Below are 144,179 nucleotides of genomic sequence, written 5' to 3'. Positions count from 1 at the left end.
AGTTTCTTAGGGAGGGCAACATAATCTGTGTCAAGGATGGGATGAGCCAAGTAGTTAAGTCTTAGTTCCATAGGAGAAACTTTCAAGTCGATATTTATAACTTTATTTTAACATGAAAAGTTGTTTATAATGTTTTGTTGCGGAAATAGAATGAAGTTATCTAGACAGAAAGTGAAATGAAACAAATGATTTAATTGTTGAATATGAATTTTATGAAGAATCTTTCTTTGTATTTGACTCTAGCTTTCAAATATTTTTATTGTGAAAAATGAGTAGAATTAGATATGAAAAAAGTCCTTGTAGTGCTACAATTTGATCTTGTTAATTTGAAAGACTGATAGTAGAAGTAATAAAGGGTGTTAACTTACAAAAATGTTTAGTTGAGAGAACATAAATATTAAAAGAGTGTTAATTTTGCATGAGGCTACTATTGTATGAAAATGTATAGTATATGTTGTGTAATAGGAATAAAAATAAAAAAATATATATGGGAATATGTAAACAGAAAGGTAGACCATTGAGGAGGTATTCATTTTTAATTAGATTCTAACAAGATAAATAATTGTTTTTCTTTATTTCATATATGTGAGTAATAAACTACATACATTGTGTGTTAATAAACATTGTCGAAAATTGAAATGCTAAAGTAGCAATATCAGAATAGTATAGTAACTAGAATGATTTAAAGAACAAGATAGATATTCTAGCTGAGTCCTATATGGTAGCAAATAAAGATACAATAATAAATATAAAGTAAGAGGAAACTTTTAATTGATACCATATAAATACATGGAAGCTAGAAAATGATTTTAAATAGACATAGATAATATAGCCTACAGGTACAATATTTTGTTTGAAAATGAATTTCATTATGAAAATAACAAATTATACTAGAAAATATCTATCGATATAAATGTTGGTAACTATTCTTAAATAAGGATTTAACAACAATGTATTTAATGAAAAAAGAAATTACAACGACTGAGCTTAGTTATTTTAAGGCACTCTTGCATATTGATAAGTTAAATGAGGGGTTTTCAAGAACACAGTAATGTTGAGTTTCCACAACCTTGGATCTAGGATAGAATCTTAAAATACCTGATGCTACAAAACCAAGAATCTCAATGATACTAATTTTCACAACGGAATATAAACAACCGTAAATCACACATGCATAGAATATAGAATTTTTTTTACAATTTTTTATAGTAACCCAACTTCGTTATATTAAAAAGCATATAATACAACTATCTAGGGCTCCCTTACCGGGGATAATGGCCATCATACAAGTGCAAGATAAAAAAATGGTGTCGGGTGTTAGTCCATTGAAAACCAACCTACCCTCAATAGGATACTCTCACCATCTAGCTGTCACATTCCCTCTTAGCTCCTCTCAGTCGTATCGTGTACCTACCTGCTCTTGGGGCTTCCGATCTATAGCTGCTACCTCTATCAAAACTCCAAGTCCATCTCACAACTGAATATTGGCTATCCAATATGCTTTCTAGTCATGCCTTCATCTATCAAGGCCACACATGTCGACACTGCTATCGAGTTGTTCACAAATCCACTTATGAACAACTCTCAATTTTCCCACTACTTCTTCTCAGCTACTCAGGGACTTCATCCCACTATGGCCTTCCTGTGCTGCACCGATGAAGACCAACATAGGGCACAGAGGGCTGCCACCTATCACTACGAGATGTATATCTTGTACAGTGAACAAAATCTAGGGGGACTTCCCATCATTTACTATAGAATTCCTTCTCCATACACATGTATCAGGCTACACAAATTTCTCTTGGCTCATCAGACCCTTGAGCTCAACAACTACCTCGCTCGCAACTACCTTTGTCCATTAAGGTATTTCTCAATAGGCTCCAACTTGCACCTATCTCGCTATCCTCTAGTAGACCATAAGTGCCCAATCCACGTTCACATTTGGTCTACTAATCTAGATTTAAACAAGAACGCAACAAATTATAGAGATAACAGTAAACACAAAGATGTAGCAGAAATAATACTTCATTTAATTAATGTAAAATACTGAAATATGCTTACAAACAGGAATGGAAATAAACCAGCTAGGGCGATGGTAGCTTATCTCTGAGAAGAGATGTGGTAGCTACATGCCTTTGAACTACCTTACAATGAGGCTCAAGGGCCTTTTTATTATTGAAAAATAAGAGAAAACCCTAAACAACCAAAACCCTAACCCGAGGAGATGTAACACCAAGAGTTTATGGGCCCCATTAGGGTGAGTTGGATAGCCAACTTCCCGGGGTCGCGACTTGGTCATATTATCTCCGTTTGATGCACATGATAGCCTGTTGGAACGATATCTCCGAGAAATACGATGAAAAATATTATTTTAGCCAAAAATTCGTTAGTAGTAGATTTCCCAAAAAATGTTGTTTAGGGCCTCAAAATGACTCTGGAAATTTAGGATTCCAAAAACTGCTAAAAATAGTAAATTGTGCTATAATTAAGGAAAATGAAAAACTAAAAGAAGAAATGGTGGGGTTCCAAGTGGAATTGGTGGGTGGACACCAATTTCCACTTGGATCATTCCTCCCCCCTTAGGAAGCAATGGTCTCCATTGCGTTGAGTTCCTGCATGAGATGAGGGAACTTCTGTTGAACTTGGTCCCTAGTGAAGGAGTTGGCCTGCTTTAAAAACTCGATACAGTTGGATATTCTGTTGGTGAGTGTGCTTGATTTGTGTGTCCATGATTCGATCAGTTGCAACTTCTTCCATGCAATTTGGATTTAACTCTGTGGGTGTGAGTTGTTCTGCAATGTCGGATGTGTCTAGTAATGGTGAAAAGTATGGCCGAAGGCGGTCCACATTGAACACTGGGTGTAGGCCAAGGAATGGGGGAATGCTGAGCTCAAATGAATTGTCTCCCACAACCTTGGTAATGGTGTAAGGACCATATTGAAGTGGTCTGAGTTTCCTATAGGCTCCGACAAGGCATTCCTTTTGCAAATGAAACCAGAATTTGTCGCCCACCTGAAACTTGTGTGGCACCCGATGTTGATCATGTCGCTACTTGTACTTGGCATTTGATTTCTCCAGAATGTCATGGACCTATTGGCGAATATGTTGGATGTGCTCAATGAAGCTATTTTCCTTATTGGTTTCGGACTGGACATGAGCCGAATTTACGTGAGTAGCTACAAATGGCATGGCCACATTAATGGGATATAGTGGCTAGAATCCCAAGCCCACCTGAAAAGGGGCTATGGCCAGTTGAGCTATGGAGAGCCTGGTTGTAGCTGTTCTGAACATAGTGGAGGCTCTCATCCCATGTGCTTGGATGCTTTGAGTTGTACATGCGTAGAATGTGTACGATCATCCTGTTGACAACCTCTGTTTGACCATTAGTTTGAGGATGGAAGGTTGTGGACTTGGTGAGTTTGGTGTCTAGCATCGACCAGAGACTAGTGTGATGCCGGAAAGTGTTCCCTATATGGACATAGGCAACCCCTTTAGCCCTAGAGTGGGTCTAGTCACAACAAGGACAGATCAACAATAGATTTCCTTAAACAGTCATAGTTGGAGGCCTATCTCAACCAGTGGTCAATGGAGTTCCGTTGCACTGCTCCAGATTTCACTTCCTTCTCCTCAATGAGTCATCAACCTGAAACAATGCAGAGGAAATACAACAAAGCACGTAACCGGAAAAAAACAATGATTTATTTACTCACAAAGTCAAGAAGTCATGATCTATCAAGTAAATTACATACAAGACATAGGAAAACATCATTGGTTGTATATATAATGAAATAAGATCAAGCTTACAACCAAAGTCTTGACATCGCAAGCCTTCTCAGAGGGTCCATCCAGTGTATTTCTCAAGCATTCACTCTTTGAAGATGGATCTCACAACATACAAAGTCTCTCTCTCACTCATAAACTTTAACACAAAGTTAAGGGCACTTCACAACCTTCCACAAGCTATCAACACTCTCACACTTGTCACACCCACACCAGCTATCTATCAAACCCAAAAGCATTAACAACACTGCTCAATCCAAGGAATTACCAACTAGCTGATCATATCAAAGGTGAGTAGTTTAAATAGGAGGAGTCCCCATAGAATGTGGAAGAGAGAGCTCATCCTCAAGGAAGGTAGCACAAATGACAAAATTGCCATACAAGAGAAGGAAGGGCAACAACCAGGTCTGGAGACATCCAGAAGGCTGACTGTTGGAACGAATTCGCTCAATCTAGATCATGATGAGTTTATAACTAATCTTTAGTGCTGACATTGCTAGTAGGTAATGCAGCCAGTCAAACCGTCACTAAAGATAGCAAATAGCCTCATGCTGGAGCATGAAATCTGAAGATCACGGAAAACAGATGTACTTCCACACTAGAAGTGCAACAGGACTATTTACGACCACTATTCATCGCATATATTAAGTCCATTATTGTGATGAGGTAGAAAACCTAGGAAAAGTGGGTCAATTGGCAGCATAAGAGAGCATTTGTTCAATATGAGCATGTTTTACTTAGACACATGACACAGTAGAAGGACTCTGGTGAAAGCAGTGACATATTACTGTGTAACAGATGCCCCCTAAAGTATGAAGCCTGAGAGGGGGAGGGGAGAAATTATTTACGAAACTGACTGAGCTGGAACACCATCTAGAAGAACCTGCAGATGCAAGTACAACTGATATCTCTGATAGTGAATACATGTAGTCTAGGCATGGGCGCAGCCATCCAAAAGACATACGAACTAGGTTTGTGTTATGGACACAGCCATCTAGCTAGTAAGACCATGATGATGATAAAGGTATGGTCACAGCCATCCATGAAGACTCAGGTAAGGTTGTAGCCATCCATCAATGAGTCATGTAATCATGAACCAATCCACGCAGCCTGAACATGTGTAATCTGAGTTTAGGGTCTTGAAACCCAACCAATCATAGTACAAATTCTAGCATGCGAATAGATGTGCTAAAGTCGAGCATGATAGAAAGTCGCTTGATTACCGGTCAATGAGTAAAACCGTTAACAAGCGCGAGAGAAACCACCAATAATGCCAATGGTTCTCAGGGTACTGTCTAGTACAATCCACGAAGTGTGAGGAATGAGCTGAAGTCGAACGCTCGTGGAATCACCCAATTGACGACCAATGATGAAAGTCGACTGTCAGGCACAAAGAACTTACCATTGAGGCATGCAAGCTGCAAGGTACCAAAGGGGATATCTAGATCAATTTCCTGGATAACGAGATGATGTCGACAGGAGATGATCCATCATAGGAGGATCATAATGTTTCCCCCATCAACGACACGAGATAAGGAACATGTAGTAGATGGCGAAACAGAGTATCAAAGGAGGAGGAAAGGATGTAAACTGGAGAAGGATTATACTCTTGAACATGTCGACTACACGACTCCGGAGGGTGCCAGCATTCAGGTAACAGGGGATCAGATGGAATGAGGCTAAATGGCAACCCAAAATCGCGGAAGGCCAAATGACGATGTATGGATATCCCAACCTGACAAGAAGCAAAAGTGTCGATGTTCAAGAGTGACTAGCTGTCATAGATAATCAATGATGATTTCCAAATTTCCCCCCACCACTGCTGGCGAGTACCCCAATTATTTTTGTAAACAAGCTTGAAGGGGATAGCATGTGCTTGTAATATAAGTTTGACCTTCGGTCGAATCCAACCTAGTAATAGTTTAACGAGCCCTAGGGAGGAGAAGCTCGCGTCTCGTCATGGTGATGAGTCCGATGTCGTCAAGGTTTAACGAGTCCGACATAGGTAAAACTCGGAGTCTTTTTCATGTTTAGGGAGTTTGAAAAAGACATCGAAAAGAAAACTCTAGGGGGGTCCTTTTTCATAGATTTTTGTCTCTCGAGCTCGAAAAAGGTATAAAACGATACTCGAAAGAACCGCTTGACCATTACGATCAAGGAGTACTTTTCATGATTAGTGACCTTGACCCGAAAAAGTAGAAAAGCGATCGAAAACACGGCGTTTCGTAACCAATAACGAGCCTGAAAGGACAAAAGCTCGGCAATCTTTTCACATTCATATGATCAGAAAAGAGCTTAAAGCAGACCGCCTCTTATTTCGTTTAACGAGTCAAATGGGATAACCCGGCTATCTTTTCATCTTTTCAGTCGGAAAAGAGCGTTAAAGAAGACTTTACGGATCAATTGCACACGAAGTACAACATATCTCCACTACCTGTAGTCCTGTACAAAATACGTTAAACGTAAAACCCATTCGACACAAATGACTAATATATGCAGAAATAGAGTTAAAAACCCAAAAGTCTAATTAACCATGTGATAAAAATGAGAAAAACCCAGATTCTAAAATATAAGTTTTTAAATTTTCAAAAATTACTATAAAAAGGGGGGTAATTCATTTGTTTTTACCATTTGCACTGTTCATTTTACCTTTGAGCATTTGGAGTGCCAACCCGAGCAAATTTCTCAAGTTGATTTTGGCCTCATCCATCCACGGTTCGTCCTAAAACCTTCGCCAAGTAAGTACATTTCTTCCTGTGCTGCATTTTAGTAATTTTTTCATGCAATTTAGCATTAGGTATGTGGATTTAGGCAGATTTTTTAATCCAAGTCCGCCTCTCGATCGTCGAGGGAAAGTTGCTCGGGTCCGCGATGACCGAGTGTGATTTACATGTAGCACCTTCATGATTGTCGTGAGAATTTGATGTATTCTTATGATGATCGCGAGAAAAATGAATTGTGAGCTAAGCGACATCACGGTTTTTTTTAGAAACACTGGGGATGGAGACATGAAATTTTTTTTTTTTATAAATTATGAATTCAAATTTACAAAAGGAGTTCTAATTCATTTTTTCTTGTCATGCAGGGCATCATGGCATTTTTTGGAAGGAAAAAGCTCACGATGTCAACGATGAGGAAGCCTTCGCTGGTTGTGGGTGCTGAAATGATTTACGTGCATGCGGGTTACTAAAATTCTTCCTTAATCTACACCTTCGGGCCCAACCCGATTTGTTAGAACTGCTAATTCATGCCTAGAACCCAACAGACGGAAAATTCATTATCCGGGGTAGAGACATTGAGTTCAATGCTACGGATATATATTTCCTGACCGGATTGTCCCGTCGCGGTGAGAGGTTGATTCTAGAGGGCCAATAACTAGGAGCGAATCACTAGACATGCTGATGGCACGAGTGTGCCAACGGGCATGCAAATCAAAAAGCAGGAAGGTGGCAATTCCGACGGTGGAAGACTTGGTTCTTCGTGCAGTTTTATTTATGGCGACGAGGGCAGCGGGCTCTCAAGCCCAACATGAGGCAACAAAGACCAAACTCCAGTTAGCTCTTGAATGCCTCAACCCAACCATGTTCAACTGGGCAGAAACAATGATGGCCAACATGAAGAGATAGCTTACCAACTGTCGTCGTGGGGAGACGAAACAATTTTGCTACGGGTCTATCTTGATCCCGTTCATGTTGGATCGGGTGCCAACACTGCAGTTACAAGATATAGACTTGGATGGGCCCAGACCATGGGAGACCAGGATCACACGGTGGGCACATGTTATGCCACGAGGAGGTGGCGGACGACCAGTGTCATGGGGGACACTATTCCGTGAGTGGCTCAATCGCTAGACGATCTTCGTCGAGGACTGGCCATATGTTGATATGGACTTTCGTGAGACCCCGACATGCAACTACCCATTGGCAAGCAATGGGATGATGGAGGTAAAACACTTGATCACACTACTTTTGTATTTTATCTTTTATGATGTTTTTTAGATTTTTCATGCATATGTCCTAATGATGTCCTCTATGGTATTTGCAGATGTGGGACCAGTGAGGCCTATGGGACTAGCTCCAGAGGCACGGAGGGATCCACAGGGCATCAAAGAGCTAGCCTTGGCTCCCCTAGCTGGTAATTCACTGGAGATAGTGGCCCAAAATCTTTAGGGCCTGACGGCGGGGATCGCTGATTACATGGGGATCTGTAGGTTTTAACCCTGTACAGAAATTACCTGCATACGAATTCTTAAACAAAGAAAATAAACAATGCGAGAGCATAACCCATAAAACACATATGCACAGAGATTTTTCCCTGGATCCCAAAACCGGGACTACCAGCTTGATTTTTCATTATGTTCCTTTCAATGTTACAATACATATTTATACATGCCGAAGCATCCAATACCATGGACCGAAAAACCATTGCGTCCAATACCATGTGCGAAAATCATGCACAAAACCATAGGTAGGTTCGCCCAACTTAATATAGGGTCCAAAAAAAAAAATTCCCGGGGCGCTGCCCCGAACCTCGTAGAGGGGGGCTACCCGCCCCCCTCAAACCCCCCGGACAGGGGGGGCTGCCGCCCCCCTGTGATCCCCCCGTTGCGCAATCGGCGCAACAAAGGGGGGCTCCCGCCCCCCTCTAACCCCCCGTTTAACTACGTCGGTTAGTCGTGGAAAGAATATAACACAACCCAAAAGGATCAAGGAGGTCCCCATAGAGTTCCAGATACATATAGTAGGGGTGATACCCAGGGTGCATCGACTGTTTAGGTGGGTCGCACGATCAGTGGTGTGCTATAGGGAGCATAACCCACCGCAGTAGATGCCTACGTTTTATTTCCTACTGATTTTTTGATAGACATGTGTCTCAGATGTACGTGTTAGCACTTGAAATTTCACCTCAGGCTGAAAAGGCAAATCTCAAAGCTACATCAAACCGTTCAGCCTCGTAGCTAGCCCTACGGTGCAGGAGAAGGCTCTCTCCAGTCAAATCTTGGTAAATCTTCAATGAAATGAGATGACCAACAAAAGTAACATTGATATTAGGCTAGTAAACTGATTACAAAGGTTGATTTGGGGGTTTTTTGGGGGTTTTGGTGGCAAATTGAGGAGCTGCAATTTAGGGTGCGGGGATTTGACACAGTTTCTACAGGGGGATCTTTGGGGCAAGGTAGGAGCTTGTATTGATGTCTTTAGCTGAAATGGATTATTAGTAAGAAATATTAAAAGGCTAAAGAGAGCAAACAATGGATTTGAATTCTCTTTAGACAGCAGAAAACATAGAAATTAAACAAATTTAAAAGCAGAGCATGGCAGGCATGAATTCATACTTTATCACTTCATTTGTTTAATATGCAGAAGTAAAGCAAGGAGATGAATCACATAAACACACTTACAAGAACATAAAGAAGCACACCATCAACACATGAGTCCACAAGAATCCCAAAGATGACTGCAAAACCCTGGTCTTCCTTAGCCAAAAATTGCAGAGATACAAGTGAATAATACAATGATAGCTTCTCCCTCAAGAGTCCAACCATGAAAATGAGAAAAAGAGTGCATAATATAGATGATATAACCTCTTTCCCCACCTCTAGGGGTCGAGCTCCCCTTCCTAGGAGCTGTTTGAACAACCTCTAAACTAAGCACTACAAAATAGGCAGTCAAAACAACTTGCCTCTAAAAACTTGGAAACCAGTTCATACAGTCAATTTTACCCTTTTACATGAGAGAAACTTCTAGAAGAGTAAAACAAGAGTAAAATTATCCAAAAAATGCCACAAGTACAGTCAAAAGGACCACCATCGACCTCAGCAAGTCAAACTAGAGCTGAACTGCAAATTCTGGGCTGAACTGGTCAAATCTGACAAAGTTCCCTCAACGAGTCGCGCACATCTAGCTCAACGGGTCGCGAAATTTGGAGCCCTGTTTGGAGGCCTTCCCGGTGTCAGCATGAGGTTCAGGATAGCTCGTTGGAAAGGTATCTGAGTCTAATATCCAACCCAACTGGAATTTTTGGATTTGGAGGTCATTTGCCTAGTCAAAAGTCAATTCTCCCAACACTACTTCTGCAGCTCAAAAAAGGGGCAGAAAGTCAAATTTGGCTGTATTTTGACCTTTTGGAGACCCGAAACTCCATGAAAACTCAAGGTAATGCATGGCCATATGTAAATTTACATGAAAAATCCATCAATGCTGAGTTTCCGCAAAACGGAGCTACGATGACAAAGGGTCTCACCGGGGGTGAGACCCGCTGAGAAGCCAAAACGTGTAAATTGCCCAAAAATGCCAAAAATGAGCCAAAACTTCCAAAAGTTTTTGTACTTGGTGCTGTGAAGAGGCTAGTGGGTGTCATGATGAGTGAGAGAAGCCTCGGCCAAGATGCAGAGTGGGTTGGCCTTCTTCTTCCTCCCAAGAGCCTCGGTCAATCTTCTTTGGAACACTTTCATCTTTGCTTTACAAACGTGCATCCTAGCCCAATAGTGGTTTTTCATGTTCCTCAACAGACTTTTCTCTTGGTTGGCCTTAGCCAATAGCCTCTCCAAGTGGGCATTCTCCTGAATAAGCAATGACTCCCGGTCAACAGGCAAGGGATCACCGGGCCTCCTACGGTTTAGGACTCGGTCACTACGAATCCTCCAAATCTCATCAAGTGCCTTCTCCTCCTCCAGCTGTGTGTTCCGCTGCTCTAAATAGGTGATGGTCCATTGGGCACCCTCAAGTCTCCGCTGCAAAACATCATTCTCGGCCCTGAGCTACTGAATGATCTCCTTTGCCTCTTGGCTAGGAGAACTGACCTCAAGATCAATCATTGGATCCTCATGAACCATGGGCTCTTTGCCCCTCTGCAATACCTGTGCTGGCGAAGAAAGCGAGGCCCCTTCCACCTGCTGTGGAGATAACACTCGCTGCTCTGAAGATGAAGGTGAGACCCCTTCCACCTACTGTGGAGATAGTACTCGCCTAGCTGCTGCAAATAAGGCCCTTAGGCCTTTCTGATAGGTGACCATGGGAGTAGAGCTGACATGTCGGGTGATGGGAGCATCAAGCTGCTGAGATGGTCCTCCCTCCTCATGAATAGCCTCCTGATGTGGCTGAGGTGGCACTGTGAAAAACTCACGGGAGATGAACTCCTCCCATGAGATGCCCTGCTGAGTCAACTGATGAGAGACTATAAGTTGGATCAAACCATAGTGACAAAGGCTCCTATACTTCTGGGCTGGGGTCTTCCTCTGCAACATGGGTACCATCCTCTAAATGTTCTGAAACAGGAATATCGGGAGGTTCATCATCCTCACCCGGGTGAAATGCATCAACAGGCGAATGTGATATGAATACACCTATGAAAATCTGCCCTCACATGTGAAGTAATGCATGATGAGTCTCATGAGGGGGGCATACTCACTCCGAAGAAATCTGAATGGGAAAACACCCGTCAACAGTTTCACAAATGATGGCCGGACATAGGGCTCAAAGTGAACAAAATCAAGAAGTCTGTGCTTCGACCACACCTCACCCACATTCGGTATACATGTAGCCTCTGAGATCACCTCGGGTGTGAATATGAAATTCACCCCTGCAAGAGTGACATGTCCATCATGGAGGTGTAAGACAAACAAGCGGGCCAACTCTCTATGATGCTGAATCTGAGAGAGCCTCTCACAAAACTGATAGCATGACATGTACTGGAAACAACTCAGTGCCAAAGGAAAAGCCTGTAACTCTACCAATGAAGTAGGCTCCTCCCTCTTATGGTGACCTCCCTTACCCCCTCTACGAGGCCTCCTCTATTCCTCAATCTCTGTAGATGATGAATGGTCATCACCTTGCTCATAAGTCTCGGTATCTGACATGGTTTTGGAGCAAGGTGGGAAAACTGAAGGACAAATTAAACTGCTGCCTCTTCCTGCAAAAGTACTGAACTCTATGCTGTTTCAAGGGGAAAAAACATGAGGGGAATGTTAGGGGAGGGAACTTCTTAACAAGGAACGGGAATATATGATAATAACAAGGAATTTTCAAGGGAAACTTTACAAATTGTCATGCATATAGGAACAATTTTAACATTGGGAAATCATTTGCAAAGAACATCTCATATGGGACAAAACATGTATGATAATGAACATGGAATATATCAATAGGGGCATAGGGACACCATACACAAATTTGCTTGTAGGAGTTCATGTGTGTCATAAGGCAAATTTTGCTCTTTATTCTTAAGGAGTACATGCACATTAAGGAGTACATACACATTATTTTCACATAAAGGGAAAGTGTTCATGTACAAGGGGATGTCAAGGGTATATAGGGGTTATGTACATGCTTGTAGATATACAACAACATTTAATTCACATGACTCTCTTCTTTCTTTACAAATGTATCTTTTTTTTTTTTGTTTTAGTTTTTGCATGTGTATGGTAGAGGGAATTAGGGTTTTGGGTGCTTGTAAGAGGGGTAGGGTTTATAGCTTAGGGATGGGGGAGAAAGGCAACATGTTATGTGAAAATAATATGGGACAGAGATGCAAGCATGACTATGAATGAAAGAGGGGAAGAAGGAAGGGATCAAATGGGACAAAAAACACTTGAAACAGTCACAAAACCCTAGCATTTTACAAACATTAGCAACAGCCACATTAATCCATTCATTTGCAAAATTAAAAGATAAAACCATAGCACACATCATTATTTTCATCACCCACATCAACAACCATGGATTAGGAGCCTACCTCGACCGATCAAGCAAGTTTGAAGAGGAATGAAGGAATCTGTTTGAAGTTTTGGTAGCAGGCAGATGAGTGGGTCGCGCACAGCCCTGGACGGGTCGCGCACAGCCCAACGGGTCATGCCCGTTATGTTTTTGCACTGCCGGAGACTGCTGGATGGGTTGTGCACCGCCCAATAGGTTGCGCACGAGCCTGGACGGGTTGCGCACTTGCAAACTGCCCGAAACGCTTGTAATTTCGCCTCCTTCGCCTTTCACGCTCTCACAATCTCTCTTAAAAGCTCGAAATGCACAATGAGAGTGAAAGGAGGGAGCATGACCTTTTATAATCTCACTTTGAAAAAAATTTCATCCAAAAACCCACTTTATAAAGTCTATTTGGTCACTTTTTTAAAAACACTGATTTTCTTGGTTTCCTTTATCCTGAAGTTGATTTTTTGAGTGCTTTCACCTGATTCTTTTTGCAGGGAGATCATCTGAAGGACTGTGGCAAGGGGACCAGGGTTGTTGCTGCCTTTCTGAAGACAATTTGGAAATTTATTCTCTTTACAAAAATTATCATGACCTTGGCTTTAAAAACAGGGTTTTTAAATCCAAGGTTAAAAAATGAACTGTACATGATGAGAATATCAAAGAAACATGTTTACCATCCTCCCTCTGGCTTGCTGGTCACTCAAGGACTTTAAAAGACATGACATTGCTGAGACAAATGACCAAAACCCTAGACCTAAGACCTTTGACCTTAATAGAAAACAAGACAAGCTTGAAAAACTAAATGACATGATATGACCTTATCCAACAAAGCCAAGAGGGGTATGAATAGACCAGCTCCTCCATCAGGGTTATGGCATGCCTAACGGGATGCAAACTTTGACACTGATGAGACACCTACTAAATGCAAATGCAAAGAGCTTTGATCACTGATGGAGGGCTTTCAAGACCGACACTAACAGTATGGAGAATACAGACTCTATTTGGACATATACATTTATTTTTTGAGCGCCTCGGTGCACCACACGAGATACATACACACACACACACACACACACACACATATATATATATACATATTCCTATGGTTCATTATTGTGTTTTGAATGCTTCTATATGCTGTTTTGATTACATATTATGCAAATGTCTGTCTAATACATGGTTTGCTAATGCACCAGTTAACGTGTTTAATCTTCTTGGAATGTGTTGATATGTAATAAAATAAAAATTCCTTTCTAACAATCTAACACGTAAATACAACCTTAAAATTCGATGATCTCTGACGGAATAACGCCCATTAAGCTGGTGGACAACAAGCTGAGAATTCAGATTCACAACTAATGAATGAATGTTGAGGTCAATAGCCTTGGTTAGTAATTCAATAACAGCACTATATTCAGTGACATTGTTTGTGGTACAACCCAGACAAACACCTTGAAGGTCTACTAACTCACCGTGAGGATCGTAGACCACCCACGCCGCAGAAGAAAGGTTGTGGGTACTGCGGCAGGCACCATCAATGAAACCAACGTAAGGTGTACAAGACATCTGCACAAGAAACAAAAAGGCACAATAAGCGACAATTATGCCTACACACAAAGCCAGACATGAAAAGACACACACAAAACACTTGCTGAGAACACACGTATGTACAAATCAGAATGCATGGGGTTCATGCATAATATTTTTTCAGATAAAGCCCATTTCGAGGCTTATCTAGAGGGTTCCCTTCATAATCAATCAACTAATAGGCCCCTTTTTGAAAAACTCGCTTTACAATATAAGGCCCATGCCACATAGGCTCGAATTTTCCTGCCCCCAGCTTATCATTTGCTTAATCATAAAGCAGGACTAATTCTCCTTCAACGAAATAATGAGGATGGACAGTATGATCGAAGTGAGTTTTCACTCTCTTCTTCTCTGCTTCAATGGCTAGAGAGACTAGTTGATGGGTCTCGTCTAGTCGCTCTAGATAGAGAAGATGTTCTTCTACCGGAGTAGTGTTAGGGAGTGATTCGATGGCTCATTTCAGAGAAGGGATCTCAAACTCAATCAGAAGGGTAGCCTCTAGACCGTAAACCAATTGGAACGGGGTGAACCTGGTGGCATCCTTCACTGAAGTTCGGTAGGACCATAAGGCAGAGAACAACATCAAATGCCAATTGGACTTGTGCATGCCAATGGTGCGTTGAAGCATTGTAACTAGAACTTTGTTGATAGCTTTGACTTGGCCATTGGCCTGAGGATAGTATGGTGTCGAGCAATCATGCCACAACCCCAGCTGGGTTGTTAACTTAGTCATCATATGATTATGGAAATGTTTTCCGTGATCAGTGACGATAGCTTGAGGGACTTCGAATCGTGAAATAACATGATTGAATAAAAATTGCACCGCTATGTGACCATCCTCGGATAGTGTAGGCATCGCCTTAGCCCATTTTGTGAACTAATCAATGGAAACGATGATATACCCATGCCCCCCGGCCGAGCGAGGGTTACAGGTCATATAATCAATGACCCATTTGGCAAAATGTCCGAGGGTAACGATAGGGTGCAATGGAGCGGGAAGCACGTGCATCTTCCATTGGTAGATTTGGCACTCATGACATGAGAGGATGGCAAGAATGCAATCCTTGAAGATAGAGGGCCAAAAATAACTAGCACGGAGAATCTTCTGAGCAGTAGCATACCCAGATATGTGACCACCACAGGTGCCAGAATGGCAGTCATTTAGAATTCGTTCGGCTTCCTCGAATGTTAAGCACCGACGGAGAACAGAGTCGGAGCCGAGACGATACAGGGTGTCCCCAATAATGCGATAAGGTTGAGAATGATGGCGAATCCATCGCTGAGCATTCTTGGACAAATCAGGAAGAAAGGAGGACATCTAAAGATAGACAATAATATCCCCGTACCAAGGATCGATGGTACTAATCAAGAACAGAGTTTCATCCGGAATATGGTCCTCTAACCAAGAGGGCACGATAACAGATGGTAGAGAGCAAAGCAACTCAGTGAAGATGAGGGACTTCTTAAACTTGGCGGTGGTAAACTCCAAGTCGAACTCTTGAAGGATGACAATCCACTTTAAGTATTTGCCCCCCAGTAACTAACGTGACAAAATGTACATCATCGGGTTGCAATCAGAAATCACCGTCGTGGTATGCAATAATATATAATGGCAGAAATGTTGGATGGCACAAACGACGGCCAATGCTAACTTCTCGACATAGGCATAGCGAGTTTCCGTATCAAGCAGATTGCGGCTGAGATAATAAACGACATGCTCAGTACCATCATCATCGTCTTGAACTAGAACCATGCCGATAGTGGTATTAGTGGCGGCGAAATAAAGAGTGTAGTCCCTGTGATAATCAGGGGGACGTAACAATGGAGTAGAAACAAGGAGGGCCTTGAGGTGCTTGAATAACTCTTGTGCAGCAGTATCCAAAAAGAAAGGGGTATCCCGCTTTAATAATCGCGTATAGCCTTTGGCCTCTTCAGCATAATTCGGGATGAATCGCCGTAATTTTTTTTCTTTACCCTACAGACTCTACAATTGCTGCAAAGAAGCAGGGGGAGGAAGATTCAAGATGGCTTCGACTTCAAGGGGATCCAAACGGATACCCTCTTAGGATACGATGAACCCATGAAGTTTTCCTGACTCGACAGAGAAGACACACTTATGCGGATTAAGCTGGATATGATAGTGTCTACAACAGAGAAAAATTTCGCGAAGGTGGGTTGGATGGTCTTGGCATTTCGCTGAATGAGCCGGAGGGCTGTCCATGTAAGGTTGCACAATTTGTCGAATATCATGAAACTCGTAATACATTGCACGTTGTAAGGTGGCAGCGACATTTTTTAAACCGAAGAGGAGATTTTTATAAGCGAAAGTGCCCCATGGACAAATAAAGCCGGTCTTGTGTTGATCTGTAGGCAAAATATTAATCTGGTAATAACCAAAAAATCCGTCCATGAATGAGCATATTTCACTCCCGACACACTCATCAATGAGCTGGTCAATGAAGGGTGTAGGGTAGTTATCTTTGGGACAGGCCCGATTAATATCACGATAGTCAAGACATACCCTAATAATGCCTTGTTTTTTAGTCACGGGGACAATATTAGAGACCCAATCTATGAGTGGGATGGGGTAAATAAAACCAGCCTTAAGAAGCTTTTCAACTTCTGCTTTAATAGCTACAGCCTTTCAGGGGTGCACGGGGCGTAGACACTATCGAACAAGTTTAGCACCCAGATAGGTAGGTATTTCATGCACCACGATGCTAGGATCGATGCCGGGCATCTCTTCATAGGACCAAGAAAATACATCACGAAATTAACAAAAAAGACCAGTATAAAGCTGAATCTCCTCCGGAGTACAGGTTACTCCAATATGGATGTGCTCGGCGATCCCTGGTTTAACAAAAATGTCGATTGGCTGAGTTTGCGTAATTTTCCCCATATTCCCTTCAGAAGACACTTGATGGATCTAGATAGGTGTCTGAAGGGGTTGAAAGGGGAGACAAGAAGCAAATCGCTCGAGACAAGTAAGAATTTCCTGATGGGTAGGGAGAAACGAGGAATGATGGTGATGATCAGACCAAGGGGGTTCCTCGAAAGACATGGTCTCAGTAATCACTTCATTAGAAGGAAAAATTTCCTGTAAAGGGTCCGAAGAATCACCATATCCAAGCCAAGGGGACTAAACGTACGAGTCAAGAGCTCTGCTCGAAGGAGCAGAGTCGGAGGATGGAGCTGATGTAGAAACAATTTCGACGTAGTTGAGCTCGGCAGGACTCAACAGCATCTCATCACCCCAGGATTCTATCTGATCAGTAGGAGAAATAACCCATGGATCAGAGTGAATATAAATCATATTAATGGGAGTGATGTTGGGAGGTGGGAGTGAAAAAACACCCATAACGGCATGATCCTTAAAGATTCCAACACCCACACTCTTACAAGGAACAAAGGTATACTCCACGAAAGGCACGTTGCCATCGAAGGAGGAGGTGAAGAAGGACAACTGGTCTACTGTGACAATCATCCCCTGATGAGGGAAACGAATGACATGGAATAGAGATGAAGCCATGGCTCGCATGGCATATGTTCAACTTCATCCTAAAAGGAGGTTGTAAGTTAAATTTGCATCAACAACATCGACCTCCACTTCGACCGTCTTCCCTTCCAGAGTAACAGGCAAGCATTGGAGGATACCATAAGGATGAGACTCTCTCCCATCAAAGGCTTCCAAAGTCGTAGGAGACTGGCTCAGAGTTGGAGAACCGATAGCCTTCCAACAAGCAATAGACATTATGCAAGTAGAATCACCTTCATCAATGACGGTGTGATGAATCGTTTTAGAATTGATGATGACCTGAACAAGAAGGAAATTTGGTGAGGGAGTCTCAGTATATGACCATCCATGTCAAAAGTGATCAAACCTGAGTCGGCCGGGTCAATGCCACCGATGGCCGATAGCAAAGACTTCTTCTGAGAGGGGCAGCTCTAGAGAACTTCTAATGCAAACGTAGCTGATGGAGCCTGGGCTAAGTCCTCAATGATGCTATAGTGCTGAGTAGCACGAGCATTAAGGTTGTACAAAGATTTTCAGAGTATGCCTTTAGAGGAGGTCGGATGACCACTTCAGTGCTAGGTCACTCAATATGAAGGGGACCAAAACTGGACGGAGGAGCACTAGGGGGGACCTCAAGTTCTTTCCCGGTAGGTGATGGATACTCTTTTTCCCGAGTACTAATGTGGATGGGAATCATCCCAGCCATAAGTACTTGAGAACCAAAGGGAGAAGAGGATTGAGATGGATAAACCACCATTTGAGTTTGCTACGAGGGAAAAGGCTCTTTGAGTATGGTAGGAGTCCAGGGGGCGCCTTTCAACAAACGACTAACTTCATACCACCTAGGGCAGTCTTTGGTATAGTGATCCTCGTCACAGATAAGACAAGGATACTTAGGATTGCATTTGGCACCTTCCTCAGGTGGAGGTTTAGGGGAGTCCTGCTTCGGCTGATCAGCCTTATTCTTTCCTTTTCCCTTCTTTTTCCCTTTCGAGGATTTGTTTGTCATGGTGGATTGGACGGTGTTAACCTCGGAAGTGTTACTAGCATTGGATATAGCCCGAGAAGTATTTTCATTTGAAGCATTCAACTTTTGCTTCTTAGGGTTCACAAAAGATTTCTTAGAGCGCGCATTGACAGAACCGATGACGCCGTCAACAGATGGTGTTGGCGAGGCTTTGGAGGTTCCGAGCCTCAGAGCATCTAGCAAATAATCATATAGTGTACCGGATTGGGAGTAAACCAAGTCAAGGTACTGAGCACACACAATAGTTTGCTCTTCATTTACACATGCCCCCATAGCAATGTCCTAGGCTGTCAGACTAGCAAATGAAGTTGTGAACCAGTCAGTTAGAAGCTGATCAGAAATCCAAAACTTAATAAAGTGGCGATGTCGCCTCCATTCATGAATATGATCAGAGATATGCGTGGCCGTGGTCTGTGTTAAGGATGTCGGGAGATGTGTGCCCATTTCATATCGAATCAGCAACTGAAAATGAGTTAAAAATGCCATAGCTAATGAGTTAAAGTCCTGAAAAGATCCGCGAGCTAACTCAATATACCACTTAGCAGCAGAGCCAGTGAGAGTCCGTTGAAAAAGGCGGAGCCAGATTGAATCATCAAGCCATGAGTTTGACGAGCACCATAGATGATAAGTCATGACATGAGCTTGGGGATCTTCTCCAGCTTTACCATCAAACTTGGGACAATCACCTGGAATTTTAGTTGGAACCAGCAGCCAATACGGATTATGAAGAATGGGATCATCTGTCAGTTTGGACACTGTTAACACTCAGGTTGTTCCCTTTGACTCTAAAGGGAATATGGCCGAGGTAACTACTAACCAATCTTTTAGCCACAGGTCCTAGCCTACCTGCAACCAGAGAGGGTTCTCTCTTTCTGATCTAGCTTTGTTTTGGTGTATTTTAGGCTAGTTATGATGCACAGGATTTTGTTTTGAATTTGTTGGGATGATGATTTTAGTCAGAACTGGTATGTTTTTTAGAATGATCTAGGCCATTTGGCATGGATTCGATGGTGGTGTACTACTGGAAATGTTTCTTGAGAGAAAAGGTTATGCTGCAGAGCCAGACAGGCATCTATGGAACAATTTTTCAAATCTGTAATATGATGGGACAAAATCAGGAGAGTGAAAGGCAGCTAAGGATCTTTCACTAAACTGATAGAGGGAATAGTGGGAATATTATCTAGGAGCATTTAAGAATTCCTAAACAACATTCATAATGATAGAATGAATACAAACATGAGTAGTTAAGAATTCATGTTTATGATCAATTCTGAAGAAAACACATTTAACAATAAAGATTGAGTAGAGGGTGTATTCAAACAATTCCTCAACTATTCTTTTTCTCTTTTGCTAAGCTAATGAAACATATATTTGAGTTAAGAAAACATGGAAAAACAAAACATGGTTTAGAATAACTTATTGCTCCATCACACAACACAGGAATTCTGTAGCAGAACGCAGATCATCACTTTGACATCAAACAGTGCAGAGATCATGAACTTTTCCAGCCATTTGTATTGGATAGTCTGAAAATTTACAAGGCAGTATCTCAGAGAGAAAATCACCAACCCCAAATACGTTGTGTGGGGAGGTATATATACAAAAATACGATACAAAATATCTAGCTGATGAGTTAAAAGCTCATAAATTCTATGCCAACCCCTGAGGAATTATAGTTGAAAGAGTAAATGCTGCAGTAAATATTTAGTGCATTAGCTATCCATCTTGTCAGAAAGTTTTGACTTTTGTGACCAACTGAGTCGGCTGGAGCTGCGCTGTCCAAAATCTGCATTTTTCCCTTCTTGGGCTTGTTGTCCCAGTATTTTACTGAGTCATTATTCTCACCCGCTCTGCATGTTGTCTTCATGCTTCATTAAATTTCGTTTACCTGAGGCTGACTAGAAGAGATAGAACTGAGATCATTGGGGAAAAATTTGCAGCCTTGCTTGCCACCAATATTCTTTAGGCAGTTGGTGTCTTCATATTTTTATTAGAGTTTCATCTACCTCTATGTACCTATAAAAATTGGGTGGGACCTCAAACAAGTGATTAATTTCATGCTCAATGTAAAATAAATTTTCTAGCTTATCATAGAGGCTCTGCCCTGATGGAGGTCCAGCTTCTTCTGAAGTGCTTGTGGATGCTGTGATCTGATTTGAAATGAAATTGGTCATCCTGGTGGCATACTGATCACAGGTGAGCAGTCTTCCAATACCGGTCATTAGGCTGGGCAATCCTTTGCCTTGCAATGCACCCATTCTTAGCTTGTAATCATCTACCTCAGCCTGCATTTCCTGACATTTTCTCTCCAAATTTTGCACGAAATTTCTAACGGTCAGCACCTTTTTGGCTGTTAAAACAATATCTGTTATGTTGCTGATGTCTAAGGCTACCAACTCCTCCTTTGTGTGAGTTTTTAGGAAATGTATCATCCTGCTGGCCTGCTCAGGCATATTTCCTAGTGCTGCTCTGGCCTTTTGGCTCTCAATTTGAGCTTGGCCTATTAACTCAATCTGCTCATGCATTGTTTTGATTGATTTCCACTGTTTGGTGATAGAGTGGTTAATCCTCAAGGATAATTTTAGGGGCGAATGTTCGCCCTTTGGCGAAATTAAGGGGTTTTAAGTTTTTAATGGGCGAATATTTTGTATCATAGTACATTTTTACAAATCACCTCAAATAGCCCACCTTATTTTAAGGGAGAGGGTAAAAAAGGTAAATTTAGCCCTTGAAATTAGGACTTACAACCTTCCATTCGCCCATTTTCAAGAATAGCTTTTATTTAAGTGAATCCATTCGCCCATTTTCAAGAATAGGTTTTATTTAAGTGAATCCTATGGGCCATATACCATATTTAAAAAGAGGTATGGTAAATTAATAAAAATATAAATAAATGAGAAGTATGGTAAATAAATAAAACATTTTTTATATTTACTCCATAAGTCACCTTATATACATGTAAGGGTGTAAACAAATAAAAATATAAGTGGAGGTATGGTAAATAAATAAAACGTCTTTTTATACTTACTCAAAAGGTATGGTAAATAAATAAAAATATAAATAAACTAGACGTATCGTAAATAAATAAAACCTCTTTTTATGTTTAGTCCATAACCCTCGTTCTATTTATGAAGGCTCAAGAAAGAGATTTTATTTAAGTGAATCCTATGGGCCAAATACCATATTTGTAAAATAGGTATGGTAAATAAATAAAAATATAAATAAACCAGAGGTATGGTAAACAAATAAAACATTTTTTTATATTTACTCCATAAGTCACCTTATATTTAAGGACACTCAAAAAATGGGTTATATTTAGGTGAAACCTATGGCCAAAATACTATGGGACAAATACCATGGACTAGATTGTTATTAATACCATGCAAAAAACAATTATTAACCCTAATATTAGAATTAATAATTTTAAAAATGGCACATGGTATTGACCCATGGTATTCACCTCGAATGTAGCCTATTTAAATGGGGGAATTAAACCAGCATGTAGCCTATGCTAAGATTCACTAGGACTTTACAAAGTTTTATTATTTAGTGAAAGACTCACCAAGATCTTACAAGATTTTATAATTGAGTAAAATATTCGCCATGCTTGGTGAGAGATTCGCCAAAAAATTATATATACATATTATATTATTGATAAAATTGCCTTCCATTTTTCCTATATACCATGGAGATTCGCCCATTTATTATATTTATAAATTTGGGGGGGTTCTTAAAATTTTCCCTGTTAATCCTGGTCCACAAGATTTTCTTTATTTCAGCGAGAGTCTTTTCTAAATTTAGTTCCTTCTCCAAGGCTTTTATTCTGTCTTTCAGGGCCTTAATTTATCCGGTCTGTTCAGCCACTGTCATTTTGGACTTGTCATACTTTGCTTCTAGCTCAGCCAATTTTTCTTTTGCTTGTTTAATCTCTATCGCCTGAAGCTCTAGCTCCTTGACAGCTTTTTTCAAGTCATCCATGCTTATGCTAGACTCAGGAGCTGTTGTTGTTACCGCTGCAACATCTGAAGTTGTTGTAGCCGTTGGAGGGTTCACTGCTGCTTCTGAAGTTGCTGCAGTAGTTGGGGCAGTTTGAGGAGGCTGGGAGGTCGACTCTCCCTGCTTGTTTTGTAGTGCCCTTTCCAATTCTCCTTCCATTTGGACTATTCTTTGATTCATTTACATTAGAAGGTCCAATGTATCCTCAGCTTCTTTCTCTTTTACCAGCTCTCCCATTTGTGGATGCATGGTTGAGGAGAGCCTCATTTGATTTTTTAGGGCAGCAATATCATCCTCCTTTTTCTTCATTATAGCCTTGATAGCCTTGGGATTCTTAGGATCATGCCCCAGGTCTACAATAATGTCCTCCAATGTTTTGATTCTGTTGTCTTTGGCTGTGGAGGACATTCTTTCTAAATCGAGCTGAGTATTAGTGTTCCTCAGAGATTCCTTTAAGTCATGGGCCATTGTGGCCTTGTCTACCAATGTGGCATAGACCATTTCCCCTGTTTGCTTATGTAGTTCTATTTGATCCATGGGGTGAATGTCTTTTTCCATAACCTCCAACTTCGTTCTGACATAATCTGCAGCCGACTGAGGTTGTTGAACCGTGGGTTTAAAATGGCTGAGGATCATTTTTTCCTCTTTGATGTCATATGCCGCCATAAACCTTTCTTGCTTGGCCGGTGTTGCCTTGAGAAATTGGTCATATAACTACACTCTCAGCAGTTCTTTTTGTGCCTTAATTTCTTTAAAGGTGGCCTTGATGCTAGCTGGCCTCTTGCTTTGCTGTGTGGAGGAGGACACCTCCATGCCATGCTGTCTTTCCTACTCTTGTTGAAAAGAGCTTGTAGCTGTTTGTTGACTGTCTTCTCTATCTTTCCTTGGGCTTCCAAGGATTTCTTCACTGGTTTCCTCCACAATTGGAGAATCACCCCTTTGCCTCTTGGCTTCGGGCTGCTGAGTGGACCCACTAGCAGGTGTGGACTCATCTCAGTCTCGTTTCCTACCTCTTTCCTCATGGGCAGGAGTCTGCAAGACAGGCACTGCTGGTGCTTCTGTTTGTTGTAGAGGAGCTTGTACTTGAGGTTGCTCCATTGAAGAGGCAGGTTGTTCTGTGACCACTTCTTTTTCTGCATCAATTATCTCCTTCCCTTTTGTTGTACCTGTTGCTGATGTAGATGGTCCCTGGGTGGCTTGTGTGGCTGCAACAGCAGATGTACCTTCTACAATTTGATGTGGCAACTTGAATGTTACCTGCTGCACATAATCCAAGTCAAGAGTTTTTTCTAAATCCTTGACATTTTTCTCCATTATTTCCTCTTGAGTCAATTCCTCAACTAATGTACCTTGCAACCACTCATCTTGGTTGGCATATTGTTCAATTTGTGGATATTTACAGTGATCATAACCTAGCAGCCTGTATTTAACTCTTTTGGCATTGGTAAAACCTTACGGGTCATAAGGGACCCACCAGAAGCTCCTCTTTAGCTTATATTTGTCCCTGAGAATTTGATCAGCATCTTGCCAACCTTATTTCTTGTTCATAATGAAGGGGCCTAGATGATCTTTGAATTTGAGGTGGGATTTCTTTTTGGCACTATGAAAATGGGTAAGATCAGAACTAATGAGTTGCCTATAGTGTTCCAAGGCAGACAGTCTCATTGGTACATACTTTGGAAGCCTGTAAGGACAGAGCTCACAGCCATAGATTCTGATGACAGTGTGGTTTTGATATAGGTACCAATCACCTATTTTGTAGCTCTTGGACAACTGAAAGGTCTTCTGTATATCAAATGAAAATCTGGGAGGAGGGGATCTCATCAGGAGGCAAGAGACTGGGTATACAAATTGGTCAATAAACTCACAGTAAGAAAATGGAGAGTTTTGAACTTCATGGAAAATTGATGACTAGAAGATGACATACCTCTTTTCACCCGTAGAATCCAATTTCTTGATGGGGTATTAGAAGATTTCAGACTGGTAATACATGAATAAGTGGTAGATATATGATGAATATTTGAATACCCCCTCCCTATCCACTTTCAATAGCTGATCATGTATTTTATTGGCTATGAGCTCGGCATAGTTATACTTGTAAGCAGGGGGCTGGCCTGGACTATATGCAGCTAATAATACCAACACTGTTTCATCAATGTGCTCACTGGTTTTGAAGCCCAGCACATAAGAGATCATGTCAACTAGAAGCTTGCCCACCTCATTGAAATGGACATATAAGAAAGGAGGTGGCCCTGTAGGCTGGCGGTCTGCTCTCATGAATGTCTTGGTGATTTTTTCAATGTCAGCACTGGAGAGTTTGGAGCTTGCATCCAACAAATAGTTCATGGAGAAGGGAAACAACAGCTGAGTTTGCTTGAAGTTGAGCATTTGGTTGATGGAGTGAGGAGTAATGTGGAAAAGTATGCTCCCAGATGGAGACTTAACAGCTCTCTGAGTTGGCTCATAGTTCTCAACACATAAGCGGATGATCTCTGGAAAAATATTAACAGATGGGAGGAAGTAATAAGGCAAATTGGACTCCCATATACCATACATGTCACAGTTGTTTTCATAGCTGTTTCTCAACAGGAAGAAGGTCTGCAAGTGTTTTCTGTCACCAACAAGATCTTGGATAAGGTAATCTCTATCAGCAAGAGGCATGGCCTCAAGCTCTTTGTTTGGTGGATTCATAGGAGTGACACTAAGAGCTGATGGAGTAGCCATTATAGAACTTTCAGATGTTATCCTTAGAGTGAATTTTTTGAGCGAAACAGGCTGAGGATAACTGCTTGTGAGGACTTGTAGAGGGGTGGCAGAATGAGTTCAGCTGAACCCAAAGTCTTCAATATTTGTGGCTGTGGTGAAAAGAACAAACTTTGCAGAGTTTGATTTGAGCTTTGGTTTCTTTTTAGTAAACTTTCTGAATTTAGAGACAGTGAGGGACAAATGCAGAGGAGAAAGGGATTATATAGCTTAATGTATTGATATTTTGAAGTGAAACACGGCAAAAGGGAACAATCCCGGGCAGGTGTAAAATTATATTGGAAATTCAAGCTCTAAAATGGATTCTAGCACGGTGAAATTGTGAACAGACCGTGGTTCTCTTAAACAGGGGGTGCATTAGATAATTTAGGCCAAAATTTAAAGGACAACACCATTAAATTCAGGAGATTATAGGCAATTTAGTGAAAAAACTTGAGAGAATGGGAAGAACACGGGCAAACAGGTGGAATTCGGCAAATACCTGGATTAGCTAGCGTCGAGGGTGGTTGAGTTGATTGAAGGGCAAGGATTGACGTCGAATTTGCAGGTGGCGGCGTCCGAATTGTTCAAATTTGAAAATTGGAGGCAATTTGGTGCGAACAGCAGAACGACACACTTGAAACTTTCGAATGAAAATGACCGAAAACGGTCACTTTATGTGTTTTTAACAAAAAAATTGGCGCATACGCGCTTTTGGTGCTTTCCCGCGATGATGTCATCAGCGGGTCCTGGGTACGGACGGGTGACGTGGCCGCTGACTCAGATGATGATGTGGCGGGACACGATGGCACAACGTGGGTGCGGGCGGACAATGTGGCGAGCGACGTGGGTAGCGGCGGAGACCGGGTGTGACGTCATGGTGACGGGATTGCTGACGTGATGGAATGGAGGGCAGTTTCTGGTTGGCGGTTTCTGGTTTCCCTGCACCACCTTTGAGCAGAGGCGGTTTTGGGGGGGAGGCCTTTGAACACCTCGGGCGGTCGACACGTGGTGAGGGTACGGCGGCAAAACCGCTCATCCCCCAGATGTTAAACCCTGGCGCGTTGTGGGCTGAAAACACCCTCCCATCGTTGGATCTAGCGCAGTGGGAGATGGACAGCTGGCGGGGCTTTTGGCGCGGCGTGCAAATTCGCAACGGGTCCCGCCCACATTTAAATAATATATCACAGCTGTGGGTCCAAACATTGGCTCCGGTGGGTTTTTTGCGGGTAGGATTAATGTGGGTTAACGTAGCACAATGTTTAATTAAAAACATTTAAACATTTAAACATTTGGGTTTAACTGCGGGGGCAATTTGCAAGGGTTTAGGTGGGTGGGGGTTTAGGCATAGGTTATTAATCTTAACCAGAGGTTAGATTAATTCCGGGGTAAGGATGCAGAAGGGTTGATTATAGCCCCAAATGGACTAATATCTCCCATAACTATGTTACTTAGCTATAATGCTAGGGGGTGGGATAATTAATATGTTTCTGGGAATTTTATATAGTTTTTTGTAGAAAATAAGGGTGGGGATGTAAATAGGGAGCTATATAATAGGGTTAGGAGTTAATATGGTGTCGAGGGCCCTAAAATCGGGTCAGCAACAAGGGGGATACCCACCCGGTCCGGAACCTGGTTGGCGGCTCCTTGCCCGTTTGGTATAACGGGTCCGACTAGGGATAATGGGACCAGTTTCCCAATCTAAGGGGTGTGTGTGTGTGTGTAGAATTTTGATGATGCTAATCTAGAAGTAATTTTAAGCTAATTTAATTCTAACCTCTTAAACTGACTCTATGCTACTGTAATCTAACAAAAAACAACACATCTAATCTACGCTAACCCGGGGTAGAATTCTTCTATTATGCGATCTAAAAATATTTCAAACAATAACTGGTAATAAAGATCATTCAGCTATCATAAGAATAGAAATCAATTAAGATAAACCATTCTGCATAAGAAGTTAGGCAAAACAGTTGTGAACAACATATCGCATAATAAGTTATTCATATGTCAAGCATAAATAAATGACTCCACCGTACAAAAGTGCCAAATGGTAACCCACACATTCATACATTAACATATAAACAACTCAGCTGTATATCACTCTAAGAATATAAGCAGAAATTCGTCAAGAGATAAAAGTACCATTTATGACTGATTTCACTCACAAACTTCAAGCAATAACGATTTATCTCTACTTACTTCTAACGTCTACTAAGAGTACAGAAGTGCAACATCAGTAGCAGACATTAAAATGCAAACATAAATAAATCTCGATCCATCCATTCATCAAAAACCCCCTCCGAGGGTGCAAAAGTGCATGTTCTGAGGACAAGTTTTTTGACAAATTTCCGGACCCTTCTCCAAATGCCATGAGAAGGGTTAAATACTACTAACTAATTAATCTTAATTACACAAATTTAGGAAACGGCTTCAAATGACCGCCCTTTTACTAAAACAAATTTATTTCTAAAAATTGAATCTAATTTCTAACCGTTTCTGTATCTGCTCCTTAGTGATGTAAGCAATGCAACATTCGCCTGGAAAGAGTCGGCTGGTTGTCTTTTCTTTTTGTTTGAGCGATAAAGTAGAAATAACAAAAGCTGGCACCTCTTTCTGACAAACTAGAAGATATTTTTGAAAATCTTCCTCTGGCTGGGTGTATTCACTGTGCGTATACTTAGTATAACCCAGATTTCTTTCAAACTGATTGTGCTGTTGCTATTTCGGTTTCCGGCCGTGCGAATGACTCAATGAGTTTGGGATTTCGTTGCCTGAACAATCTTCTATATTGAAACTTGCTTCCGTTCTTTGTTCCAGGCTTTTCTGGAGGGTCCTCCCTCTTTGGCGTTTGTCTTTTTGCTTTACCCAGTCTGAGCTTCAGGATCTTTTGTAAACATGCTGCTTTTGTGCGCCTTTGACTCTGAGTCCTGCATAGTCTATTTCCATCAGTATCTATTGAGTGATACTCTAGAATCCGCGGTCCTGCTGCATGCGGCATCCATTTGTGAAGGCATCTCCTCTCTGTTCTCATAGTATTGGCACTTTCCCCTTTTCCTTAGATGTTTCCTGCATATAGATTTATATTAGTCGTTGCCTTACAGTTTACGCAAAGGAAAAGAGAAATTACGAAAAGATTGACATGAAAGCTTTAAGTTCTAATGAATGCATAATCATGACACTCATAATGACTTGACTCTTTGAAAAACGCAACACAATCATCTTTGGATACTCAGGCATACAATCATTAATTTTACTTAAGGTGCGCGCTCAATTTTGGGTTTACAGACCATGCTGAGGAAACTTTGCGATGAGTGGTTTCTGCGATTCGCATCGGAGTATCGAGGATTGCGATGTCAAGAAGTGTCATCGCAGCAATTGATAGTCTCATTTATCGCAGATCACAAATCGCAATATCACAATTTGTAAGATCGCAGATCGCATTTTTCATTCAATCACTGTGTGCTGCTTATGCGACGTTGCGATATGCGACGTCGCATATCGGCCGTCGGCGATTCCTTAAGTTTTTCATTTAAGAACGCTCTCAATATATGCGATGCGATGAATTTCGCGTCACTTCGTTGCAGCTTATTTATCCGCATAGGAAAACGATTCACTCTCTCTTTGCGATGAGATATAGCTTTTAGGGAGTTAAATACAAAATTTTTGATAAAAATATTTTTTGGATTTTTTGTTAAGGGTCCCCCTTTGCTTGATGTTATTGCTAATATCAAACAAAGAGGGGGGTTGTTGGTGACCACAACAATGGCGATTCACTGTGAAGAACCAGTTATCTCTGCTTTTCTATTGACTTTCCGCTTCCGAAACAGAAAAGTTTTCATATACCTAAATTTTGTTATGGACAGATAGGGTAGATTACCCCTTATCCTGTCAATAATACTTTGTCTCAACCTTTTTCTATCCCAATTATCTGCTTCCTCAAGCTTAGTTCTTGCATTCATACCAGACATTACTTGGTCCTTTTTAAAGATAAAATAAGGTCTTCTCTGCGTACTGGCTTTAAAATATGCTCATTTGTCGTAGGTAGAGCCTCTGCTGCCCGCAAGCGTCCATAGCCTCGACAGGGTTACCATGTTATCCAGCAATGATCCTTTTTCCTGCTTGAGGTTATTTACAACATTTCAGAGAAAAATCCTTTTTGACACTTTTTTCTTTTTTACTATCTAAAGAACAATGTCTTGGTTTGGTGGCCAAATTATGACACAGTCATTCACTTGATTTACACTTTTGCTGAACAAGCTGGCTTGTGATGAGACCCCTTGTCTTTTGATTGCAACAATCTTAAGTCGTTGCCCTGTTTTGATAGAGAGTATTGGCAAAGTCAACAAGTTATAATATATGTGATCATGATAAGCCGGCTCGTGATGAGACCTCTTATTCTTTAAGATATAGTGTTTTCTTGGATTGTTTCTCTGAACGCTGCGATTTCCTTTTAGCAGGGAGGAAGTCATTGTTTTTCCTTAAGAAAGCTCTGGTCGACAATAATAGAGTTTGAAAACAGCAGCTTTACAGAGAATACTTATTTTATTATTGATGATACCTTTCGTTGTGCTGATACAATTTTTTTTTTTACCAAAGGTTGCTTTCATCAAAGTTTTTTGAGGTTGAAACTAACATCATATTCAGGCTAAAGTTAACTCTATTTGTCAATAATAAAAATCAGATTTTTCGAAAAGTTTTGCTACTTGTACAAGCGAAATCAAAATCTGATAGAGAATTGGTGTGCTCTTTCATGAATCCTTTTAAGTGATCATTTACAACCGGTTTTATTTATAAGAAAGAGAAAAACAAAATAAAAACTAAAACTATCCTACAAAAAATAGAAGAATGCTCTTCTATGGGAAATACATTTTAAGAATCTGTCCGTTCACAGGTAAAGAATCTCTTCTACCTGCTAAATCCTGCAACACAAACGTCGATGGGCCTATGACTTCTACAATCTGAAAAGGACCAAGCCACAGCTTCTGAAATTTCGTATGTTTGCCCTTTTCTTCATGAGCCTTATCCCATTTCAAAACTAAATCTCCCATCTGAAAGTTTTTTCTGGTTATTATGCTTGAGTCAAAAGAGGATTTTATTAGCGCTTGGTGGTGAGCATGGGTTTTCTTAGCTTGTTCTCGTCATTCTTCTAGTTTGATTATTTCCATTTGTCTCAATTGTAAGGAGGAAGTAGATACTTCATCGATGTATTGCACTAGAGACAAAGAGGGAATGACTAAGTGAGTTGGAAGAACCTCTTCTTTCCCGTAAACTAAATTAAAGGGAGAGGTTCCGATTGAAGCTTTCTTCGTAATTCTATCTGCCCATAAAGCATTTATCAGCGCTTTGTGCCAATTCTTTTGGTTTTGGTCGACTGTTCTTTTAATAATCCTGATTAGGTTCTTGTTTGTTGATTCAGCCAATCCATTACCTTGTGGATAGTAGTTGGCAGAATACTTTAGTTTGAACCCTCTTTTAAGTGAAAACTCAGTCATTGCATTTCTAGAAAAGTATGAGGCATTATCGAATATTAAGGCCGTTGGAAATCCAAACCTAGTGATGATAAATTGATCTATGAATTCAATAATGTTTTCAGAATTAGTTGTCTTGAGAGGAACTGCTTCTACCCATTTAGTAAAATAATCTGTTGCCGTGAGGATATACCTATGCTGCTTAGAAGACTGAGGAACGATCTCACCTATTATGTCCAAGCCCCATTGGCTGAATGGTTGCTCGATGTTAACCGAATGTAGTGGCATGGACGGTTTCTTTTGTTTCCCTACAGCAGTCTGGCAGACTTGGCATTTCCTTACGTAATTGTATGAGTCTTTGAACAGTGTGGGCCAATAGTATCCTGCATGTAAGATTTTATGTGCAGTAGCGTCTCCAACATACTGTCCACCTGCTGGTCCATCATGGAGTTCCTGCAAAACCCTTTTGGCTTCAGCTTTCTCAAGACACCTAAGAAGCACAGAATTGTAATTCCTTTTAAACAGAACATCATTTATGAGCTGGTATTGTTTAGCTTTCAATCTCAGAGCTCTTTTCTTGGTGTGGTCCAGGTGTGATGGAGCATACCCGTTCTTAAGATAATAAATGGTGTCAGCATATAATGATTCTGTGTCATTTAGGCTTACCTCATACGTATGTACCTCTTCAGATGAGTTCTCAGGAATTTGCGATGCTCCAGCTAAGATCTTGCAGAAGCCTTGACCTCTGACGATGTTTGCTGGCTTGATCTCAAGATCGTATTCTTGTAAAGCGGTAATCCAATTTGCTCTCTTTTCGCCCACATCCTTCTGTATCAGAAGGTTTCTTACTGCTGGAAATGGTACTACGACTTTGGTATGGGCTTTAAGTAAGAAAGGTCTGAAATATTTGATCGCTTTGAAAACAGCATATGCCTGTTTCTCCACGTCTGAATAATTGAGTTCAGCACCTTGTAAGTTCGAGCTAAAAAATGCGATTGGAGCTTCCGCTTTCTCTTGATTTGCTTGAGTTAAAATCGCGGCATAAGATTTCTCTGAGGCAAATGTGTATAAGATAAAAGATTCTGAAAAATTTGGGGTAGCTAAAGATGGAGCATTAATGATAGCTTGTTTGATCAAGTTGAATGCTTCGTGATCATCTTGACCCCATTTAAAATTTGAATTTTTTTTAATCATATTTTGTAAAGGAGAAATAATACGTGAAAAATCCAGGACAAACCTTTTTACAAAATTGATTTGTCCAAGGAAAGATTGCATGGCCTTTTCGTTATGGGGCATGGATATTTCAGAAATTTCTTTGATTCTGTCAAGTTCAATGTGAATACCAGATTTTGACACTATGAATCCTAGCAATTTCCCTTCACTTAATGCGAAAAAAGATTTCTTTGGGTTAAGTGAAATCCCATACCTTAAACATCATTGAAAGATTTGTTTCAAGTCGTTGAGATGATCGCTTCGCTTCTTGGAGTACACTGTTATATCATCCAGGTAAATCACTACTGATTTATTGACTAAACCTTTAAATGCGATGTCCATGGCTCTTTGAAAGGTAGCGTCGGCATTGATCAGACCAAATGGCATCTTTCGATATGCGTATGTGCCACATTTGGTTCGGAATGTGGTTTTCAACTGATCATCGGGATGTACCAGCACTTGATTGTATCCTGAAAATCCATCCAGGAAAGACATTAATTCTGAGCCTTCTACTGCCTGTAATATTTGCTCCATAGATGGGAGGGGAAATTTTTCTTTCTGACAGGCTTTGTTGAGATTCTGGAAATCAATACAGATTCTAATATCTCAGTTTTTCTTTCTAACGGGCACCATATTAGATACCCATTTGGAATGTCTGACGGGGAAAATTATTCTGGCTCTCAACAACTTATTTAGCTTAGTTTTTATTTGATTTTCTAGGTTGGGGTGGATTTTTCTGAGCTTCTGCTGGACAGGTTTTTCATTGTCAATCATAGGGATAACGTGTTGAATGATAGAAGTGTCGTATGTCTTCAGCTCATCGTAATTCCAGGAAAAAACGTTTTTGTATTGTCTCAGAAGACGGATATATGCTGATTTTGCTTCAGGGGCTAGGCCGTGGCCTAGATTAACGTTTTGTGGCTTCTGATCGGTCCCTAGGTTCACTAATTCATAGTTCAGAGTAGAACTGTAGAGTTTCGAATTGGCAGACCTTTTAAACCGACTTTTCAAACCATATAAGTCTTCTAACTTAACCACCGATTTAGGTATAGCATTATCAGTGCTATTTTGTTGTATTTGGTGGTCATGATGGTCTTCGTCAATTATTTGATTTGAGTAGGATCCTTCAGAAGTGAGGAAGTTTACAATGTCAGGATCGTCGTTGAATACTATCCAGTTGGTGATGTTGTCAGGGATGGATGGTCTAAAGATTAATTCTATTGAGAACCTATCTGGCCTAAAATCTTCGGAGGGAATAAGTCTAGAGGCTACGTTAGCTAACAGGTCTGCGCTCGCATTTTGGAGTCTTGGGATTGACGAAATATTGAATGCTATGAAATGTGCAGTCAGATCTTGTACTAAAGATTGATAGTGCTTTAAATGACTTGACAGGCAATGTATGGTGTTACGTACCTGTTTGACGACAATCTCAGAATCTCCAAAGACTTGAAGATACTTAACATTCAACCCGATTGCTTTGTATAGGCCTTGCACCAAGGCTTCGTACTCCGCTGTATTGTTTGTGCAACCAAACTCAAGTCTGCATGCAAGCATGATCTTGTTTCCGTCTGGGCTAATCAGAACGCATTCTACTCCTGCTCCCTCGTTAGATTTAGAGCCATCAAAATATAATTTCCAAAACAAAGATGTATTTACAGAGTTATTTAAAAAATTAAAACACTTTGAATCATTAGTTTGGGAAAAATTTTCAACTTGGGACAAAACTGAATTTTCTAAGTAAGGTGAGGTATGAGCATTGAAATTGCCGAGGAAAGAATCTACCGAGTAATTGCCTATGATGCTGCTATTGTATGTTATTGCTTCATTTTCTCCTTCTAATTCCGTCACTATGTACTTTTGGTGCAACTCTCGTTCAACCTTTATTTGATTCGGTTTACTGTTGTAGGGTAACCACATGTGCGACCAATTGGTTGAGAAATATCCGTGGAGTTTTTCGGACCAGTCCCTGCTAAGAATCAAACCATAGAATTCAGGGATATCAGCTACTAGAATGTCGATAACCTGACATACCTTCGGGTTCGATGACAATCTTATGGTCACTTGATTAAGTTCACCAATCACTTCGACTTGGGATCGATCAAGTTGAACTATGCGCACTGCGGATTTTTGCGGTTGAGCATTCAATTTGGCACATATTGATTTGGGTAAAATATTCGTTGAAGCACCAGAATCAACCAAGCAATTGTGCACGTTTTTATTGAAGATTTCATAAGTGATAAGAAAAGGAGGAGTATGAGATCTTGATCTCCCTCCAATCAAGGCGATGTCATTTGGATAAATCTTATTGATCATGTTGGTTGGAAGTCTTCCCATGTTGTGGGAAGCTACAGCTGTAGGTAAAGATGTAGTAGGCACGGCATGTAATTCTTTCATCATTATTTTCTGTTGATGTTTCGATTTGCTCAACTCGTAAAGAATAATATTAGCCCTAGTCTTTTTCATGTCATCGATTATGTTATACTCCATTTCATCCAACACTATCAGTGTTCTTGATGGAGGTGCTTGATCTGGGCTAAAATGGGTCGCTCTAGCAGTTGTTTTCTTTGTTGCGACCTTGTCTTTTGTTGCAGGGCTTGCGCCCTTCTGTTTAGGGGTAGTTTGGGGAGGATCAAGTTGATTTTTGCTTCGTGTGGTAACCGGAAATGCTTCTTGATCTTCTTCTTGTGGGAGGATGAAATACCACATTCCTTGTAGTTCCAAAACTTCTTCATCGTCGGTCTGCCCTTCATTGGTATTCTCTTCTTCTTCTTCTTCTTCTTCTGATTCGACGTTTGAGACAGCATTGGGTGGTTTCACCTCCATGGGAGGATTTCTTTTAAAAGCTCTGTAGGGCTTTTTTGAAGAAGTCTCTGCTACTTGTTTTTTTATGTCGATCATCTCATTGGACATGGCCTTTAACACTTTTTGTAATCCTTCTAAATCGAAAGGATCTTTCGTTTGTTTCTTCTTGGTGTCTTATTTGAAAGAGATTTTCTTAGATTTGCGTTCCTCTATAGCAGATCTCTTTTCTAGGGCTACTACGCGTTTTTCTACTGCTAATGCCTCTGTCAAGTTTTCAACTAAGGTCGTCTTGTTTGCCCTATCTACGAAGATAGCCAAGTTTGATGGTAAGGCCGTGATATACCATTCACATCTTACTTCCTCGCTGGGTTGGGAAGCAGCGAGGATTTTGTTGAGGATCTTATTGAACCGTAAATTGAAATCTTTAATGGGTTCCCTAGCCTCAGCTTTAAGATTGGATAGGTCATTGATCAACGTCGTCGTTGATCTGTCATCACCGAACTTGGTAAGGAATTGAGTTTGAAAAATGTCCCAACTTGTGATGGACCCGGAAGGTAACGAAAAGTACCATGACCCGGCTGTTCCTTGCATTGTATAGGGAAACAGCTGGACAACAGCATCCTCGTTGGTAACTCCATTGAGATTAACAGAAAGCATGAAATTATTGATATGCTCTTCAGCTAGCATGCCTGTTTCTGGGTTGAATTTAGGTAGCCATTTCTCAGGATGGGCCGGTATTGGGCTCAGGGGTGGAGGCATTAAAACTGCTCCAAGATTGTTCCATGGAGACTGGGCCATTGTTGAGCTACTAGTTAAGGAAAGTGCAGAGGATGATCCCGGATGCTGAGAAGATGAAGATATTATGATCTTTGATGTTTGAAGAGGAAGGTTTGTGGAAGATGGATGAGTGATTTGGGATGAAGATGTGGGTGGCTGACTTCATGGTGAGGGAGTTGAAATGGACGACGTAGATGAAAGAGTCTCACTGTCAGACTCTGGTGGTGTTTTCCTTGCTCTTTTCCTGGTAGGGAGAGGGAGTTCACTTGGTTGTATGCCAAATTTTTCACTCTTCAATCTGGTCAGGGGATGAGCAGGGTTGTACTGCGAAGTCACGCTGCTTTGAGATTTATCAGACCTCTGAGTAAAAATGGAGAATCCTTGGAGTTTACGAATCAAAGTTTGTATTTCCGGGGGTTCAATGATAAGTTGGTCTGATGTATTAGGGTAAGTAGTAGCGGTGTATACTCGAGCAAATTATAACTCTGGGTTTAACCATACTGGAGAAGTCGAGGGAGTTGATGAGGGTGATTTACTCTCAGAATGGTATTTAGATTTTGATTTAGGTGCCATTCATAGTTCGTGCCCTCCTTCTAGCGCCAAATATGTTGAGGGCCCTAAAATCGGGTCAACAACAAGGGGGATACCCACTCGGTCCGGAACCTGGTTGGTGGCTCCTTGCCCGTTTGGTATAGCGGGTCCGACTGGGGATAATGGGACCAGTTTCCCAATCTAAGGGGTGTGTGTGTGTGTATAGATTTTTGATGATGCTAATCTAGAAGTGATTTTAAGCTAATTTATTTCTAACCTCTTAAACTAACTCTATGCTACTGTAATCTAACAAAAAACAACACATCTAATCTACGCTAACCCGGGGTAGAATTCTTCTATTATGCGATCTAAAAAGATTTCAAACAATAATTGGTAATAAAGATCATTCAGCTATCATAAGAATAGAAATCAATTAAGATAAACCATTTTGCATAAGAAGTTAGGAAAAACAGTTGTGAACAGCATATCGCATAATAAGTTATTCATATGTCAAGCATAAATAAATGACTCCACCGTTCAAAAGTGCCAAATGGTAACCCACACATTCATACATTAACATATAAACAACTCAGCTGTATATCACTCTAATAATATAAGCAGAAATTCGTCAAGAGATAAAAGTACCATTTATGACTGATTTCACTCACAAACTTCAAGCAATAACGATTTATCTCTACTTACTTCTAACGTCTACTAAGAGTACAGAAGTGCAACATCAGTAGCAGACATTAAAATGCAAACATAAATAAATCTCGATCCATCCATTCATCAAAATCCCCCTCCGAAGGTGCAAAAGTGCATGTTCTGAGGACAAGTTTTTTGACAAATTTCCGGACCCTTCTCCAAATGCCATGAGAAGGGTTAAATACTACTAACTAATTAATCTTAATTACACAAATTTAGGAAACGGCTTCAAATGACCGCCTGTTATAGACATTTTTGTGCCTTATAGCATTGAGCATGAAATGTCCATAATCTAAGGGATCCAAAGTCCCCAAACATGTTGTTCCTACCCCTAGAGGAACAAGGCCAATAAACCACAGCAATTCAGAGAAGTTCTCCACCAAAAATTGATCAAAACCAAGTCAATTCAAGATCATTTCAGTGGCTACACTAGCTGTCTATGCTGAATGTCAAAGCCAACACTGGCTACCTGCGCTGAATGTCAACTGCAACACTGGCTAACTGCGCTGAGCGAGAAGGGACAAGTGGCAAGCTCATTTCTCAAGGTGTTAGAGTCCAGGAAGCTTCTAAAATGACACTTGCCTCACGGAATTCGACTGGTGATGAGTAAGAGGTTCCAAATCTCCAAGTGGAAGCAAGAACCTCCAAGTGGAATCAAGAACTGAAAGAGGGAGAGGACACTAGTCACATCTCAGGCTGACTCATCCTCTCTCCAAACATCTATATATGGATCTCTCTCCCATGAGATCTGGAGGCTGGAATTTTGTGAATGTAAAGAATTGCTGTTGGTTTGAATTTAGAACTATTGGGTGATTTGCTTTGAAGGAGGTGAAGATGAGATTCCTTTCTGCTGGGAAGGTGATGCTGGATTGGGCCTCTTATGGTTGTATCACTTCTTGAACTTTACTTCTTCCATCAATAAAGCCATTTGAGTTTCTTCTATATGCATGTATCTCAATGATGTTTTGTTGTATTTTCATATTTAGTTTATTCTAATCCTTGAACTAGTTATGAATGTATGCTTCTTGTAGTTTCCCTCTCTTGCCATTTTGCAGGAACTTGGTGTAGCTGGGCCAGTGAAAGAGCAAGGAGCTGGGAACAAGCAGCAAGGAGTGAGATTGGATCAACAAACTAGCGGAAGACATCGGTTAGTTAACTCATTCTCCTCTCTTTACATTTCATAAAGAAGAAAACTTAAATAGTTTTGTCTTGCTTGTTGCTGAGGTACTATCACCCTTAGAGTGGGATAGGGTCATTCCGTATTGGATACTTTTCCCAACAACAAACTGGCGACTCCGCTGGGGAAAACAGGCATAGAATGGAAGAAGGAAACCATGAAAAGAAAGAGCTAGGGTCTAGCTCCTACCTGGTCCAGACGGCGCTGAGAATCGTCCACAGAATCTCCCGAAATCAGCTGGAGAAAAATCAGAAGGAAGAGGCACCTCCAAAGCTCCAACAAACCAAATGCAAATGGAATGGTAAAATGAGAGGTAAAAACACTTTTTGATTTCTTTTTACGTAGTTCAAAGTGAAATATTAGAGTTTTAATCTCATTTTCAAACAAATTTTATTCATTTCTAACTAGTTTGATGCAGCAATTGAGAATACAATACTATCTATGAAAAGGGCAAAGCTAATCATGGTAAAAAATCAAAATTTGACCATAAAATCGAGCAGTTTTAGCACAGAGTTCATGCTCGTTAAAAAATAAACGCAAAATCGAGCAGTTTTAGCATAAGTTCATGCTCATTAAAAAATAAACGCAACTGTGAGCAAGCTTCCCCCTAGAGTTCAAGCTCATCCAGAAAAAATGAACCGGTAAATAACCATTGTGATCGTAAATTCATCAGCCATAAAAGCCTTGGTCATGTTTGCACCGTCACCTCCACTTTTCATTTTGCCGATCGTTCACATCCATTTGATTTTTTACCTATTTTGAGGAACAGCTGCGAAGAGTGATTTCACCTAGCCATCCTTGTGACACTGCCATGATTGGAAAATTCCAACCTGTACCTGGAATCTACTGCTATCCCTGTTTATCACTCGTTCCTCAAAATACGAGTCTTCTTTGAGCTCTTTTCATCTGACTCATAAAATATGAAAAGTTTGCCGAGTTTTAGCCTTCCAGCTCGTTAAAGCGACCGGAAGAGCTATCCCTCCTCTAGATTTTAATCCTTTTGGACCTAAGGGATTATTGCACAAAAAGATCGAGCGCTTGTTTAGTTTGGCTCGATAAAACTATTGAACATTCATCCCTTATGTATTGTTTTATACTTTTTCGGACTTAAGGGATTAGATGACGAAAAAGGAACTATTGAGTTAACTTTACGTACCTTTTCAGACTCTCTAAAAATGAAAAGGACCGAGTTGTCTTTGTCGCTAGACTCGTTAAATGCATTAAATAGTGACAAACTTGTCTTTAGACGAGAACGAGTTTCCCTATCGCTAGGCTCATTAAAACATAGCAATGGGCTTGCCCGAAGGGCAAGTTATAGAACAAGAATATGTTATCCTCCTCAAGCTTGATAAAAATAAAGAGGTACTGGTCAGCAATGACTGGGGAAAAATTGGGAGAAACTCAAAGCTTTGATGGTAGCAAGTCGCTCTTGAACATGAAACTTTTCCTCCGTACCACATCGGGTTGGGTTGTTTCATTCACCGGTCACATCACCATGGTCTCGCCATACCATCCATAGTTGGGGTAATGCTACTAATCCATCGCATCAGTGTCGCCATATGTTCAAGAGATGTTGTTCAGAAATAGTCAACCGTGTCCCATCCACTGCCATACATTATCCTTCATCCTTTCATGACCGCCACCCTGAATCATATGTCACAGATCGTTTTCACCTCCATCACAATCATTAGCTCCATTCCGTGTCACTGATGTGGGATTCATTAAGGCCCTCCTTTGACGGATCGCTTCTTGTCGACATCAGCTCATTATCCAAGAAGTTGATCTAGGAACACCCCCTCAGTACTTTGAAGCTTGCATGCCACAATGGCAAGTTTCTCACTTCCGACGACAGGTATACATCAATGACCTTCGACCGAAAGATTTTGCGTGGTGTTCGATGCCAAGTCCTTTATTCACACCACGTGAATTGTACTGCAGTACCTTGAGGGTCATCATCCTTTTCGGACGGGGTACGGACTAGTCATATTCTCCCTCGTAAACCTACCTTATACCCAAGGTTTTCTCTCCCCGAAGCAGACCAGGATGCATGCCCCCTGGGTTCCAGTCCCACCTTTCCGAATCACTCGCACTCATCGGGAAGAAGGACTGGGGGTGGAGACATTTCTTGATTGAATAGACCATTCAGGGTTAATATGTGACTATTTGCGATGCGTGATCCCGGAAATGAAATTTGGTCTACGAGCTTGACCATTCTTCCTTCGTGTGGAAAACACATTACTTTAAAGAGTGAGGAGACGATGGCTCCCATGCAATATATATAGTCTCGTCCAAGGAGTAGGTTATAATCCAAGGGTCCTTGAACGACCATCACGTTCATTTGAACGACCTTCCCTTTCAATGTAATGGGCACATTGGGGAGGATCCCTAATGGTTGACTGGCTCCTTTATCAAAGCCCAAGAGATTTCTTATCTCAGGCAAAAGCGCTGGGGAACCCAGTGCTTTCCAAACAATAGAGGAAAGGATACTCACAGATGCCCCTTCATCAATGATAGTGCGAGCCATTACCATCCTATATATTTGGACGATAATTCTGAATGGTATACTGGCTGGCGACCGGGGTCTGCCTAGTTGGTTCCAGTCAAAGGACAAAACCAGGTTGCTTGGTGGTGTGACCGAATATACGGCCGGATATGACCCTAACGAAGTTCCTTCCTGTGATAAAGGAATGGGCGCATTGCCCTGATGCTCATAAGAGTCTGTGTTGATGAAAAGAATCTGGATGGTGTCATCCTTATTCTCTTCATTGACGGTGTCATTTGAAGATGAATCTTCAGTGACGGTGTCATTTGAAGATGAAACCTCTGAAGGAAAAATCGGGTCAACTGTCGTCTCGACCTTTGGACTTTCATCCGGTCTAGATTCAGTAGGTTCATTCTCAATGACTGACGCTTCAGCTGACCACTTGAGTCAGCCAGCTGTATTCTCAACTAACGAAGGACTTGGCACGAGTTTATTATATCCATGAGGAAGTCGTAACGGTGAAACCGGACGATCTTCCAAAACTCTCTTCGCCTCGTCTAAGAAGGGACAACGGTGGATGGCGTGATCGCCTTCACACAGTCTGCAGGGGGATCTTTCTCCCTCTCTTTGTCTTGAACCTTCACTTTTGCTGGTTGACGGTAAGCATTCAACCTGGCTATCAGAGGTTGATGCTCCCGAATTGTGCAAACGAGGGGACCAGTCCCTTAGTATCCGGGGAATACAGGGACAATCTCTATGGAATTGGTCTCCTCTACATATGACACATGGCGATTTAGGCCCGGTCAGTGCTGTGTGTGGATTTTTGTCAGATGCCTTTTGCTTGCCCCCAGTCGCCTTTGGCTCCTTCTTCTTCTTCTTCTCTCTCTTCTTCTTCTCCTTCTTCTCTTTGGGAGGCTGGCTTTTGCCAGCTCTACCTTGCGAGGAGGAAGGAGGAGAGGAAGAGTTATAGGAAGTAGAAGGCTGGTGGGCCGCTCTAGACTGATCTAACCGTTGACTCGACTGTTCAGGAACCGTGGTGTTCTGAACTACATTGGTTGAGAAGAGCCAGACTGGCAGGCCAATTGTCAGTCCTGGAAGCGACAATGTGGCCATGTGGGGCGCACCAACATCTCCCCAAGAGGAGAAGGGACTAGAATTTCCATCATGGGGAATTCCTTGGTTGGTGTGTTCCATTTTCTCAACCTAAAGATCAACGCAGGAATAGGAGGTGATTATGTTCCGTTTAAAATAATTTTTTTTTTAACGACGCTTTAGACACAACTTGCTTTTTCACTTTTAAAGAGTCGAGAAAAAGCTCAAGATGACTCTAGTCTCCTTCGATGTTTTACCGAGCCCGAAGTGACAAATGCTCGGATGGAATTTTTCTGTTATAGAGTCTGAAAAAGGCCAAAAGGAACTGCTCTGGAGTTCTAGGTAGAAGGTGTGCCAAACTTTTCGCAAAACCACAGAATACTTTTTAGGGTACGGGCGGTCGATCTTCGTGAATGTTGTGTTCAATGCATTGCGATCAGTAGGGCGGCCGACACGGCTTCCTATGGATAAAGGCTTTATTCCTATAGGGGTCTCCCAATATATACGCGACGGTACGTGGGATCACAAGTCCGTACTGATACTTATCGCTTCACCATGGAGGAATCACCCAACCACTCAACGGTAAGATATCAGGCTTAACGACGCCGGAACACGTCTCTAGCCTAGACCTCTATGTTTGCGTTATGTTTCAAAGCGTTGTTATGTTCATTCAATTTATTTTAGGTTGATCTTGTTTAGAAGTTTGCCTTTATGGATCACCACGAGATGTATGGTACAACTCCTAAATGCAGTCTAAAGATGATAAGCAAGCTTTTTCTATCTTTTCAACATATGAAAATCCTAACTACTGAGGGAAAAGAAAGACATCATCTTTTCACACAGAGCATAGAGCACACAGTAATGCACTTTTTCCTAAATCAACATGCAAGCTGTCAAAATGAAAATGCACAATGCAGGTATTTCTTTTCTCTTTCTTAATATTGATGTTTTATATAAAGAAAGCTGTTGTATAACTTTGAATTCGATTTCAAGTGAACACACAAACAAGCTTTTTGTCCAAAATCAAAAGACACCTTATGATTTACTTGTTTCGACACTAGAAATGCATAAATTCAAACCATATGACGAAAGTAAAAGCTCAATCAACTGTGAACAGCAAACAAACTTACTCCTAAGATCAAAACGACACTTATGACAGGTCTAGATCTAAGAGGCCACAGTAAGACTAGTTCACTTTCGTAATGGGAAACTGCAAATGATGTAAGAAATACACAAAGAAAAAATACAGTTTCTTTACACAACTGAGGCGGAATAGAGGAAAAGAAAGGTGGTTTCAGATAGGTACATTGACTGATAACAAGCTGCAAAAACAGGGATGAAAATTGAGCAAAAGACACAGGGAACCACAGTTGCACAAGGCAAAGACTATTTCAGCGCAGGTATAACACAGAGGTTTTGACATTCAGCGTAGGTAGCCTTCACGGGACCTGCGTTGAAATGCAGAACCTCTTCACTGGGTCTGCACTGAAGCCAGAACGAGAATTGTTCCTGGGTTTTGAGCTACGGTTTGCAGTTAAAATCATAGTTTTCGGCCAAATCAAAGCTAGCAATCAAGTACAACCTAAGGGATGATTCAAAGGAGGATGAAGATCTATCACTAAGAGTTGTTAGAGCACTTGTGGATCAGCTCTTCAGATCATAAACAGGCCCAGTTATTGGACTAGAGTAGCTGCCCTCTACTTTGCATTTGAAAAATCCAAATGCAGTTCGATTCGGTACTCTCTGAGTTTATGAATTGAATTCTTACCGTCAACCAGCGAAAGTGAAGGTTCAAGAAAAAGAGGGGGAGCAAGATCCCCCTGCAGACTGTGTGAAGGTGATCACGCCATCCACTGTTGTCCCTTCTTAGACGAGGCGAAGAGAGTTTTGGAAGATCGTCCGGTTTCACCGTTACGACTTCCTCCTGGATATAATAAACTCGTGCCAAGTCTTTCATTAGTTGAGAATACAGCTGGCCCACTCAAGTGGTCAGCTGAAGCATCAGTCATTGAGAATGAACCTACTGAATCCAGACCGGACGAAAGTCCAAAGGTCGAGACGGCAGTTGACCTGGTTTTGCCTTCAGAGGTTTCATCTTCAAATGACACCGTCACTGAAGATTCATCTTCAAATGACACCGTCAATGAAAAGAATAAGGATGACACCATCCAGATTCTTTTCATCAACACGGACTCTGATGAGCATCAGGGCAATGTGCCCATTCCTTTATCGCAGGAAGGAACTTCGTCAGGGTCATATCCGGCCGTATATTCGGTCCCACCACCAAGCAACCTGGTTGTGTCCTTTGACTGGAAACAACTAGGCAGACCCCAGTTGCCAGCCAGTATACCATTCAGAATTATCGTCCAAATATATATGATGGTAATGGCTGGCACTATCATTGATGAAGGGGCATCTGTGAGTATCCTTTCCTCTATTTCTTGGAAAGCACTGGGTTCCCCAACGCTTTTGCCTGAGATAAGAAATCTCTCGGGCTTTGATAAAGGAGCTAGTCGACCATTAGGGATCCTCCCCAATGTACCCATTACATTGAAAGGGAAGGTCGTTCAAATGAACGTGATGGTCGTTCAAGGACCCTTGGATTATAACCTACTCCTTGGACAAGACTATATATATTGCATGGGAGCCATCGTCTCCTCACTCTTTAGAGTAATGTGTTTTCCACACGAAGGAAGAATGGTCAAGCTCGTAGACCAAATTTCATTTCCGGGATCACGCATCGCAAATAGTCACATACCAACCCTGAATGGTCTATTCAATCAAGAAATGTCTCCACCCCCAGTCCTTCTTCCCGATGAGTGCGAGTGATTCGGAAAGATGGGACTGGAACCCAGGGGGCATGCATCCTGGTCTGCTTCGGGCAGAGAAAACCTTGGGTATAAGGTAGGTTTCCACGGGAGAATATGACTAGTCCGTACCCCGTCCGAAAAGGAAGAGGGGTTGTTCTGGAACAAGATTCTTTTGTCAAAGTTATGTGTTTGATGCAACGTGTCACTCACCTTTGTCTACTTCGGTAGACACCGCCAAGGAATGTTCTATTTAATTTGCTAATGGAACAATCTTTGGATAGCCTGAAAGAGGTAGGCCTCACCTCAGTAAAACAAATGTGAGAAGCCGGAGGGGTAACCTTGAAATCGTACTTTATACCTGGGGGCATGCAAACCTTTTGGAGTGCAAGAAAAGAGCGGTTATTTATCTGTTTTTTGGATTAGCCGTTTCCTAACTTGCATAAAGAAAGGATTTGAGCAAAGCTTTATAAGATCTAATCTCCATGAAAAAATGGATCTTTAAGGAGACATTCTTATCTTATGACTGGTATAATCGAGCAGTTTTAGCACGAGTTCATGCTCGTTAAAAAATAAGCGCAAAAATCGAGCAGTTTTAGCATAGAGTTCATGCTCGTTAAAAAATAAACGCAACTGTGAGCAAGCTTCCCCCTAGAGTTCAAGCTCATACAGAAAAAATGAATCGGTAAATAACCACTCTGATCATAAATTCATCAGCCATAAAAGCCTTGGTCATGTTTGCACCGTGACCTCCAGTTTTCATTTGGCCGATCGTTCACCTCCATTTGATTGTTTACCTATTTTTAGGAACAGCTGCGAAGAGTGATTTCACCTAGCCATCCTTGTGACACTGCCGTGATTGGAAAATTCCAACCTGTACCTGGAATCTGCTGCTATCCCTGTTTATCACTCGTTCCTCAAAATACGAGTCTTCTTTGAGCTCTTTCAATCTGACTCATAAAATATGAAAAGTTTGCCGAGTTTTGGCCTTCCAGCTCGTTAAAGCGACCGGAAGAGCTATCCCTCCTCTAGATTTGAATCTTTTTGGACCTGAGGGATTATTACACAAAAAGATCGAGCGCTTGTTTAGTTCGGCTCGATAAAACTATGAAACATTCATCCCTTCTCTATTGTTTTATACTTTTTCGGACTTAAGGGATTAGATGACGAAAAAGGACCTTTGGAGTTAACTTTACGTACCTTTTCAGACTCTCTAAAAATGAAAAGGACCGAGTTGTCTTTGTCGCTAGACTCGTTAAATGCATTAAATAGCGACAAACTTGTCTTTAGACGAGAACTAGTTTCCCTATCGCTAGGCTCATTAAAACATAGCGATGGGCTTGCCCGAAGGGCAGGTTATAGAACAAGCATATGTTATCCTCCTCAAGCTTGAAAAAAATAAAGAGGTACTGGTCAGCAATGACTGGGGAAAATTGGGAGAAACTCAAAACTTTGATGGTAGCAAGTCGCTCTTGAACATGACACATTTCCTCCGTACCACAATCGGGTTGGGTTGTTTCATTCACCGGTCACATCACCATGGTCTCGCCATACCATCCATATTTGGGGTAATGCTACCGATCCATCGCATCAGTGTCGCCATATGTTCAAGAGATGTTGTTCAGAAAGAGTCAACCGTGTCCCATCCACTGCCATACATTATCCTTCATCCTTTCATGACCGCCACCCTGAATCATATGTCACAGATCATTTTCACCTCTATCACAATCATTAGCTCCGTTCCGTGTCACTGATGTGGGATTCATTAAGGCCCTCCTTTGACGGATCGCTTCTTGTCGACATCAGCTCATTATCCAAGAAGTTGATCTAGGAACACTCCCCTCAGTACTTTGAAGCTTGCATGCCACAATGGCAAGTTTCTCACTTCCGGCGACAGGTATACATCAATGACCTTCGACCGAAAGATTTTGCATGGTGTTCGACGCCAAGTCCTTTATTCACACCACGTGAATTGTACTGCAGTACCTTGAGGGTCATCGTCATTATCGGTGATTCCTCTCGCGCTTGTTAACAGTTTACATCATTGATTGGTAATCAAGCGATGTCTTTCCATGTTCGACTTCAAAAAATTCTCACATGGATCGACTTGTACTTAGATTGAAGATCGGACGAGATTGAAGACCCCGGATCTAGTTTCATCCATCCGGGCTACGAAATATATTCAGCAAATAAAGACATTGACATGTGCAGTAGATGATCATCCTACTCAAAGGATGATAATTTCATCAAAATTATCAGTCTACCATCAGACGATTGTCTGTTCTATGTACAGAAAAATGAATTTATAAAGCTGAGCATGGGAATGCCCGCCTCAGCTAGATTATGAAAGCAGTATGAAAAATAATGTATTGTATTGTATCTTATTACAGGTCACCTCCCAACATTGGATGAACTTCAGATCCTCTTGATAAAGCATTTCACCCGATAAACGGCCTCATACTTTAGGGGGCAACTGTTATAGACATTTTTGTGCCTTACAGCATTGAGCATGAAATATCCATAATCTAAGGGATCCAAAGTCCCTAAACATGTTGTTCCTACCCCTAGAGGAACAAGGCCAATAAACCACAGCAATTCAGAGAAGTTATCCACCAAAAACTAATCAAAACCAAGTCAATTCAGGATCATTTCAGTGGCTACACTAGCTGTCTGCGCTGAATGTCAAAGCCAACACTGGCTACCTGCGCTGAATGTCAACTGCAACACTGGCTACCTGCGCTGAGCGAGAAGGGACAAGTTGCAAGCTCATTCCTCAAGGTGTCAGAGTCTAGGAAGCTTCTAAAATGACACTTGCCTCAGGGAATTCGACTGGTGATGAGTAAGAGGTTCCAAATATCCAAGTGGAAGCAAGAAACTCCAAGTGGAATCAAGAACTGAAAGAGGGAGAGGACACTAGTCACATCTCAGGCTGACTCATCCTCTCTCCAAACATCTATATATGGATCTCTCTCCCATGAGATCTGGAGGCTGGAATTTTGTGAATGTAAAGAATTGTTGTTGGTTTGAGTTTAGAACTATTGGGTGATTTGCTTTGAAGGAGGTGAAGAGGAGATTCCTTTGTGCTGGGAAGGTGATGCTGGATTGGGCCTCTTATCGTTGTATCACTTCCTGAACTTTACTTCTTCCATCAATAAAGCCATTTGAGTTTCTTCTATATGCATGTATCTCAATGATGTTTTGTTGTATTTGCATATTTAGTTTATTCTAATCCTTGAACTAGTTATGAATGTATGCTTCTTGTAGTTTCCCTCTCTTGCCATTTTGCAGGAACTTGGTGTAGCTGGGCCAGTGAAAGAGCAAGGAGCTGGGAACAAGCAGCAAGGAGTGAGATTGGATCAACAAACTAGCGGAAGACATCGGTTAGTTAACTCCTTCTCCTCTCTTTACATTTCATAAAGAAGAAAACTTAGATAGTTTTGTCTTGCTTGTTTCTGAGGTACTATCACCCTTAGAGTGGGATAGGGTCATTCCGTATTGGATACTTTTCCCAACAACACCGCCCTTTTACTAAAACAAATTTATTTCTAAAAATTGAATCTAATTTCTAACCGTTTCTGTATCTGCTCCTTAGTGTTGTAAGCAATGCAACGTTCGCCTGGAAAGAGTCGGCTAGTTGTCTTTTCCTTTTGTTTGAGCGATAAAAGTAGAAATAACAAAAGCTGGCACCTCTTTCTAACAAACTAGAAGATATTTTTGAAAATCTTCCTCTGGCTGGGTGTATTCACTGTGTGTATACTTAGTATAACCCAAATTTCTTTCAAACTGATTGTGTTGTTGCTATTTCGGTTTCCGGCCGTGCGAATGACTCAATGAGTTTGGGATTTTGTTGCCTGAACAATCTTCTATATTGAAACTTGCTTCCGTTCTTTGTTCCAGGCTTTTCTGGAGCGTCCTCCCTCTTTGGCATTTTTCTTTTTGCTTTACCCAGCCTGAGCTTCAGGATCTTTTGTAAACATGCTACTTTTGTGCGCCTTTGACTCTGAGTCCTGGATAGTCTATTTCCATCAGTATCTGTTGAGTGATACTCTGGAATCCGCGGTCCTTCTGCATGCGGCATCCATTTGTGAAGGCATCTCCTCTCTGTTCTCCTAGTATTGGCACTTTCCCCTTTTCCTTAGATGTTTCCTGCATATAGATTTATATTAGTCGTTGCCTTACAGTTTACGCAAAGGAAAAGAGAAATTATGAAAATATTGACATGAAAGCTTTAAGTTCTAATGAATTCATAATCATGACACTCATAATGACTTGACTCTTCGAAAGACGCAACATAATCATCTTTGGATACTCAGGCCTACAATCATTAATTTCCCTTAATGTGCACGCTCAATTTTGGGTTTACAGACCATGTCGAGGAATCTTTGCGATGAGTGGTTTCTACGATTCGCATCGCAGTATCGAGGATTGCGATGTCGAGAAGTGTCATCGCAGCAATTGATAGTCTCATTTATCGCAGATCGCAAATCGCAAGATTGCAATTTGTAAGATCGCAGATCGCAAGATTGCATATCACATTTTTCATTCGATCATTGTGTGCTGCTTATGCGATGTTGCGATATCCGATGTCGCATATCGGCTGTCGGCGATTCCCTAGGTTTTTCATTTAAGAGAGCTCTCAATATATGTGATGCGATGAATTTCGCGTCGCTTCGTTGCAGCTTATTTATGCGCATAGGAAAACGCTTCACTCTCTCTTTGCGATGCGATATAGCTTTTAGGGAGTTAAATACAAAAAATTTGATAAAAATATTTTTTGGATTTTTTGTTAAGGTTCCCCCTTTGCTTGATGTTATTGCTAATACCAAACAAAGAGGGGGGTTGTTGGTGACCACAACATATGGGTATGTGAGGTGAAGTGTGAGGGAGAAATTGAGCTTGAGAACTGAAACTTAGAAACCAGAAATGGATGAAGTATGAAGTGAGGGCTTTACACAAGAAATGTGGCTTCTTTTTTGAAGAAGAAGGTCACAACTTGACATGAATTTCTCAAGGGAGAAATGTAAGTAGGATTGTTTAGGCAGATTCTAAAGTCCTCAAGGGGATATTAGTAAGAAACATTTTGAAGGGAATGAGGGAAGTTAGACATGCTTTGATAGTTTTGCCATATAGACCATTGTTCTTGCCCTTCTCTTATTGATGAGATAAGATATGATTTTCAATATATCAGGTGGTCATAGCTTGCTTCTGCAACCTCCAACTGCCTACCCTGCCTAATAGACCTAACATTTTTCTTCTTTTGGATGGTGTTGTGCCCTACAACAACCCCCCATTTCATAACATTTTTATCACAAACAATTTACATATGAAATGGGTCCCTTTTGAAATTTTTAATCGGCATTAATAAACTTGTTCAAATAAGGTATGATAATCAAATGAATTTATGCAAAAAACCCTTGTTGAACAAATGATAAGCAATTTTTGGTTAAGTCCAAAAAAGTAATCGCAAGTTCGGTTGCCATCTTGGTTTTTCCCGATGCGATATCGCTATCGGCCATCGGCAATAGCCAATGCACACACAGAAAGGCACATATCTTTTTCCCGATGCGATATCGGCAATCGGCTATCGGCACGGCACCATGTCTTGTGAAAAATGTTTTAACGCTCCGACCCGATGCGATATCGCATATCGGCAGTCGATACAATCCTACGCATTTTCATAAGACGTTCACATCCTTTCCCCGATGCGATATCGCTATCGGCATTCGCTAAAAGCAATTGGTACACATTCAGGGGTTATATTCGCGCGCCGAATGCGATATCGCAATCGGCGTTCGCTAAAGAACTTTCCCAAGTCATAACGCCACACACACAACTTCCGATGCGATGTGATGACGCTTAATGATGACCTCAGTTCCAAAAGGTGATTATTTCAAAGCATTAAAGTTATATTTAAACTCGATTTGACAAAAGCACAGATTTCGAAATGCCGTTAAGTAAAGGGATAAGGTAATGCATGCGTATTTAAAGCTTTACCCCTTCGAATTAACGAGCAATCACGATTAGACCTTTGAAAAAATCTATTACACGCTTTTAGGGGTCATTCGGTTTAATAACTTAAGTAATGGTCATTTATGGAGCTGTAGGCTGTAAAATCATCATCATTGCATATACGGTGCCTTCTCAAATCATTAGATCCGCAACCTCTTTTAGGAATAATCTCGCCACGCTTCAAATCATATATTTATCCCGTTATGGATTGTCATTGTTATTTCTTTGTTACGATTTCTCTTGCACTTGTGTAGAATTCAACTACCGAGAGAAGTCTGAATATGATGGGAAAGAAGTTCAAGAAGGTGGCAGGTTCTACTGCGACACCTGCTTCAGGCCAAGCTGCTACACCTTCAAGGAAAGGCTTAATCTCAGATACTACATGCACTGGTCTTACTGGCACTACATGGCAAGGGACATACAATTTGCTAGAAGGAGAACAACCAGAAGTGACAGTAATGGAGGCAAGTGTGGATGAACTAAGAAAGTCTGAGGCAACTCTTAAAGATTTGGCTGACTCCTTTCTACACAGAATAGCAGCCAGGGAACAAGTCTTGCCTTATACTGACGTAGTACGTTGGGCAATTGAAGAAATTCCTCTCACTAATAGAACCTTCCTTACTAAGGATGGAAGGACTTTCGGCTCCTTCAAGCCTGACGACTTGAGACGAATGTACCATTTGCCCAATCCCGAGCAAATCTATAACAGAGCATTTGTGGAGAAATTCGCCAGAGAGAATGAATCACCATCCGAACCTCTCCGAGATTGGAGGCAAAATCCAGCAAAACACAAGCAGGATATGTCGGGTAAGTACTCCAATGCCTCTTTGGCTTCACCTTACTGTTATGCTGGAATTATGATGTGTAGATTGTGGGGTTTTCATGATTCTGCAAATATCCATGTTGATATGATTCCCTTAATGGAAGCGGCCGTCAATAGTATAATTATGGACTGGGCCACTATCCTGTCTGATAAGTTGGTCTTAGCTATTCGTGAGTTTAGGGCCAAAACCAGAGTCACTGAGAGAAAAATCCCACCTTTCTATTACTCTGCATATATTATGGATGCCCTTTGTTTTAATTCTGAGTTTCCTGTCCTTGGTTGGAGATGGACAACCCATGACCCAACACCTATTCATTTGTATCATCGTAAATTGTGGAAACCCTCTCACAAAGACCATTTATACCAAATCTGCAATGGTTTTATGGTTCCCGTTCACTATGCTATTTATGACAGACCTATCCCTAGGATTTCCTATGAAGCCTCTTTTGACCTACCAGCCGTAGCCCATTGGTTCGGCGAAGAATGTTTTTCTTATATCAGAGTTTTTGGAAGCAAGGCCAGGCCACATGTTCTTCCCGTATACATGCCAGACAAATTGTTAGCCCGAGAAATCTCCTATCAAATTATGTCTGAGAGTGTAACACAAACTCTCAAAGAAAAGAAGAAGAATGGATGGCCATCTTTTCCCATAAGAATTGGTGTTTTTACGTTGCTAAATTATAAGCATGCAGAAAAGGAAGCAGCAAAACTCCAAATGCTACCTCTTGTCTCTATTCCCAACAGACTCTATGACCCGAAAAAGACTGCTTTCATTGCCTTGGAGCAGGCTAAGCTGACAAAGATTGTTCATCAAGAAGATCAGTTTGACGACCTGTTCATGGGTGCTGAATCAATAAGTCAAGTCAAACAACTTGCTGCAATGAGATATGAAGATATGGAATTAACTGAATTTAATAAACTTAGAAAGCAAAGGTTGCAAACTTTGCCTCTAAAGTTATTATCCACAACCCCAACTTCATCCTCAAGCGAGCCTGATCAGCCAGAAATAAATTCACCTCCCGTTACAATAAGAGAACAGGAGGAAAGTCAAAGAAAGCTGCAGGCAGAAAAGCAAGAAGAGCAAAGAAGGCAAAGGGAAATAGAAGAACAGAGACAGAGAGAAATCGAAGAACAGAGGAAAAGAGAGGAAGAAGAAAAAGTAAAGAAAGAACTGGAAGATAGGCAGAAAAAGGAATTGGAGGAACAACAACAGAGAGTACAAGAGCAGCAACAGCGAGAGGCATTCGAGGAACAACAGAGAATTGAGAAAGAAAAGGAACAGAGTAAGCAAATCTCTGTTGATACTGAATTGATTAAGGAATGGAACCAATTCGATTCCATTATAAGTGGTAAGGAAGCCTCCAAGGACTCAGATGTCTCAAATACTCCTGATACTACTGTTTCTCCGGTTCTTGAAGGAACCAGCGGCCCACCCATAGTACAAAGTGTTGAGGAAGTTACTCAGAATCCATCTGATCAAGTTGATCTTCAGGTAGAGGAAATTCCTCCTCTAGACATTTTCTACAGCCCTAAGCATAGAGCCGTTGTAAGACGCTCAAGGAAGAGGCGAAGGCTTGATCAACCTTCTGTTTCAAATGAGCAAACAGTCACGGGCAACGTCGTCTGGAAGGGAGAATTAAGTCCCTCTGAAGATTTGACAAAGCTGTCGCAATTTGCGGGAGCTTATTCAGCAGCAACCATCGACAAAGCATCCGAAGTGAGTCTTCTTTTGAAGACTAAAGAGCATGAGGTATACACATTGCAAGCAGAAGTGATAGAGGCAAGGAATAAGGCGACACAGGTAGAAGAACAATTGCTGGCTCAACAACAAGAGAATCATTTGTTAACCCAGCAAATTGAACAACTGAAGATAGACCAAAGTGACATTAAAGCACAAGAATTGGCGAAGGCATTATCACAGTTGGAGGCATCAAATGAGCTGTTAATGAAATCTAAAGAAGATCAAATAGTTCAGCTCTCAGCACAGCTTGAAGGTATCAAAGGTGCCAAAAGTATTGAAGATTTCAGAGCAGAGGCAACTCTGATAAACGGCGCTTTGATATCTCAGACCAGACTTTTGTGCCAACAGCTAGTTGAAGCTGAGTCACTTTGTGATATATCTACAGCAGTATGTGAACAAATCGAGAAAGCCAGGACTAAATTGGATCAGGCCGAAGATGAAATAATAGAATATATTGAATGGCAAGATACTCCAGAGGGGCAAGCTGCTAATTTTGCCCAAATCAGTGTAACATACAAGAACATACTTTTCATGGAATGGGAAACACAGGTAATGAAGGCAGAGAGGGCAGCATCCAGGTGCAAAGCAATTTCCAAAAACATGATCAATCTAGTCAATGATACATTGTATCTGGCTAATATGATTTCACAATGCACGCCTGGAAACATAACAACCGCGAATATGCTGGAGCAAAAGAATTATCCTAAGCTGGAAGAACAAGGGCGGTTAATTGCTGGAGTGAATACCTTGACTGCCGATGCATACTGGCTTTTCCTGATTAAACCGCATTCTCAAAGGTCGGCTCTTAACTGCCTGACCGACGCTCTTCGATACCTGATCGCCGATTTCCAAGATGCCACATATGATGCACAGCTGACTTCTCGCCTCAATACTCCACCAGAAGTAGAACCAATGCTGGCGATATGTCAGCGAAAGAGTAAAGGCAAAGAGACAGCTGACTGAAGCATCACCTCCGACTGCTGAATCACCCAAATGCAAAATGATATTTGTTGATGCCGATTTCTTAGTTTTCAGTTTTTAGATATTTAGTAGTTAGATTAGCATAGTATTTATAGACCCTTTCATTGTTTTGGAAAGGGTCGTAAAATTTTGTAAAAGACTTAAAGACTGAAGTTTGCACTATTGTGCTTCAGTCTGTATTCTTTTTGAAACTTGACCACTGGTCCTTAATTTTACTTGGAATGTTGTTTAAGTGAATTGTGCACTATTGTCGTTTGCTTGGAATGATTTCTGGTTGGAAGGAAGGACCGCGACATGGCGATTAATATATTGGATTGATCAAACAGCTTGCATGGTACTATTATTTGTATCTGTTCTCTTTTCAGTTATATGAATTGCTGTGTTATTACTTTGCTATTATTGAATACATGTATGTAATACAACAACAAGTCTGCATTTCATATCACTATTGAATGTTTTGTGATTTGTTATCTTTCACTCATGTATGTATCAATGATATAAATGACTGAGTGCAGTAATTCGCTATTATAGCTCTGCGTAACTACTTACGCAGAGCAATCTCACATGATTAAACACCTATGTTTGTTGTTAGTGTCATCTATATGCCTGTCATTGAGCATAGGCTATCAAACGCTGTACTGTCTGAATTGATAAGTCCCGGGATTAGCTTATAGTTTTTTATATTTCTTTTATAGTTTAGTTATTTGTTTATTATCATTTCATATCTTAAATCATCCATCCATCCCGTTTACTTATAATCTTTGGGAAATTGGTCCCGTTATCCCCAGTCGGAGCCACTATTCCAAACGGAAAAGGAGCTGCACTAAGTTCCGGACCGGGTGGTTTCCCCGATGTTGTTGCAACGAATTTCGGGGCATCAACAGATGGGTGCACTTAGCCTTGCAAACCATGATAATCCTATTTTCTTTTGGCTGCCCTCCTATCTAAATATACCCTTATGTCTTCGAAGGGCCCAGATTAAGCAGTTGGGCTCCTTCCTTTCTCTATCTAACTACTCATTTGCCAAGCTTGAACTGTTTGAGCAGATATTCATTCTCTAGTCTAGAACAAGCAATTTAAAACATGGCACGGTCCAGTTTGAATTGTTGGGCCATCCATTAAGATAGCAGTGGCATTTTGATGAGCCACTCTCATGGTCTTTCTTTGGGGTTTATTTCAATTATTTTTTCTGACCAATTCACTTTCTTGCCTTTTGATCATTCTTTTAAGGCACCCTATTTACATTTTTTAACTCTTTGTTCCTTTCACAAAACATGGAACCTTTGTAGCATCAAAGATGAACATTTTTGGCACTTCCACTGTCAATCATGAAAAATGAAACCCTATTGGTATAGGAGACTAACAATGGCTCCACTTGGGGATGGATTTTCCAGATGAAAAGCCAAGAACAGCAAGTCAGATCGCCTTATTTTTCCATTCTTGTTGCAGTCTGAATTTTCCTTTTGTTAGAGACCGTTGATCTGAATCCTAGAAACTTGTATGAAATACCCTTTAAGCTATTTTTCTGTGAAATTACAGCTCTGTTTTTACTTGTTTCTCTAAGTATTACCCATCACCTTGATAGCTCCCAAGTGTTCTCTCTTTCTTTCCAATGATAGAATCAAAACATATGTAAAAAATGGTGCAGTACCCTAATCTTCCTCAAAATCTGCTTCACTTGGTCCTTTATCTATCCGCTGTAAATGAAAAAACTGGAAATACAAATATTTATGTACAATATGTGGCTGCGTAGTGTTTCATCAAAGGGGGTCAAAATAATGTTTGAGCATCCTCCCATTGACTGGGCCTTCCTCACTGTTTGAGCCATCCAAACTCTTTAGAAAATAGGTGTTATTACCTTGTATAGCATAAATGAGATAAGGTCCCTTCCATAAGAAATAAAACTTTCCATGTTTTCCTTTGTCCTCCCTCCTGGAATCCGATCTCAACACTTTGCTTCCTATGAAGAAGTCTTCATCTTTGGTTCTTTTGTCAAATATTCTTTTGAGCTTGTCTTGTAGTACTTGGGTTCTCTGATAGACTTCCTCTCTTGTTTGTTGTAAGTGAATTGTCTGATTGATCCTTCTCTGAACATCATTAGGCTCAGCTTGTGTTTCTTGCAGCAACTTGATTACAGGGATCCCTAAAGATGAAGGAAATTTTGCTTCCATTCCATAAACTAGTTCATATGGGCTTGTGCCAATGGATCTCTTGGTGGTCAATCTGTCTGCCCATAGTGCATTTACCAACTTCTTATGCCAATTCTTTTTTTTCTCCTCCAAGACCTTCTTGATGATGTTGATAAGGATTTTGTTGGAAGACTCAGCTAGGCCATTGCCTTGAGGGTAATAGGCAGTGGAATGGCCCAAGGTCATGTGATATTTATTACAAAAGTTGATCATTTTTTTGGACTTGAAAGTAGGAGCATTGTCTGTAATAATTTTATCTGGATAGCCAAACCTGGACAAGATGTTGGTTTCTAAAAATTTCATAATGATGGAGTCATTGGCTTGCCTACAAGGGATGGCTTCTATCCATTTGGTAAAATAGTCTATAGTAGTCAGAATCCACCTATGTTGACCAGAGGATGAAGGGTGGATTTCACCAATGAAGTCTAAACCCCATTGCTGGAATGGTCTCTCAGTTGAAACAGGTTTGAGTGGTAAAGTTAACAGCTTTCTCTTGCCTTCAAAAATTTGGCATTTGTGACAAGACATTACAAATCTTCTCACATCAGTGAACAAGGAAGGCCAATAAAATCCAGCTCTTAGGATTTTATCAGCTGTGGATTTCCAGTATAAGTGTCCTCCACAGTCACCTGCATGAAATTCCTTGACAACATTGTCAGTTTCATCCAATGTTAGGCAATTAAGTAAAATTCCTTCATGATTTCTCCAACACAAAACATTGTCTATAATACAAAACTTTGATGCTTTCATTTTCAAGAACCTTTTCTTAGTTCTCAACAACCCTGGAGGAACTTGCAGGTTTAACAATACAAAACATATATCAGCATACCAGGGAGATTGCAAAAAGGCTTAATTGATCTGTGGAGTTGCCATCTCCTCTTCGTTATCAAGTTCACTAATGTCAAGGGCTTGGAAATTGGTTTCAGTCATTAGCTTGTCTAGACCTTGTCCTTTTATCAGTTTGGTAGGCTTGATTTCAATGTCATATTCTAAGATATTGGTAATCCACTTGCCCCTTTTGCCTTCAATTCCTTCTTAGGTTAAAATGTCCTTAACCACTGCATTTGGGACATATGCAATCACATGAGAGTATAAAATTTAGATTCTAAAGTCTTTGATGGCCTTTACCAATGCATAGGCTTGCTTTTCCATAATATGATATTTTAAGGGAGCATCTCTAAGGTCTTTGTGAAAAAATGCAATGGGTTTTTCACATCCTTGGTCATCTTTTTGTAATAGGACTGCAGCAATCGTATGCTCAGATGTGAAAGAAAAAATGATGAAATCCTTATCAAACCTAGGACTTGTGAGGACTGGTGTGTTTGTTAATGCCCTTTTCATATCCTCAAAGGCTTGTTTAGCTTCCATGGTCCATTTGACCTTAGAATCCTTCTTCAACATATTGTTTTATAGTCTTATGAGCTCAGCTAAATTAGGAATGAATCTTCTCAAGAAGTTGATCTTTCTTAAGAAGCCTTGTAGTTCTTTGATGTTTATCAGATGAGGCACTTGAAGGATAGCTTGAATTCTGTCCAGATCGATCCTAATACCATCTTTTGAGATTATATGACCTAGGAGCTTGCCTTCCTCTAGGCCAAACAATGATTTCTTTGGATTCAAAGATATGCCATATTTTCTACAAATTAAGAAAACCTGCCTCAAATGTCCTAAGTGTTCTTGATCTGATTTTGAAAAGGCAGTAAGATCATCAAGGTAGACTACAAGGAAATCATGGATTTCTTTGGCAAAGGCTATATCCATTGCTCTTTGGAATGTGGCCCCTACATTCTTAAGCCCAAAAGGAATTTTGACATATTTAAAAGTTCCCCAAGGTGTTGTAAAGGTAGTTTTGTCTTGATCATCCGGGTGTACTAAAATCTGATTGAATCCAGAGAATCCATCTAATAATGAGATCCTAGAGGCTCCCACTACCCTTTGTAGGATATGATCCATTTTTGGTAAGGGGTAATGGTCTTTGAGAGAGACTTTGTTCAAATTCCTTAGGTCAACACATAGTCTAATCTCTCCCGTCTTCTTCCTAGTGGGCACTAGGTTTGAAATCCACTCTGAGAACCTGATTGGAGCAATGATTCCTGCTTCATACATACGTTTAACTTCTTTTTCAATGAGGGGAAGGAGAACAGGGTTCACTCTCCTAAGCTTTTGTTTAAAAGGTTTTTGGTTTTCTTTTAAAGGTATAGTGTGTTGGATGACTGAGGTGTCATAGGACTTGAGGTCCTCATAACTCCAGGCAAAGATATCTTGGAACTCTTTGAACAACTCAATGTATTTCAGCTTCTGATCGACTGGTAATGCCTTGGATAATTTTACCATTTTGGGATTTTCTATGGTTCCAATGTTACAGTCTTCAATTTCAGCATTCAACGGTTGCATTTTTGGTTTTCTTGAGATATCATTTGAATCAAACAAATCCTCCAAAGGGGTTAAACCTATGGGCAGAAAATTGTCTTTTAGATCAATTACTTCAGCTTCTGTCTCTGCTATTTCATCCAAGTCTATTTGCTTCAGCTCCTGTACATTTTCGTTATTAAAGGTAGTAGGATGCAAAATCAGATTCGATGTTTCAGCTGATATATTCTGCTTGATTGTTTATGCATGTTGATGATCATCCATAGTGCTAGTATCAATGTTCATGCCGGAAATTTCTTCCTTTAAAGTAAGGAAGTTATTTATCTGTGTGTCACTCTCAAAGACTTTCCAATTCTTGATGTTATCCGGGACTGCAGTCCTATGTTTGATTTCAGCAGTGAAACTGTGATTGGGTCTAAAAGGTAGCTTGCAAGTGCTGGCAAAGGTTGCCAAGCTATGAGCATGTAAATTGAGCTTTCTTGAAATTTTGGTTAATTGAGATTCTGAGAAGGTGTCAAGTACTTGAATAGTTGCTCCCTTATAAGCCCTTAACCTAAGATCATTTTTGATAAATTTTCCCTTCATCTGTTGTATGATCAGGTCTGAATCCCCTAAGATTGAAACTTTGGTTGCACATAGATTCTTGATGAGTTTGAGACCTAAAAAAAGGGCTTCATACTCAGCCATATTGTTTGTGCATCGAAACTTTAACCTATATGCATGACCTTTAGCCTGGTCATTATGCATGTTGTGAATCCAGACCCCTACCCCAGCTCCCAACTTGTTTACAGAGCCGTCAAATTCTAAGTACCATAAGGTTTCATGGTCAAGTTTTGCATTGAGACTCTTAGAAAGTTGGATCATGGGCAGATTGGTTTCTTGCAAATCATTTGATGTATCATTCTCCTTTGTTGTATCAATTACATCAAAAGTCTTTTGGTCTTGAGAAGCAAATTGTTCATTCAATCCCTTTGTCTGTGCTGCCATTAGTAGTTTGGGATAAGCTTTGGTAGACATGTCAGCATTATACAAAATGAATGAATCCATGTTGGAATGTATTGAATAGACGGGGAAGTTTTGGGGTTTTTCTTGACTACTCACCACATATTTCATTAATGTTTCATAGTATAATCTCTTTGGTTGTCCAAAGACTGAAATGGTGGCGTAGCACATGTCTAGTTTCAAAGATCCTTGGAGTTTGGCCCCCCATTATCTGGATAAAAGCATACCATACTTGGGTGGAATGTCAGGTACCATCACGTCCATCAAATTTTTTTTGGTTGGGTATTGGACCAGGGAGACACACAAATCTTTAATTAAGCCTAGGCATCTGACTTGGCTTGAATCAAATGAGAATAGGTCTTTGTAAGGTCTTGTGATATCTAGGTCTAGTTTTTCCATTACAGATTTGGGCATTAAGTTATGTGAGGCCCCGAAATCAAACATTGCATTGTGTAAAACCTTGTCATGAATGTTTAAACTGACATAGAAGGGTGGAACCCCTCCATTTGTTGTCTTTCCGTTAACCTTAGGACCAAACAGTAATTCAGGTTGATCATCTAGAACATTCACAGCATCCTTATTGTCTGATATTTGGAGTGACCTAATAATTTGTTGTCTATACACTTGATGTTTGACCAATTCAGAAAGAGGAACAGCTATCTTCAGCTTACTTATTTTTATTTCCAAGTTGAAGGGTTTTTCCATTTGAGTCTTAGCATTAAGTGCAGCAGATTTTTCTTTTTCAGCTGAATTTTCAGTAACCCTTTCTTCATGATTGGTATGATTTTGAATGAAATCAGTCCTAGATTTATTTTGAGGGATGCTGTTTGAAATTTCTTTTGAGGGGAGGGATGGGGATGGCTGGTTTCCAGAGAGCTGTGCATCTGATATATCCTCCACAATGAATTCTCTTGGATGTAGATATGTTTTATCAGAGGGTTCTGGAAGAACAGTGTTATCTTTTGTCTTTTTTGGTTGTTTATTGTCCTTTGGTTTGATAGGTTCAGGTACATCTATGGTTCTACTCCTTAGTTTATACTGTTTATGTACCTCATACACTGCTGCATCATATCCTTCCCTGAAGTCAAAAGACTCTTCTGATTTGGTTTGAAATTGATTGCAATTATATGCCTCTTGATCTTCTTGTGCTAGAAAGACCTGATGTTCGCTGTCCAGACCCATTAGGTTGATGTGAGGGTCCTCGGTTGGTTCACTAGATGTTGAGGCCTCAGCATAATTTTCTTGAAAAGAAGGTCTAATGTTCTAGTCGGGATCAGCCCTTCCAACGTTTAGATTTTGATTCTTTCTAAAATTTGGGTTTCTAGAAGTACTAGGTTGACCTTCCCATGATGATTTTCTTTCTATGGTTTCTACCCTGTCCCCAAGTTTGTCCATGAATTTGATGATTGCATCTAGCTTTTGTTCAAATACTGAAGGTTCTTCCTTAAAAGTAGTTCTTCTCTCAGCGCTTGCCCTATTTCTTTTGGCAATCAGATTTGCCTCTACACTAACAGCTATGTTTTTCATGTCTGCCAAGGTTGTAGGGGCTCTTTCCCTCAGTTGATATGCCATGTCAGAATCAAATCCATCAGGGAATTTGATTAAGGCTAAATCAGGTGGAGGTCTAAGGTTTTGAGGGATGGCATTGTAAACGTTGTTGAATCTTGCACACTAATCTAAGACAATTTCTTGTGGGCCTCTTCTTATGCTGTCATACTCAGATAAGATATGTAGTGGGTCCTTTTTCTTTTCCCATCTGTTCAGGAAGGATTGGTAAAGAGCACCCAGATCAGCTATGGAATTTGTAGCAAGTGCTCTGAACCAAGTTCTTACTTCACCTTTTAAACTTTGGACAAAAAATTTCATTCTCACATCATCATCATCTATTTCATAATTTTCAAAGTAGTCTTGCATTTTCTTGGTATGCTGTAAGGCGGTATATGTGTCGGTACCATCAAAATAAGTGATCTTACTTTGGTAATCCTGAGGCATAGCCCTAGGATTACCAGGTAGCTGTAGAGGGGCATAACGATTTGCCATATTTACAGGGATAAATGGGACAATAGGAAGGAAGGGAACGACTGGAAGAACCGGGACAACAATGGCAGTCTCTGCAGTAGATGGAGGTCTGAAGAATATGTTTTGAGAAGTGGATGAGGAGGAAGGAGAAGAAGGAGTTATGAGAGGATGAACTGATGGTTTAGCAGGAGTTGGGATATAACTTTTTTGAACTGTTTCAGGGCTAGACTCAGCAAGATCTTCTTGTTTCTCTTGCTTCCTAAGAACCTTAGGGATTAAATTAGGATTGTCAAAAATAGCTGGAGGATCTGGGTCAGGATTTGACCTGGTATACCTAGTTTTCTTTTTAGGAGCCAGCTTCCGAATTTGTTTTTGGTATTTTTGGGAATGTGTTTAGAATTAACAAGGAACTGCTCAAATTTTGGAACAACTATCTAGAGCCTAAAACTAGCATGAAGTTTGACTGAAGCAGCTTTTATTTACTCCTGTAAATGCAAAGCAAGAATAGTTTCAAAGGCTTCCTGGCTGACATTCAGGCTTCATCTGTAGTTTTAAAAAATAGACAGCAATTGAAAAATTCGTTCTGTCCCCAGTGGAGTCACCAATTATGTTAACACTCAGGTTGTTCCCTTTGACTCCAAAGGGAATACGGCCGAGGTAACCACTAACCAATCTTTTAGCCACAGGTCCTAGCCTACCTGCAACTAGAGAGGGCTCTCTCTTTCTGATCTAGCTTTGTTTTGGTGTCTTTTAGGCTAGCTATGATGCACAGGATTTTGTTTTGAATTTGTTGGGATGATGATTTCAGTTAGAACTGGTATGTTTTTCAGAATGATCTAGGCCATTGGGCATGGAGTCGATGGTGGTGTACTGCTGGAAATGTTTCTTGAGAGAAAAGGTTATGCTACACAGCCAGACAGGCATCTATGGAACAATTTTTCAAATCTGTAATATGATGGGACAAAATCAGGGAGTGAAAGGCAGCTAAGGATCTTTCAGTAAACTGATAGAGGGAATAGTGGGAATATTATCTAGGAGCATTTAAGAATTCTTGAACAACATTCATAATGATAGAACGAATACAAACATGAGCAGTTAAGAATTCATGTTTATGATTAATTCTAAAGAAAACATATTTAAAAACAGAGATTGAGCAGAGGGTGTATTCAAACAATTCCTCAACTATTCTTTTTCTCTTTTGCTAAGATAATGAAACATATATTTGAGTTAAGCAAACATGGAAAAACAAAACATGGTTTAGAATAACTTATTGCTCCATCACACAACACAGGAATTCTGTAGCAGAATGCAGATCATCACTTTGACATCAAACAGTGCAGAGATCATGAACTTTTCCAGCCATTTGTATTAGATAGTCTGAAAATTTACAAGACAGTATCTCAGAGAGAAAATCACCAACCCTAAATACGTTGTGTGGGGAGGTATATATACAAAAATCTGATACAAAATATCTAGCTGATGAGTTAATAGCTCATAAATTCTATGCCAACCCTTGAGGAATTATAGCTGAAAGAGTAAATGTTGCAGTAAATATTTAGTGCATTAGCTTTCCATCTTGTCAGAAAGTTTTGACTTTTGTGACCAACTGAGTCAGCTGGAGCTGCGCTGTCCAAAATCTGCGTTTTTCCCTTCTTGGGCTTGTTGTCCCAGTATTTTGCTGAGTCATTATTCTCACCCTCTCTGCCTGTTGTCTTCATGCTGCATTAAATTTCGTTGACCTGAGGCTGACTAGAAGAGATAGAACCGAGATCATTGGGGCAAAATTTGCAGCATTGCTTGCCACCAATCTTCTTTAGGCAGTTTGTGTCTTCGTATTTTTATTAGAGTTTCATCTGCCTCTGTGTACCTATAAAAATTGGGTGGGACCTCAAACAAGTGATTAATTTCATGCTCAATGTAAAATAAATTTTCTAGCTTATCATAGAGGCTCTGCCCTGATGGAGGTCCGGCTTCTTCTGAAGTGCTTGTGGATGCTGTGATCTGATTTGAAATGAAATTGGTCATCCTGGTGGCATACTGCTCACGGGTGAGACGTCTTCCAGCACCAGTCAGTAGGCTGGGCAATCCTTTCCCTTGCAATGCACCAATTCTTAGCTTGTAATCATCTACCTCGGCCTGCATTTCCTGACATTTTCTCTCCAAATTTTGCATGAAATTTCTAAGGGTCAGCACCTTTTTGGCTATTAAAACAGTATCTGTTCTGTTGTTGATGTCTAAAGCTGCCAACTCCTCCTTTGTGTGAGTGTTCAGGAAATGTATCATCCTGCTAGCCTGCTCAGGCATATTTCCTAGTGTTGATCTAGCCTTTTGGCTCTCAATTTGAGATTGGCCTATTAACTCAATCTGCTCATGCACTGTTTTGATTAATTTCCACTGTTTGGTGATAGAGTGGTCAATCCTGGTCCACAATATTTTCTTTATTTCAGCCAGAGTCTTTTCTAAATTCAGTTCCTTCTCCAAGGCTTTTATTCTGTCTTTCAGGGCCTTAATTTCTCTGGTCCGTTCAGCCACTATCATTTTGGACTTGTCATACTTTGCTTCTAGCTCAGAGAATTTTTCTTTCGCTTGTTTAATCTCTGTCGCCTGAAGCTCTAGCTCCTTGAGAGCTTTTGTCAAGTCATCCATGCTTATGCTAGACTCAGGAGCTATTGTTGTTGCCACTGCAGTATCTGAAGTTGTTGTAGTCGTTGGAGGGGTCACTGCTGCTTCTGAAGTTGCTGCAGTAGTTGGGGTAGTTTGAGGAGGTTGGGAGGTCGACTCTCCCTGCTTGTTTTGAAGTTCCCTTTCCAATTCTCCTTCCATTTGGACTATTCTTTGATTCATTTGCATTAGGAGGTCCAATGTATCCTCAGCTTCTTTCTCTTTTACCAGCTCTCCCGTTTGTGGATGCATGGTTGAGGAGAGCCTCATTTTCTTTTTTAGGGCAGCAATACCATCCTCCTTTTTCTTCATTAGAGCCTTGATAGCCTTGGGATTCTTAGGATCATGCCCCAGGTCTACAATAATGTCCTCCAATGTTTTAATTGTGTTGTCTTTAGCTGTGGAGGACATTCTTTCTAAATCAAGTTGAGTATTAGTGTTCCTCAGAGATTCCTTTAACTCATGGGCCATTGTGGCCTTGTCTACCAATGTGGCATAGACCATTTCCCCTGTTTGCTTATGTAGTTCTATTTGATCCATGGGGTGAATGTCTTTTGCCATAACCCCCAACTTCGTTCTGACATAATCTGCAGCCGACTAAGGCTGCTGAACCTTGGGTTTAAAATGGTTGAGGATCATTTTTTCCTCTTTGATGTCACACGCCACCATCAACGTTTCTTGCTTGGCTGGTGTTGCCTTGAGAAATTGGTCATATAACTGCACTCTCAGCAGTTCATTTTGTGCCTTAATTTCTTGAAAGGTGGCCTTGATGCTAGGTGGCCTCTTTCTTTGCTGTGTGGAGGAGGACACCTCCATGCCATGCTATCTTTCCTGCTCTTGTTGAAAAGAGCTTGTAGCTGTTTGTTGACTGTCTTCTCTATCTTTCCTTGGGCTTCCAAGGATTTCTTCACTGTTTTCCTCCACAATTGGAGAATCACCCCTTTGCCTCTTGGCTTCGGGCTACTGAGTGGACCCACTAGCAGGTGTGGACTCATCTTGATCTCGTTTCCTGCCTCTTTCCTCATGGGCAGGAGTCTGCAAGGTAGGCACTGTTGGTTCTTCTGTTTGTTGTAGAGGATCTTGTACTTGAGGTTGCTCCATTGAAGAGGCAGGCTGTTCTATGACCACTTCTTTTTCTGCATCCATTATCTCCTTCCCTTTTGTTGTACCTGTTGCTGATGTAGATGGTCCCTGGGTGGCTTGTGTGGCTGCAGCAGCGGATGTACCTTCTCCAATTTGCTGTGGCAACTTGAATGTTACCTGCTGCACAGAATCCAAGTCAGGACTTTTTTCTAAATGCTTGACATTTTTCTCCATTATTTCCTCTTGAGTCAATTCCTCAACTAATGTACCTTGCAATCACTCATCTTGGTTGGCATATTGTTCAATTTGTGGATATTTACAGTGATCATAACCTAGCAGCCTGTATTTAACTCTTCTGGCACTGATAAAACCTTCCGTGTAATAAGGGACCCACCAGAAGCTCCTCTTTAGCTTATATTTGTCCCTGAGAATTTGATCAGCATCTTGCCAACCTTCTTTCTTGTTCATAATGAAGGGGCCTAGATGGTCTTTGAATTTGAGGTGGGCTTTCTTTTTGGCACTATGAAAATGGGTAAGATCAGAACTAATGAGTTGCATATAGTATTCCAAGGCAAACAGTCTCATTGGTACATACTTTGGAAGCCTGTAAGGACAGAGCTCACAGCCATAGATTCTGATGATAGTGTGGTTTTGATATAGGTACCAATCACCTATTTTGTAGCTCTTGGACAGCTGCAAGGTCTTCTGTATCTCAAATGACAATCTGGGAGGAGGGGATCTCATCAGGAGGCAAGAGACTAGGTATACAAATTGGTCAATAAACTCACAGTAAGAAAATGGAGAGTTTTGAACTTCATGGAAAATTGATAACCAGAAGATGACAGACCTCTTTTCACCCCTAGAATCCAATTTCTTGATGGGGCATTGGAAGCTTTCGGACTGGTAATACATGAATAAGTGGTAGATATATGATGAATATTTGAATACCCCATCCCTATCCACTTTCAATAGCTGATCATGTATTTTATTGGCTATGAACTTGGCATAGTTATACTTGTAAGCAGGGGGCTGGCCTGGACTATATGCAGCTAATAATACCAACGTTGTTTCATCAATGTGCTCACTGGTTTTGAAGCCCAGCACATAAGAGATCATGTCAACTAGAAGCTTTCCCACCTCATTGAAATGGACATATAAGAAAGGAGGTGGCCCTATAGGCTGGCGGTCTGCCCTCATGAATGTCTTGGTGATTTTTTGAATGTCAGCACTGGAGAGTTTGGAGCCCGCATCCAGCAAATAGTTTATGGAGAAGGGAAACAATAGTTGCGTTTGCTTGAAGTTGAGAATTTGGTTGATGGAGTCAGGATTAATGTGGAAAAGTATGCTCCCAGATGGAGACTTAACAGCTCTCTGAGTTGGCTCATAGTTCTCAGCACATAAGCGGATGATATTTGGAAAAATATTAACAGATGGGAGGAAGTAATAAGGCAAATTGGACTCCCATATACCATACATGTCACAATTGTTTTCATAGTTGTTTCTCAACTGGCAGAAGGTCTGCAAGTGGTTTCTGTCACCAACAAGATCTTGGATAAGGTAATCTCTATCAGCAAGAGGCATGGCCTCAAGCTCTTTGTTTGGTGGATTCATAGGAGTGACACTAAGAGCTGATGGAGTAGCCATTATAGAACTTTCAGATGTTATCCTTAGAGTGATGTTTTTGAGCAGAACAGGCTGAGGATAACTGCTTGTGAGGACTTGTAGAGGGGTGGCAGAATGAGTTCAGCTGAACCCAAAGTCTTCAATATTTGTGGCTATGGTGAAAAGAACAAACTTTGCAGAGTTTGATTTGAGCTTTGGTTTCTTTTTAGTAAACTTTCTAAATTTAGAGACAGTGAGGGAAAAATGCAGAGGAGAAAGGGATTATACATCTTAATGTACTGAGATTTTGAAGTGAAACACGGCAAAAGGGAACAATGCCGGGCAGGTGTAAAATTATATTGGAAATTCAAGCTCGAAAATGGATTCTAGCACGGTGAAATTGTGAACAGACCGTGGTTCTCTTAAACAGGGGGTGCATTAGATAATTTAGGCCAAAATTTAAAGGGCAGCACCATTAAATTAAGGAGATTGTAGGCAATTTAGTGAAAAAACTCGAGAGAATGGGAAGAACATGGGCAAACAGGTGGAATTCGGCAAATACCTAGATTACGTAGCGCCGAGGGTGGTTGAGTTGATTGAAGGGCGAGGATTGATGTCAAATTTGCAGGTGGCAGTGTCCGAATTGTTCAAATTTGAAATCTGGAGGAAATTTGGTGCGAACAGCAGAACGGCACACTCGAAACTTTCCAATGAAAATGACCGAAAATGGTAACTTTCCGTGTTTTTAACAAAAAATTTGGCGCATACGCGGTTTTGGCACTTTCCCGTGATGACGTCAGCATGATGTCATCAGCGGGTCCCGGGTACGGACGGGTGACATGGCTGCTGACTCGGATGATGATGTGACGGGACACGGTGGCACAACGTGGGCGCGGGCGGACAACGTGGCGAGCGACGTGGGGCAGCGGCGGAGATCGGGTGTGACGTCATGGTGACGGGACTGCTGACGTGATGGAACAAAGGGCGGTTTCTGGTTGGTGGTTTCTGGTTTCCCCGCACCACCTTTGAGCAGAGGCGGTTTTGGGGGGTAGGCCTCCGAACACCTCGGGCGGTCGACATGTGGCGAGGGTACGGCAGCAAAACTGCCCATCCCCCGGACGTTAAACACCGGTGCGTTATGGGTTGAAAACACCCGCCCATCGTTGGATTTGGCGCGGTGGGAGATCGATGGTTGGCAGGGGTTTTGGCGCGGCGTGCAACTTTGAAACGGGTCCCGCCCGCATTTAAATAATATATCACAACTGTGGGTCCAAACTTTGGCTCCAGTGGGTTTTTTGCGGGTAGGATTAATGTGGGTTAATGTAGCACAATGTTTAATTAAAAACATTTAAACATTTAAACATTTTGGTTTAACTGCGGGGGCAATTTGCAAGGGTTAAGGTGGGGGGGGTTTAGGCATAGGTTATTAATCTTAACCAGAGGTTAGATTAAATCCGAGGTAAGGACGCAGAAGGGTTGATTATAGCCCCAAATGGACTAATATCTCCCATAACTATGTTACTTAGCTATAATGCTAGGGGGTGGGATAATTAATATGTTTTTGGGAATTTTATATAGTTTTTTGTAGAAAATAGGGGTGGGGATGTAACTAGGGAGCTATATAATAGGGTTAGGAGTTAATATGGGTATGTGAGGTGAAGTGTGAAGGAGAAATTGAGCTTGAGAACTGAAACTTAGAAACCAGAAATGGATGAAGTATGAAGCAAGGGCTTTACACAAGAAATGTGGCTTCTTTTTTGAAGAAGAAGGTCACAACTTGACATGACTTTCTCAAGGGAGAAATGTAAGTAGGACTGTTTAGGCAGATCCTAAAGTCCTCAAGGGGATATTAGTAAGAAATCTTTTGAAGGGAATGAGGGAAGTTAGACATGCTTTGATATTTTTTCCATATAAACCATTGTTCTTGCCCTTCTCTTATTGATGAGATAAGAAATGATTTTCAATATATCAGGTGGTCATAGCTTGCTTATGCAACCTCCAACTGCATACCCTGCCTAATAGACCTAACATTTTTTCTTCTTTTGAATGGGTGCACTTAGCCTTGCAAACCCTGATAATCCTCTTTTCTTTTGGCTGCCCTCCTATCTAAATCTACCTTTATGTCTTCGAAGGGCCTAGATTAAGCAGTTGGGCTCCTTCCTTTCTCTATCTAACTACTCATCTGCCAAGCTTGAACTATTTGAGCAGATATTCATTCTCTAGTCTAGAACAAGCAATTTAAAACATGGCACGGTCCAGTTTGAACTGTTGGGCCATCCATTAAGATAGAAATGGCATTTTGGTCAGCCACTCTCATGGTCTTTCTTTGGGGTTTATTTCAATTATTTTTTCTGACCAACTCACTTTCTTGCCTTTTGATCATTCTTTTAAGGCACCCTCTTTACATTTTTTAACTCTCTGTTCCTTTCACAAAACATGGAACCTTTGTAGCATCAAAGATGAACATTTTTGGCACTTCCACTGTCACTCATGAAAAATGAAACCCTATTGGTATAGGAGACTAACAGACACATCTGGTAATTCCAATGTCACTAAAAGGGGTAATTGAGGGTGTCGGCTGGATAAGTCGTTCTTGCGGACAAGACTGACCTCCCTAGTATCTAATGAAAGCTAACGACAAGTAAACCAAACAAATTCTATCTTTCTCTAAATATGCAATTTATAGATAAAGGAAAACAAGTGTTTTAGGCCTACCTTGGGTCCAGTGCAAGTTTGTGGAAGCCACGCTCCGTTGATCCAAATGAGCTCCCTTGTAAAGAATTTGCAAACACAAACAAGCACACACATTAAATAGCACCTAAAATGCCAATATAATAAAGCATACTTATCATGATGATCAAGGAATTCATGAAACAAATCACATAAGACAATTTGTTGAGAAAAATGAATCTGATTGTATTAACTTTAATCAAAGAAGAACTTTACAACCTTGGTGCCTTGATGTTGTACAAGCTCCTCCCAGGGTCCAGCAAGAATCTCCTCTACTTTGACAAGTTTCACTCTCTTCCCAATGAAGCCAAAAGGTATGTAATCTCTCCTCTCAAGCTTAACTAGGAAGTCTCAATTCCAACAGCATTTACCCTAAAAAATGTTTAGCTTCTAACCTCCCTAGCAACCAGCCCAATGCCTTAATTTATAGTGCAATGGAGGGAAGTTACTAGGTCCACCTTCAAAGGGATAAAGCCCTCCTTCAAAGGGATAAGCTCCTCTCATCAAGGGATTAGCTCCTTTAGTCTTGGGATGCATGAACCACCTAGGAGCGAACCATCCACGTCAAGATTCCTTCTAGAAATATCCAGAATTAACCCAAAGTGAGTTTTTAAGAATAAACTTGCGCCTTTTTTATTTTCACAGGGGTCCGCACCCACTCCTTTAGAGACAGAGTGGGCAGGTCCGAAAGTAACATGAACAAGGGGTGCGGGACCGCAGGTAACAGTAAGAGAAAGTGTAGAACTGGATCTTTATTGATTTTCAAAGTATTTCACTCATTTTTAAAGCTTGGCATGAAGAGCTGAGGTTTAAGACTTGCTTAGGAGGATAGTATGAATGATCATAGACCCATATTGACTGCAAATAGTCATGGTGACAATATTTTGTGTAACAGATTGCCCCCTAAAGTGCGAAGTCTATAGTAGATGAGGATTTAATTTATCATTTAAGAAGAGTGAAGTACTTTATCATTTCGAGGATCATCATGTGGAGAGCCCGGTTGGAACCTGTAAAAACATTCAATGCAAAATATATATATGAGATCATATCATCGCTGAGGTAGGAATTCCCATACTCAGATCAAAACTGACTAGAAAACTAACTACTGCTCTGATATAGGAATTATCTTGTACTACATCACAAGTATAGACACAGTATGGATGCAACCATCTATTTATGAATAGTCCACTGTATAATGAATACAAAATTCCTCGCAACCTGGATGGTGGAAACTAGATCCAGGGTCTTGATTTCTACTTCCCGAAATAGTAAGATTCTATCCATGTGAATGAATGTGTCGAAGTCGAAGATGGTAGAAACCACTTGATTACCAATCAATGATGTAAACTGTTAACAAGTGTGAGAGAAACCACCATTAATGTCAATGGCTCTCAAACTACTCAGTACAATCCATGAGATGTGAATGGATGTGTTGATGTCGAACATGTCACGGAATCCTTTGACCGAAGGTCAATGATGCAACCTATCGTCGAAGGCGAGAAACCTGCCATTGAGGCATGCAGATCCCAAGGTACTGACGATTTCTAGATCATCTTCCTAGATAATGAGTTGAAGTCGATAGAAAGTGATCCGTCGTAGGCAAGCCTACAACACGAAATCATAGATCAAGTTTGAAGAAAGATAGCTGCAAGGACTGACTCAGGGATGGTCAAGATGGATGATAGATATTTTGCAGATGAATGGTTTATTTCACTGACCTCTTGAACACATAACAACACAGCAGATGGTTTTGTGACAATTGACCCAAAGTTAATACCCAGATACCGGTTGAAGACTTTCAATATGGTTTGATCAACTGTTAGGCAAAGGATTTCCCAACCCAGGTGAATAAAAGTGTCATGTTCAAGAGTGGTTACAAAGTATGAAAAACAGGCTCATTTTTCTCTCTTTTCCCCCACCATTTCTAGCAAGTACCTCTTTATTTGTTGACAAGCTTGAGGAGGATAACATTTGCTTGATTATAAGCTCATCCTTTGGATGAGTCCAACTTATGTTAAATTCGAACCCTAAGAAGGAGTGGTCCGTTCCTATTTGTAATTGAACAGGTCATTTACTGTTAAATTTTAATGAGTCCAGTATAGGAGAAACTCAGCGTTTTTCAATTTTAGAGAGTCTGAAAAAACTTAAGAAAACTCCATGGTTGTCCTTTTTCATAAATTTGTGTCTCCCAAGCCCAAAAAAGTATAAAATAATACTTGAGAGAACCGCTTGATCATTACGACCAAGGAGTACTTTCATAATTAGTGCCTCTGATCCAAAAAAGTAAAAAAGTGACCAATGACACATCGTTTTATAACCAATATCGAATTTGAAATGACAAAAATCCGTCAATCTTTTCATGTTTTTACGGTTAGAAAAGAGCTGTAAGTGGACCGTCTTTTTAGTTCCGTTTTAACGAGCTTAAAAAGAAAAAATAGACAATTTTTTCATATTTTAGGAGTCCGAAAATAGCTTAAAGGTGACTCTAATGTTTTTTGTCGAAAATGACCAATTTTGCCTGAAAAATCCATTATCCTACACAAAAACTCAAACATTACTCATACGTGTTTAAAATGGATAAAAATATTGCAAAAGTTACCTCTTTAAAGTGAAAAATAAACAAATTAAAAACTCATTTATTCAAAAAATCTTATAAAAAGGGCTTTTGTAAATTCATTTTTACCGTTTGACTTCAGAGTGAGAAAAGAGAGCTTTTGGTCAGAAACTTCCCATGAAGATTGCGGAAAATCTGTCCGTTGGAATCGAACGCCATCTCCTCCAGGTAATCCACATCATCATACTCTTTCATTTTATCCATTTGAAAATTGTTTTTAGGGCTTTATTTTGTTTTTTAGGAAATTTTTTAGGTTAAAACCCGCGCGCGGGGGTCCGCAGGCATAGCATAGGAAACCTGCGGACCCCAACTTTTTCGTAAAAGGAAAAAAGTCAGGGGTCCGCACCTGCCGTGAAGGCAAAGTGCGGACCCACGCACTGTCTCTAACAGAGAGGGTGCGGTCCCCACAGCAAAGGTTTTTAAACCTAAAATTTTCAAATTCCACCCAAAAATTTTGATTTTAGATATTCTAATCCACCTTTTTATTGAATGTAGGGTATACATCATGCTTGATTGGCGGGAACGGGAGCACGAGGATGTAGATCTCACCGCGATTAATCATCAACCTTCGATTGATGCATTGAAGGCATGCGGTTTATACAAATTCTGGGCCATACCTGGCATGAGGGCCTAGGTGGACTTTTTGCAGTGGCTGGTAGACAGGTGGAACACACAGGAACAATGCTTCTTTATAGGTGGCCACCAAATCGAAATGGAGCCAGAAGACATTTACTTTCTGACTGGTTTGCCTAAGAGAGGTGAACATTTGACTCTATTCGGGACTAGGCCAGGTGGCCAGTCTGTTGATAGCCTCCGGCTAGAGTTTTGCAACGACCAAACTAGAGACAAAGGGATTGCTATCAAAACCATATCCCTTCCTGAACTCAAATTGATTGCGTTTATCGTTACCAAGCTCTGCGGAATCACAACACTACATATAGCCACTGGATCCCAAATGCGGATGGCAGTAGACTCCTTTCGAGGCACCATCTTCAACTGGTGTGATGCTATGTTGGCTAATATAAAAGGCCAACTGACTAGAGCAAAGAATAGAAAACTGAAGACCTTTGGATATGGTGCTTTAGTTGTGAGCTTTGGTCTGAAGTGGGTCCCAATGTTGGTCCCACAGCATCTTACCATTGGAGCTGGACTTCCCCGAGAGCCCAAATTGATGCGTTGGGTTGCAGTTATGGCCCGTCACCCTAAGGAGGGAACATAAGTCGTTCAATTCACTCCTGAGTATTTTCATTGGTTGGAGAACCAAGTTTTTGCTATTCAAGACTTTCCTTATGCTGGGGTAGATTATCGTGGTGACCCAGACATGGCTCTTCCACCAGGAGAGAAATGGGATGACTCAGGTAAAATCATTTTCAACATTTTCTAATTTAATTTTTTTTTTTGTTTTTTATTTCGTCCCAAAATTGATAGTAAAAGTTTCAAATGCAGATGTAGGCCCACGGTGACCAACCACTCTCCAGCCCTATGAGAGGAAACATCCAGCTGCAGTAGCACCAGCCCCACGGGACGAATCTACAGAGACCTTGGCCGAATTGGAGAGTCATATAGAGCGTTTGACAGTAGACATTCCGGAGACCAGCATAGATGACATTCCTCTTAGGCTACAGTGCTATGTGATTGGGGTCCCAGGACCTTTCAGGAGGTTCCTTTGTAGGGTGGCCCGTACAATGGTTTCTTATTGTGATCATCACCAGTGATAGGATGATCGCCTGTTGTAGACACATATGACATTTTTTGCTTTTCGTACTATCATTTTTGCCGATCATAAGGTGTTTTTCAACCTATGATCGAAGACGATGTATATTTGACACACTTCTATGCTATACTATATCACTATTACCAGCTTACCTTGTAAAACATGTTATGGAATGTTTTTGAATTTGCTTGTATGATTATTGCAAATATCTACTTAACATTCGAGAAGAAATTGCATCTGCTAATGTATTTAAATATATTGGAATATGCTGATATTCAATATAGTCAAATTCATGTTCCAAGAGACGAACTCTCAAAAATAATCTCAATAACACTGGATTTCTAATGGCGTATACTCTATTAAGCTGTAATACAACAAGTTCAGAAACTAACCTCACTATCAAACTCTGAATCCCAAATGAGATAGATTCAGATAATAACTCAATCACTGCACTATACTCGGCAATGTTTTTCGTTGTTTGACCGAGGCTTACCCCATGCATAGATACCAACTCGTCAGAGGGCGAATAGATAACCCAAGCTGCAGAAGAAATGTTCCGTGTATTACGACAAGCACCATCAACACAACCAATGTATGTTTGGAGAGGTGTTGACATCTGCAATATCAAGAGTAAAATCAAGATAAGTGGAAATAATGAAAAAAAACACTCTCTAAGCTAAGCACACTTTTTAATCTAATCTAAAACACACCAGCTAGAAACAAAACTAACCTAACTAAAAATCTCCACACCCAGATTTAAGCATAATACCTCTTCAAGTAAAGACCATTTCTGGGTTTACCTAAAGAGACCCCATCAAAGTCTACCAATTCATAGGCCCCTCTTGCCAGCTTCCGCTTAAAAACATAAGGACCATGCCACATGGGTACGAATTTTCCATCGCCTAATTTATCATTTGCTTGATCGTACAATAAGACTAGGTCTCCTTCCGAAAAATTACAAGGGGTAACATTTCGATCATACCGAGCTTTAATATGTTTGGCATGAGTTTTCGATTGCTAATGCAGCATCACGTCGATTCTGATCTAGCTGAGCCAATTACAGCAAACATTTTTCCTCTTCGGAAGTGGCTGGAAGTAATTCGATGGCCATTTGCAATGACAAGATTTCGCATTCAATGGGTAACACAGCTTGCAGACCATAAACTAGTTGGAAAGGAGTGAAACCGGTTGACATTTTTACTGAGGTTTAATACGCCCAAAGCGCTGAAAATAGCATGTTATGCCAATTCGACCTATGAATCCCAATGATTCGTCGGATCATGATCACTAGAACTTTGTTGATGGCTTCAACGAGACCATTAGTCTGTGGATAATATGGAGTTGAACTATCATGACGCAGGCCAAGTTGGTCTGTAAGTTCAGTCATCATAATATTTCGAAAATGATGCCCATGATCAGTGATAATCACTTGTGGAACATAAAACTTAGCAATTATATGATTGAACATGAAAATCACAGCAGTTTTGCCGTCTGCCTCAAATGTAGGCATCGCCTCGGCCCACTTAGTAAAATAATCTACCGTGAGGATGATATACACATGCCCCCCAGCTGAGTGAGGGTTACATGTAATAAAATCGATACCCTATTTCGCAAAAGGACCGATGGAAATTATAGGGTGGAGAGGAGCAGGTGGAGCGCGCATCTTTTGATCAAAAATTTGGCAGTTGTGGAATTTTCGGACCGCGTTAATACAATCTTTAAACAAAGACAGCCAGAAATAGCCAGCGCGCAATATCTTTTGGGCTATGGCAAACCCAAACATATGACCGCCACACACTCCAGAGTGACAGTCATTTAGAACCCTTTCAGCTTCCTGATGAGTTAAACAATGTCAAAAAATAGAGTCCACCCCACGACGATAAAGTGTATCTCCAATAATTTTGAATTGTTGGGACTGGAATCGTATTTTCTGACATTCTGATCTTGATATTTCTAGCCGAAAGGATTGGGTTTGGAGATAAACTATGATATCCTCATACCATGGATCTAAAGTGCTGATTAGAAACAAGGATTCGTCCGCAATGGGCTCCTCCGCCACAGTTTCCGTGTCAGCACGCGGGAAGTCACACATCAACTCCGCAAAAACTAAAGATTTCTTTGACTTAGACTTTTTAAATTCCAAGTCGAACTCCCGCAGGATCACAATCCATTTGGAGTACTTACCCCCTAGCAATTGTTTGGTCAAAATATAGATCATAGGGTTGCAATCGGAAATTACTGTTGTTTTGCGTAGTAAAATGTAATGACGAAAACGTTGGACAGCTTGAACAGCTGCCAATGCCAATTTCTCCACATATGAATATTTTAGCTCAGTTGGATTTAAAGTGCGACTAAGGTAATATATCACATGTTCAGTACCGAATTCATCTTCTTGAACTAACACCATTCCAATGGTGGAATGCGAGGCGGAAAGATATAAGAAGTAGTCCTAGTTGTAGTTGGGAGGATACAGTAACGGTGCATGGGTCAACGCGTGTTTTAGTGCATCAAAAGATTTGTTAGCTATCTCATCCCAAAAGAATGGAGTATTCTGTTTCAACAACCGGGTAAAACCCTTTGTGATCTCGACGTAGTTAGGAATGAATCGACGTAAAAAGTTTGCTTTCCCTTGCAAACTTTGGAGTTGGTGAAGACTCGAAGGAGGAGGCAATTTGACAATAGCTTCAACCTTTGAGGGATCGACGCGAATGACGGATTTCGAAACAACAAACCCCAGTAACCGACCTGTTTCTATACAGAAAACACACTTGTGTGGATTCAACCTAATTCGACAATGTCTACACCTCATAAAGATTGCTCATAAATGGATGAGATGATCAGCTTGATGTAATGAATAAGCAGGTAAATCATCGAAATAGGGTTGCACAATGTGCTTGATATCATGAAACGCGTAAGACATGGCTCTTTGAAAAGTTACCCCGGTGTTCTTGAGCCCAAAAGGTAATTTGCAATAAGCAAATGTCCCCCATGGACAAATGAAAGCTGTTTTTGGTTGATTAGCAAGTAGAATATTTATTTGATTGTATCCGGAAAAACCATCCATGAAGGAGAATATTTCAATGCCGGCACAATCATCAATGATTTGATCGATATAGGGAGTTGGAAAATTGTCTTTTGGATAGGCTCGATTAATATCCCTATAATCGATACATATTATTATTTTTCCTTGCTTTTTGTTAACAGGAACAATATTTGATACCCAATCCATTAACGGAATTGGATAAATGAAACCTGCTTTGAGTAATTTTTCAACTTTTGTTTTAATAGCAGCAGCTTTTCGTGGGTGGATCTAATGCAAACATTGTCGGATGGGTTTAGCATCCGGGTAAGTTTTGATTTCATGAACAAGAATTGCTGGGTCAATTCCTAGAATTTCCTCATATGACCAGGCAAACACGTCGCAGAATTCTTGAAATAGGGCCTTATATGTTTGAATTTGATCTTCCGTACAAGAGGCACCTATATGAATGTTTTCAACAATTCTAGGCTTAACCGAAATATCAATAGGAATAGTTCGAGAAATGTTTCCCAAATTTAACTCAGAATCAGGATTTTTCATTGGATTCTGAGGTTCCTTGACATGTTCAGTCGTCAAAATAGATGAAAAATCATTTTCAAAGCGATCAATCTCACTTAGAAACAAACATCTATGATGAAGATCTTCCCATGGTAAATCATCAACACACAGTATTTCACGAATTTTCTCATCAGTGTGAACAAGTTCGGAAAACGTTGTTGAATCTAAGTTTGATGTTGAAAGTGATTCTTCATGGACCACATTCATTAAGTCAATTTCAGTTGAAGAAGGGTCGGAAAACGACTGCACGACCTAATACGCAATTTCATATGGACTCAAAGGCATAACATCACCAAATGAATCTATCTCATATTCGGAAGATATGATCCAAGGATCATCATAAACAATAGTGTCTGACGAAATAATATGAATGGTTGCAGTAAAAGCTGATGCGTTGATAGGAGAAAAAGGAAAAGTTCCTAGTAAACCAGAATCTTTAACTAGTCCTACTCCAACATCCTTATATGGGATAGTTGTTTTGCCGACATGTTGAATACTTTCAGAAGAGGCTGGGTCGGATGCAAAGTAAGTTAGCTGGTCTATAGTTATGATCTTTCCATTATGACGGAACTTTATAAGCCGAAAGACTGATGAAACAATAACTATCATAGCGTAAGACCAACTACGACCCAAGAGAAGGTTGTAATCTAGAGGGGCATCAACCACCTCCAAATCTAGATTAACAGTTTTGCCTTCAACCCCTATAGGTAAATCCTATAGAATTCCAAAAGGATGGAACCCACGGCCATCAAAGGCCTTTAAAATCGTCGGGGATTGATTAAGCGTGGTAGAACCAAGGGATCTCCAACACTGGATTGAAATAATACATGTTGAGGCTCCCTCATCAATCACAGTCCTATAACAAGGTCTGTTTTTGACTAACACTGGAATCTGGAAAGCCATTTGATGAGGTAAGCGAGGTGTACTATTTTCTAGATCGAAAATTATAAGGTTTGAGTCCTGAACGTCAACAGCTCCTATAGCCGATGATAGCAATTTACGCTGTGCTGGACATGATTGCAGCACTTCCAAAGCTGACATTGCTGAAGGTGAAATAGCCAAATCTTCAACAGTGCTATAGTTCTGAGCTGCTCTCACATGTGGATTGAAAGCTAACTTTCGAAGTATACCCTTGGCGGGCGGTTTGATTATTAAGTCTGGGTTAGGTTTCTCGATCTGTAGTGGATCAGAACTGGGAGTTGAAGTTGATGGGTTCGAATTAGAAGATTCTGCTTTCTTACCACCAACAGGACTTTTACTTCCATAATATTGCGATTGATTCGCAATCCTAACATGGGACATCATCATTATGGGTTCTTCTGAGGCATTTGAGGAAGAACCCATCATCTTACTGTCTTGACTAGGAAAAGGATCCTTCAAAACAACAGGCGTTTGGGAACTTTTGGCGATTTTCGTAACCTCACCGCGATGAGGGCAGTCTCTTGTAAAATGCTCTTCGTCACAAATGAGACAAAGATAACGAGGTTTGTGTTTCTCATCAATTGATTCTGTTTTTTTTGGTTTCTCTTTCGAATTTTTATCTGTTTTATTTTTCTTCTTCCCTTTCTTTTTACCGCTGGATTTTGATTTGGCTGTAGATGACTCTACAACATGAATACCAGCAGAAATTTCCGCGGAAGAATCTCCTGTTGGAGAATCTAGTAAAGTTATGATAGGAGAAGAATTCTTGGACGACTTCTTCTTACTTTTGGTATTAACCGTACCAATCATTCCATCAACGGCATGAGACCCTGAAGGAGCTACAATTATTTGATTTTGTTTAGGAAGGGTCGGGGATTTTCTCGTGTAACATACCTGACTACGTATAAAATAAGTCAAGGTACTGAGCTTGAACAATTACTTGCTCTTTAGTAACGACTCCTGCCTTAGCTACATCCTCAGTGATTTTCGGTAATAAAGATTTGACAAACCATTCAGCTAAGATCTGATCCGGAATAAAAACTTTCACTAAACACCGTCGACGTCTCCATTCATGAATATGATCTGAAATGTAAGTGGATGTTGATTGTTTTAATGAAGTTAATAATTCCGTGCCATTGTCATATCTGACTGGGAACTGAAAATGAGTTAAAAACGAAGTAGCTAACTGACTAAAGTTATAAAAAGTGGCTCGCAGTAACTCAATGTACCACTTGGTCGCAAGACCAATTAGAGTGCATTGGAAAAGCCTTAAATGGATTGAATCATATGAAATGGAGTTAGATGCACACCAGAGGTGATAAGTCATCACATGGTTCGACGGGTCCTCTCCTAATTTGCCTTCAAACTTAGGAATATCACTAGGCAACTTATTCGGCATTGGCGGCCAGAACGGAAGATAGTTAATTGGATCGTTCGTAAGGTGCGACAAGTCAGGGAAGTCCAAAGTTGCAATGAATGGTAACTGATGATTAGGGTCCCTGAAAACCTAGGTCATGAGACCAGCCCCAGGAGGAGGATATCCAGGATAACTAGGAATTGGAATTACATTTGGGATATTATATCCTCCCAAAAAACCAGGATTAATCGGACCGTACTGGGGTTGTTGAGGTTGTTGATATGTATATCCAAGGTATGGTTGATACTGATAGACTAGCTGCTGCACAGTAGGACTGAATTGGTACTGTCCCTAGTACGGTTTATAAGTAAATTGAGGTTGACTTGTGACAACTGTACTTGGACCAGGTTGTCCTACAGGCATTTGAACCGAGGTCTGAATTGTTGATCCAGACTGAGGTAAAGATGCTTGAGGAGTTGATACAGGAATAGTAGAAACTGGAGCTGTCGATACTCCAGAAGTAGGTGGGGTAGATTGAACAGATGTTCCAGCAGTTGTAGCAATCGTTTGAGGTGGAGTACGAGGCGTACTAGGCCCAGGCTGAGAAACTATAGAAGGTGCAGAAGTTTGAATAGTAGACTGGACAGGTTGCTGGGTTGAACCAGAAACCAAGGGTTGTCCAGATTGAGATGACAACTGCACATTTGGTTGCAAGATCTGTTGAGATTGAGATGGATCCCACACTAAATTCATTTTCTGGGGTACAGACCCATAGCAGGTTGAGAATATTGAGGACCATAACCGGGTTGATGGTAGGGTTGATAATTCAATGGTACATTTCCAGCTCCTTGGACAAATGATTGACCGAAAGGTGGTTGGAAGCCTTGGGTTGGGTACTGACCTTGTTGATAACCTTGATGCACGTACTGATACTGCGGTTGACCTTGAGGTACATATTGATACTGGGGTTGACCTTGAGGTATATACTGAGTTTGGGGTTGACCTTGAGGAATGTACTATCCCGTAGGTATGTACTGTCTTTGAGGTTGCCCCCCAGGCGGTAATTGGGTACCTTGAGGTTTCCCCCTAGGTGATAATTGAGGACATTGAGACTGCCCCCCAGGCGGTAACTGGCCACCTTGGGGTTGCGGATTAGGAATAGTAACTGACATCATAAGAATATCTTCTACACTCAACGGCTTAGTTCCGTTATTACCAGTTAATAACCCTTGTTCAATAGGTTGAGGAGATGCTCCCGAAAAAGTACGAGTAAGTGACTGATACCTAGAGGGAACAGAAGGACCGCCGTATAAAAAGGTTTCTGGAGATTGAGAAAACATGGATGACTGTCTTGACATATTTAACGGAGGAAAATAACCCCTAGGTGTTGGGTGAAAAGGAATGTGAGGTGGTGAAAAACTTAGTCCCGGGTTTTCCAAAAAATTGGTTAATGAAAGATACCAAGCGTCGCTCCTAGGCGGACTGTAAAAGATCGATTCATGTTCCCTAAGTTCTATAGCTGGTTGATTTTCAAGGATAGGGATACTCTCTTCCAGAGTAACAAGTTCTTCAATAGCAATAAGTCCAGAAGGAAGATTTTGGGTAATTACTCTTTCTACCCTGGGTGAACCAGGACCACTGGAAGTTGGAGAGGCAAATCCTGATGTTGGAGTAGCAGTAGATTCAGTTTCAGGTTCAGATATTTCAGGTTCCTTAGCTAAATCACTAGTAGATGAAAAACTACCAGTAACTTCGGAAAACGAAATAGATTGTGGATTATAATCTGTTACTAGATCTTGATAATCAGGATGTACAACCAATGAAGACTCTCCTTCTTCAAGTGGCCCAACTCTACTGTCACTTGGAGTTACGAGGGCCTGTAGCCCTTCAAGCTGGCTCGGTGAAAACTCAGGAGGTTGGCCCCGAAGTCTATGGGACTTCCTCGGTAATTCAGCCACAATTAAATATTTTAACTACTTCACACGCAAACAAAGAAAAATCTCAATGAAAACCACCTAAAGCCTCTAAAGAACCAAACAATTTTGAATCACACGCCTAAAGAATCTAGGAGATCAAACCACACACAAACAGTAACTTTCCGTACCGAAAACACTAGTTGGTGATGAAATCCAACGTCGCAGAATTCAATACAGAAATGGCGTTTGGAACAATTAACTCGGAAACCTTCTTAATGAATAGACTAGCACAGGTTTCTTCACTAAACCGTCTAGAGTGAAGAGAACCCCCCAGAAAATCCAAGTGAGTCTAGCTGACATCTGCTCCAGGTACAGTGGGATCTTCCCTCCACCGTCACCTTAGGAAATAATCCTATAGAATATGGTCACTATGGTTACCAACGGAAACAAATATACCTGGGGGAATAGTCTACGATCGGATACACACGCAAGGGCAGAGTAACAAGCTCAATCCCCTTGAAGGCTCCTTGACATAATCCAAGGTTTACCAACAAGTTATCCCAGTCTCCTCGACAATGGTTAATCCGAGGTTTACCATTTTTAATACGTGAATATCTTCTATCGTTCCCAATGAGGAAGGATTGATTCCCACACTGGTTCAGATATGATCTCGTGCTTCTCCTTTAAGAGGAGCTTTCCCAGAGCATATATGTAACCATTGGAATTTAGTTCCTACCGCAAGATATAGCTACTTGTTTGTTTTACTATCTTGGAGACTTAATTACCTCCTACTCCAAGATACTAGCCTAAGCTATGTTGGTGATAAAGAGCCCTAGAAATAAAAAGATTACTAGATAGATTTTACTTTAAGCATTATTTTTATTGGTTTTTTCTTAAGTCAAAAGGTGCAGAGATGAAACTTATGGTGTAAAGACTCAACTCCAAATCACTAAAAAAAATGAACTTAAGATGATAAGAAATATTTTCCATTCAATGAATTTCTAGCTAAAGAGAGGGTTGAGAATGCAAATGCTTGTAAAAACAAATCTTTCCTTAACAATCAAATCAAAAGAAGAGCTTTTTGTCTTTTCCAATACACTCAAAAACGAGACAACTAGTTATGCTCACAAAAATTTCCCTTTTCTTTCAAACACTCAAATACTACAAAAACAATCTTTTTCAAAAGAGAGTTTTTTTTATTTTTATAAAACACTCAAAACTATGGAAAAATCTAATCTTGAGATCTATAAATTCTAAAAAAACTATTTGAAGTAAAAGCTTACAAGATTTCTTTTCAAGGATGTTTTACTTAGCTATGATGAAACTAAGGACTAATTTTTCCAGAATCACGAATCAGTAAAAAAACAACCAATTTTTGTTTTCTTTTCTAAAAATGAAATCCAAAACTTTCAACACAAGTCCTTTCGAAGTTTCGCAAAGAGAAAAATGAGATGGATTCCTCAACAAAGGTAGATTTTGAAAATGGTCAGACTCATAAGAAAGCCAGTAAAAACCAAGGTGATTTGAGGTTTCTAAGGCTTCTTAGCTTTGAGTTATTACAAGACCAAAATGAAAATCAAGCCTGGCACACAAAACTTCTAGGAATTTCACCTAAAACTCTAATGCCAATGGAATTAACCTAAGAAAAGTTCCTGACAAGTCACGTGCAGATCTGGGCAGAGGCTAAAAGAATATTAACAGATCCTAAGCTGACTGAAAGAGAAAATCTTAAGTTTTTCAAAATTTTGACAAGGTCCGCAGGCTCCCAGTTTACCCAGGTGCGGTACCGCTATGTGTGTAAAGAAAAAGTGCGGGTATGTCCACACTGTGTTGCAAGCAGAGGGTGCGGTCCTCTTCCAAAAGTATGAAAAATAAAAAATAGTTCAAGATCTACTAAACCTATCCAATCCCACACACATCAATCAAAAAATAGAAACAAAGACACGGTTTCTCAAGTCAAAGTAAAAGCAAAGGAAAATCAAAAAATTCAAGTCCCCAGTTGAGTCGCCATTTTGTCAGCCGGATAAGTCGTTCTTGCAGACAAGACTGACCTTACTATTATCTAATGATATCTAGTGACAAGCAAACGAAACAAATTCTATCTTTCTCTAAATATGCAATTGATAGATAAAGGCAAACAAGTGTTTTAGGCCTACCTTGGGTCCAGTGCAAGTTTGTGGAAGCCACGTTCCATTGATCTAAGTTAGGTCCCTTGTAAAGAATCTGCAAACACAAACAAACACACACATTAAATAGCACCTGAAAAGCCAATATAACAAAGCATACTTATCATGATGATCAAGGAATTCATGAAACAAATCACATAAGACAATTTGTTGAGAAAAATGAATCTGATTGTATTAAATTTAATCAAAGAAGAACTTTACAACCTTGGTGCCTTGATGCTATACAAGCTCCTCCCAGGGTCTAGCAAGAATCTCCTCTACTTTGACAATTTTCACTCTCTTCCCAATGAAGCCAAAAGGTATGTAATCTCTCCTCTCAAGCTTAACTAGGAAGTCTCAATTCCAACAGCATTTACCCTAAAAAATGTTTAGCTTCTAACCTCCCTAGCAACCAGCCCAATGCCTTAATTTATAGCGCAATGGAGGGAAGTTACTAGGTCCACCTTCAAAGGGACAAAGCCCTCCTTCAAAGGAATAAGATCCTCTCATCAAGGGATTAGCTCCTTTAGTTTTGGGATGTTTGAACCACCTAGGAGTGAACCATCCATGTCAAGATTGCTTCTAGAATCATCCAGAATTAACCGAAAGTGGGTTTTTAAGAATAAACTTGCGCCTTTTTGACTTTCACAGGGGTCCGCACCCACTCCTTTAGAGACAGAGCGGGCAGGTCCGTAGGTAACATGAACAAGGGGTGTGGGACCGCAGGTAATAGTAAGAGAATGTGTGGAACCAAAGCTTTATTGATTTTCAAAGTGTTTCTGTCATTTTTATAGCTTGACATGAAGAGCTAAGGTTTGAGACTTGCTTAGGATGATAGTATGAATAATGATAGACCCATACTAACTGCAAATAGTCATGGTGACAATATTTTGTGTAACAAAGGGTTAAAGGACATCTGAGGTCGTGGGTAGGAGGTAGCACCAGAGTTCCACTTAGCTGCTTGTTGCTCCCATTGGTTTTGTTCGAACGGATTTGGCCCATAAGGGTTTTTTCCATAGGAATTTTGTCCATAGGGGTTATAACTGTAACTGGACGGTTGACCCTGGACTTGCCCCACAATATTCCACTGATTACCAACTTGGCTTGCAGGAGCAACATATTGTTACTGGAAATTCTGTTAAGGCTTTACCTGTAGTTGTTGATAATTTTGATATGGGGCAAATTGGGCTTGCCCTTGGGGTTGTTGAAAACCATAAGGCGGCTGGGCTCCAAACTGAGCCTGGGAGCTAGGCTGCGTTTGATAAGCAGGTTGAGATTGGGATCCAACTTGAATTTAAGGACCAGATTGGGTCTGGATCCCAGACTGTGGATGAAAACCGGGTGGGGCTTGAGAAGCAACAATCATTTGAGTGCCCAGTTGAGTAGGCCCAGACGGACGTCCTTGGGAGAACTAAGGCTGAGCCATGTGGCTAGAAGGTTGACCTAGTTGAGATTGAGGTTGACCTATTTTCCTAGAAGGTTGAGCTTGCTGGGTACTGGGTTGTCCTTGCACAACTGAGGGTTGTCCTGATTGGACGGATGGCTGAGCAAACTGGATAGTTGGTTGGCCCGATTGATTTTGAGGCTGACCAATTTGTCCAGACAGTTGTTTAGGATGGATAGTGGGTTGGCCTTGCTGAACGTAAGGCTGAGTAGCCTTGTTGGACACCAGGTTGGCCTTGTTGTATGTGAGGTTGTCTCGGATTACCAGAAGGTTGCCCGAAAGAGGTAAAGGAGGAACCACCAAAGGCTGAAGGTTGTCCCTGGAAGGGTTGTCCTTGTGGGCCTCCAGGTTGCCCTGGATAAGGTTGTCTGTAAGACGGCTGACCTTGATAGGGTGGCCCTTGAAAATTTGCGGGTGGTGCTTGGCCACCATGATAAGTGGTGGTACCCCAAGCAATGGACAATGGAACCATGACCTCAACCACGGGTTGAGATGGCATAGGTCTAGGGTAATAGATATGAGCTCCGCAAGAATCATAATAATTAAACGGATTTTGAGGATCTAGATTCTGAAGAGCTTGTATATATTGATCATATGCTCCCCTACTAGAATGGAACCAGAAGAAGGTGGGGCACTTAGTGTGGGATTAACAACTCCTGCCATTGGGCCACTATTGGTAGGACCAGCAGAAGGTCTGGCAATAGTAGTGACCACTGAAGAAGCAGTGGCGGCACTGACAACAGGGGTTGAAGAAGCCACACAAATGGTTGGCATGGTCGGAATAGATGTGATGGACACATTGTGAATCTGGGGTGTAAAAGGCTCCGAAGTCAGAGGGACAGTACGAGACCATATGGAACTCGAAAGGGGAGACCTAGAACCGATGATGTCCGCCAAAGCATTATATCTTAAAGGTAACGTGACACCAAGGGAAGTAACATGGAAAGGCGAAGTTTCTGTAGGCACAGGTATTTAACTCTCTGTCACAAAGGATTCTTCATCAGAGACGGGAGTCGTCTCATCCATGTCGTAGGAAGACATCGGGACCGAAACACTAGGAGGGGTAACGGGAAAGTCTTCTTCGGAAGGCTCCCAAATGGGGTTCCAGCAGATATCGTAAGACTCGTCCTCTGGAGAATGAGAGTTAAGCAGTTGGATACTCGGGATGACAGGGAAAGTATCACTAACAGCCAGTACCTCAGAAGCTACAGAGGATGGAGACCCTTGGTAACTTGGAATGGGAGAGGGGATCGGTGATTCCGCCAGGATGATTCAATTCAAAATCCTAGGAAAACTAATGAGAAAGAACCCTACACAAACTAAAATGCAAACAAGATCTAACCAGGTAAATGTGATCATGGCCAAATAAATTTTAAGACACAGGAACAGAACTTGACCTTTTCATCTTTAAAGAGTTGAGAAAAGGACGAAAAGATGACTCTAGTCACCTTCGAATATTTAATGAGACTAAAGTGACAAGTGCTCAGATGGACCTTTTCTTTTAGGGAGTCTGAAAAGGAATGAAAGTGACTACTTTGGAGAACTAGGCAAAAGGTTTACCAAACAACCCGTAAAATTGCATATACACCTTGGCAGTCATATGAAAACCAAAGACTTTTCGTACTGCAGTCAATCTTCCCAAATGTTGTGTTCGGTGCATTACGGTTTTCAAGGCAGTGGAAATGGCTTCCTAAGGATATAGGATGATAACTTAGTGGGGTATCCCAACATATACTCGATGGTACATGGGAGCACAATTCCGTACTAGACCGTTATTGAGTCATAGAAGGAGGAATCACCCAACCTTCAGTGAAAGCAATAGTGACTAGTTTTAACGACGACGGAGCACATCTCTAGCCTAGACTTCTAAGTAATGAGCGTTATGTTCCAATGTGTTGTTAGGTTTATTTAGTTCATTTTAAAGTTGATCTTGAATTATGTTTCAGTTTTCAGGCCTTACCATATGTATACAACAAAACCTAGGATGCAGCTAGAATGAACGAAATATCCTTTTACTTCAATGAACACCTACCTACAGGAGGGTAGAGAGATCATTCCCAAACCAAGAAAACCAAGATAAGAAAATGCAGTCACTCAATGCATATAGACATCAATCCCTACAGTGCATGGATACTACTAATGAGAGATTTTATCATTTGCTTCCCAATATGCAACCTTGAAATGCAAATTCACTTTCACTTTCGTATACTAAATGAATGCAGTCTTTTGATTTTGATGTTTTAAATTTAAAAGAAACAAACAAGAAAGCATGGAAAAAACTGGTCGATCCAAACAATCGTGATCTATGTTCGGTAGTGAAAAGAAATCGAATCAATACCAAAGATTGGTCCAATAATTGTCACTAAAAATCAACTAGAAACAAGCAATGAGGAAGGCTCAATCAAACCAACAAGAAAGCTGCAAATGAACCTTGGGCAAACCAGCAACCAAGCCAATTGATTCAAGAACTTGAAAGAACGAACTAGGTCACACGGGCAAAAAATGCAAGATTCATTCAACAAAGCCAAAGAAAGAGTGCCTTAACCATAAACAATGAAAAACAAGCTACTAAGCAAGAAAAAAAGGAACAAGGGATCAACAAGACTGGTGAACTCAGGAGGCAGAATTGAAAAATCAATTCTACAAGAATCGTCGCAGAACAACACAAGAAACTAGTGCTATTTAGCAACTCGCTGTAGCAATAGAGCGACGTCGTCACGGAAGTACACGTCTTTCCCACCACATACTGATTTCAGGAGTCGTCGCGACTATGCGACGACATTTAGCGACACGCAAGACTTTACCAAAGAGTGAGCACAACGTCGGTGTGACTGTTAAACTATTTTCTGCGATGATGTTAAAAACAATGAAAAACGAAAAAAAAAAACTCCCAAACAAAAACCAGTCAATCCAACAGACAATAGATGGATTTCCCAGATTGATCTAGGTGACCCAAAAGACTGATTGTTAATCCCCAAAATTCAAGAGAGACCAAATCAAAATCAAAACAAGAGTAAACAAGAGAACGACATAGGACAGTGTAGGAAAGTGTTCCCTCTGTGGATAGAGGAGTAGCCAACTTGTGATGTAGGAAAGTGTTCCCTCTGCGGACAGAGGCAACCCCTCTAGCCCTAGAGTGGGTCTAGTCATAGCAAGGATAGATCAACAATAGATTTCCTTAAACAGTCATAGTTATAGGCCTACCTCAACTGGTGGTCGATGGAGTTCCATTGTGCTGCTCCAGCTTTCGCTTCCTTCTCCTCAATGAGTGATCAACCTGAAAGAATGCAAAGGAAATACAACAAAGCACGTAACCGGAAAAAAAAATGATCTATTTACTTACAAAGTTAAGAAGTCATGAGCTATCAAGTAAATTACATACAAGACATAGGAAAACATCATTTATTCTATTAATAATGAAATAAGAGCAAGCTTACAACCAAAGTCTTGACGTCGCAAGCCTTCTCAGAGGGTCCATCCAATGTATTTCTCAAGCATTCACTCTTTGAAGATGCATCTACCAACATACAAAGTCTCTCTCTCACTCATAAAATTTAACACAAAGTTAAGGGCACTTCACAACCTTCTACAAGCTATCAACACTCTCACACTTGTCACACCCACACTAGCTATCTATCAAACCCAAAAGCACTAACAATACTGCTCAATCCAAGGAATTACCAACTAGCTGATCATATCAAAGGTGAGTAGTTTAAATAGGAGAAGGAGTCCCCATAAAATGTGGAAGAGAGAGCTCATCCTCAAGGAAGGTAGCACAAATGACAGAACTGCCATACCAGAGAAGGAAGGGCAACACAAAATATGCCAACAACCCAGTTTGGAGACATCCAGAAGGTCGACTGTTGGAACGAATTCACCCAATCTGGATCATCGCAAGTTTATAACTAAGCTTTAGCGCTAACATCGCTAGTAGGTAATGTAGCTAGTCAAACCGTCGCTAAAGATAGCAACTAGCCTCACGCCGGAGCATGAAATCCATTCATCGCAGGAAACAGATGTACTTCCATGCTGGAAGCACTGCTTGACTATTTATGACTACTATTTATTGCGTATATTAAGTCCATTATCACGATGAGGTAGAAAACTTAGGAAAAGTGGGTCAATTAGCAGCATAAGAGAGCATTCGTTCAATATGAGCATGTTTTACTTAGACACATGACATAGTAGAAGGACTGGGGTGAAAGCAGTGACAAATTACTATGTAACAACTGGACCAGAATGTACTGAGCAACCTGCTGTCCCAATCTGAGATGATAGACTGTGGGATCCCAAAGTGTACCAACACTTGTTCAAAGAAGAGTTTAGCAGTGGCTTCTTCTGTGATATTGTTCTTGCAGGCTGCCATAATGACCATCTTCGAGAACCTATTGATGACCAAAAAAACACAGTCATTTCCATGCTTAGTGGAAGGAAGGTCTGACATGTAATCCACGGAGATGGATTCCGAAGGTCGACTAGGGGTAGGAAACGAGGTATAGAGGCCTTGCTTCTTGATGGTAGGTTTAGCAATGGTGCAGGCAGTGCATCATCTTATGTACTTGCCAAAATCCTGTTAAAGATTCAAAGAATAGAAATAATTCTGCAATACTTCCACCATTTTTTCGCCCCCGAAATGCCCAACATCCCAACTGTAGTGTGCTTCCCAAATCATCTTGGCACACTCGCTTGAAGGAACATAAAGACCTAGGTGGCATAACAGGGCATCTTGGAGGTGAAAATCTAGAACATGCTGACCCTCCAAGAGTGTCTGGTATGTGTGGCCGAATTCCAGGTCATTTTTGTAGAGAAGTGGCCAATTAGAAGTCTCGTGCCCACAAGAGTTGAGCACGGTGGTTAACGCCATGATCGGTGGTCGACTGCGGCAATCTGCAACATTATTAGTGCTTCCCTTCTTATACTTGATATTCAAATGGAATTGTTGCAGGTATGTGGACCATTTCTAATGGCGATCATTCTGCAATTTCCCTTGGGTCTGTATGAACTGCAAGGGTCAGTTGTCTATGTGGATGACCGTTTCCTTCCCCAAAATGTAATGCTTCCATAGTTGGCAAGCTTCCACAATGGAATACATCTATTTTTAATAATTGGGATACTTCTGGATTGTGTCTCAAAGTGTCTCAAAGTGATATGCCACTGGATGCCCGTGTTGAGTAAGGACTATCCCAATATCATAGTCATATGCATTTGTCTCGACCTCAAATGGTTGTTGCAAGTCTAGTAATACAAGAACTGGTGCTGAGCAGTGGCTATATTTCAACTCTGTGAATGCCTTCTGTTGATATTCGAACCAAAAGGATTTTTCTTTCACTCCTCCCTTGGTGACTTGACTCGAGGGCCAAGTGATATGAGAAAATCCAAACACGAACCTGCGGTAGAAGTTGGCAAGGCCTAGAAAGCTGCGAAGCTTTGTCAGAGTGGTTGGAGATGGCCAATCCTAAATGACTTGGATATTGGCTATATCCACATGCATCCCCTATTCATCAATAATGTATCCCAGATACTGAACGTAGGTCATGCCAAAAGTGTATTTCTCCAAATTGGCACACAACTTGTGTTGTCGCAGTGTATTTCTCGAAATTGGCACACAACTTGTGTTGCCGCAGTGTGGTGGAGGTGCTCTTCCCAAATCTAGGTGAAGATCAGGATGTCATCCAAGTACACCACTATAAATGAGTTGGTGAATGGTCGCAAGATGTCATCCATTAGCCTCATGAAGGCTGCAGGAGAATTTTTCAATCCGAAATGCATAACCAACCATTCAAAAAGGCCCTCCTTGGCTTTTAAGGCAGTCTTCCACACATCGGAGGGTTTGATTGGTATATGGTGATATCTTGACTTCAAATTGATCTTGCTGAAATAGTTTTCCCCTTCAGTTGGTCTAGGAGGTCATCAATCCATGGGATTGGATACCTATTACGGACAGTGATCTTGTTCATTACCCGATAGTTAATATAGAGTCTCCAAGTCCCATCCTTCTTCTATACCAACATGATTAGGCTCCCATAGGGTGATGAACTCAGATGGATGTGACCTCTTTGCAGCGGCTCTTGAATCTGCCTCCTGATTTCATCGTTCTCCAAAATGGAGTGCTGATAGATTGGTCCATTAGGTAGCGACACACTTGGGGTTATATCAATGGAGCACTTGACTTGATAGTGCAGAGGAACCCCTGCAGGGGAGGTGAAGATGTCCTCGTACTCCTCTATGACCTTGTCAATCTATAGTTGTCATGTGGAGGGGCCTTATCTAGAGGTCGTGGCCATCGTCTTTTTCTTTCCTTGAGGGCATATCATCAGGAAAACAAATTTCCTGGTTTTGGAAATGAGCTTACTGCATTGTTTTGCAGTAACCAAGGAGATGGCAGTAGGTGGTGCTACCTCTGGTATCCTGTACAACTTATTTCCCAAAGTAACAATAATAGCACGGGGCCTTGATTCATACACAACATGTCACTTCCACAAGTATGGTTGTCCTAATAATACATCAAAAACCTCAAGGGGAGCAATGTCACACAATACCTCATCCATGAAGGGCTTGATGTTGTATGGAAGGTGACACTGTTGGATCATGCGAAGATCCTATCCTTGGTGAAGCCACTCGATGGTGTACGGTTGTGGATGTGCTATGGTCGGTAAGCCCAGCCAATTCACGATCGCTACCGAAATGAGGTTATTTTGGCTCTCGCTGTCGACAATGAACTATAGAGGGGAGCCCTTTACCCACATCTGGGAGTGGAAAAGACGCTCCTCCTCCTTTGGATATTTGGGTTCCTCCTTCTAGATCTTCGTGGTGGCAATGGTGGCATTAGGCTCTGCATCGATAATCTTCTTCCCTTTGTCACTCCCCTTATTGGGTTCTGACTCAGAGTCAGAACATGCATCTGATTCTGAAACCTTTAGCTCAGCCACCAATGACTGCTTGGCCCGACACTCACTTGTGTTGTGAGTGGAGCTCTTATGGAACTCACACCACTTTCCCGTGTCCTTTTTCGGCTTCGTAGCACTATTCTTTGCTTGCATCTTTGGCAGGTTGTCTTGGGCCGCTCCACCTTGGCTTTGTCCTTTGTTCTGCAATTTGGGGGAACCTTTCCCTTGTTTCGGATTTGCAGATCCAAAGTCTCGATTCTTCTATTTAAACTTTTGCTCAACCTTGACAACATATTGGTATGCCGTTTCGAGCGAGGAGATGTTCAGGAATTCTATTTCTTCCTGGATGTACTTGTGTAGGTAGCCATAGTATTTGAGTACCAAATGCTTCTCTGTATCCTTAATACCCAAATTTGTGCAAAGGGTATGGAAAATATTGATAAACTTTGGCATGTCTTTGTCCCTTCCTTGCCGCAGTGTGGTCCACTTTATGTATTGATCATCACAGCTTCTGACAAGGTATTATTGCTCCTTGATGGCATCTCAGAATGAATTCCAAGTGGGTGTGGCTGAAAATAGTGAGCTTGTACTTTCATCCTTCTGCTCGCAGAAGGTTTCCCACTAATCCTTGATGTGGGGTGCTGCTTTGAGAAGAGCTAAAAAAATATTCTCCCGACTGGAAAAATCATGAACAGAGAAATAACCCTCTAGCACATTTAACCATTTATCGACGACATCTGCATCTATCTCACCCTCAAATATGTGGATTTAAAAATTAACATGTACCTTAAATGGTGTGGCGTTTCCAAAGTTGCTGTTGGAAGCCAATGCGTCACCCCTGGGTAGCCGTTGAAGGATCTGGGAAAATTTGTCCATCATCATGTTCCTTTGTCGCTCGAGGGCTTCTTCGAGCAAGATTTTGATAGGATCTCTTGCCCCCTCATCTTTCTTTCCATATTCCATGGGAGGCTGTCAGGATTTGCGAGGTTGGTCTTGCAAAGGTTCGACCAGTTCAGGCCCTAACTCCTGATATCTCGACCTCGTTGGGAGCATGCAAAGAAAAACAAAGAAGAAAAGCAGACTGCACTGATACCACTGATCTGGATTTAAACAAGAACGCAACAAATTATAGAGATAATCGTAAACACAGAGATGCAGTGGAAATAATACTTCATTTCATTAAAGTAGAATACTAAAATATGCTTACAAACAGGAAAGGAAATAAACCAGCTAGGGCGATGGTAGCTTATCTCTGAGAAGAGATGTGGCAGCTACATGCCTCTAAATTGTCTTACAATGAGGCTCAAGGGCTTTTTTATTATTGAACAATAAGAGAAAATGCTAAACAACCAAAACCCTAACCTGAGGAGATGTAACACCAAGAGTTTATGGGCCCCATAGGGGTGAGTTGGATAGCCAACATCCCGGGGTCACGACTTGGTCATATTATCTCTGTTTGACGTGCATGATAGCCCATTGGAAAGATCTCCTCGAGGACTATGATGAAAAATACCATTTTAAATAGAAAATAACTGGCAGTAGAATTCCCAAAAAATGTCGTTTAGAGCCTCAAAACGGCCAGAAGTTTAGGACCCGAAACACTGCTATAAATACTAAAATGTGCTATAATTAAGGAAAATGAAAAATTGAAAGAAGCACTGGTGGGGGTCTAAGTGGAATTGGCAGGTGGCCACCAATGTCCACTTGGATCATCTACTCTCATGCTTCACTTGAATAGTCCACGAGTTACCAATTCCTTGTTGTATCATCTGCACCGAGTTAAGGAATCCCCATAACTAGCAGACCCTTACACATGACTGCCAGCATACTTCTCCGATCCTCCCTTTGATATGAAATAGAGGATCTATTTCACAAATCTATTTACAGTAAAATGTCCTCGACCTGGGACACCATCTACTCATCAACCAAGGGATTATTTGAACCACTCCTTTTTGTTGTCCTCTCGCCTTCCAATTCGATGTGCCTTTTGTCACCTTGGCTTCTTAATACGCTACTCAATATTCCATGTGGGATCCTCCAAACAACTCCTAAGGCCTCCTTAAGCTTCCCATTAACTGATTCCTGCTCTGATAAACATATTTGACCCAACATCCCTATAAAAACATTGTTTCACGTGTTTGTATCTTGCTATTGATGACACCTGGTTAGAGTAGTTGTTGCAGCCCTAAATCCTCCCACTGTCATAAAAAATGCTCATTAAGGGATGCGACACACCTCAAGAATCTTGTTCCTCACCCATGCATTCATTAAGGATAGGTTCCAAGCCTCAAGGCAGCTCCTAAACAACCCAATTGTGTGCTATGGCTTGTAGCCTATCACAACAAACCTCTTCAAGTATTGGAGTCCAAAACAGTGCCCAAACACTCCTCAAATAACATCATCTTTTCTCACAAGGAGCTTGACATAACATCCAGCCTCCTTGGCGTCTAGAACAAAAAACTCAACCCCCTTTTCTAGCCCAAAGATAGTCCCCTACCACTGCATCTCAATCGGCCTCCATGACAGAATTCAGACCCTCCTCCACGTTCTCAAGGACCTCTCCATTAATGTGGATAGGGCTATTTCCAAAGCTCATTTTCCTTCAAATGACGTTGCACGAATGAATGCGAAAATAATTCCAATTCACCCTTTATTTATTTCCAAATGAGGGGCTCCAATGAATAGATGAAGAGACACATCTATTGGTTAATTTTTACATCAAGCTTACATGACTTGAAAACCAATAATTAATTTTCAACTTAAAAATTTCATTTCTATTCTTCTACAACTCACAATTCAATGATTCGTGAAGCATTGGATTCTCCTTTCCTCCCTCTATCTTATCATGCCATCACATGTAGAAATGTGCCTCCGGAATTCCCCCAAACATGATTGGATGGGAAACCCCATACTTGGGTCATGAGGGCTTCATTGGGGGAGCAATATCATACAACGTGGGTTCATATTGGGGGATATATATTGAGGAAAAAATGACATAATATATTGGGGGATATATAAGGGGTAAATGGTTTTTATATTGGAAAATATAAAAAATGGAGGTTAAAGTTAATGAAAAAATATAAAGGGGTGTAAAAAATGTTGATAAAAAAATGGATACTTACAATATCTAGTGAAAGTAGTGGCTTTTTAAATTGGGAAGTTGTATTGGGTTAATATTGATAGGGGGTTAAACAATAAGATTGTTAGAGGGATTTTCCAATACGTAGTCAAATTAAGGGTATTTTTTAATATGCCACGAACACACGTGATATGTCAGAGGTTTGATGAGTGAATCCCCCGTGACTTGGGTTCCAAACTGATAAGACTACTTGTGGTGCTCTCACCTCCAACCCTTGAACACTAGGGCTTGGAGTACCTCCCAAGACACACAAAAAATAACACTCCTTCTTAGCAAAATATGTACTTCCAAGAATTGGAGGTAACCATCATCATTCATCGACAGTGGCCCATCTCGCATCCATCACTACAACATACCCTGTAGAATGAATCTGGAAATCTTGGTAGTGCCTTGGCATCATTACATTTGAGCCTGAATATCTCGAAGCTCCATAGGGTTGATCCCTCTAAGACTAGAGTTTCTCAAAGCCTACATGATTTCTACTGGCTCAATCCTACAAGAACGGATCCTCCTGGATGAAATACGACTTGTCCAAATCCCTCCATTGTCATATATGAAACATCATAGTCAAATCAAGAGTCTAGCCTTCCAACTTGCAGTCCATCACATGAAGACCTCTCGATCAACCAGATCTCGTCCATGCTAAAGAAACCCTTGAGTTGTCCCACGCATCCTTGATAAGACATAGGAAGTCCATGATCTACAAACTGATACACAACATACTGAAGTGTTGTAGGTTCACTACCAATCAAACAAATCTCCCATCCTATCTCCTCATGTATTCTATCGAGACCACATCTCCATGTCTTCAGCTGAACCTTCTACTAGATGATCTAGGCACCCACAACTCCGTCTGAGTTTCTTCATTGTGCACACTCTGATTGACTGTCCCTCAAAGTAACTTAGATATGCTTTGATACCATGTTGAATTTCCACAACCTTGGATACAGGATATAATCTTAGAATCCCTGATGCTACCAAACCAAGAATGTCAACAATACTACTTTTCATAGCTAAATATAAACAACATCAAATCACACATGCACATAGTATAGACAACTTTTTCCAATTTTGTATAATAACCCAACTTTTTTATATTAATCAAGATATAATACAACACTCCTGGGCTATCGTATTAGGAATAGTGGACCTCACACAACCACTAGTGCAAGATACAAAACTAGGTGTTGGTGTCATTACATTTACAACTAATCTGCCTAGAACAAGATACTCTGATCATCTAGCTGTTGCATGCTCTCTTAGCTCCTTTAGTTGTACCCTATAGTTGCCTGGTCCTATGGCTCGCGATGTTCAACCCCTATCTCTATCAATGCTTCAAGTCCTTTTGGCCACTGAATCTTGGATATCAAATCTACTCTCTATTTGTGCCTTTGTCCATCAAGGCTAGAACACACCAAGACTCTTGTCGTCTTGTTGACAACTCCACTTGTGAACAACCCTTGATCTACCCACTATTTCTCCTAAGCTACTCACGGAGTTCAACCCACTATGGCCTTCCTGTGTTGCATTGTTGGAGACCAACATAGGGCATGGAGGGTTGCCAACTATCAGTGCAAGATGTTGATCTCCTACAATGAACATGGGCTAGGAGGATTGGCCATCATTTTGTTGTAGAATTCCTTCTCCACAAACATGTCTCGGGCTCCAAAAACTGCTCCTGGTTTTACAAACCCTTAAGCTCAACAATTTCATCTCTCGCAACTACCTTTTTCCATCAAGTTGTTCATCACTGTGCTCCAACTTGAGCACTATCACATTGTCCTCTAACAGACCATAAGTGCATAATTCACTTTCACATTTTTTTTACTCTCACACTACCCTCCAATAATCCATGAGTGACCAAGTCTATGCCATGACATCTCCACACATGACTCCCAAAATAATTCTATAATTGACCCTTTTCTCTACAATAGAGGAGCTACTATACAAATCTAGGTACATCAAAATTTCCTTCACATGGGACACCATCTATTCTTCAACAAAGGGAACACCTACAACACTCCTTTCTTTTTTTCTCTTGCCTTCTAATCTGATGTGCCTGTTGTCACCTTGGCTACTTGGTTGGCTACACAGCAGTCCACATGGGTTCCTCCAAACAACTCCTAAGGCCTCCTCAAGTTCCCCATCAACTGATCCACACCCTAGTCAACATATTTGACCCAACATCCCTCCAAAAAAAGGTGCACATGTGCTTGTATCTTGTTGTTCGTGACACCTAGTTAGGGCACATGTTGCAGTCCTAAATCCTCCCACATTCATAAAACATGCCATTTAAGGCTATGACACACCTCAAGAAAGCTACTCCTAGCCATGTCATCACTAAAGATAGATGACAAGCCTCAAGGAAGATCCTATGCAACCTAGTTGTGTGCTATGGTATACACCCTAACACAACAACCCTCCTTAAGTAGTGACCTCCAAAATAGTGCCCAAACACTCGTCAAACAACAATGTCTTTTCTCACAAGGAGCTCAGTCTAACAGCCAGCCTCCTTGACCTATAGAACATGAAACGTGGTCCCCTTTCCTAGCCCAAAGACAGTCCACTACCACTGCAGCTCACTCGACCTCCGTCACAAAATCCAGACCCTCCTCTATACTATCTAGGGCCTTTGTTTTGTTGCAGCTAGGGATAATTTCAAAGGTCCTTTTCCTTGAGATGATGTTTCATGAATGGATGCTAAAACAACTCCAATTCAACCTCTATTTATAGTGAAATGCAGGGCTCCAACGAATAGATGAAGAGACACATCGATTAGCTAATTTTTACATCAAGCCTACATTACTTGAAAACCGATAATTAGTTTTCAACTTCAAAAATGTATTTCTCCACTTATACAACTCGAAATTCGATGATTATCGAAGCGTTGTATTATCCTTTCCACCCTTTATCGTCTGATGCCATCATATGTAGAAATGTGCCTTCAGAAATACCCCAAACATGATTGGTTGAAAAACCCCATAATTGGTATCCAAGCCCACAATCCTACTTGTGGATCTTTGACCTCTAACCCGCGAACACTAGGGCTTGGATTACCACCCAAGATACATAAGAAACAACACTCCCTCTTAGCGAGGGATGTACTTGAAAGAATAGGAAGTAACCATCATCATCTGGTGACACTAGCCCATATGGCATCCATCCCTATAACATACTGTGTAGAATGAATCTAGAAATCTCAGTAGTGTCTCTACCTCATTACATCTAAACCTCAAGATCCTGAACCTCCATAGCATTTCTCCCTTTGACACTAGACTCCCACTAAGCCTACATGATATTCATTGGCTCAGTCCTGTAAGAACTCATCCTCCTGGATCAAATACCACTCATGCAAATCCCTTCAATCTTGGATATGCAACATCACAATCCAATGAAGACTCTAGGCTTCCAACCTGTAGTCCATCGCATGAATCCATGTCGATACACCTGATCTTTTCCATGCCAAAGAAACACTTGAGTTGTCCCACCCATCAATAACAAGATATATGTATTCCACGATATAAAAACTGCTACACAACATACTGAAGTGCACTAGGTTAACCACGGATACACCAGAACTCCCAACCCCCCTCACTATGTATTATATCAAGATCACATATCCATGTCTTTAGTTGAACCCTCTACAACATGATCTAGACTCCCACAACTCCATTTGAGTTGTTTCAATGTGCACAATTTTATTCATTGTCCCTCAAAGTAGCCCTAAATCCTCCCACAATAATCAAAATTCTGTTTAAGGGTTGTCGCACACCTCAAGAAGCCTACTCCCCACTCACGCTACCACTAAGGATAGATGCCAAGCCTTAAGGCATCACCCTACTATGTACTATGGCCAACAATCTAGCACAATAGCCCTCCTAAAGCAACGACCTCCAAAAAATTTCCCACACACTCCTCAAAAAACAACGTCTTTTCTCACAAGGAGCTCGGCCAACTGGTTAGCCTCCATGACCTTTAGAACAACAAATTTTTTCCTAATTTCTAGCCCAAAGATAGTCCGCTCCCACTGTAGCTCACTCGATCTCCATCATAAAGTCATACCCTCCTCCACATTATCTAGAGCCTCTCCTTTGATTTGGCTAGGGCTAATTTTAGAGCTCCTTTTCCTTCAGATGGTGTTGTACGAATGGATTCTAAAACAAATCCAATTCACCCTCTATTTATAGCCAAATGGGGGTCTCTAAAGACTAGATGAAGAGACACATCTATTGGCTAATTTTTACATCAATCTTACATTACTTGAAAACCAGTAATTAATCTTCAACTTCAAAAATTTGTCTCCCCACTTCTACAACTCAAAATTCAAAGATTCTCATAGCGTTGGATTCTCATTTCCACCCTCTATCGTCTCATGCCATAACATGTAGAAATGTGCCCCCGGAATTGCCCCAAATACGTTTGGGGTTAAAATCCCCATACTTGGGTTCTAATCCCACAGGCTAACTTGTGGTTCTTTGACCTCTAATGCTTGAACGCTAGGGCTTGGAGTACCTCCCAAGCTACACAAAAAACACACTCCCTCTTAGTGAGGGAAGTACTTCCAAGACTAAGAAGTAACCATCATCATCCGAAGGCACTAACTCATCTGGCATTCATCACTACAACATACCTTGTAGAATGAATCCGACAATCTCCGTAGTGCCACTTCCTCATTACATCCGAACCTAAAGATCTCAAACATCCATAGGGTTTCTCGCTCTAAGGTTAGACTCCCTCTAAGCCCACATGATCTCCACTAGCTCAATCCTTGAAGCACTCATCCTCCTAGATCAAACACTACTCATGAAAATCCCTCCAATCTCGGAGATGTAACATCATGATCCGATGAAGACTACAGTCTTCCAGCCTATAGTCCATCACATGAAGCTATCTTGATCAGTTTGATCTCGTTCATGCTAAAGAAACCCTTGAATTATCCCACCCATCCATGACAAGGCATAGGAAGTTCACGATCTACAAGACAAAACACAAGATACTAAAGTGCACGACGATCAACATCGACCCACGGAAACTCTGAGCCTATACCATCATGTAGTCTATCTAGACCACATCTCCATGTCTTCAGATGAACCCTCTGCTCCATTATCCAGAAACCCACAACTCCCTATGAGTTGCTTCAATGTGCACACTCTGATTCATTTCCCCTCAAAGTAGCCTAGATATGCACTTATACCATGTTGAATTTTTCGTGACCATGGATCTAGGATATAATCTTAAAATACCTAACACTACGTAACCAAGAATCTCAATGATACTACTTTGTACAACGGAATATAAACAAAGTTAAATTACACATGCACAAAATATAGACAACTTTTTACAATTTTGTACAATAACCCAACTTCTTTATATTAAACAACATATAATAGAATAGTTTAGGGCTCCTGTACTAGGGATAATGGCCCTCATAGATCTACTAGTACAAGATACAAAAATGGGGCTTGGTGTTAGTCCATCGATAACCAATCTGCCCTCAACAAGATACTATGACCAACTGTTTCTCTCATGCTCTCTCAGCTCCTCTCAATTGTACCTTGTACTTGATCGGTTCTGTGGCTCCCAATTCATAGATCCTATCTCTATCAATCCTCCATGTCCATCTAGCCATTGAATCTCAACTATCCAATCTACTCTCTAATCGTGTCTTCATCCATCAAGGTCACATCACATCGAGACAACTCTTGAGTTTTTCACAACTACACTTGTGAACAACTTTCGATATGCCAGCTGCTTCTCCTCAGCCATTCACGAACTTCAGCCCACTATGGTCTTCCTATACAACACCAATGAAGACTAACATAGGGTAAGGAGGGTTGGCACCTATGACTGTAAGATTTCCATCTCCTATGATGAGCACAAGTGATCCGTTAATTAAAAAAGGTATTATAGACTATGTGTGAATTTTCGTATGTTACTTAGTGCAATGGATCAAAAAGATTGTGAATAACATAAACACATAAACAATTTGAAAACACATTCAAACAAATCAACACAACCAAATTTAATAAATGAGTTCACCAGACTTGCTGGCTACATCTCTTGGTCCTTTCACTTCTAGTGCTGACCTCTTTATTTTGTCTCCAAATTCGTGTTACAAGTAGAGCTTGAAAACAGAGTCTCAAATAAGAAAATAAACATCACCATTGCGTTTAGCTCGAGATTTCTAGTCAAACGAGTATAAAATTGACCATATTTGGCCACTGTGACCTCCAGACCCCCTGAAACGGTCCAAAACCAGTTTTCGTTGGTTATCTCCCTGTAATATGCTATTGATAACCATATATAGGTGCAATGTGCGGTGAATGTGGGATAATGCGATAACATAAAATCAAAGGATTAGCGATCATGGGGTTGACCCTGACCATCTAGCCTTTTTCCGGCAAAGATCCCGATGCCAAAATCAATGGCTTTTGTGACACACACTCGCTAACTAGCTTGGTCGATCTCCACCTTCAATCAATCCCACGTGATCCAACGACTATCGCGCAATCTCGCGTAAATTCTTGCATGATCGATATCATATCAAGAGAGTGCGAGAAAAATGGTTTTCTCATGCTACGTGTCGCCCGCTAAGGTTAATCACGTGAAATTGATGAATACCATTTACCATTTTATAAGCACGCGAGATATTGCTTACCACATACGAATACTAGTCCTCTGTTATGCTAACATGTGGCTTAATCTGATCTCTTCATTTCTTAACTTTATTTTGCACGACATAATCCTAGTTGTCTATCTCCCTCATTCTCGTTTGTTGATCTGACTAATCCAACAACTGTGCTTCACTGCTACGTTCTTTTGTATCTCATCGTGTAATAGTCCTCTCGGCTTCTCTATCTATGTATTTATTCTTGCCATGTTCGACGGTAGCCTAAATGGTGAGCTAATTCCAGCGAAGTCATTGCCACTCTAGGAGGTTAGCAGTTTGATCCTCCCTAACCCTAAAATTTTGGGATTTCATGTCAACATTGGGCAAATCTGGGTTGTCACGTGTTAGCACCGGATTGGCCCGTGTAAACCAATCAAAAATTGCCACGTCACCTTCTTTGCTGACATCATCCAAAACCCGTGGCTCATTCTCAGGTTTCCACGTGTCCTGCTGACATCATCCAGAACCCGTGGCTCATTCTCAGGTTTCCACGTGTCTTACTGACATCATCCAGAACCTGTGGCTCATTCTCAGGTTTCCACGTGTCCTGCTGACATAGGCATTGATCGTGGACCGTTGACCGTTGACACTTGACCACACTTTCATCTGCATTTGAAGACTTTGATCCAGAGACAAAACTGAATCCATTTTGGATTAACAGGATAGGAGGAATTCCCATCATTTATTGTAGAGGTCCTTCTCCACACACACGTCTCAAGCTACACAAACTTCTCTTGGTTGATTAGGTCCTTGAGCTCAACAATTCCCTCTCCCATAACTACCTTTCTCCATCAAGGTGTTTCTCATGGGCCTCCAACTTGAACACTATCACATTGTCCTCTAGTAGATGATAAGTGCCAGATCCACATTCACATTTGGTCTACTCTAACGCTACCCTCCATCACTCCACAAGTGACTAAGTCCTCGTTCTAACATCTGCACCTAGGTAGGGTGTCACCAAACCTACGAGACCCTTAGGCAGAATTGCCAACAAACTTATGCTAGGCACCCTTTTCTCTGTCATATAGGAGATATTGTGCAAATCTGGGTACATCAAAATTTCCTTCACCTGTGACACCATCTACTCATCAACCAAGGGAACATCTGCAACAACACATGTACTTTTCCCCTTGCCTTCTAATATGATTTCCTTGTTCTAACCTTGGATTCTTTGTATGCTACCCAATAGCACATGTGGGCTCCTACAAACAAATCCTAAGCCCTCCTCAAGCTTCCCATCAACTCACCCATGCTCTAGTCAATATCTTTGACCCGACATCCCTCCAAAAACACTACTGCACATGTGTTTGAATCTTGTTGCTCATGACACCTGGTTAGGGCACTTGTTGTAGCCCTAAATTGTCCCACAGTCATCAAACATTCCCTTTAAGGGTTGCAACGCACATCACGAAGCGTACTCCACACCCACATTGTCACTAAGGATACATTCCAAGCCTCAAGGAACTTCCTACACAACTGAGATGTGTGCTAGGGCCCACAACTTAGCACAACAACCCTCCTCAAGAAGCAACCTCCAAACAAGTACCCAAACACTCCTAAAACACAATGTATATTCTCATAAGGAGCTCGGCCTAACAACCAACCTCCTTGGCCTCTAGAACAACAAAATCAGTACCATTTTCTAGCCCTAAGATAGTCTGATGTCATTGTAGATCACTCAGCCTCCATCACATAATTCAGATCCTTCTCCACGTTGTCTAAGGCCTCTTCTTTGCTGTTGTTAGGGGTAATTTTAGGGCTCCTTTTCCTTGATATGATATGCACAAATGGATGCTAAAAAAACTCCAATTCACCCTCTATTTATATCCAACTGAGGGGAATAGATGAAGAGACACATCTATGGGATAATTTTTACATCAAGCCTACATGACTTGAAACCCAGTAATTATGTTGTGTTGTTCACAGATCCACTTGTGAACAACTATATATCTGCCCACTGCTACTCCTTGGCTACTCAGGGAATTCAGCCCACTTTGGTCTTCTTGTGTTGCATAGATGAAGACCAACATAGGGGATAAAGGGCTACCACCTATCACTGCAAGATTTCCATCTCCTACAAGTAACATGATCTAGGAGGACTCCCCATCATCGTTTGTATAATTCCTTCTCCACACACATGTCTTGGGCTCCACAAACTACTTGTGGGATATCACACACTTGAACTCAACAACTGCCTCTCTTGCAACTACCTTTATCGATCAAGGTGTTGCTCACTAGGCTCCAACTTGGACGCTATTATGCTATCCTACAGTAGACCGTAAGTTCTCAATACACATTCACATTTGGTCTACTCTCACGTGGCCCTCCATCAATCTACAAGTGACCAAGTCCTTGTTGTAGCATCTACACCTAGTTATGGCATCGCCAAACCTAGGAGACCCTTATACATAGTTGCCAACAAACTTATCCTATGTGTCCTTTCCTCTGCAATAGAGGAGCTATTGCGCAAATCTAAGTACATCAAAATTTCCTTCACCTAGGACACCATATACTCATTAACCAAGGGAACATCTACAACACTCCTTGTTGTTGTCCTCTTGCCTTCCAATATTATGTGCATGTTGTCACCTTAGATGATTGGTAGGCTACCGAAGAGTCCATGTCGGCTCCTCCAAACAACTCTTAAGGCCTTGTCAAGTTTCCCATCAAATGATCCACGCTCTATTCAAACATTGTTGTGCATGTGTTTGTATCTTGTTGTTCATGGCACTTGGTTATGGTACTTGTTGTAGCCCTAAATCCTCCCACAGTCATCAAACATTCCCTTAAAGTGCTGCATCACACCTCAAGAAGCGTAATCCTCACCCAATCTGTCTCTAAGGATATATGCCTAGCCTCAAGGCACCTCCTATGTAGCCCAATAGTTTTTTATGGCCTATGGCCTACCATAATAGCCCTCCCAAAGTAGAAACCTCCAAAACAGTTCCCAAACACTCCTCCAAAATCAACGTATTTGATCACAAGGAGATTGGCCTAATAGCTAGCCTCATCGACCTCTAGAATAGAAAACTCAGTCCTCTTTTCTAGCCCAAAAACACTCTCCTACCATTATAGCTCACTCATCATCCATCACATAATTCAGACCCTCCTGCATGTTGTCTAGGTCCTCTCCTTTGTTGCGACTAAGGCTAATTTCAAAGCTCCTTTTCCTTGAGATGATGTTTCACAAATGGATGCTAAAACAACTCCAATTAACCCTCTATTTATAGCCACATGAGGGTATCTAATGAATAGATGAAGAGACACATCTATTGGCTAATTTTTACATCAAGCCTACATGACTTGAAAACTAATAATTCATTTTCAACCTCAAAAATTCATTTCTCCACTTCTACAACTCGGAATTTGACGATTCTCAAAGCATTGGATTCTCCTTTCCGCCCTCTATCGTCTCCTGCCATCACATGTAGAAATGTGCCTATGGAATTGACCCAAACACGATTGGGTGCAAAACCCCATACTTCAGTTCCAAGCCCACATGCCTACTTAGGGGCTTTGACCTCCAACCCTCGAACACTAGGTCTTGGTGTACCTCCCAAGCTAAAAAAAAAAAAAATTCCCATGATACACGAGATAACAATAATTAACAAGAAACCAATAAGACATCAAATATTGTCTTTGTTAAAATGGATTCACCTTAATGAGGAGAAACCACAAAATAACTTAAGTATTTCCAACCCGAAGGAGAAAGAGTTGAAATGAAAGTTAATAAATGAAAGTTCCAAAAAAAACCCACAAACACGATCAACATTTCAGTTATTAATATTGGTAGTTATCATATGAATATAAATAAAATAATTTTTGTAACGATAACTTCGTTCAAGAGTGAGGCGAAGTGGTTACCTAGTATAGTTCTTGGGGTACCCTACATTCCCATATGGAAAAGAAAAAGTTTGAATAAGAATTAAACCAAAACCATAAATGGAATCGACAAATAAGACCTCTATAATAGGACATAAGAGAGTGAATTGAAGACATTAATCAGGAATAAAATAAGAATAATAAATGTTCTTCAAAGACAGAATAACCATGTTAAACAATTCTATGAAAATAAAATCGACCCCTGCAGGTTTCAATTAAGTCTTAATTAAGTTCAATTTACATGATAGAAGAAAGAAAGTTTCCTATAACTGTACCGGGCACAAATAAACGAAGATTGCATAAGAATATAAAATTCCAAATATAGAATACTAGTACTGTCATTTAAGAGCCTCCACGCATAATACTATGGTGAGAATAGTCTCACTATATATAAAAAACAAGGAAAGGAAAATCTATATAACCATTCATAAGAACCCTAAACAGTATTAAAAACTCCAAGGCAAGAAAAAAAATAGAATACCCTCAAATAACATCGAGGGTGATGGAAATTTTGAAGAAAAAATAGTATAAGAAAGTAACGAGAGTGAATCAGTACCCAATAAATATTATAGAATAAACAAGATAGAAATCCCTTTGAATTGGTAAAGAGTTCCATTTGGGTTGAAAAGTGTAAAAACACTATTTTTGCTTCTTCGAATACGACATGTGTGTATTTCTATGAGACTCCGAGACTCAGAGTAATCACGTTGTAGATTTGCAGTGAAGAAACAAACAAACGTATCAGTAATTAATGACGAATACAACCCAAATAAAAAGTTAGAATGGAAATAGTATACTTGGTTGCAAGCCTATTTAAAGGAAATATTGCCTGTGCGAAGATTCTCCGAGTTGAGAACGACAAGTAAACCCTTCCTTTGATAAATTGTAATGTCAATTGTTATTATATGATAGGTGGAGACCATTTTCTCAGGAAGGGGATTCAAAAGCACATGTTGGAAACCTCAGCGAGAAAAAGGACTAATGCCATTGAAGAAAAAAAAACTCAGTTGAAACCCTAGCCGTAGAGAGTTTCATGTCCAAGAGAAACTTTAGTAAAAATGAATTGGTGAGAACAAACCCCTGAAGGTCATTAAACCCTCATCGTAACCGTAACTTCAAATCAACCGTTGATTTGGCAATGGAAATGTAAGTCGTTGATAAACAAATGATGTAAATTATATATTATAAGGATTAAATTGGAGTAGGAATATAGGAAAAGAGGATGGTTGTGATGGTAAACCATTACAATTATACAATTAAATGGACATTTTGATTTATTGTCATGATGATGAACCATACAGGTTGGTTAGAAATTGGTCGACCTAAATCTTAAATTCAAATATTATGGATTTATTATGAACTTGAGAATATAATCATAAGGTTCCATATCAATTTTTATGGTAGTGTGCAATAGATTAAAGTCCAAAATCTTAATCTCATATATAATCCGACGAATTAAAATCGAATATTCTTATGGATTTATTATGAACTTGAGAATATAATCATAAGGTTCCATATCAATTTTTATGGTAGTGTGCAATAGATTAAAGTCCAAAATTTTAATCTCATATATAATCCGACAAATTAAAATTGAATATTCTTACCAAGAGGCTTTGAAGCATAGTGTTCCATAGGATTTCACCAAGAGTTGAATTAGACATGAAGTAATTTATAAGGTTGATAATTCATCAACGATACCATGCTAAATGGTATTCCCAAGGTTAAGGAGCCTCGTTCATTCAAGTTCATCCTGGACTCCCAAGGTTAAGGAGGCTCGTTCTTTCAAGTTCATCCTAGACGTCTTTACTTCTGCTTCACGTATGGAGATCAATTAGTTTAAGTCCATGATTCTTTTCTTTAAGACCGATATTACTATCCAAAGGAATTTGACGAATATCTTAGGGTTCCAAAGAAAATCTATCCCATCAAAGTACCTAGGGTCCCCTCTGATAGTGTGTTAGAAAATATATATTACAAAGCAATGGAACTGTTATGCTCTTAACCTGCAAGACGATACCAGAATACCAAATATGTGAAGAAATATATCCATAACATAGAACAGTGAGAAATAACATCAAGTATTTTATCATTTAGAAAGCAATGTTCACTTGCCTCTTCGAGGGGGCAACCTCCAATAGAGCAGAGCTCAATTACAAAATAAGACACGATGCTCCTCGCAGGGAGACTCTATCCTTTATATAGGATTCATACATGCAATACCATGGAGCAATACCATGGTTCTTATTAATACCATCTATCTAATACCATGGCCCATTTGCAACTAACTGTGGTCCCGTCATTAAATGCAGGTTAACCACTTACAATTATTAATATGGGCTTTATTGACTCTTTACTTAACTATAACTATGACTCGATCCTATTACATAAATAAGGGGGTTAGGGTGGGACCCTAACATGCCCTCCCCCATAAGAATAGCTTTGTCCTAAAGGTTGAAGCTGTTGAAACTGCTGAAGAATAGTGGTTGGTTCCCAGGTTGCATCTTCCGGAGAGGTGTCTTTCCTCTTGATGAGGACATCCTTGATCATGCAGCCACGCAGGTGCTATTCTCGTGTGTCGAGGACCTATTCGGGTTGGATCCAGATTGACCCTTCTCCATCCAGTTTACGTAGACTGATTTGAATTCTGCAATTGTTCCCAACCACTTTCATGAGGCATGAGACATGGAAAATTGGATGGATTTTTGCAGTGGGTGGCAAAGCTAGCTTGTAGGCCACTTCTCCAATGTGCTGAAGTACTTGATATGGTCTGTAGAATTTGGGAGATAGTTTTTGACAACCCTTGTCTTTGAGTGATGTTTGCTTATATGGTTGCAGCCTCAAAAATACCTGATCCCCTTCTTGAAATTGGCGTTCTGAGCGATGCTGATCTACCTGTTGCTTCATGCGGTTTTGAGCTTGATGAAGATTCTCTATAAGATGGGCGAGCATGATTGTGCGGTTCTGTAGGAGTTGATCCACTGCTTATACCTTTGAGCACCCCTTGATATAAGAAGTAGGGGAAGGAGGGAGTTGACCATAAACTGCTTCATATGGAGTCATTTTGGTGGTGGCATGATAGTTGGTGTTATACCACCATTCAGCTAGAGGTAACCACTGTACCCAGAGATGTTGCTTTTCTGAAGTGAAACACCTAAGGTAGGTTTCTAGACATTTTTTGACTGCTTCAGTTTGACCATCAGTTTGTGGATGATAGGAAGTACTGAGTTTTAGTTGGGTACCTTGTAGCCTAAAGAGTTCCTGCCAAAAATTACTGGTGAAGACCGGGTCGCGATCAAACACAATGGAAGTGGGCATACTATGCAATTTGAAGATCTGATCCATGAAGGATTGAGCGACCAAAGTTAGTGTAAAAGGGTGGGGTAGGGAGCAAAAATGAGCATACTTAGAAAGTCTGTCCACAACCACCATGATGATTGACTTGTTTCCTGACTTTGGAAGACCTGTAATGAAATCCATAGAAACCTCCATCCATATTGATGCTGGGATGGACAATGGTTGTAATGTGCCTGGTGCTTTGACTATCTCTCCTTTGTGGTGCTGACAGACGTCGCATTCCGCTACAAAACTGAGAATGTCCTTTTTCATGCCTGTCCAAAAAAATGATCTTCGAGTGCATGCATACTCTTCTGAAAGCCTAAATGTCCTGCAGTGGGGGATGAGTGCAACTCCGCCAAAATGCGGCTTTTGAGGGTTTATGTTGGTGATATTACGACTCTGTCCTTGTAGCAAAGAATCTCATCTTGACACGAGTAACCCTTGGTGGAATTTGGATCCGCCTGCAATTTAGTAATGAGTTGGGAGAGCCAGGATGTGAAAACCATTCCCTGTGAGCCTCTTCAATCCATTCTGGAATGGGAAGGGAAATTGTGAGCAAGGTACATTCCTCCTCAAATTGGCAAGATAATGCATCTGTTACAATATTTTCGTGCCCTTTCTTGTAAATTATCTCATAATCATATCCCAGCATTTTGGTGAGCCATTTATTTTGTTGTGGTGAGGATAGGCGTTGCTCCAAAAAATATTTAAGACTTTGATGGTCTGTGCGGATTTGGAAGTGTCACCCCAATAAGTAAGGTCGTCATGTATCTACTGCATGTAAGATGGCCATCATCTCCTTCTCATAGGTAGATTGTCCTAGATTCTTCCCACTTAGTTGTTGGTTTGTGAAGGCCAAGGGTCGACCTTCTTGCATTAAGACCGCCCCAATACCCGTACCTGAAGCATCACACTCAATGACAAAAGATTTGGTGAAGTTGGGTAGTGCTAAGACTAGAGTGGAACACATGGAATTTTTGAGAGCTGTAAAGGCCTGTTGTGCTTCATCATTCCAGAGGAATGAATTTTTCTTGAGGAGTTGAGTGAGGGGCCTCGCAATGTGACCATAATTGTGGACAAAGTTGCGATAGTAGCCCATGAGACCCAAAAATCCTCTCAAGCTCTTCAAGGTCTAAGGTTGAGGCCAATCCTGCATTACTTGGATCTTTTTGGGGTCCACCTTGACACATTCATGCCCCACAATGTGGGCCAAATACTCAACTTCTTCCATGCCAAAAGAACACTTGGACATCTTAACAAATAATTTATGCTCGTGGAGTAGTTGCAAGAGCAGATCTACATGCTGAAGATGTGCGACCCAAGTGCGATTGTAGATGAGGATGTCATCGAAGAAAACAAGGACAAATTTTTTGAGATATGGTTTGAGCAGGTGGTTCATAAGGCTCTGAAAAGTAGATGGGGCATTACAAAGACCGAATGGCATGACCAGGAACTCATAATGGCCTTCAGGAGTTTTGAAACCAGTCTTTGGAATGTCGACTTCTTTCATGCGAATTTGGTGGTAGCCTAAGCGAATATCAAGCTTAGTGAAGAATTGAGCCCCATTTAGTTCATCCAACAAATCATCAACAACCAAGATGGGAAATTGTTAAATACACATGAGCAACAACATAATCTGAAAGATAAAACCTGAGAATACATTTTTTGTTAACAAGAGATATACATTTATAGTGCATGGTTTGACCGTTGGGTTCCACATCCCAAAGTCTCTTGGACTTTTTTTTGTCTATTCGGCTTCCACACTAACCCATTGAGGATTAGGTGTCCAACATTCCCCCCCTTAATCCGAAGGGTTATGTATGAGTCCAAGAAGAGAGTTGTAATACAAAATGTGCAAAAATGCATGGCAGCACTGGGCTGAATGTGCTCTTTGAAATGTTGGCATAAAAGGTGGTGGCTTAAGGATGACCACCAACACTGGAATGCTTAGTGCAGTTCTCGAAACTCTTCCAAAACTGGCAAGAAGCTGAAGTCTTCTGCTAGAGGAAGTGCTCCTGTTGTTTTGAAGAGGGAAACCTTCAACCATGAAAGGGAGGTCTCACCCCGCATAAAAGGGAGAACTTCAACCTGAAAAGGGAAGTCTCGACCTGTGATGGCTTAAGGATGACCAAGCTGAAGTCTTCTACTAGAGGAAGTGTTCTCAATTTTGTTCCTGGAATTCTTCCAAAACTGGCAAGAAGTTGAAGTCTTATGCTAGAGGAAGTGTCCAAGATTAGCAACTGAACGCATGCTCAGGGGCATCTTTGTTTCTGGCTACAACTCTGAAACTGGTGTGGCAGGTTGTGGCTCAGGCTCACTTGATGTGAATTTGAAGCTTGTAGATGACCACCATTTCCCCCCCTGTCAGATACAAGGTGAGATGATGGAGAAAACTCAACTGTAAGACTGTTCAATACTCTGGAATAAGTTTTGACATGTGCTTGGAATATCTTCTTGGTTGTTGATGCCCATTGCCAAGAAGCAATCCATCCAAGATGAATCTTTGTTATTACAGGACGTTTGTTTCTGAAGCATCTGTGTGAAGAATGGGTGGTTTTATGATAGTGATTACATGGATGAAGATCAAAACAGTGATCTTTCAAATGGCCAACTCGGTCACAGTGTTGGCATTTCACAATCTGTTGTTGTTACTGTGGAAGAGGGGCAGAATCTGGAATAGCTGGCGGTGAACTGTCATGAGGAGCAGGTGAACTGTCATGAATGAATCCATCACTCTGAAACTGAATGGGCTTTGAGTAGTCTAGAATATGAAAGGACAAGTCCTTCTCATATCCGAGACCAGTTCTATGCTTGTTTTGGATAAGCTGTTCGCAAGGTCTGATGATAGGCTTGGGAACTGCAGAATGAGTTTCCGCATCTGCATGTACAACTGTTGCTTTATTGGGTACTAAATCTGAACCAACTGTAACATTATTGACTTTCTTCTGATGGGTTGCAGTCTCAATGTTCTGAACAGAAACATGTTCAGGATGACTCCTCTGTTTTAATTCTTCTTGTTGTAGCTGAGATTCAAGCTGCAAAAAATCAATGTTTTCCTGTGCATTTTGCAGATAGGTTTGGATGTCAAAGAGAGTGTCTTTGTTGACCTTCACCGTGTCTTCAATAGTAGACAACATTAATGTGCTCAATAGCTCTAAAAAATCATTGATTCTGGCCATTGTCTCAGCAAAAATGAAGACCTCAAAGGATTTCAACTAGAAATGCACCATTGTTCTTTAAGCTTCTTTTATTATGGCTTCAATTGATAAAATAAATCCCAAGAGATAGAGGTGGAGCTGGGCCCAAAATAGTAAAAAAAATCTGATATATTTATGCAATTATCTCCAAAATAACGTTGTAATTTGACTTTATATGTTTCAATGATTTAAATAGCAGCCACGCACCAACCATGCATCATATATGTGAGCCAACATACCCATACCAAATTACAGTCTTCATAGAAAGATACCAATGAAGCATGCACAATCTTCCACAATTTGTTTGGTATTAATAATGTTTCATAGTTCCACCACAGATACTTAATGACCCCATAACATAAAAATTGGAAATGGGTGGAATGAAGTTGAAGCTCCACTCCCACCAATGGCTCCGCCTGTCCGCTGATACTTCGGGTAAAAGCAAAATTGAAGTCGAAGAGGTCCACGAAAAATCAAAAGAATATCTGGCAATAGCCGATAAGTTCTGCCTTTCGCCTTTGAATGACAAAAGCTTCGATATTACTTACCCATCAAAGAATCAACAGGAGGGCGAGAGGAGACTAAAACCTGAGATGATTCAAAGTCTTGTGCCAGGTGGACGGGGTCTGGACACGCCCACATTGTCAGAAGAGGTGGCTGGCTATATTCAGGGGCTCAAGATGCAGGTGAACACCATGAACTCTCGCCAAATATTTGACAATGAATAGCTAGTCTCTCCAGGCGCACCCTATTTGGCAATTCCTACGTCTATCAGAATCGTGTAATTAACAAGAATGCAGACCAACATCATTCGAAGGGGGACTGCCTTTTTTTTCAATGTGATGGTCTCTGCTAACATCCTTCATAACATATTCAGCATACAAGCCTCTTTTCCAGCTGCTAGGATCAATGCTTAGCCTTCACCAGCACATATATAAGTGATTATAGCATGCAGCGCTCAACGTAATTTGATGTTCAACAAGTCTCCCAATGTACCAATAGTTTAATGTAATTTTTAAGACTGTAATCGACTTCATCCAGAAAGGATGGTCGAAGTCTTCAAAACCGATCACCAGTCAAAATCTCTCCTCAAATGGTCAGAGGAAGTCCAGTTGGCCATAAACGATCACCAGTTTCTCTTAGACAATGCTCTCCTCTTCCAAGACGTGGTCATACTCATAGTCTTTTCTTGGGCACCACCAGCACCGTCACCGAAGCTGTCTTTCATTTATAGTTCAAAATGGACAAAAGTCTGCCATGTTTTCAAACTCCATTGGTCGTACAAACATGCATAGATATTAGGGATCGATACATCTATCACTGGGTGGCAGGTTTTGGCTAAGCTTCGCGTATCTGGCTTCAGAATCTCATGATGAATCTGCCAAAATTTTCAGCAATATAGCAGAGAGCACATTCAGAACATTGAGACTGATGTGATGGAAAAATAGCAGATCAAGAGGAGTTATTCTTCAGGAGATGCCACAACGTTATCTATAATGGATGCAACGCTATCAGTTCCAATAACCTCCTGTGCGATAGCTGGATCTCTGAAGCACATCCACACCATGCCTGCCTTCATCATTCTCTTCTCCTCACACCCATTCAACAGAGCCATTATGATGCGGGAGCATGTGACTCAGAGGGGAAAAATCTTCCAAATTATTCCAAAAATCCAAAAAAAAATTTACAGGTAAGGGAGTGGGGTCCTTTAGCCTGAAATTTCTATGCTTTCTTAGTTAAAAATAGAATAAATTCTAGCAATAAATCATGCTATTTGTAATAGAGCTTTTCAAGATTTAAATCATCCTGTAAAGCATGCTTTTCTTTGTATCGGATAAGGACCGAGAGGGCCTATCCTCAGTTATAAATAAAGAGGCAACGAAGCCCTCATCAGACAGAAGAGAGGGGCGAGCGCCATAGTATTATTTTGGAAAATTTTGTTCTCTCGATGTCTCTTATTAAACGACTCTATGATATGCATGTGTAGAGTAATATGTACTTGTCGATTATTGGATAGTGCGACGGTGTTGAAGAGTTTCTATTTCCTCACACTGTAAATGTTGTATGTTAATCATTGAATCTTTTCCCTTTTCATTTTATGTTTATACAGGCTCGATTTTATAATAGCGCATATGTCTCTGCTTATAGCAAGAACTCTTGCATAATTTCATTAAGTGGTCGTCGTATATTTGAAATCTTATAACTGTAATTTCTTACCCACGTTGATCCGAGACCATATCGGCGTCAAGAGGTTCATTGGAACTGATAATTGAATGCTCGATTTACAAATCCTTCTGGTCCGAAAGGAGCCATAGCGTGACAAAGGGCCGAGTTCCGAATTTGGAGCCGAATTAATATAAATTGAAACATATATGTATCGCTAGGTCCGTTATCTCGGAGGTAGAAGAGTTGTTAAGTGAGTCGACTGCCGAAAAGCGGAACCACCGATTTATTAAAGGGAATGTATTAGTGCATCGGATCCGCTGATTCGAAGGGAAGAAGACCATCACTTTGGCGATTGCGACTTATATATATATATATATATATATATATATATATATATATATATATATATATATATATATATATATATATATATATATATATCGGTGAAACTAGCATAGAGGGCGGCGATACATAACTATCACCGATGCGATACATATACACAAGCCTTTGCCCATGGTAAAATTCTGTCTATAAACGTCGCTGATGCAAGAGGAATATATAACGTGAATATATATTTGTTGTATGCGTAAGTCCACAAAAAGGGATATTTCTTTTAAGAATTCCCGAAAGCCACTGTTTGATAATAAAACATGACCGTGGTGTTTTTTTAAAAGAAATGAAATATCAGTTTAATGACTGATGCGCCAAGAACTGAAGAAAGGGAAATTGATCAAGATATAGAAGAACTTGTAGGTAGATTAGGGAGATTGTCTCTAAAGCCTGCACCCTCACCATCACATTATTATTCGCAGAAGTCATACCAACATTATTGAAGACAGGAGCATTGGTATACAGAGCAGCATATTTCAGATCAAGTAGTAGATATTTTGTAGAGAGGACAATCATACCGGGCCTGATTTGAGCGCAGAGCTACCACAATAAGCATTGAGCATTCAGAGAATCAACAGAGGCATTTTTTTCAGGCCAACACGCAAATGGTCAGATAGATCACTATTCATGGCAGCTAAAAGAGGGTAGAAGTTAAGCGTTATGACTGGGAGTCTAGATAACACAAGAGGTGAGGAGCGTTATGGCAGGGTAGGAAGGTTACAAAGACGTTAGAAAGAGTGTTGGTAGAAATTTTGTAAGGGAGAGGAGCATTTTCTTATCCAATGGACATGTATGTAGAGACATGAAACAGTAAGTGCGCAGATGTTCTCTTTTTTTGCTGAACATCCTAAAAACATGCATATAATCTCCAAGCCAACAAATTCGCAGACTTGAAGCCTTCAATCACATGATCGACCATTCAGATCTCCAGTAGACGAGGTTCAATTCCAGCCTTCGTACTTTGTCACAATTAAATATAATTCAAACACTAACTCCCACCACTTCCTTACCAGGAGTGCCACAAAAGACGAAAAAATTTCAAGAGACAAACGTTGCAACACGTTCTTGAACAGTGTAAGAAAGCCTTAAAATCTATTCTCGGTAACGTTAGAGATCAAATCATATGTAGAGACAAAGAAATGGTTGCACATAAACGTCGAGAGGAATCCCTTAGTGTGTTCATCTACATTCAGGAAGAACAGATAACGAGATAAATAATATATAGAACACCTATCTGAGGAATATCTCACACAGAGTGGACGCAATATAAACGTTGTGTTGACACATTCAACTTCTTCAGTTCTGCCCACAATTCCCGTGGTTGTTAATAATTATTTTTCGACGTCAATCTCACTGCAGGATTATCATTGCTTTCCAGGTTCTCCCAATTCGAAGTGCAGTTTTTCTTACTTGAAAGATTCAACACCCCAATTCACAGTGAATGAGATAGGGCTTCCTAGAGCCGAGTATGATCACAAAATATGAAGCACAGTCAAGAAAGATGGAATCTAGGGCAACAATTATAATGAGTAGTAGTTCTGGTCGAGGGCAATAGCTTTGACGAGAAGAGAGACTATTACAACAATTTTGATGAGTGTAGGGTAGAACTGACACAAAGAGAAAGGCCATGAAATTAGTGCCTTTCTAGAAATGGAAAACAAATTTTGGAAAGAATGCAACGCTGACAATCTTTGAAAATGCCCAGGCCTAATAGAAGCTCTGATACCATGTTAAATACACATGAGCAGCAACATAATCTGAAAGATAAAACCTGAGAATACATTTTTTATTAACAAGAGATATACATTTATAGTACATGGTTTGACCGTTGGGTTCCACATCCCAAGGTCTCTTGGACTTCTTTTTGTCTATTCGGCTTCCACACTAACCCATTGAGGATTAGGTGTCCAACAGAAATTTATCTTTGACTGTCAACTTATTGAGGGTCCTGAAGTCTAGACACATACACCATTCCCCATGTTTCTTGAGCATCATGACCACTGGTGATGAATAAGGAATAATGTTGGGACGAATGACACCTGCTTCCAAAAGTTCCTTGATTATTTTTTCTATTTCATTCTTTTGGGCGAACAGATATCTATATTGGTGCACATTTGGTGGTTGGGCTCTTGGGACCAAAGTGATGCTATGAGCATGTTCCCCTCCCGAGGGTGGAAGCTCATGAGGCTTGTCAAAGATTGGTAGATGGTTATTTAAGATCTGTTGCATCTCAGGATGAATCAAAAGAGAATTGGGTTCGAAGGCCTGGATGGCATTAAATTGAGCTATAACTCCATGATGGCCCTTTTTTTAACAATTTTTCCATTTGATGTGAGCTGATGATAGAGGGAGCTCTCGTCTGGAGTACGCTGAGGGTATGTGTGTCGTTGTTCTGCTTAAAGCTCATATATAACTCCTGGAAATCCATTGTGATTAGGCCAAGTGTGCGAAGCCATTTAGCACCTAGGACAATGTCTCACCCTCCCATGTGTATGGAAAACATGTGGGTCTTTAACTGATAATCCCCCATTTGAAGTTTGACATTTTCATAGTGGCCTTCACATTTCATTGTTCCCCCATCAACAATTTGGACTTGGAAGTTAGAAACTGCTCGTCCGAAACAATGCACTGCTTCTGCGATTCTTTGATGGATAAAATTATGTGTACTTCCACTATCAATCAAGACTACTACTGGGTGATGCTTAATAAAACCTCTGATTTTGAGAGTTTGAGGTGAAGAAATCCCTGTCAAAGCATGTAGCAAAATAACTAGTTCTTCAGGTACATTGTCCTTCTAGTTGTCCTCTTCTTCCTCCTCTAGTTCCTCAAGTGGTGGGGCTTCCTCCGATGAGCTATGATCAGTAGCATCAATTTGAAAAAAATTGGGCTCCTTGCATTTATGCCCGGGGGAGTATTTTTCATCACAGTAGTAACATAATCCCTGCTTTCTTCTTTCCGCCATTTCTGCAGGTGACACCTTTTGAACCTTAAGTGTTTGGGTAGTGCTATGAGCCTGTGGTGGGTAACCCTTGGCAGTGAAATTTGGGCGATTGGATTGGACCGCTAACGTGCGTTTCACTTCATGAGCTATCCTCCAAGCCTCCAGCCATGAGGGAGGGTGGTGCAGTCAGACATGAGCTTGTATGGCCTCCTTAAGACCACTGATAAAACATTCCATGTAGAACTCATCTTGTAGACCTAAAGTGTAGAAAGCTAAGGCTTCAAAGGCTGTAATATATTCATCCACTGTTCCAATCTATCAGAGCTTAGTGAGACGACCCAAAAAAGCAGAGTCATGGTCAAAGCGATCCATAAGAGCTTTTTTGAATGTGTCCCAAGTCAAGGGCCTTCCATAGCAACGTTGATGCCATTGCCACCATTTCCATCTTTCATTGTCCAAGTACATGCTCCCCACACTAAGCTGAGTGGCATTATCCAGGATGTAATTTAGATTGAAATATTGCTCCATTTGTGCTATCCATGTTGTCGGGTGAGAGCCACCAAATTTATGCATGTCTAGCTTGGGTGGTTGCGGATGAGATTTTTGGTGGGTTCCCCCGAGGTGAAGAGAGTGGCTAGACTCACCCTCACTGTGTTCATTGCCAATATATGCGTCCTCACGGGCTCCGCCTTGCCCATAGAGAGTGTTGTAGTTATTTTCGTCCGCTGGTCTTGGATGTCTTTCAAGGATGCTTCAAGGGTGTCCATCCTTTCATTTGCCATATCTTGATTTCTAGTTTGCACCATGCACCGAGCCGATTTACTTGAAATTTGGGACCGCCTGAATTTTTTTGGCACAAACAATTGAATGGTACCACCTTGCTCAACTCGTCGTCATGATTCTTATGGGCTAAGTCACCAATAATCGCCCTGGGGGGTCTCAGACTTTTTTCCTAATGGAGTTTTACTCCTTGCTTAGGAATACTGCAGTAGCCGAATCCCCGAAATGTTAATGCTGCCAAAAGTCCTGTGAAAATCACGCCCATGTATAGGAACCCACGCAACTGCTCAAATCTGGATGGTGGATCTGATGGATCTAAGAGCTCTGAATGGTTGATCGGATAGATCTGAATGGTAGAACAGATTGCTGCTGCAGATCTAATGGATCTGATAGATTTGAATGGTTGTTCTGATAAATATGAACTGTGGGACTGATTGCTGTTGTTGCTGCAAAACCCCACTTGTGAGATCTGATCTAGCTGAGATTATGCGTGATCCAGAGATAGAGAAAGGAACTATGGTCTCGAGGAGTGTCATGTGCTACAGATCGCAATATACATAAGGGTTTGACAGTAGTACTTGGCCCAATTTTTCAGGGCACTAACCAAGGAGGATCAACCATACCCTTAGTCGTACAACTTGACTACCCTATCGTACGAGTGAGTAATCTCTTCGAGTGATGTTCTTGGTGTATTATAGTAGCTAGACGGCCAACGGTTTATCTATGGCGAGCTTTCAAGGGAGCTAGGGGGCTTCCAATATACCTAAAGGGTACTTGGAAGATAGTCTATGCGCGGTTCTATCTAATGTGCTACTACTTGAAGGGGTACCCACAGGGGTTACAAGGGAGTCCAACAAGTGTGACCACCTCTTGTATTTCCTGTGTGCATGCCTCCCCAAATCCACAGGTTTATGTGCTCAACGATAGATCTCGTGGTTAAAAGACGTCGGAACACGTCTGTAGCCAAAAAAAAATAAAAAATTGCTCGAAAATGGAGATCCCACCGGCCCTGGAAAGCGCTCTGATACCACTTGTTATGCTCTTAACCTGCAAGACGATACCAGAATACCAAATATGTGAAGAAATATACCCAGAACATAGAACAGTGAGAAATAACAACAAGTATTTTATTATTCAAAAAGCAATGTTCACTTGCCTCTTCGAGGGGGAACTTCCAATAGAGAAGAGCTCGATTACAAAATAATACACAATGCTCCTCGCAGGGAGTCTCTATCCTTTATATAAGATTCATACATGCAATACCATGGGGCAATGCCATGGTTCTTATTACTACCATCTATCTAATACCATGGCCCATTTGCAACTAACTATGGTCTCGTCATTAAATGCGGGTTAACCACTTACAATTATTAATATGGGCTTTGTTGACTCTTTACTTAACTATAACTATGACTCGATCCTATTACATAAATAACGGGCTTAGGGTGGGACCCTAACAGAAACACACAAAATATTGCAAAACAAAAATTTAGAAAACACATAAAACAAGAGAGACACAGATATTCATGGTTCATCTAATTTGGGTTACGTCCATGAAGAAACAACCAGTTATTTCTTTATATTATTAAGAAAAATGAAGAGATACAACCTAAAACAGATCTGATGTAATTTACTCTTCGCCATCACACAATCTCCTCTCTCTTTCTCACTCAGAATAATAATCCACATCCGAAATAAAATTCCCTCATATGAATTGAGGGCTGCCTTTTAGGGAAAAAAACCCTAAATTAACATAAATTCTACTGTAAGATCATCTGCCTAACTAACGAATCAAATTGACTACGAAATTACAATATTTCTTAAGGAAATTTTTCATCTATGTTCCCATTAGGAAATTGGGTTCAACGTGATGATACCACTGAATAAAGAAGATAATCAGGCTCCACACACAACATAGTGCAAAAGTGGAAGGAGTCCAATTGGGAGAAAGTTATCTAAAAGCATGAGGAAAGGGTTAAATGATGGATGGTGAGAGCCTTGAACTTGGTTCGTTAGCTGATCCTAACAAAGGTGATGCTTTAGGCTATCTGAGGTAAACTTTTATCTATAATCCCTACTCCTAACAAAGTGATCCAAAACATGAAGGATGTGTAAATAGAAAGAGGCAAGAGGGCTTGGTATTTAAGATCCAAAGACAATCAACAGAGAAAATGGAGAAACATTATGGTGAAGATGGTTAAAATGGGGGTCGAAAGCATGGGAAAAACTGTGGAAATTAAAATATGCAACTAATTGCCAAACCAAACACCTAATCAAGCTCTCGGGTTCAATTTAGGGGTCGACTACTTGGAATTTACCATGGAATAATAGAGGCATCATACAAAAAAATTGCTTATGGCAAAAAAGAGACAAAAAGAGGCCATGTTCTGGGACGATGCTTGGAAGCATCAATCAAAGTTAAGAAAAGAGGAATGATGTCCCTTCAAAATAAGCACAGAACAATAGGGGTACAAATAATTCCACCAATGTTGGGATTAGGGACTGGGGAACAAAAAATGAAGATGATGGAATTTGAACATCTTTCGACATCCAGCCATGAATGACTTAGCCATTCAGAATTTAACAGAGGAACTAAGCAAGTGACGAATTTTGTTTAATAATGACCATGACCAGCTTAGGTGGGGGGAAAAGGAGGAGGGGATTTCAACCTTACAGAATCCGAAGCATATCTTAGTGTAGGAAATACTAGTTCCAATGACCCATCATGGAGGAAAGTATGATTGGCTCCACTCTGGCCAAAAATTAAAATTTTTATGTGGCTGATTTTAAATCGGAATGTTCTAACCTAGGACAATCTTATAAAGAGAGGATTTACAGGTGCATATTGGTGCTTCCTCTATGAAAAAGAAGAAGAAAATCTTAATCATATACTAAACACCTACAATTGTACAGAGACCCTCTCAGATTGGTTGACCTTCATCTTTCAACTAACATACTGGAACATGGAGAACATACATGAAAAAATAGGTAAATAATGAGTGTAGTATACTAAAAACATGGTGGAGAATATGATCCAAACTTAAATAGGAATGCAACAACTTACAAATATAATCATAAACACATAGAGGAAGTAGAAAAACACTTAATTTCGTTAATAGAAAATTATTGAAATATGGTTACAAACAGAATGGAAATAAGATACCTTAGGTAATGGTAGCTTATCTCTAAGAAGATATGTGGTGGCTACATGCCTCTGCACTATGCTACAATGAGGCTCAAGGTCCTATTTGTTATTGGAAAACATGAGAAAATCATAAACAACCAAAACCCTAACCCCACGAGATGTAACATGAAGAGTTTGTGGGCCCCATTGGGGTGAGTTGGGTAGCCAACTTCTTGGGGTCGTAACTTGGTCATATCATCTCCATTTGGCACATATGATACCTTGTTGGAGAGGCTTCTCCGAGTACTACACGTTTTTCCACATGCGCTTTCCTATGGCTATGGGCCTACCACGAACCGCAAAAAACACCTATTAGGGGGTCAAAACTGCTTCAGAGTTCAGGACCCGAAAGACTGCTAAAAATAGTAAATGCTGAAATGAACAAGGAAACAAATCTAACTGACTTGGGGGTCTAGGTGGAGTAGGTAGGGGCCATCAATATCCTCCTAGATCATTCCTCCCCCCTATGAAGCAATGGTCCCCATTGCATGTAGAGCATCCATGAGGTTAGGAAATTTCTGTTGAACTTGGTCCTTGGTGAACCACTTGCCCTGGTGAAGGAGTTGGCCTACTTTGAAAAATCGATATAGTTGTATCCTCTACTGGAGAGACTTATTGATCTGTGTTTCCATGATCTGATCAGTTGTGGCCTATTCCATGCAGTTTGGGTTGAGCTTTGTTGGTTCGAGTTATTCTACAATGTATGACGTGTCCACCAATGGTGGAAAGTATGGCCGAAGGAGGTCTACGTTGAACACTAGGTGCATACTAAGGAACGGTGCGATTCCGAGCTTGAAGGCATTGTCACCGATGACCTTGGTGATGGTGTATGGCCCATATCAGAGTAGGCGAACCTTGTGGTGGGGTCCAACAAGGTGCTCCTTCTGCAAATGTAGCCAAACTTTGTCACCCACCTAGAACTTTTGCGACCCTTGATGTTGATCATGGTCCTACATGTACCTAGCATTGAATCTATCCAATATATCATGGACCTATTGGTGGATGTGTTGATTGCACTCAATGAATATGTTATCCCTTTCAATTTTGGACTGAACGTGAGTCAAATCTACCTAAGTGGTTGCAAATGGGATGACCACATCAACGGGGCATAATGGATGAAATCCTAGCCCGACCTGAAAGGGGCTACAACTTGTTAAGTTGTGGAGAGCTATGTTATAGCTATGTTGGACAAACAAAATACTTTTATCTGACATGCGTGGATGCTTCAAGTTGTACATGCAAAGAATGTGTACGATCATAATTTTGACTACCTCTATTTGGCCATCAGTTTGGGGATTGAAGGCCGTGGACTTAGTAAGTTTTGTATCCAGCATGTACCAAAGACTTGACCAATGAATTGTGGGATCCCAAATTGTACCCACACTCACTCAAAGAAGAGCTTAGCAGTGGCCTCTGAAGTGATACTCTTCTTGCAGGCCACCATGATGGCCATCTTAGAGAATCTGTCGATGAAAACAAAAACACAATCCTTTTCGTGATTAGTAGAAGGAAGACTCGACATGTAATCCATGGAGATAGATTCCCAAGGCTAGATAAGAGTAGGTAGAGGAGTATACAGGCCTTGTTTCTTGATGGTTAGTTTGGAAATGGCGCAAGAAGTACGAGATCTAGTGTACTTCCCAAGATCCTCACGAAGTTTCGGCCAATAACAATACTTCTCTAATACCACCACTCTTTTTTGTAATCTAAAATGTCCAACAACCGTATTGTAGTGTGCCTCCCAAATCATCTTTGAATGCTCACTTGAAGGAACACAGATGTGTCCAAGGTGGCATAATAGTGCATCCTCAAGGTGAAATTTTGGAACTTGCATCCCTTCCAGGAGTGTCTCGTATATGTTGTTGAATTTTGGATCGCTCTTGTAAAGAAATGGCCACCCCAATGTCTCACGCCCAAAAAATTCAAGCACAATGATCAACACCATGACTGGTCGTTGGTTGAGGCAATCAGTGACATTATTGGTGCTGCCCTTCTTATACTTAATGCTCAATTGGAACTATTGCAGATAGGTGGAACATTTTTCATGGCGACCATTCTAAAACTTCCCTTATGTATGTATGAACTGTGGAGGTGAGTGATCTATGTGGATAATTGTTTCCTTCCCCAGAATGTAATGCTTCCATTGACTACAGGCCTGCATAATGGAATGAATTTCTTTGTCATAAGTGGGGTACTTTTGGATTGTGTCTGAACGTGTCTCACTGTGGTAAGCCACTGGATGCCCATGCTGAGTAACAACCACACCAATAACGTAGTCATAGGCACTTTTCTCAATCTCAAATGGTTTTTGCATGTCTGGTAATGTGAGCACAAGTGCATAACAAAGGCGATTCTTCAACTTGGATCATTCTTGTTGTTGAGTTTCCAACCAAAACCACTTTTCTTTCACTCCGTTCTTGGTGATTTGACTTAAAGGCCAAGTGATATGAGAGAACCAAAACATGAACCTACAATAGAAATTGGGAAGACCCAAAAAGCTATGGAGATCCATTAGAGTGGATGGGGCTGGTCAAACTCAATGACTTGTATCTTGAATGAATCCACAAGTACATCATTCTCATCAATGGTGCACCATATATATTGAACTTGGGTCAGGACAAAGGTGTATTTCTCCAAGTTAGCACGCAACTTGTGTTGTCATAGGGTTTGAAGGACCTATCTAATATGGTGGAGGTGCTCTTCCCAACTCTGGCTGAGGATCTGGATGTCATCTAAATATTCCACCACGAATGTATTTGTGAAGGGTCACAAGATGTCGTCCATCAATCTCATGAAGGTTGAAGTGGCATTTGTCAATTCGAATGGCATGACCGACCAATTGAAAAGGCCCTCATTGTATTTGAAGGTAGTCTTCCACACATCGAAGGATTCAATAGGCACCTGGTGATAACCTTACTTCAATTCAATCTTGCTGAAATATTTGGACCCCTTGAGTTGGTCGAGAAGGTCATCAATCCATGATATTGGGTAACTATTCTAGACAATGATCTTGTTTAGCACCCGATAGTCAATACACAGCCTCCAGGTGCCATCTTTCTTATGTACCAATACAATCAGGCTCCCATAGGGTGATGAGCTGGGCCTGATGTTCCCTTTATGTAATAGTTCTTGAATCTTCTTCTTGATCTAATAATTCTCAAGAACAAAGTGTCGATAGATCAGTCCATTGGGTAGCGTCATGGCTAAGGTCAGATTGATGGAGTGCTTGACCTGAGAGTGCAGCGGTACCCCTAAGGGCGAGGCGAAAATACCCTTGTACTCCTCCATGACCTTGTCCATCTATTGATGTTGTGTAGAGGAGCCCTGCCTGGAAGCCATGGCCACAACCTTCTTCTGGCCCTAAGGGCGAATCATGAGGAAAAATATTTCTTGGTATAGGAAATGATCTTACTACATTTCTTCATAGTGATCAAAGAGATGGCGGTAGGAAAGGCTAGCTCCGGTATCTTGTACAACTTACTAGCCAAAGTAATAATCAGAGCAAGGTCTAGACTCATATACAACATGTCGCTTCCACAAGTATGGTTGTCCTAACAATACATCAAAAAATTCAAGAGGAGAAACGTCACATAATACCTCATCCGAGAAAGGCTTGATGTTGTAGCGAACGCGACACTGCTAGCTGACGTGAAGATATCATCCTTGGTGAGGCCACCCAATATTGTATGGATATGGATGTGTTGTATGCTTTAGGCCCAACTGCTTCATGAACTCTGCTGAAATGAGGTTCTTTTGGCTCCCACTATTGACAATGAACTGCAGCAGAGAACCCTTCACTGAAATCTATGAGTAGAAGAGGCATTTCCCCTCTGGATCTTTAGGCTCAATGTTCTGGATCTTGGTGGAGGTCATAGTGGCATTGGGCTCCGCATTATTGATCTACTTCCATTTTTAAATTCCCTTATTAGGTTTTGATTCAAAGTTGGAACATGCGTCTGATTCGGAAGCCTTCAACTCATTCACAAGTGACTACTTGGCCCAACACTCATTTATATTGTGAGTGGAGCTCTTATGGAACTCAAACCATTTTCCCATGTCTTCGTCTTCATGGTGTTATTCTTTTCTTGTGGCTTTGGCAGGTTTTCATGGGTAGTCCTAACTTGGCTTGTTCCTTTGTTCTGTGCTTTTGGGGTACCTTTTCCTTACTTTGGATTTAGAGATCCAAAGTCCCTCTTCTTTTGTTTAAACTTTTGCTCAATCTTGATAGTGTACTGATATGCCATGTCGAGTAAGGAAATGTCAAGGACCTCCATCTCATCCTGGATGTACTTGTGTAGACAGTCACAGTACTTGCGCACCAGATGCCGCTCAGAGTCCTTGATACCTAGCTTTGTCCAAAGGGTATAGAAATTATTTGTGAACTCTGGCACATCTTGGTCCCTTCCCTACCATAGCATGGTCCACTTTAGGTATCTGTATTCATAGCTACCCATAGGGTAGTATTATTCCTTGATGGCATCTCATAAAGAATTCCAAGTGGGTGCGGCTGAAAAAAATGAGGATTCACTCTTTTCCTTTTGTTAACAATAGGTTTCCCACCAGTCCTTCACATGTGGGGTGGCTTTGAGAAGTGATAATCTAACCTTTTCCTGATTGGAAAAGTCATGAAATGAAAAATATCCTTCCAACATATTTAACCATTTATTTATGGCATCTACATCTATAAGGCCTTCGAATATGGGAATATCAAAGTTAACTTGTACCTTAAAGGGAGTTATGCCTATAGAGTGGTTGTTGGATGAAGATGCATCACCTGTGGGTAGCCCTCGAAGGATCTGGGCAAAGTTATCCATCATAGCACCCCTCTGGCGCTCGAGGGCTTCCTCAAGCAAAATTTTGAAAGGATCTGCTGCCCCCTTGTCTTTCATTTCTTCCGCCATGGGAGGTCGGTGGGTTTTGCAAGGCTAGTCTTGCAATGGTTCAACTAGATCAAGCCCTAACTCCTTATACCCTAACCTCATTAGGGACATGTAAAGAAAAATAGAGAAAGAGCATATCGCTCTGATACAACTGATCCAAACTTAAACAAGAATGCAACAAATTACAAATATAATCATAAACGCATATATTTAGTAGAAAAACACATCATTTTATTAATAGAAAGATAATGAAGTATGTTTATAAACAGAATGGAAATGAGATAGCTCAGGTGATGGTAGCTTATCTATGAGAAGAGATGTGGTGGCTACATGCCTTTGAACTGTGTTACAATGAGGCTCAAGGGATTATTTATTATTTGAAAACATGAGAAAACCCTAAAAAACCAAAACCCTAATCCCAATAGATTTAACAACAAGAGTTTGTCAGCCTCATTGGGGTTGGTTGGGCAGCCAACATCCCAGGGTTGTAACTTGGTCATATTATCTCTTTTTGGTGCATATGATATCTTGTCGAAAAGGTATCTCTTAGTACTATAGTTTTTTAATTGAGTTGTTGCTTGTGGCAATGGGTCTGCCACGAAATCCAAAAAAGGGTCGTTTAGGGGGTCAAAACAACTCTGAAAGTTCAGGACCCGAAAAAACTGCTAAAAATAGTAAATGCTAAAATGAACAAGGAAATAGATGAAACTGACTGGGGGGTCTAGGTGGAGTAGGCAGGTGGCCACCAATATCCACTTATACCAGAATATGACCTGGAATTTAATTCTTGGTTTCATTCTCTAGGCAGTCTAGAAGGAGCGAACCAATACATATTTTCTGATAATAAACATCCCATCCAAAACCTAGTAGAGGAAATAAGACGTCATCTTAGGGAGAAATTTACTAATATAGGCACTCAATCCTCAGAGGAACAATCATCCCCCTAGGAAGTGCAAATTATGATTTTTTTTTCATATTGAATACCTGAGTGGTTTGAGCCATTGACCTCATGAGCACCATATTCAAGTTGGCTTCATGGTATGGTTGATTCCCCTTGAAGTTTTCCTAAAACTAAACTTTGACAGGCCATAAAAAAGGAATCTAGGTAAGGCAGAGACTAGAGGAGTCACTCGAGACTTGATAGGAAAAATATGTAGACTATACTTCATAAACATGGGACAGACCTCAAAAAATGCAGCAGAATTCTAGGCCCTGAAGCATGGGTTGGAAATCATCATTCAGGAAGGAATGATGAATGTGATAGTCAAAGGGGACTCTACGTTAGCCATCCAAGTGGCACATCGGTTGAAATTTGGTTCATAGTGAGCAAAGTAACAAAGAAATGGCACATGACCCAGTTAATCAAACACATTTAGAAACATCTATAGGTGTTGAAAACTATGGAGTTCAACTTAGTTTGTTGCTCAGCAAAAGAATTGGTGGACAAGGTGGAAAATGCAGGGGTAGATAATGTCCAATCACTAACCGACATGGTGTGGGAGGAACTATCTGAGGGTCAATTGAAAAAGGAATGTCAAAGGTTGGCGGAGCGAGAATAATCAATGTCAGAAAGGCGGGTTGGTAGAGAAGTGGTAGGCTTGAATAAAGACAGCAACCCATTTGGCGATGTGAACAAATAACCCTCATTATATAGACAAGTAGCGCCAGTTGACAAATGAGAAGGGGTACCTGTTCACATTATACAGAATGGGTGGTGGTTGATGATGGGAGGGAGGGAATTTCCTCCTTAATTGATCATCCTTTGGATCACTTCATTAGTTGGAGAGGGCGAGGAGATGAGTGGAGAAGTATGACATCCCAAAGGAAGCATACTACAGTATTTCATCATGATTATGGTTATGTACATATTAATCGTAGTGGTGAATAAGAGGGAGGTTGTCCAAAGGCTTGCATGATTGAACAACAATACTGCTGGCATGAATGCATTACCGAAAGTAGAGAATGAATGTACTCAAAAATCAATGAGGCAAGTCATGTATTGGCTATTTCCTTTAAATTTTAAAGTAGGTTGGGGAGCTCGCAGTATAGAGATAAGGCCAAACACTAGAAAGTGATGTAACTGTGCACGTGAGATAGAAATTTTAGCAAAGGAAATTAAGGTTTGAAGGAGTGTAATGGCAAAGGGTCAAAGTGCAAGGGACATACCTTGAGTGGATGCTCAGGGTTTAAAGGCTAATAAAAGGACACCCATGGAGGATGCATCAATGGTGGCTGCAATAAATTATCAAACTATTGTCATGCAAAAAGGGAAAGACATAGTGGAAATATAAGACAGTGCAGGGTTGTCTAAGATGACGGAATTGAGGAGGAAGTGGACTTGATTATTGACACTCGAAATATAGAAATTAGACGACGGTGTACCACAAGACCTTGGAGGGAGCAAAGGAGCATACTAGAAGACAAATCGAGACACAACTCTAGTTGAAGGCAATAAACCAAAGATTAATAGCTATTGAGGAGGTTCTCAAGCATGTGGTGAAATTAGAATGACTCTAGGATGGTGGGATTGGGGATATGAAAAAGACGTTTTCAATCTACCTAAAGTACATCCATAATGACGATATCTCATTGGGTGAAAAGCGAGGTGATCTACCTTGTCTAAGAAAATATCGTGCTCGAGTGGTTAGTGTTGCAGGCGGCTGTCAAAAAATGAGTCCAGGTGTAGGGGTGACATCGACAACAAATCTAGGTGCGAGGAAACCCCTAGGGCTGATCTAGGTACAGGGGAAATGATGACAACAACTCTAGTGAAATAGGTCTATGCGGTGGAATCCTATTGTTAGTTAATTATGACATTGGTCATTATTTTCTTTAGTTTTTTTACATGGTTTCATAGGCAGTATGTTAGCTATTTTGTTAAGTTTAGGTCTGTAGATCCAAAATGTATAATCAGTAAGATAAGCATAACAACAATTTTCAGTAGTAGGAAAGGTCATTTTGTGGAACTATATAAGGGATACCAAAGATAGATAAACCTTCCATCTAAAGTGGAAGCTTCCTCTTTAAATACAAGTTTGTTTTCATTTCTCATTTGAGCTTTCTTAGCTAATAGGTTGGCCTCTACACTAGCCGCATTGCTTTGCATCTTTTCATGTGCTTCAGGGTTTCGTTCCCTTAACTGGTATGCCATGTCAGCCTCAAAACCATCAGGGAACTTAATTAATGCTGGGTCAGGTGGAGGCTTAATATTGGCAGGAATTGCATTGTAGATACTATTAAACCTAGTGCAATAGTCCTGAACTGACTCATTAGGAGCTCTTTTAACGCTTTCATATTCAACAAGTATTTGGAATTGGTTTTTCTTTCTCTCCCATATATCAATGAATAATCTATGAAAATTAGCTAAGTCTACAATATGGTTGGCAGGAAAGGCTTTGAACCATTTCTTGACATCCCTAGTTAAAGTTTGGGCAAACAAACTCATTTGGACATGTGCTTCATCTATCTCACGCAACTCAAAAAGTTAGACATCTTGCTTACATGATTCTAGGTAGTGTAATGACCAGTAGCATCAAATAGGAGGATCTTACTCTGATAATCTACGGGCATGGCATGGACTTGTGCAAGTAAAACTAGATGTGCATATCGGTTTGCCATTGTTGTGATTCTGGCTTGACTAGGGGGTAAAGTTGTGGTGCTTGAGGAAGGACTTGAAACTGATGGAGGTGAACTAGATGAGGATGAGGATGGTTTATTAATAACTAGTTTAGGTGATTGGATTGTGGTAGATACAATTGGTGAAGTTGTGGTAAAAGAAGGGGTATCTACAACGAGTGAAGTTTGTGCAGAAACTTTAGGGGCAACAGTAGTAAGGGTAGCTATTTCAATAGATTGTTGAAGGTAAGAATCACCTACATTACTTATCAATTTAGATGCCCAAGCTTCTATCTTGTCAAAAGTATCAATGACAGATTTATCTAAATCTGAATGAATAATCCTTTTTGATTCAAAGAGTTTTAAAAACTCAGGGTCTAAGACTGTTTCATGGATTGCATTCTCATATTTGCTTCTAAATAATGAGAGGTAAAATGACAAATCAAAAGGGATTTCCTCTAAATTAAACTACTCCTCAGGGAGTGAATTGACTTTGACTAACCTGCTACTACTAGCATGAGTTTCTGCTATTTTGGATTGTCTTAAAAGTTTCTCTAGGTCATCAACTATAGTTGTAGGGTTTGGATCTGGGTTTTCCATGGTATAGTGAATCTTCTTGGGAGCTAGAATTTTAAGCTTTTTAATTGTTTTTATGAAAATTTTCAAAATTGACTTTTAGAAAATGACCCTAAGGGTCTCAAGATTAAATTTAAGGTTTTCTTAAAGTTTTATGAGACTGAGGATCGAAGTCCCTAGTATGGTCGCCAGAAATGTTATCACTCTGATATTTCTTTTGAAGTCGATGAAGAAAGAAAAGCAAAGGTAACCACAAACCACTTTTGGAGATTAGGACCTAGCCTTCCTGATGCTCAGAGAGGGCTCTCTCTTTATAATTTAACTTTGTTTTAGTTAAGATGATCTTAGGCTAGTTATTGCTTGCACTTGGGTTTTGTTTTGAAATTGGGTGGTGGGATCACTTTACTTAGATGAACAGAGGTTTGCTTCTACCATTGGGCTATGGAGTCTTATGTCAGACAAACAAGACTGGATTCAGTTTTAAAAACAGTGTCTATAGGGCAAGATAGATGAGTTACTGCAAATCTCAAAGGCTAAATGGTGGGATGGTTTCAAATCGGATCCAGGGAGCAATTAAGGGTTCCCTAGGCCAGATTTTGGAAGGAATGAGAGAATTCAACCAGGATGGGAGAGAAATTAAGGGTTCTCAAATCTGGGTATCAGAGGAAAACATGTAAATGACTAACTGTGCAAAACAGAGTGTATTTTAATCAAGTTCTGAGTGATATTTCCAGTTAATTCATCCAAATTTAGAACACGTTTAAGATTATGGAAAACATAAGAAGGTAACAAAATCAGACAAAGAAAGTACTTCACTGCAAATGGCTCATCTCATGAATCCTGTAACGAAATGCTTTTATTACTTGCTCCAGTTTGTTGAGTTGGAAATGGTACAATCACCCTCATGTTTAAGATCAAAATGACTCTACAAATGTAAAATAATCCATGATAATACTTCAAATTTTGAAGTATTTATACAAGAGGAATTACAAAATATCTGAAACTATATTCAGAACTAATCTAGGAAAAAAAGAATATCTTCTTGCAAGAAGATAGAGACAGCTATTGAACTTCTGCTTGATGTCCCTATTTTTAAGGTTCTGTTGGCTTTTCTCTTTTATATTTTTCCCTTTATGCTACTTGGATGTTCGGTCTTCACGATGGATGCTCTGTTTCACTTTAACCTTTCCCCTGATACTCTTTAATCTTGCTGACTTGTCAATATCCTTTTACCTTGTTATTTCACATTTTACTATAGATTTATAATCTAGTGTCCTTTTACTACAGTAAATCATTCATTTTTTCCCATCTTTCTTCATCTGGTAATTGTATATTGATCATTTTTCTGTATATCTTATCTGCCTCTATATATTTGGCAAAAGTGGGCTTATTAATAAACATGTGTTTTACCTCATGCTGGAGGTAAAACAAGTTTTCAAAAGTTTGGTACAAGACTTTGCCTGTTGGCATGCCCTTCATGGATGAGGTGATCACCTGTTCTATGGCCACTTCCCTGACCTTCTTGTTGTAATCTACCTGTGTCATTGACTTTTCATTTATTACTAAGGGATAAGGTAATCTCTTTTCTTTCAAAATTTCAAACTTAGTCATGAACCTGTCAATGGCTAGTTGCATGTTCTGACACTTATCTTCTAAATTTAACATCAAATTCCTCTTGGTGAGGAATTTTCTGACTTCCAAAATTGTACCTGTCATGTCAGGTATCTCCAGTTCTTGTAGTTCATACTTATTCTTGTAATTGAGGAAGTGTATGATTCTTGATGCTTCCTCTGGCATATCTCCAAGCTCTATTTTAACCATTTCAATGGCTTTTGTAGCTTGCTTAATTAAATCAATCTGCTCAAAAATGACCTGGATGGATGGCCAAATATCATTGATAGAGTCAATGATATTGGCCCACAGTTTCTCTTTAGCTTTTCCTATAGGCTCGATCAAAGTCAATTGTTTCTCCAAGGTTTTTATCCTTTCATTCATCCTTGCAGCCTTTTTTTGCTCTTCTTTATGCATGATCTTAGCTAGTTTGTAATCTGTCTCTAGGCTGCTGACTTTCTCCTTTAGTTTGTTCATCTCATTGGTCTAAATGGAAATTTCTTCCATTGCTTTGACTAGCCTACTTGGTTCGTTACTTGTGGAGGTTATGGATGTTGATCTTGTTGCTGATGTAGGAAGTGTAGTGGCCATTGGAGCAATGGTAGCTAATGTTGCTGCCAAAGTAGACAGTACAAATTTGGTCACTGTTGCAATGACAGTTGTATGAGCATTATTACTGCTAGCTTGTTTGAGCTAGATCAAGCTATCTAACTCCTTCTCCATCTCCTTTAACTGGTCATTTAGTTGCAGCACCAAGTCCATCATTTCCTCATGATTGGTCTGGCTTTCTAGGACTTCTTTTGTCTATGGGTGCTGCAAATGAGGCAACTTGAGCTGTTTCTCGAGGGTTGCTATGTCCTCATTCTTCTTTTTTATTAGTTTCTCTGTGGCCTTTATATCACTTGGGTCATGGCCTAGTTCAATAACCAAGTCCTCCAAGACTTTATCATGGTGTCTTTAGTTTGCGAAGAGGCTCTCTCTAGCTTGAATTGAGTTGTTATATTGCCTATTGAATCTTGCAATTTATAAGCATCCATGGCCTTTGTTGTGAGGGTGGAGTATATCATTTCTACAGCTTTCTTGTGAAATTCGATCTGATCAATTATCCCTGGCCAAGATCTAAAAATTTGTCTTCTTGTAATCTGCTGAGGTTTTCAGTTGCTGTACAATATGTTGTATGAATGAGACCTACATTTTTCCCTCTTTGATGTCAAATGATGACATCAGTCTGGTCTGGTTTGGTGGTGTGAGCTTGAGATATTGGGCATATGTCTCTGCCTTCAGTCTCTCATTCCTCATCTTTATGTCTTTAAATCTGTCTTTGATGTCTTTTTCCTTGTCAGTTGTTTTGACATGAGAAGAGATCTCCATACTCGGCTATCTATCCATCAATTGTGTGCTGGATGTTGAGGGATTTTGTGTTTCCTCTGATGTAGTTGGTTCTTTTTCTTTCTGTCCTATTGCCTCAATGTCAATTATTTCTTCTGATGCAATGTTATCCTCATGTTCAAAGACAGGATTCAACTTGGGCCTCTTGCTTGGCTCAACCAGCTCATTAGTGGTCTCCATGGCAGAGCTAGATGCCTCATCTCTGCTCCTCTTAGGATTCTTCTCCTCATTTAGTGGAGTCTGTATGATAGGAGGAGTGTTCATTGGCCATCCTTGCAAAGGAACCTCCAGGAAAGAGATATAATCAAATTGTATCTCCAAATCAATAAGTGTATTCTCTATGTCCACAACAATGTTGTCAATGTCAATTAAAGTCTCCTCCACCATCTCATCTCGGTTAGCATACTGTTCAATGTCAGGCCTTGGGTGGTGGATGTATGCTCCCAACTTGACCTTAAGTCTAAGCTTGTTTATGACCCCATGAGGGTCATAGTGCCAAATGAAATTGTTTTTGAATTTCATTTGTTGAAGTAACCTATCGGCCTCTGGTCCAGCTTCTTTGTTGTTGCAAATAAATGGGCCCATCTGGTTCTTCACTTTGAACTGGGTTTTCTTCCTATAAGCTAGGAAGTTAATATCATTAGAGTTGATGATTTTCCTGAAGTACTCAAGAGAAAATATCCTCATAGGGAGGTATTTGGGAAATTTGTAGGGAGCCAGCTCACAGCCATAAATCCTGATCTCTGTGTGGTTTTGGTACAAGTACCAATCTCCCACCTTGTTGTTCTTGGCTAATTGCAGTACTCTTTTAATCTCTGGGTTGATTCTAGGCCGAGTCTTAGAAGTTAGCATGTTCATAACTGGGTATACAAAAGAGTCTATAAAGTCTTTGTAGGTGAATGAGGTGGAAAACTTGTGGACCAAGGGTGTCTAGTAGATGACTGATCTTCATTTCCCTTGGTGTCCAGTTTCTAGTTCTTCAAAGGGAATTTATCTGTCTGGTAATAAAGGAACATATGAAACAAAACTGAAGAGTATTTGAAAACTCTTTCAGTGTGCAGTCTAGTGATTTGTTCATGCATTCTGTCTGCAATGAACTAGGCATAATCATACATAATGGCAGGAGGCTTGATTGGAGTGAAAATGGACAAGTAGGCCATGCTGACCTCATCCACAAACTCATTTGATGTGCATCCTAGGATGCATGAGAACATGGTGATTATTCTCCTACCTGTCTCTCAGACAATAGTGGCAACATAATGTGGAATGTCTGTAGGAGTACATTTCTCCTCAATGATGAAATTATGGAATATTTGTTTGATTTTAACTCGGTCCAGTGTGATGTATTGGTCCAACAGGTGTCCAATGGACAAAGGGGTCAGATTAGGACTAGGCTGGATTTGCAAAATTTGGTTGATAGATTTAGCAGTAATGGTGAATAATATCTCATGGTTTGGTGCCTCAATAGCCCTGGTGAGCTCCAGTATTGTAGCAATAATGCTACAACTCCTGGGGCTTCTTGTCTCTCATTTTATCAACCCGGTAGTTCGTACAAACTTGGAAGCGACGGTGCTATATGCACAAGTACTAGCTCTTGCCGCAGCTGTCACTTTGTCAGCTGGCACAAGTCCGCTAGGGGTCAAGCCAACTTCTATAGGCTCTCAGAAGAAGCTTGCTAATTGATGGACGAAATCTATTCTCAAAGGGAAGCTACTCTACTTGACAAGAATGAACTGAAAGCAAATCAAAGCATGTAAACCTAGGAAACCCTAATTTAACTAGTCCAACCTCTATAATGCAAAGAATGGGAATGAAACTTCTACCAATGCTGCTGTTACCTCTAATGAGTGAAAATGCATGGATCTAAGCTGCTTGCATCATAAAAGACATGTTTTTGTATTTTTCCTTTAAGTGTATGGAGTGATTGTGATTGTGTGCTAATTAGGGTTTGGTTGTGCAGATGGGATGGAGAAGGAAGGAAAGCGTGGGACAGGTTGGGGAGGCTAGGAGAGGTCCCTAGGGATCCTTAGCATCCATCCACAGAGGTTCCTCACATTCAGAAGCTCAACAACCGAGTGAGTGGCCTCCTACAGGATGGCTACAGGGGATCCTATAGGATACTCAGAGGTTTCTATAGGATGTCTATAAACTGCTACAGGATGACCTACCGTGAGTGTTTGGAGCGATGGAGGAATGATGGAATGGTAGGGGCAGATGTGCAATGTAGGAATAAGGCTGGTGATGGCTTTAGAAGTGGAGGAATAGGATAGGGAGTGAATGTAGGGTGTAGGTTGGAAGATAGAGGGCTATGTCAACGAAAAGGCTAGAGGATGAAGTTACGTGAGGAGTGGAAGACTTTGGGAGATAACAGAGCGGAACAGAGGTCAGAGACGTGGTTGCATGCGTGATCAAGATGGAGGAGAAGATAATGGAACGAGAGATAGCAGTGTAAATGAAAAAAATGCTTATGACTGTTACCAAACCGAAAATGCATTAACCTAAACTACCTGTGCTTTTAAATTCAATGATCAGCAATCCAAAACGCGAAGGAGAATGTGCATGAAGCTGTGATGAAGGTGTGTGGCGCAGGTGTGAATGAAAAGGAAGCATCTAACATAACCGTGACTGTATTGCATCAATCATCAAGTAAAGAAATGCGTATTTTTGGTGGTTAGTCATGGACTGCACCCCAATCCCAAATGAGATGGCAGTGAGCCTTAACAACCCTTTTTGCTGGAGCTCCAATCGATTATATCTATCCTCTGCTACACTAAGCAACTGGAAACAAATTCACCATAAGCAAATCCTATCTTACTCATGAAAAATACCAAATTAACAACCTGTAATTCAAATTGCATGTGCAAACGAGAAACTCAAAGTGATGAAATGAAATGGAAACAACACTACAGCAGAGGGGATCTATGGCTCTCAGGTTGGGCCCTAACCTGAGAGCTATATTCTCCTTAAGAAAACTCAGAACTAGATCAAAATCTGCCTTCTTTATTCATAATCTGATGTCATGCCAAATTGGCTTACAAAAAGGAACAAAAACTGAGCTGTGCTCCAAAATTACAATAGCAATACGAGAGTTTCAACAACCTATCCAAGGCTAAGGCCTCTATACTTATACAAAAACGATGATCCAACAAGTGTCCTTGATTTTAGGAGCTCGGTTGTCCAACTAGAGTTTAACTGCTGACCCTGTAGGACAGTCATAACTACTGTTCCTGTAGAACAGTTATAACTGTTGTTCCTGTAGAACAGCTGGCTGCTTATAAGCTCGGAGGGGATATGGATTGGAGCTCGGAGTTCTTGGTGGGAATCACGAGGAATGTCCCCAAGACCGTGGACATCCTCTCCTAAAAACCAGCAGTGCCACCGCATTGTCTCCTTGTCTCCTTTTTCGTTGTCTTTTGCTCCCTTATAATGCCAAAACCTGGAATCATAATGCATTAGTCATGTAGATAGAGTGCCTACCCTTCTTCCTACAAACAACATGAACAAACTAAGAAATGCATGCATAAGCAATAAAAAATGAATGGTTTGAGCAAGTAGAATAGGCCAAAATGAGCCCAAATTGTACCAAAATTGGGGCTCATCATCACCCCCCAGCTGAATCATTTGCTCATCCTTGAGCAACTCAGTCAAGATCCTCATCCTTCATGGCTTTCACTACTCCCCTTACATCCCAAGCTTCTGTGGTGATGTCTTCTTTGTTGATATGAAACCCGGCTGCCTGGTCCACCTTTTCCCATTGTGCATTATCATCTCTCACTGTACTTCCTTCAGCCAATCCTAGCAACAATGGGGGGCTGAGTTTAAGGCCAATCCAGCTGGCCTGAAGTCTTTGCATGGATTTCTTGTAAAGGTTCACTCTTGCTATTGCTTCCCTCATCCGGGTTTGGGTATGGTATTCCCGGATCTTCAAACTATGTGCCAAAGTATGCCACCTGCGTGCACATGCCTGGGCAGCAGTTTCTCCCAATAATCTTTCCATGTCTTCAAAGTGGGCTATTGCTTGGGCCTGCTAGTCCATAAATCTCAAGGAAGCTGTGGGATCATTAGACAACTGTTGGCGGGCTGAGATGAGGGCAACCAGATTCTCTCGTTCTGCTCGAATGTACAGTGGCTCACTCACTTCTCCGCTCATGACCGATTTTTCTTCAGTTGCTCTCTGATCCTCATGATTTAGCCATGAAGCGAAGGCCATCAACTGCATATCACCCAAGGCGATATTGGGATCCCAAGAGACTTCATTAGGCAAAACCAGATTGTGGATGTAGAATTCTGCTAGCTTGGCTTTGTCTTCTGCTGAGCTAGTATTGCATAATTCGGCAAATTGCTGTGGGTGATGGACTTGTGCAATACCTCTTTGTGCTAATGTGTTTATCTGGAACTGTAGCCACTGATCCTTTAAGTACAACCCATAAGACTTTGCAGGATGTCTGCACTGCAGGGCTTCCATGGCCCAACTGGCCATGCAGGCCAGTTGTGTTTCCTTTTGTTTCAGCTGCTCTTTCAGAGCTTGTGTTTCCATTTGACCCTGCTGTCTTGTTTCCTGTAGAAGTGTAATTGGTCCCTCAAGCTGGGTGGTCACCTCTTGTTTCCCTTGCTGCTCATTTGTGGTGTCCTTGGAGGAGGTTCCTACCCCTGCCCTTAGCTCCTGTAGCTGCAATTTCAACTTCTGATTTTCTTCCTGTAGAAGTGCATGTTGGCGGCTAGCCACATGTTTTGCCATGGTGAATTCACTACTGACCTCCCTGAGTTGATCTTGTAAAGGGCCTATGTCTGCCACCCCCTTTGATTTGGTGATCTGCATCCATGTGTGAGAACGGATTCTTTCTTTCTCTAGTTCAAAAAATAGAGGTACAGTAAGTTTTTGTGGTATGATCTTTCCCGCCTCCAAGAAGGTGTAGTAGGAGTTCAGATTTGGTGAAGGGCTAGGTTCAGGGATATGTTCTCTTTCTTCCTCTCCAGGAGGTGCTAGCTCACCCTTCTTTGGTGACGAGGGTCCTTCCCCTTCTCGTTGTTCGGTTTCCTGTAGCCGAGCCAAAGTATCCTGTAGGACATTTTCGGCTTCCTGTAGCCGGGTTTTTTCGTCCAACAGATCTAACCTTTCTTGCCATGTGCTCTTCTTTGGACTTCCCTTTTCGTAGGTAACTGTAATCTTTGAGGGTGATTTTTCTTTGGGAGAAGCAGGGGTGTCTTCGATGACAATTGGGCTGCTGGACTGCGTCTGTGGTTTCCCTGTTTTTATCCGAACACTTCTCCGGGCTTTGAAGTAGAGAGGAGGGTCCCTCTTCCTCTTTCCTTTTGGCTTAGGTGGCGTACTGAGGCTAGCTAATACAGCCGCTGCCTCCCTGGCCAGAACATCCACCCTCTGCTCCTTTGATTTTGATTTTGCATGGCTTCCTGTAGAAGCCCATTTCTGTGCTTTTGTGCTTCCTGTAGAAGCTGTTTTCGGGCTTCCTGTAGAAGCCTGCTTTTCCTTTCCTGTAGTGACGGGTGTCTTCACTCTCGCTCGCTTTGCTGCAGGGGTTTTATCTTTTTGTTTGCTTTGGAGTGCTGGAGAGGTAATTGGGCTGACGTGGCCTGCCCCAACTTTGTCCCTTCTGCTCTTTGACCTTATTTCCCTCGCTGACAGGATGGGGGAGTCAGCTTTTTCTTCAGCATCTTTTTCTTCGTGCTGCTTCTCCTGCATGGTAGTCGGGGTACTTGGGCTAGTTTCCTTCTTTTCCTCGGCCTCTGCTTCTCGTTCTTCACCGCTGGAGGAGCCACTAGCTTCGACTAGCATTTTTATGTCCCCATCTCATGTTAGATTCCTAAATGACTCCCAGGAGAGGGGAACTTTATATGAGTGCAGTGCATCCTCCACAAGCAATTTGATCAGCCCATGGTGTGCGACTTGATCTGGTATACCATCTTTGAGCTTTGTAGTGCACTCAATCAAGGATTGTAACAGGAAATAAGGAATGCTTAATTTCTGCTCTACAGGGAGATTGATCCGGTGCCTTAATTCGGTGAGCAGTCTGAAATGATATGCATACACGATACTGTAACGACCCTCACAGGTGATATATTTCATGATGTGCAAGCTGACTTCGTTCCATGGTGGTAACAGGCTTGTACTTCTCACCCCATTTTTATCCTCTGTGAATTATTCTTCAGGTGGGAAGAATTCCTTCTTGGCTTGTTGGCTTAGCTTTTGTTCTTCTTTATCCCACGGGAGACCCATAGGAAGCTCAGTGATTCTACTGATAGACTGCCGGGTGATCTTGAGGCTTAGGCCTCTGAAACTGACTGTGGCCAGCACCTTGGATTTTGGCCTCAGGGCTTGCAAGAATTCCTCGGCCACTTCCTCATCGTACCCCTGCAACTTATCACAAAAAGGCATCCATTGTGCTCTGGTGAAGAGCTCTACCACTGCCTGATTTCTTCTTAGTGTATTTGAATCAGTGGGCTCTCGTCTGATAAACCCACCAGGCATGATGAACACAGTGGTTTTGACCAAACGCGGTAGATACAAAGGAAATTCGGTCTTATAGACAGAGCATGCAATGAATTCATAGACCACAGTCTAATTATACTGCTATCCTGTAGAAGCGATAGTATAGGCACGAAAATCCAATATTTTTTTATGACCAGACTGTGAATAATGACCTTGCCACCTTTGATAGCCAATTGCGGAAGGAGTTTCAGGGTTACCTCTTTTCTTGGCCACCTTTTTTACGTGAACACCCGCGTTCCTGTAGAAGACTGCATTCCTGTAGACTGCGTTCCTGTAGAACTGTGTTCCTGTAGGAGCAGTGCACAAATTTCCGAGAGGACTGCAATTGGACCGCGGTTGAGGTGCGCTTCACTGATGTTCTGGTAGCCAACAGCTTGGCGTATCAAGGTGCAGAGACGATCAGAAGAGTTACTCAAGTTTTGAAGTGGAGGTGGATGGATATACGCGCATAATCTAGCCGATTAGATTTTGAATCGGCGCAGCTCGTGGTGCGGAGGGTGAGCTGTCCCCGCCGGACCGTTGGGTGACGTCACCCATCATCCGCCTGCACATTCACTTGCTGCCACATTCATTCCCACAGATCTGCCGCTGCCCTTTCCGGTTAAACTCGTTTCTCGGTTGACGGGACTGATCTTCACGTGCGTGCTGCGTGTTCCCTTTGTCGTGGCTGCCACCTCATCATCTGACTATCCCTTCACTAGCCGACGTGGCCAGTCAACTGGCCTTACGGCCACTCAACCATTCATCTCTATGCCATGCAAACAAATCAAAGTAATACTCATGTGATTTGATGGAAGGAAGGATTAGAACACTTACCTGCGCGCGGCTGCACACGATTTTCAGTTTTTTGGACGACGGATCTACTTGCTGCATGTGGCTTACACAGTCCCGGAGGCTCGTGGTTACAGGATGCTGGCACTGTAGTGGATGCTCTGGTTGCATGCGCCCGTGTGTTGTTTGCAGATGGTTGGGCGATGAATGGTATCCACTCATGCAGGTTTGACTGCTACAGGATTCCCGCGGGGTGCCTTGTAACAGTCTCACCTCCTTGGGTGCATGCTACTTGACAATGGAGATGACCTGCGGATCGCGCTCCCGAAGCTTCTGATGCTCGACATGGACGTGGTATGAGCTCTCGGTGTTCATTTTTCTCTGACAACTTACTTTTCCACGAGAATTCATTGATCTGGTTTGCTGGTGCAGGGATCATGGTTGCATGGCGACGAGGATGGTGGAGCAAGGTATCAGCGATGTTCAGAGGTGCCAACAGTGGCATGCATGCATCCAATCCATTCCTCAGTCGCTAGATCTTCATTTGAAACAAATTTTTGGCCGTCGCAACCTTCTACAGGAAGTTTCCTGTAGAACACAGAGCTTCCTGTAGAAATTTTGCACTTTCCTGTAGAAGATCTGTGTCTTCCTGTAGAAAATCTGTGTCTTCCTGTAGGAGACTCAGTTTATAATAAAAGTGAACATACCTTCAAGAACATAGGCATTCTTGGAGGAGGTGCTGGCGAGGTGTCCTGGCTGCATGATAAGGACTTCTGGCTTTGAGTTGAGAGGCTTCCTCTCCTCCATAGAACACCTGCAATCTGCATGCAAATTTCACATAATGACTTATTGATCTTGTTTTTTTCTTTTTGTTTTTTTTTCTTTTTTTTTTTTTTGAAAGATAGCAGGGGTGCCTCAATGAGGTTTTCACCCCTACCACCTGCCTTAAGCGCCTCAGAGAGGTTTTCACTCAAGGATCTTTACCTTTTTTTTTTTTTTTTTTGAAAGATAGCAGGGGCGCCTCAATGAGGTTTTCACCCCTACCACCTGCCTTGGGCGCCTCAGAGAGGTTTTCACCCAAGGATCTTTATTATTTATTTTATTATTTATGTTTTTTTTTTTTTTTTTTAGATGCTTCAGGGTGTGCCCAAAGCAGGGGCAGGACCCTTCTCTATGACCAATACTACCTTGTCCATTGTTTTGATGAACTCTTGTCTTGAGGGAGGCTTCCTGTAGATCTTCAATCGATGCCCATTGACAAGCATGAGAATGGCTTCCTCATCAATGGTTCGAATGAGGACGGATACATTGTCATGACACTTTTCCACTGAATATGGTCCCAGCCATCTGGTTCTCAACTTCCCCTTGAAATCTTTGTATCTGGAATCATACAACAAAGCCCAATCTCCCGGCTGAAATTGCTTGTCATGGAGATGTTGGTCATGCCACACCTTCCTCTGAAGTTGAACCACTTCTGAGTGAAGGAGGGCCTGCATGCGGTGCTCATCCAGTCCATTCAGCTGCAATAACCTTTCTTGCTGTGCATGGCTGAGATCTAGGTCCAGCTGAGCTGCCATCCTCAAAGTGTTATACTCAAACTCAATGGACAGCAAAGCTTTCTTCCCATAGACTAGCTCATAAGGTGTGAAGCCGGTGGTGGTCTTCAAGTGGTGTTGTAAGCCCATGTGGCCTCAACCAGGCGATCTGCCCAGTCTTTTCTGCTTCTGCTCACCACTTTGGTCAAGATCCCCTCTAATGCTCTATTGGTGACTTCCACCTGCCCATTTGCTTGAGGATGATAGGGGGTTGAAGTCCTATGCTTGATCTTGTGATGAGCTAGTAGATCTTCAACCAAGTTGGATGTGAACTGGCTCCCTTGATCGGTCACCAGCTCTCTTGGGTAGCCAAACTTGTAGAAGATGTTCTCTCTTAAGAACTCGACCACCTTCTCTTATGTTGCTGCTTTGATTGCTTTAGTCTCTACCCACTTTGTCAAGTAGTCAGTACACACAATGATGTAGGATCTCTGCCTCGAAGAGGGATTGATTGGACCCACAAAGTCCATGCCCCACTTCTCAAATGGCTCAAGAGTCACTTGAGGTTGGAGAGGCATCTCATCCCTTTGGGTTGGTTTCCCCATTCTTTTGCATTGGTCACACTGGCTGACATATCTTCTGACATCTTGATGAAGTGTGGGCCAATAGTAGCCTGCCTGCAGGATCTTGAAGGCAATTCTCTTTGCTGCAAAATGTCCTCCACAAGGCCCATCATGACAAGTGAGGAGGATGTCAAAGACTTCCTCTTCCCTTACACAACGCCTTAAGATCTGATCGGGGCCAAGCTTGAACAGGTTGCCCCCGATCCAAGTAAATGAGGCACTTTTTCTGATGATTTTGCTCTTCTCTTTTGAAGAGAGGTGCGGAGGGAACTGAGCTGAAACAAGGTAGTTTGCTATATCAGCAAACCATGGAGAGAGTACTGAGATAGCAAACAGATGCTCATCAGGCATCTGGTCATCCACCGTCCCATCTTCATCTGCAGACAAATCCAATCTAGATAAAAAGTCAGCAATAACATTTTCTCTACCTGGTTTATCAACAATGGTTAGATCAAACTGCTGCAATAAAAGTAACCATCTAATAATACGAGCATTCACATCTGGTTTATTCATCAAATATCTAATAGCAGCATGGTCAGTATGTACAAATGTTTGATATCCGATAATGTAATGATGGAACTTGTTTAGTGCATGGACTACAGCTAAGAACTCTTTCTCGGTTACAGTGTAATTCAGTTCAGCTTTGGACAAGTTCTTGCTAACAAAGTAAATGGCATATGGAAGTTTTTGCTCAACTTGTCCTAAGGCTGCACCTATGGCTTTGTTCGAGGCATCAGTGTGGATGTGGAAAGGTAG

Source organism: Pinus tabuliformis, chromosome 1_1, assembly GCF_031772625.1.
Source record: "Pinus tabuliformis cultivar Carrire ecotype Pingquan chromosome 1_1, CPIR1, whole genome shotgun sequence".
NCBI lineage: Eukaryota > Viridiplantae > Streptophyta > Pinopsida > Pinales > Pinaceae > Pinus > Pinus tabuliformis.
The sequence above is the reverse complement of the archived record's forward strand: the minus strand, read 5'-3'. Positions refer to the sequence as shown.